Source organism: Alnus glutinosa, chromosome 12, assembly GCF_958979055.1.
Source record: "Alnus glutinosa chromosome 12, dhAlnGlut1.1, whole genome shotgun sequence".
In the NCBI taxonomy this organism is placed as follows: domain Eukaryota; kingdom Viridiplantae; phylum Streptophyta; class Magnoliopsida; order Fagales; family Betulaceae; genus Alnus; species Alnus glutinosa.
This window is the reverse complement of record NC_084897.1, coordinates 4994772-5138950: the sequence shown is the minus strand read 5'-3', so window position 1 is coordinate 5138950 and position 144179 is coordinate 4994772. Positions and strand designations below refer to the sequence as shown.

Below are 144179 nucleotides of genomic sequence, written 5' to 3'. Positions count from 1 at the left end.
TGCTAGCTCGTTTCGATCAATTGAACACATTTTAAAACGCGTAAACACAAGTTTTAAAAAGAATATGTGGGTTTTCCCCTCACCCACTCGAAAACCAAAGATCCCTCCCCTCAACTTGTCAAAGAACTCAGGAGAGAGAAAGATAGAAGAATAAGAAGAAGTGGGCCTAGATGAAGGAGGAGAGAAACTTCAAGGGTGAATTCTCTTGAAGTTTGTTTTGATACTGGGGTTTTATATTAGTTTATTTGGATTTTTAAAATGGGATATTTGAGTATGTTAATGGTTTTGTTCAAGTGTGTTTCATGGTTGTGGATATATTTGTATTGTTGTTGATGACATGATGATAGTGGTAGTGTTGTTATAGTTGTGGTTGTTGTTTGGTGGTGCGGTTAATGATATTGTGGTGGTTCTAGTGATTGTGGTTATGGTTAAGATAAATTAGGGATTTTGGTGATATAAAGGATGTTTTTATGTTTTTATGTTGGTAGGGTATGGTGAAGTATGGAAGAGGAGAATGCTAGAGAAAGATTAGGGTCTTTGTGTGTTTTTAGATGTGAAAAATTGTAATACCCCGAACATTAATTAGGGTTAAGTACACTTTAATTATAACTTAAGGATGCTAGGGTTGGTTCTCAGTTGATAAAGTGTGATATCTTGGACTTTTTAAGAATTTATTTTGGCAAAACATTCAAAATTGGATTTGAACGCTCTACATCAATCATTCGAATTCAACTTCGAACGATCGATGTAAAACGTTCGAAGTTTCCATTGAACGTTCGATGTCTGTCTAAAAAGTTTTTTTAAAAAGTTGGATACATCAGCCTTTGTATGCGATCTTGAACGTCCTTAAATAGAACCCTACGCCCCATAGCCTACATTTTTCGCTCCCTTCAATTTAGAGAACCCTATAAAGAGAGAGAGAGAGAGAGAGAGAGAGAGAGAGCGGATTTGGAGATATAAGATGCTTTCTTGTTGCTTATTCTTCAAAAGATGTAACTTCCTTAGCTTAATCTTGTGTTTGGTAGAGTTATTAGGCTATTATCTTATTGTTTATCTACTGTTTTGTTTCATTTTCGTAACTTAACCTCTTAGCTTGTGGATTTTAGCCTATAAGTTGACAATGCCATTATGGATGTTGGATATTGCATGGGTAGTTTGTTTATAGTTAAAGCCTTGTTATCTTATTAGTTTGGCATGAATAACTGTCTATTCAAGAGCTTTAATGAAGATTTGTGGGCTGCGTTAAGGTTTTAAGACAAGATTAATGATGGGTTAGTCACTGAATGATAATGGGCATACTTTTGTGGTGCATGAAGTTATTATTGTGGTTAGGATAGTGTTAAGTCTAATATAAGAGACTTAGATCGTGTTAGTTAGGTAAATCTAGGACATTTATTAAAAATGAAGGTTCCGCCAGACTATCGAACGTTTGGTAGGGTTGTTGAACAATCGAAGTTGAATGAACAACATGATAATCGAACGTTCGGTGGTTAGACATAATGGCCATTTTGCCTCTAGTATAGATTTAATGATGTTTTTGTTTAGATTGATGACTGATATTAGACACTTTCACAATTTAGATGTTGGAGAATCTGGAGACGGTAGGGGTGAGTATCGGGTAAGTTAGTGTCGGAAATAGCATTTTCAATTATCAACCCGCCCTTGTCAGTAAAGTCAGATAATCACCCAACATCTTTCCACTAAGCTTTATTTTTGAAATTGTTGGATAAATCGAGAAAGTCGGTAAAAGTCGGTTGGGTAAATTGGTATAGATGGGCTTTTCAAAATTGGGCTTTTTACAATTGGTTTTTTTTAAAAAAAAAAATTAGGCTTTTAATTTGAAATTTCAGTTTTAAAACTGGGCTTTTTAAATTGCCAAATTGGCCCACAATTCTACGTGTCTAATTTTCAAATTGGATGTTAGATCCAACTTAACAACTTTCTAACTTCAAATATTTGATCAGTTTGTTGATTTTTTTTTCTTTTTTTAATAAAAATGTTTGATGGGTTCTTAATGGATGTAAATCATTTATAGTAAATGTAACCAAATTACCACATTCCAATAAACCTAAACAACATACCAACATTCAAGAGTTCCAACAACCAAACTACCACATGGTCCATATTCCAAATTTCCAATAAACTGAATAAAGTAAATGGAGTTACATACCAACATAACTTACACAAGTACATAACCATATTCCAAACAACTTTCTAATACTCATAATAAACCCAACATACTGGTAGCGTTCCAACCGATGATTAAAAATAAAGAATTTTGGTTTTGAAATTTTATCGGTTTTCACAACTACGTGGATTTTAATATTTGTAACCACTCACAATAGTACAAGATTTTGCAGAATAGGACTAAGGAGGGTATCGAACCACAAGGATTGGAGATTGTTTGGTTATGAAATGTCTAAGACGTTATCCAATTTAATTGAAAAATATATTTTGTTTCAACTTTTATCACTAAACTAACATGAACTAAAAACAATCAAAAATGGAGAGATTTAAGAGAATGAGAAGTATAGGGAATTGATTTTACTCAATCCTCATACACATGGCATGTTATGCCTATCTCGGATTTCCTTCACATGCATAATACTAGCGCGTAATGATTGTCAATCACACGAGACCTCAACATAAAACTATTTTAGTTAAAAGGGAATAATAACCCATCTAGTTACATAATACTTATCCAACTAAAATCTACGCATGAATGATTATTGCTCCCTAGTATGGGCTATAAGACCTCTCAATAAGCATACATATTTATGGAAAAAGCATAAACCATCTTAGTTTCACACATAACCTGCACATAAAATTGCATTATAATTGAAAAGCATCTAAATAACAATTAAACTAAAAGGATGTGGAGTGATATATGTTCCCTAGCATGATTCATCAAGTTCACATAAATTATGTCACAAAGCACCATTACATAACCATCATTCCCTTAATCAAAGAAAAAAGAAATGTTGAGTTCAATCAAGAATCAAAGGATTCTCATAGACAAGAGATCCTTCTTTTCAAGATTGAATTTGTTTGAAGAACATTCACAAGACTTTTGCAAACCTCTAGGTTATGTAATCATCACACATGTATAGAAATCTAAGAATAGTACAATTAAGCCATGGCAATTGGAAGGAGCTCCATCAACACCCTATAATAAATTTAGCTACTCATAAAGAAATGAGGTTCTCTTATAGAAGAAGAAGATCTCATTTTTCTAAGAGGATTTAGAAACTACAAATCAAACTAACAATATATAAAACAGCTTATTTTAATAAAAGAACTAATCTAAGAACTAAGAACAATGAAAAACAAGAATTAAAGAAAGGAAAATTTAAAGAAAAACATTAAAGGAACTAGCTAAACTCTCTAGAATTTTCAGATTCTAGGGTTGTATCAAATATAAAATGAAACAAACAAGAAAGGAAGAAGAAAGAAGTTGCTGGAAAGTATAAAGAATAATTGCATCAAACTAAATTTAGACTTTACTTGAATAAAAACAGAATTTAAAGTGAGTTACAGAACTAAATTACACTAAATCTAAGTTCTCTGGAAAACATAAAGGAAAGGGTGCATCAAAGGAATGCACAAAAAAAACTAAAACATAAAAAATCTCTCTCTTTAACTCTCACGTTCATTCTCTATTTATAGAGAATTTTGATACAATAAATACAACCCATTCAATCACTTTCGGTTGCACAAATGAAGAGTGTTGACATCCCATTACAACCGCACAACTTGAGGATGATTTTGGTTCGCACAAAATAGTGTCGACATCTGCAGATCTTTTCTGGAATATCCGAAGTCGATCGTTCGCATCTTTAAGCCATGGAATTTTCGATCGATCGAATTTATTTCGACTGATGAATCGATCGATCGGATCCTTTAGTCATAGGATTTTCAATCGATCAATTATACTTAACCGATTTTCTCTTCTTGGCAGGAGCACTTGAACCTCAAATGATCTTCAATTTGCTCTTGATGTATCTTAGGCCTAATTTTGATGATTTTGCTCTTGTTTCCAATTATGACCTAAAAAAGAGTTAAAACACTAGAACACAACAAAACGTTATATATACAACACAAACTAAGGATAACAAATGTACATTAAAGGGTCTTGAATCGAATAATTCAAGACTTATCACATACCAACATAAGTTACATAACCACATTCCAAACAACTTTTTAATACTCACAATAAACCCAACATACCAACATAACCACATTCCAAACTACTTTCCAATATCCAAATTCAAAAAAGAAAAAAGCAAAATACATATATTAAACAACCCAGCAATAAACCTTAGAAGTTCAACCGTTAAAGTGTTCAACACACAAAGTTAATACAAATTTAAAGTTCTAGCAAGCATAAACTTAAAAGCAAGCAAACAAAATCATAATTCAAAAGGAAAGGAAAGCAAAACAATTCAACCCATTCTCAAACAAAATCAAAAGCAAACCAAAGCGATTACAATCATTTCAAATCTCAAAATCAAGTATCATTGTATCAACCATTCCAAACCATGAGCCACATCGAACAAAAATTCATAAACCTTCAATTCGCATCCTTCAATAATAATAATAATAAACCAACACATAAACATAGTTAGATGTTAGTGATCAAATAAAAATAATAAAAGACCATATAAAGAAGTAAATATCAAGTAAGATAATAATAGGATGCAAAAAACTTACCAAATACTTTCAACAAACATTCTTGACAAAGTACATCCCTCGAGCCTTACTTGTTGTCAAGTGTGATGGAATTAGACAAAATTTCTACCACAATGCAATTTTTAAAGTATTAGTAAAAATCAATTCAATCAATTGAAACAAGTAACAAATATTAAATTAACAAATATTAGTATATTACCTAAGTCAAGCTTGTAGCTCTCTTCATCTTCAACATTAGACAAAAGCAAGTCCCTACTTGGCTCATCATGCTCACTCCAAGTAGATCTCAACCAATTCTGAGTACATATAAGAGCCTCCATTTTTTTTGGAGCTCAATAACCCCAAAAACAATCTATGACATGACCTTCAGTGCTAAATGCAGACTCAGAAGCAACGGTGGTAAGTGGAATAGCCAAGACATCTTGCGCCATCGAGGAAAGAACTGGATACTTTGCTGAATTTACATTCCACCACATTAAGATATCAAAGCTTTTACTTGGTGTCTCAACACCCTCCACATAATATTTTTCTATCTCTGTCCGAGCTAGCATCAAATTTCTCCTTTCTCGAAATGTATGGAAGTCCGTCAAAGCATCTTTATTCAAGTCAAGATCATCAGAAGTACCACTACCCAGTCTCACACCCAATGAGGTTGAAGTTGATGAACTCCGACCTTCATTTGACATTCTTGCCCCACTAGGCACACTTTCTCCATCATTCATAGTATAGTGACTATATAACTGTTCCAAAATAGTCTTCAACTTGGAGACAATTCGATCTGTCTTCGCTTCACCTATATTACTGAAGAACTAAAACTCCAATACTTCCATCTTGTAACGGGTATCAAGCACAGCAGCAATGAACAACAATGGATTAATTTTCTCAAAGTCTCCCCAATACTTATCAAATTTCAATCATTTTGAAAGCCATGGCACTCAACATATCATCATCACTCCCACAATACGCCATCAAACAATTATAAACTTTTTGCAGTACAGGGAAATACTTGTTGGTAGTTAAGTACAAGGAACCCGATATCTGCACAGTCACATCATAAAACACTTTCAAAAAAATTTATAAAGTGTCGAACATTAGCCCAATCATCATCATTTGGAAGCCCCAACCACTTTTTTTCTGGCCCATCATCACACAAATACGTTACGAAATTTGAATCTTCGTCTATCATTAGATCAAATGCCCTTTCATATTTCACCGCCACCTCTAACATGGTATAAGTGGAATTCCATCTGGTGGGAACATCAAGGGTCAAGGAAGCATTACACTCAATTGTTTTTCTTTCCGCACAAGACTTGAATTGGGCCAATCTATAAGAGGATCCCTTCACATACTTCACCATATTTCGGACTTTTACTATTGAATCATCTATATCCTTCAAACCCTCATGCACAATAAGATTGAGAATATGGGCACAACACCTTACATGAATAAACCCGTGGTGACAAAGAACATTATTATTACCTAAATTTCTTTTTTTGAAAAAATCAATTGCGCTATCATTAACGCTTGCATTGTCAACAGATATTGTCTACAACCTTCTAATTCTCCAATCTACCAATCATTGCTCTACTTCCCTTGCAATTGTTTGCCCATTGTAATCCGACACTTTTCGAAATGACAATATCATTTTGTGATATTTCCAAAATTGGTCAATGAAATGGTCAGTAATGCACATATAATTCATATTCTGAATTGAAGTCCATGGGTCAGTGGTCAAACAAACCATTTGGCCAGTCATCAAAAACTCAGTCTTCATTGTATTCTTAAGATCCATAAACATCTTGACACAATCTTTCATCACTGTATACCGGGAAAGAAGCTTAAATCTAGGCTCAATAACATTAAACAATTTCCTAAACCCCATCATCTCTATAGTTGAAAAAGGCATCTCATCAACAATGATCATCTCACAGAGTGTATCCCTAATGAGTTTTTCATAATACTTGGCAATCATTAGGTTCTTACTATACTGAGTCTGCCCAGACGCAAAAGTAAACTTAGTTTGAGAGGTATCTTGGTTAGCTTTTAAACTCCTGTACTTTTGGCAAGTCTTGACATGATACAACATGTTAAAGGTCTCATAATTTTTTGCATGACACATATACGGAGCCTCACAATAGTTACAATGTGCCATAGGATTTTCTTCGAGATTATTTAAATCTTTAGTGAAATGCTCCCAAACTATAGATGGCTTCGCCACTTTTCTAGTTTTTTTCTTCTTAAGGAGTGGTGGTCGTCCACCACGACCACCACGAACTTTCATAGAACCAATAGATCTATCAGTTTCCATCTCATCAGAATCATCATCATCATCCTCATCCATATCTGCCCCACCCATTAAATTATCAATAGAAGATGGTGGATACTGATAACAAGAAGCAGTGGTTGATGCAGAAGATATATGTGTACCTACTGGTGGTGGTGGTGTAGGTGTGCCTACTGGACCAAGAGTAGGTGTACCTACTTGTGGTGGTGGTGGTGGTGGTGGTGGTTGTGGTGGTGTAGGTGTAGGACTAGTAGGTGTAGGACTTTTAGGTGTACCTATACTACTACCACCTTTAGTTTCAGGTGTACCACTACTACCTTTAGCTTTAGGTATACCACTAGTACTACCACCTTTAGAACCACTAGTAGGTTTAGGTCGATCCATTTGAAAAAATGACAACAAAATGCAACACTTGACATCAACAAAATGACAAAATATTAAACTGGTTTGGGATTTTAAGAATCAAAGTAGAAAAAAAAAAAAATAAGCATGATCAATAAGCATCATGAACTAGTATAAATGTATAGTTCTCGTAGTGAATTCATGTTAAATAAAATCTGCAACAAGAATCAAGATTATTTCTTCATTATTTTTTTGTTTTATTTTTATTCACTGCAATAAGATGCAGCACATGTTACACGTAGTGAAAAACACTAAAAAGACCCAAAAAAGAAAAACTTGGACCAGTAACATCATTAACATAATTAACATGAAAATATCATACCAGTTCTTTTTTTTTTTTTGTATGAATCAAAACTTTTATAACCTTCTCAACCAAAACATCACTCTAGTAAAAATTGGAACACATCCAAACTAATTACAACAAATAGTTTAACCAGCATTGCAGCAAGTAGAACAACAATGAAAGCTGTAAAACAAGCATACAACACTATCTAAACACCAGTACAACAAATGCAACAACATAAGCTGTAATACCCCAGATATTTTTTTTTAAAACTTATTAATTGGCCTAATATCTATATATATTTTTTTTAATAAAGTAAAACTTTTTTAGTAAGTAACTTAATCGATAAGTTGAAAAAAAAAAAAAAGAAAAAAAAAAAGAAGCAACAACTTGCCGTGCAAGTTGTTCCTTTTTCTTCTCTTCTTTCTTTCTTCTCTGTTCTTCGTTCCTTCTCTTTTTTCTTTCTACCCGAGAACAGAGAGGGAGCGCGAGAGGAGAGAAACAGAGACGAGAGAGTGAGACTGAGAGATTAGAGAGAGAGAGATCGAGAGTGAGAGTCGGGAGAAGCACCGACCGGTGACCCAAGCCGTGGGTCTCGATCCGTCGACGGACAACGCAGGCAGAACGGATGACGCCGGTGGGTGCTCTGGAGCGCGATTTTCGACGGACCCAGACCCGATTTCCGGCGAGTAGTGGCGCGATTTCCGGTGGATCGTTGGCCGGTTGAGCTGGGAGTGAATTCCGGCGGTTCTGGCCGGGAATCCGGCGGACCCAGTGCCAGTTTCCGACGAACCCGTAACCCCGAACCCATCAAGGTCGTGACCCGTAACCCAGAACTCGTGACCCGTTAGTGCAAAACCCGACCGACCCAGCAAAACCGAAGAAGACATGATCCTTCGGTGGTGGAGTCCGGTGTGATTTCCGGCGGTACTGGTGGACTTCCGGCGAACCAGAAGCCGATTTCCGGTGGGCTTAGGTGTTTTTCCGGCCGATCCACGAAGACTCGAAGCCATGTGACCCAGAACCCGACCTTAACCCGCCAGACCCGGGAGTGCAACCGCAACCCGATTCTTCGATGGTGGACTTCCGGCGATCCTTTCCGTTGCCGATTTCACTGTTTTGTCGGTGGATTTTCTGTGAAAATTCTTAATGTGAGTTATTCTTTAAATAGAGTAATTTCTTGTAAATTATGTGGTGATTGAATATTGGTGGGAGATATCATTGTTTGGTATTTTCTGTTTTGTGGTTTTCCATGGGTGCTGGCCGATTGAATAGGTATATATGGGTTCTGTGATGTTGGTCATGCATGAGTGGTTTTGGTTGAGTTGGATTTTATGGATTTTAGAGATGGGTATTGTGGAGATTTTCTGTGGAAATAGATTGAAAAGGGGAATAGAAGATTTTGATATAGATTTCTGTTTGGATGATAGTCCTGGAAATTATTTATTTTCTTTGATTAATTTAAGAGTAAATTTTGATATTTAGATTTGTAGTCTTCGTCAAATTGGTACCGGATTTGGGAGATAACCAGTTTCAGTTAACATGAGTTGTTTTATGTTGATAATTTCAATGATTAGGAATTTGGAATCATGTAGAATATCGTTCGGTTTAATCTGGTTGTTGGATGAATTTTCTCGGATATTAAAGATTTTGGACATTAACTTCTGTCATGATTTCTTTCAAATTATTGATCTCTTTTGGTTAATTCAAAGTTTGACTTCCGAGTATTGATGAGTTAGTGATGGATATTATTGTTGAATTAAGATCTTGATGGCAGTAATATTATTATGAAAAATCGACTGGTAAATTGAGTTGGTTTAATATCAGAATGTTAGGGTCGTGAACGTTTAGGACTAAGGATTGGGTAAATCATGGGGTTGCTATTATTCTTGGAAAATTTTCTGTGATTGGGCTGAGTGAGTCACACTTGTTGGTGGTTTAGTCATTAAGTAATTATGTAAATTTATGGATGTTGTCAGGGTATAATTTGGAGTCTGTAGTTATGTATTTTGTAGTATATATTTATAAAGTATACTTTAATTAAGTTTTAGGCTACAAATTCTAGAATATTCTTCTAAGCTTCTTCTTTCAATTTATTAGGGTAAAAGGTCGATCCTGACGCTAATGGAAAGTTCAGGTAAGGGGATACAACACCGAAAAAAAACCCCAACAAGATTTTATTTACAAATCTTGAGAGAAGTGTTGGGGAATTTTATAAAGCATTTATTGATGTGATTTTTAATGCCAAGCTTTTATTGCTCATATGTTATTATTTAAGAATTTTGTGCATAAATTACAGTTATAAGTAAAAGAGATTCTTTAAAAGATATGATTTATGCATAATTATAGATATGACTAAAAGCATTTTGATTTATGCATAATTAAAGTTATGATTAAAAGAACTCCAAAGTATGGATTAAGCATGTTTACAGTCTTGAATATGAGCATTTCAAAAATTATGAATTATGCATACTCAGAGAAATGATAAAGAGCATTTCAAGATATGATTACAGAGAATTCCAAAGTATATGACTCTATTTAAGAATACAGTTTTGAAGGAAAAGAGAATATAAAGTTAAATTCTGCACATGACTACAGTTATAAAAGCGGCTCTTACAGTTTTGAAATAAAGTTTACAGATAAGCAGAGCCTACAGTATTACAGAAAACGTTCATGTGCAGTAATTGTTTAACCTTGAGGCACTACTACAGTTAGAATTGGTACCCATAGGGTAGCATGGCAAGCATACCGTAAGTCGGTGTGTGCTACCATCCGAGGTTGGCCTTCACCTAGGGAAGATCCCCAACCCGGCGACTCTTCTCTGTGACGACAGGCTGAGTCTATAGGTCCTTTGGACAAAGCCAACGTGCACCGCTCACAGGAATTGGCGGTGTAGAGTCTATAAGAGGTTAAACCACAGAGAAAGGATTAAAGAGAAAACTGATAAAAAGAATATACTGGATCATAATAAATTGTCATTCTCATTTATAAACTGTCATTCTTATATCATTATTCATATTCTACAAATTCTATTTAATTGTTCATATGCTATGCCACCTGTCCTAAAACAATACATTTCATTTTATGAATCATGCTTTAATATGTGTTTTCTTATAAAACATAAACAGTCTAGCATGTCACTTGTCAGATAATTTTTCATAACTTGAATCTCCAACTTATACTCGGTCGAAAATCACATATCATATTCATATTTCTAAACATCATCATAAATCTTAATATATTTTAAAAACACTTAAATCATCTAAAATAAATTAAAATCAACATACAATTGGTTTAGGTTATAAATCAATTTACATTATGCAATTCATCATATGTGAAATTAATTCTTAACAATGAGTAGAATAAATCTGTCATTATGAAAATGACTAAAGATTATGGCATAAAGGTTTATAGCATGTTTTATTTCCCCTGGTGTTGTATTTTCCTTACTGAGTTGTCGAACTCACCCATTCTTCCTCCACCCCTTCTTCCTCCACCCCTCTCCAGATGACAACCGTAAGACGAAGTCTTTTTCTTGTAAGGGCGTAGACCTTGCTGAGAGCGATAGTTCGTGATGAACCAGCCAAACCCTAATATTGTATAGTATGATTTGTTCCTTTTGGAGTTCATGATTTTGTATAGATTTATAAATAGAAAGTTTTAAGAGAGTAGAAATTTTAAATTTTTAGTTGTAAATGCACGCTTTCATTTATAATGTTTGTTTTTAGCACTTAAACTCACGTTTTCCCTTATATCTCAAAACGGGGGCGTGACATAAGCATTGCTACATTCTAGCAGAACAAGCAATACCTACAGATTACAATAATACAATCAAGACACATCATTACAGCAAAAAATACAGCAAATGATGTATCAACACAATAGAATCCCCGTAAATATCATATCAGTTCAACAATCAAGAACTAGTATAAATGTATAATAGTAAATTATCACTTAGTAGCAGAGTCGAGCAGTGCACCACCAGATCCGAACAACTACCAAAAAAAGCACTTTGACTGTGAAAAACAAAACGTATTTGTTAAACCAAACATTAACAAATCACAAATGCAACCAAACATTAACAACTACTGAAAAAAACTAACAAATAAAACAAACTAACCTCGGGGCCTTGAGAAATTGGACGAGTTGAGCACAGGGGGGTTACACCATGAGTCAGTGACAAGTGACAACGAGACTTCGGAACACCGAACATGAGAGTGGGACTGTGAGAGAGAGGACGACGAACGGCCAAACGACCGGAGGGGAGGACGGCCGAACGGGCGATTGGCGAACGGGCTAGGGTTTCTAGGTTTGGGGAGACGGCGCCGTGGGTTTGAGGGTCAAGTGGAGTGGAGTGATACTGTGATTCGAGGGTTTCCTGTTTCCACAAAATTAGATTATATAGGTTCTTCAAAACGGCGTCGTTTTGGATCCTAATCGAAATGACACAGTTTTAATTTATACACAAAATGACGTCATATAGACAAGGGCAAAACAACATCGTTTAAATAAAGCGTTGGACAACGTTGTTTCGCTTAGTTGGGTCGGGTTGGGTCGGCTACCAACGAAAAGTTGGTTATTTCAATTACCGACTGACAATTTTTTTATTTTTTTTTATTATGAATTTCGATTAAATATTTAAGCGGTAGGCGGTCGAAGTCGATTCTGTGACGATCGACGAATAATCGGTAGTCAGTAATCAAATAATTTGCCCACCCCTATGAGACAGTTTCCAAAGGGAATTAAGCATGGTGCTTACATAAGATATTCTATCAACATTAATTACAACCAGATCATCTACTAAGAGTCATTACATTAACTGGAATCACACTATCCAAATCATCGATATAAAATATCAATACTAAACCTTGATACACAATCAAGCCTTAAATGTTAAGCCTATAACATCACTCAAAAGTACTAATTACTATGAGTGATCTTTAGAATCCTGCAATCAGTCTTCAAGCATAATCGGATCAATAACACTATGTCTGACTGCCGCATCAGCCTTAAGGTCCATCCCAAATCCAACACCTAAAGGTAGTTCAACTATAAAACAACGCATGTTTAATAGGTGGAAAATATACAAGCATAAATCCACGACTTAGTATGTAATAATGCACATGGTGATAAGTTATCATGTACTAACTCAGTTTTTAATAAATCACATGTAGTAATGCAATATTACAGTTCATTATTTGGCAATGTTATCATGGATGTAGTATAGATATAATCTATGTTGTAATAAAGGAATTATGTCATAGTTCAACTCTATATGGTTTACCTTGGATATTAACCCATTCTCGACAGGGTTAGCGTTGTCCTGAGGGACCTATAATACAACATCAGTGCTCTGGATATGTACGCTACCGTCTATCATTAACAGCCTGACTGAGTTTGACCTCAGGTGGCCCACGCTGTTAATAATGTCGTAATCGTGACCCCCATTTAAACATGGTGCTTGGTCAAAAAATAACCATTGGATCCAAAGCCAAACATAAAAATAAATAAACATTTGACCATAAGGTTAACCTGTATAGTAAGCCTATGACCGTTATCCTGTACGTACCAGTGTATCATGTCATACGATGTAATTTAATATTCACTGTATTTTACATGCATGCTTTTATAAACTCATTATTTTCATTAATCACAAAATAAGAGTTCACACTAATAAAATGTATATTTCATGTGAGTTACACATGCATATTTGATACAAAAAATAACCATACTATGCGGGAAAAATAATAACAAGTATCCATGTAAGTTTTTACTCACTTACATTGCAAGGCTCCTCCAAAAAGTTCTCTTGAGGCTCCACACCTCGAAATCTGAGAAAAACCTATTGTTAGACCTAATCCTAATTTAAAAGCTAAGCTTATGCCATAACAAGTGTAAAACAGGTATTTTGCCTACTCTGAGAACATTCGTGCTCAAGGTCGAACATTTGTGATACGCTGGTGAACATTCGTACTACGAAGAACGATAGTTCGAAGTACGGAATGCCAAATGTTCAGCCAAGGGGATTGAACGTTCATCCCTGGAAGAAATTACTCTAAAACTAATCCTATTAGGGGTGAAAATTCGGATGCGGATACAATTATTAGCAATATCTGCATCCGCAAAATACGGTAATCACTTTTAGGTATCCACATCCACATCATACGATTACTATCCACATCTGCGTGGTTATTGCCTTTATTAAATGATGTTATTATCCGCTATCCGCCTATGAGGTAATGAGCGTTTTGAATTACTTTCTAAATCTATATGCAAGATTAAATAATACGGTCATTAAATTCCATAAATCATTTTCCGAGTTTGAGTTCTGCTTCTGAAACCATTGGACCAAAATTGGACCACTGCCAAGACAGGCCTGGGCCACCACTGACTCACCACCAAACCACTCCGGACCATTATTGAGCCACCCTCGGGCTACCGTTGGACCATCACCGAGCCACCTCCGGAGCACCACCAAGCCACCCTAGACCACCATCGGACCACCGCCAAGCATCACTGAGCAACCTCTGACCATTGTTGAGCCACCATGTACCATCATCGAGCCATTCTCGGACAATCACCGAGCCACCTAGGACCACCGCTGAGACACCCTTGACCATCACCGAGCCACCCCTAAACCTTCACCAAGTCACCTCGGACCACTACCGAGCCATCCCCGGACCACAACCTAGCTATCTTGGACCACCCCCGATCTACCATGGTCCATCACTGAGCTACCCCGAATCACTATTGAGCTACCCTGAACCATCACCGAGCCACTCCCAGACTACCACCGAGTCACCCTCAAACAACCACCAAGACAACCCTTGACCACCCTCGGACAACCACCAAAGCAATTATTTTATATTAATATTTTTTTATGTTGTGAATAAAAAATTATTTTTATAAGTTAGTATAATTGAGTGAAAATATAAAAAATGTATGTGATTTTTCATACGCACCAAACGCCGAAAAATGTTTTATGCGAAAAACATTTTTCTGAAAATATTTTACAACGGAAAATATTTTACACCGAAACAAACGGAGCATAAGAATGCAAATCATTTTTCGAAACTAAAGAATCATTTTTGGTCAAACTGAAAATATTTTCAGGATTGCTATTTTCAGTTACACCAAATACTAAAAAATACGAAAAATATTTTTCAAAAACTATTTTACGTCGAAACAAACGGAGCATTAATGTGGTTGGGGCTTAGGAAGAAGTAGTAGGAGGAAGAGAACTTATTGTGTTGGGATACGAAGGGACACTGGATTTTTTCAAGGGAAAATCCTTCTCTCTCCAACTCTTTTGAGCAGTTTGTCTCACCCTCAAAAGAAAAATCGAGCAGGTAAGATTATTCTCTCTCCCTTGTACTCTTATCTCGTGCTATCTAGCTCTCTTTGTAAGACGATTGCATAAGGGAGGGAGAGGAAATGACGAAAAATCATCTTGCAAATCGATCATATTAGTAATTATTAAGGGTAAAATAGTTTTAGAGCACAAAAAAAACAAAAAAAAAAATCTGGAATGGCGTAGGAGAGGACGAAGAAATGCTCACGTTTACCATGCGTAATGACTATTTTATTAGAAAAATAAATAGGTATTACTGAGAATGGAAGAAAGTGGAATGCAATATATATTCATATTCATCAATTTGATGACAACACGTGCTTTTACCGGAATTGAACCAAAACTATTAAAATACCCACATTTTTTTAATAAAAAAAACTCACACTATTTTTTTTAACCATCCAAAAAAACAAAATAAAAAAAAAAAAAATCTAAAACTTGATATATTATATGGGTGGATGAACCTTCGAGGTGCTCTAAGGTGGTGCGATTACCTCCGACACCGTCGAGGGTGGCCGTGAACAACCACCCCTAAGGGGCTTTGGGGTGGTTGCGACTACTCTCAAATCCAATCGAGGGCATCCAAGTCACCCTCGGGGTAATGTCATGGGTGGTTAGCCACCCATAGAATGCAACCAGTTTTTGTTTTTTTTATTTATATTATTATTTTTTTGTAAGTTTTGGGTTTGAAAAAAAATTGTTGTTTTTTCTGAATAGTTATTTTTCTATTTTTTTTTTTTTTTAAGAAGGGCTATTTATTCCTTGAAAAATGGCTATTACAAAGCAAAAACTAAAACAAATTGGCTATTACAAATTTATTACAAGGTTGTGTGCAATCAAACAAACCATTCCACGTGATATACCGTCTACCAAACGTGCCTTAAAAAAAAAACACAAGACCAATTGATTTGGGTCAGTAGTCCAATCAAGGTCAAAATGGTCATTTTCGACTGCAAACGCAACACTGTGTGAAATGGCTTAGGAAAAGAGTCAAAAGACGAAAACGCACGAGAGAAAATCTTTTATTCCTTGTCAGACCACCGTGTCAGTTAATTAATGAGGGGCAAAAGGATCATTCACAATCAAACGGAAAAACACCGGAGACTCGGAGAGGATCCTGGTCCCTCTCTCTCTCTCTCTCTCTGTGTGGTAGGGTTTCTGGTCTCACTCTCTCTGCACCAGGGGTCTCTCTGCTCTGTAATCAGATACAATTCGAGCTACACACAGCCATGCCACGGTGCGTTCTTATTCGTTGTTCTATTTGCTATGCGATCTTTCATACTGATATATATCTATGCGTGTGTGTGTGTGTATATATATTAACGGATACGATTTTGCAGGTACTACTGTGATTATTGTGACACCTACTTGACACACGATTCCGTAAGCTCCTTTGTTACACTTGATGCTTTTTTTTCAAAATTGTTTGATGCATTTGATTTTATTTGTACATGTCCTAAGAGCTTCTGATTATGTCTTTTTTTTTTTTTTTTTGTTCATTTGTTGCGAAAGTTTTGAGGATTAGTGCTAAGATTGAACCAAATCACGCGAATGCTGTTAATTTCTTTCACTGAAGTTGACTGCAAAATAGTGCAGGGGGCTAGTTAATTTAAGTGGGGAACTATGCAAGTTAACTTTTTTTTTTTTTTTTTTTTTTTTTTTTTTTTTTCTCGTTTTGATATTTGCAATTTTTTTTGGTACTTTTGATTTTCTTTCCTTGTGGTAGTTTAATTTTGAAACAAAGAACTGAAGAATTATTCATATTATTTTTTAATTTTTTAATTTTTTTATCGTCTAGAGAAAACAATATGGTTGACGTTGAGGTTAGTTGTCTTTAAGGTTTTTGTTATTTTGAGTCGCAGATTCTCTTTATAAGTTGGCTCCTAAGAAAGTCTCATTATTTTCTGGGTGCAATTGGTATTCTTTGTCAATGGACGTTTTATAGCATGTAAGAATCAGAATAGTTTTTCTCAAACTTCTCGCTGTACCAGATTTGCTTAGCTTAATGGTTTAGCCTTTTCAACTTGATTGTGGTCTTAGGTTGCACTATCAATATCACTTATCAAAATAAAAATTAAATGAAGCTTGCTTATTAAGTGCAAGCTCTATGTATGGTTAATTGTTTATTGTCTGTGCCTTTTGAAGTCTGAAATATTTTACGTGCAGTCTCATGTTTTTCATACTTGCAGCTCCTAGAAAGTGAGATAATGAACATTCTATATTGCTGACAATCTCGTTTTTATATTTCAGCCATCTGTAAGAAAGCAGCACAATGCAGGTTACAAGCACAAGCACAATGTTCGGACATACTATCAACAATTTGAGGAGCAACAAACCCAAAGCTTGATCGACCAAAGGATTAAGGAACATCTTGGGCAAGCTGCAGCATTCCAGCAGGTTGGTGCTGCTTACAATCAACATCTACTGGGTCAGAGGCCCCGCCTTCCGGTTCTACCTACACCCGTAATGTCACATATACCTGGAAGTTCACCATTACTCCCAGGGATGAGACCTCCTGTTTTACCAAGACCAATTTCTGGACCTCCAGGTAAATTGGATAGTAAATATATCTATTATTGGTATCTCATTTGTGGTCCATGCATTGATTCATGTTTTTGCTCATTTTGCATGTACTCTCATTTTTTGTGTTTTGACCTCATATGTGCCTGCTATTGTTTCTTCTAGTTCAAACGGTTGTCATAGATCTGACTAGATGTATTGCTGTTGCCACTGCTGGTTGATATTATTGTGCACATCTCTGTTCTTCCTTCTAGTGACTTTCTACTGCTGTAGGTCATCCAACTTTCATTGAGTTCCCCACGTCATAGCAATCAAACAGTAGATAGACAAGAACATTGGTGGATTACCTCGTTATGTGCCTGGTTTGTTTTCTAAAAAACTACCAGTATGTTCTCAATCAATCAAATGGCGTACTTTTCTACCCTTGTCTTCCCTATCATACACATGCGATTGATTTTTTATGCTAGTCCTCTTTCAGATTTATGTTTTCTGCTTGGATCTTCATGCGATCATGTTTGATCCATATGCAAGACATGCATCTTTCCTTTGTCCTTAGGGATGTGCTATATTCAATATTTCTGTTGGGGTTGGCAGGGTATCTGTCTTCTCCGACAATGCCACCTATGATGGTTCCACCTGGTGCTCCTTCCTTTCCTGGTCAATTGAATGCTATTCCAAGGCCTCCTGTGAGTGCAGCCACAACAGTTCCTGGAAGCACAGCAGGACCAACTTCCAATGGTGCCCCACCTATGGTCGCACCGCCATTGTATCAAGCCAGTCCAGCGCCATCAACAAGTGGGGGCTATGATAATCTCAATGCCAATGCCCAAGCTACTGAGGCTAATCATTAGTTTTGAGAAACTGGTTGGTTTTACTTCTGTCTAATAGCTAAAGGAACTGAAATATTTAGTGTGTTACAAATTTATAGTGGTGTCGATGGGACATTAAGCATTATGAGAATTCATTTGATACAAAGAAATCATCAAATTATGTTTCTATTAGATATAATGGGACTCAAAATTTTTATTTTTCTGATCCATCTTTGTCATTATACTTGTCAAAAAAAAAAGGACTCAAATTTATCTTGTTGAGTTATTACATGAAAGAAAAATTTGTAGAAGCTGACTGCCACACATGTAATGGCCTCACCTAAAATTTGAATCTATTAGAGAAAATTAACAAAATTGTGTCAACTTGGAAATTGAGAAATATGTATGTTACTAAATTTATGAATGAATCATTTCAAGAGTTATGCATAAATGCTATTCTATGTTTTGCTTTTGTCTCTATGCTCTGGTGGGCGTATAACTAGCATGACCATACATACAGGATACTTATTGCGGAAGTTATTTGACATATTAATTCTGGAGTACAGGAGGAAGAGGGAGAGGAGTGGGGAGGTGGTGAATATTTTCATTAATGCCCGAGAATAAATTGTAGAAACATATTTGTACATTACTTTGTTAGGCATTATTCTGGTGTCCTGAGCCATGACCAGGATGGCAGGATGCTAAGAATGAAATATTTCATGTAGCAGAAGTGAGGATGGGAATTTCACATAAAAAAACTGAAATTTTAGTAAAAGGGGTAGGATGAAGAAGAGAAAGAAGAAGACAGTAGGACTCTTAAGGCAGTGTCAAATGAAATTCCCCACATTATTATTTTTGTTTAGTGACTTTTCAAACTTCTTGCATCTGGTGACTTGTATATTAGTAATAGAACTAGAGAAAATTACAGAAGTCCTGCATGTATTTTACGTTTTTTTTTTTTTTTTTTTTTTTTTTTTTTTTTTTTTTTTCCTTTTTTGATAAAGAAATATGTTTAATGCCCTGAGTACCATAACCGTATGATTGTGACATAAGTGATAATGCTTGTTACAGGCAAACAAAGCAAGCAAGAAATTCTTGTGGTACAACAATTCAACAAACACCCTCAGTTGGGATTTCCATCTCATGGTCTTGTAATCCTCACTATGTAATGTTCTTTAAGAACTCGTCACCGGGTGCTAAATGTAGAGAATAGTTGTGAAATTTCATTTTTGTAAACATTATGTATTTCTAGTTGTGGCTATTGGAAAAGTTTCGCATGTCCAGAATTATTTACTAATTTGACTTGCTTTTATTCTGTAGCGGAGATTTTTGCTTGAAATATGTATTTGGTAAACCACTTACAAGTGCTGGTTGAAGGATGGGACTAATATTTTGGCAAATCCTGATGTAGTTTTCTATGGCCCTGCCTTGTGCAAACCTTCACTATCTTCAAGGATCATTTAACTGATTACACATTGAATGGCACTAGGGCTTGAAGATAAATGCCAGTAAGATTCTTGGCATGTTTTTCAAGGATCAAGAACAGATTGAAAGAACAGATGTTCTGCATGAGATAGAAGCAACGATGTCGTTTAATGGGGCCGACTGTGCTGATCAATAGTGCTTTGTCACGCGGAGAACAAACCTTTTGATCTGATCTTAATGATTCTCGGAGCAAAAAGGATCATTTGACTGATTACAAGATGCCTTTAAAGTTTCAGAAGTTGCCGCTTCTCCAGTGTGTTTGATAATCTCGACTACAGTAAACAACATAACATTGTTTTTGCGGTGGGATTTACAGCATTTGTTACGTTAAACAAATTAACTAAGGCCAAGGAGGTATTTACCTGTTACAATAATCAATTTTATTTTATTTTTTTGTTGAAGTAATTGATATTCTCCTATATTGAAGGTTCTTGTAAATTCCTCCTTCAAAGAAATTAAACATGCATAGAGAAAGCGAGACGGTGTGGGAGGAGGGCTTGGTGCCTTTATGTTTTTGTAGAGTTAGTCTTCGTTCACACTCAATACACAAGAATACACAATAATAGGATCCTCTCCAGTTCTGAGTGTGAAATGAAGAGGTTTATTTCATGATCAAAATTTTGTTTTGTTGTATCTAATGATGTATATGGTGCTACATCGTATAAAAATTTAAATGACGTTGGAACATATTTACTATGGGGCAACATATATACCATTGGATCTATGGAATTTTTGGAGCATAAAAATGGATCCTAAGCGAAAATAGAAAGAATCATCACCCCTTTGGATATCATGATACTCCTATACTATTATATAATTTTGAGGGGCTAAGTTGTGGAGGATATCAATGCATCTTTATATGTTACGTTTGAATATGTTTTTCTTGCTTTGATGTCTACTTGCCTCTATAACCCGTACTATGTGCGGGATTTTTCATTATAATTTAATTTTAAAACTTACACGCATCTCAATCGTATTTTTTATTATAGGATAAAAAGGTGCGTAAAAAATCTGTTACGCCTCTTTTAATAGGACGTACTAAAGGTTATACATTAGTACATTACTAAACATAGTGACACAATCACACACAAAACATTGCATGAATGTATAAATTACACCAAAAAAATAAAAAATAAAAATAAAAATACTATCATAAGATCCTTAATTTTATTTTAATCTACATAAATTAAAACATGTTAAAAATCTTTGTTCCCAAAACTGTAGTTTAAAATGAAAATAAGTATAAAGAAAAAAAAAATTAGGAAGAAGAAAACCTGGATTTTAATTATCAAAGTATCAATCAAGCAAAAATATTTAATATTGTTGATGTGATACCTATTTTACATTTTAAACAAAAAAATCCATATAAATATGAACATTGGGGGAAAACAAAAATACAAAGCAAAATAAATAAAAAAAATCATTTTTATTTTTTATGAACACAAAATAAAATAAAATCTTTCGGTCAACATTTAATGCAATAAAATAAATATCTCTTTGGTATTTTGAAGTGTTTCTGATCCTTTTCTGCACAACAATCAAATAAAGTTTTTCCTCATTTTATTTGTAAAAGAAGAAAAAAAAAAAACTTTCAAAAAATGCCTGAAAATTTGAGTAAATTACACAAATGAAAATAAAAATCTCATAAAATATTTAAATGAATTAAAAAGTAAGACCATTAATTTCAGTTTAATTCATATAAATTAAAACATGTTAAAATCTTGTTCCCATAAGAGTAGTTTAAACTTAAAAGAAGTATAAAGAAAAAAAAAAAAAACTTGGAAGAAAACCAAGATTATGATAATCAAAGCAATAATAGAAAATTAGTAGGAGTCTCTTATATTATTAGTGTGATACCTATTATATTTCAAGACAAATAAAACCCATATAATTATGAACATTTGAAAAAAAAAAAATACAGAGAAAAATAAACAAAATATATTTTTTTGAATACAAAATAAAATAAAAATTTTCACTCAACATATAACGGTATTAAATAAATCCTCTTCTATCATGTTCAATACTTAATCATCTCTTTGGTATTTCGAAAGCGTATTTATTCATTTCCTACACAACAATCAGATAATTTTTTTTCTTCCTTATTTTGCTTTTAAAAGCAGAAAAACACTTCCAAAAAATGCCTGAAAGTTAAAATAAATCACAAAAAAAAAAAATCCTATAAAAGATTCAAATGAATTTAAACTCAAGAAACTTAATTTTATTTTAATCCATATAAATTAAAACATGTTAAAATCATTGTTCGAGTAGTTTAAAATGAAAAGAAGTATAAATAATAATAATAATAAAAATAGCAAGAAGAAAACCTGGATTTTGATTTTTAAAGTATTAATAGAAAATTAGCAGAAGTCTCTGATATTATTGGTGTGATACTTATTATATTTCAATACAAATAAAACCCATATAATCCTGAACATTCGAAAAAAATAATATAGAGCAAAATTTTCGAAAATAATATAGAGCAAAATATATATATATATATGCTTTTATGAATATAAAATAAAACAAAATTTTTCGCTCAATATTTAATGCAATCAATAAATCCTCTTACATCATGTTTAAAGCTTAATTATGTCTTCGTTGTTTCGAAAGCGCTTATGTTCCCATAAACATTCAAATGCAAAACAACATAACTAAAAATTTCACAAACAAAACAGAAACACATTTAGATCCCAACCCAAAACCAGTTTCAAATCAATGTCTGGTGCAAATAAACTTTCTTGAGAACCAAATATAAAGATTATCAATTCATGGTCGCGAAAAATTTATACATAAAATAGAAAGATACATCAAAGCAATGGCATTTTTGATTAAATAGAAGCCATAGACTTAATCAACATCAATACAACCTCCCCAACCACAAAAAAATAAAAAATAAAATAAAAGCAATGTGCTTTACAAAAACAAAACAAAACAAAACTCTTTAATTACTTTAACACTTTGTTATTCTCTTGAATGTCGCTGTTGGATGCTCTTGATTTCACAGTTAGTGTTAAATTGGCTGCTTGAGAAGATCTTTCAAACCCTAAGAACACTCCCAATGAACTCTACATATTTGGATTTTCTCTAAATTTTTAACAAAATCCATAAAAATGCTCATTTAACAAACTCTTTATCAAATGTTAAACTTAACATTTGACAGAACTTTTCTTTATATTTAAAGAGCCAAAAAGTGAAATGTTATAATTTTTTTAATACTAATTGTTGCAAACTGTGCAGACGCTCTCCCTCTTTGTGCCACAAATTATTTCACCTCATGTCTCCTAAAATCTCTCCCTCTACAACATACCATGTAGAGAAATGAAAGAGGGTGTTACATGAATACGTAACGGATCTTGTAACGCGTATTTCAACTGGAAAAGAAGTAGGATTCTGCTTCTTATTCTGGCCTATGATGCTAATTGCAATAATTAGAGGTAGGAAATTAGAGATTCCTAGGTCTCCTATCAAACACAAAGTTTGAGGATTAAATTTGCATGCCTTTTATTATCAAGTTTAACTCTTTAAATAAAGAGAACTACATGACTTGGAGAATATTACTTACAGACTCAGTGATAACCTCTTCTACGAGAATTACAATGCTTTGGAAATAGGTCCTATAGATACTTGGCTAGATATTGATCCACAGAACCCTTCTCTTACTCAATTTAAATGACAACATCAATTGAAAGACTACTACTATGCACGTTAGTTCCCTACTCAAACGAAATGACAAACATTAAATGAAAGACTACAACTAGACATCGTAGTGCTTCATCTAACTAATTGACCAACAACAATTGAAATACTATTACAACTCTGCATGCCATGCCCTTCCATGTAACTTCAAATCATTCCACCCCTCCTTTAAAAAACGTCATTGTCCTCAAGGTCGAATTTAGGAAATTGTTGTTGCATAGTGAGAACGCCTTCCCATGTTGCATTTGCGGGGATATGACCACACCAATGGATTAACACCTCCTTCTTGTGGTCTTGTCCCTTAAAGTCCAAAATAGCTTGAGGTATCAACTCTTGGTTATCTTGAGGGATTTCGGGTAAACTAGTATTGATTGTTGAATTGGGACCCAATTGTTTCTTAAGTAATAAAATGTGAAATACCGAGTGTACTTTAGATCCCTGTGGTAACTCCAGCTTGTACGCCACCTCGCCTAGTCTTTCCACCACTTTGTATGGTCCATAATACTTAGCAGCTAGCTTCATGTTCGAACGTCTTGCTACCGTATGCTGCCTATATAGATGTAAGCGGACGTAAACCAAATCTCCCAGTTGAAATTCTTTTTCCCTATGGCCTTTGTCGTAGACTTGCTTCATTCTATTTTGGGCTTGAGACAATTTGAGGCGAACTTGCTTTAGCAATATATCACGCTCTCCAAGCTTTTGACCCACTGATTCCACCCTGGCTGTTCCTAGAATGTAAGCGTATTTGGATAACCTGTCTACCACAACATAAATAATAGATTTACCTTGAGAGTTAGGCAATCCGTCTACGAAATCCATGGATATGTCACTCCATATGGACGTTGGTATTGGCAGGGGTTGCAATAACCTAGCAGGTAATGCCAGCTCACTTTTGTTCAATTGACAAATGTCGCACCCCTGTAAGTATTCTTTTATTTGTGCACATGCTCCTTGCCAATAAAACACTGAAGTCAAACGATGCCACATCTTATGAAACCCTTCATGAGATCCACTGTGAAATTCATGGATTATAGCCTTTGTTAGGGGAGATTGTGCACGCAAGTAGATTCGATCTTTATAAAAAATTAACCCAGACTTATAACTCCAAGGTCCTACTCCTTCTCCCTATGTATCACTCTAACCATAGCTTGTAATTCCTTTTCTTGCAGAACCTCTTCCTTAATCGGCTCTACCCAATTCAGAATTGGATTGGAGATTGTGGTCTGCTGGCTGTGATCCTCTCTCCTTGAGAGACTGTCTGCAGTTGAATTCTCACGCCCCCTTTTTGTATTCAATGGTAAAGTCATAGCCCATCAATTTTACAAGCCACTTTTGTTGCGCCTCCGTAGGTTTGCTCAAGCAAATACCGCAGCCTCCTCTAATCTGTACGAATAACAAATTTCTAGCCCAATAAATACATACGCCATTTTTGTACAGTTGTAATGAGCGCCATCATTTCTTTTTTATATGTAGATCGTGATAAATTTTTACCTTTGATCGCCTGGCTAAAATATGCTTTGGATTTTGAGTCTTGCATGAGAATTGCTCCAATTCCTATGCATGAAGCATCACACTCCACCACAAATAGTTTATTGAAGTCCGGTAATGATAGGATGGGTCTTGTAGTTATCGCTTGCTTTAGATTGCTGAAAGCCATGTCTGCTGGTTCTGACCATTTGAAGGAGTCCTTCTTGAGTAGCTTTGTTAGGGGTCCAGCAATTGCACCATATCATTGAATAAATTTCCTGTAATACCTAGTTAGACTCAAGAATCCCCTTAAGGCCTTGACTATGGTTGGCTTGGGTCACTGTACCATAGTAGTGATTTTTTTTTAGGCCCATAGCGACTCCTTGGTTAGAAATTATGTGGCCCAAGTGGCTTATAGAATCTTGGCCAAATTCACATTTGTCATGCCACACAAGCAGTTGCATGATGAGCACGTAAGATTGACAAAACTTCCCTTAGATGCATTACATGTTCAGGCCATGTCTTGCTATATATTAAAATGTCATCAAAGAAAACCAAGACATACCTCCGCAGCAGATTCGAAAAAAAATTTGTTCATGAGAGCTTGAAAGGTAAATGGTGCGTTTGTTAATTCGAATGACATCACTAGAAATTCATAGTGCCCGTGATGGGTTCAGAATGCTGTTTTCCCCACGTCTGGTTCCCCCATTCTAATTTGATGATATCTTGACCTGAGATCAAGTTTGGAAAAAACTTGAGCCCCATGTAGCACGTCAAGCAGCTCATCAACGACCATAATAAGGAATTTGTCTTTGATAGTGACCTGATTGAGTGCCCAATAATCTACACATAGCCTCCATGAGCTATCGTGTTTTTTTACTAACAATACTAGGGATGAATATGGGCTTGTACTTGGTTTAACTACCCTAGACTTTAACAATTCATATACAATTTTCTCAATCTCATTTTTCTGATAATGGGGGTACCTGTAAGGTCTTATGTTGACTGGCCCAGCTTCAAATTTCAACAGGATTTGGTGATTGTAGCTTTTATATGGTGGAAGACCTTGTGGCTCATTGAAAAGATCTGAAAAAGAGCTTAAGAAGAGCAATATTTGCTGGTGGATGTGACCCAATCCACTTGACTTGACACCTAGCTCAATAAAATTTAAATTACCTTTCTCAATGTTCCCACCATCCAGTAGTTGTATGTGGCAAACCCATCCATACCTTATTCTTTTAACTTCCCTTTCCATCTCCTTATTTTCAACCATGCGGTGTATTGGGGGTTTGATGCCTCGTAGTTCCACGTCTCTGCTCTTCCACCAGAATCGCATTAACAATCTTGCAAAATCCCACCATATTGGTCCCAACATACGTAACCATTGGGTACCTATTACTACTTCACATACATCCATGGGTAATATAAAGAAATCCACCAAGAAATGGCTCACCTTGAAGCCACAATAGTAAGCCCGCACACAAGCCCTTACAATTGATTTTCTCCCCATTTGCCACTCTGACCTGCATCATTCCAGCATGTGTGGGTTTCAGACCCAACTGATAAGCAATTTGCAGATTGAGAAAATTATGGGTACTTCTCGAGTCCATCAATCCGATCACTCCCAGTTTTCCTAAAGCACCTCACACACGCATTGTTTGGGGGTTTCGCGTTCCCGTGAGTGCATGTAATGAGATTATTGATTCCTCACCACATAGTCCTTAGGCATCAAATGGGTCTTCTTCGTCTCTCTCATCTTCGGTTGTATACACACCATCAATGACGAACAATTTTTTGCACCGATGTCTTGGAAATTTTTTTTCGTCGCAGTTGAAACATAGCCCACGAGCTCGGCGTTCTTGCATCTCTGTTCTTGATAATCGTTGAATGGGTGTTCTTGTGTGCATTAGATTGGGTAAGGGAAGGGGAGGTCCGAGATCTTTTGAACCGGAACATCGTTCATCAGGTATTGGAGGTTTCTTTAAGCTCCAATTTCTTGTTTCATACAACCGAACCAATCAGATTGCCTCCATCACTGATTTTGGCCTTCCTGCCCTTACTTCAGTTCTGAGAGTTCCTTTGAGTCCACTAACAAAACAGCCCAATTGATGTAGGGAAAGAGCTGTCCCACTCTGTTGAGTAACTGTTCGAATTGAAGCTTAAAATCTCTCACCGACCTAGTTTGCTGTAGTTTCATGAGATCACCGAAGTGGTCATTGAAAGTTGTTGGTCCGTAGCGGATGTGGAGTGCCATCTTCACAGATTCACAGGTTAGGACTTCCTCACTATCTTTGAATAGCTGGTACCACATTTGGGATTCACCATTTAGGTGATAAGTTGCCAACAATAATTTTTCCCTTTCCTCGATTTGTTTAAAATTAAAGTATTGCTCAATTCTACATATCCAACTCGTGGGATCATCCATTCTGTTGTACTTTGGGAAGTCTAATTTAGCCACCTTTGAACCCATATTATTGTAGGAACCAAATGCATTTTTTTTTTCACGATTTTTGATTGTGGAATTATCCCCTAATCCACTAGGCCCTTGGTTGCTTAATTTGTTCTCAATTCTTTGTTGCCGTTCCTCTACCTTGCTTAACTTATCTGTCGAAAGCTTGATGAAGTCTTCAAGTATTTTTTGGATACTCGTATTCTGCTGCTCCAACCGATCGAACTTTGGGTTAGCCATTGAGCAAGTAGGCTCTGATATAAAATTGGTACGTGAATACGTAACAAATCTTGTAACACGCCTTTCTACAGGAAAAAAAGTAGGATTCTACTTCTTATTCTTGCCTATGGTTGCTAATTGCAATAATCAGTGGTAGGAAATTAGAGATTTCTGGATCTCGTATCAAACACAAGGTTTGAGGATTCAATTTGCATGCTGTTTATTATCTCGTTCAACTATTTAAATAAAGAGAACTACACGACTTGGAGAAGATCACTTATAGACTCGGTGATAAACTCTCCTACGAGAACTATAATGCTTTGGAGATAAGTCCTATAGATATTTGGATGGATATTGATCCACATAACCCTTCTCCTACTCAATTTAAATGTCAACATCAATTGAAAGATTACTACTATGCACCTTAGTGCCCTACTCAAATGAAATGACAAACATTAAATGAAAGACTACAACTAGACATCGTACTACTTCATCTAACTAACTGACCAACAATAATTGAAATGCTATTACTACTCTACATGCCATGCCCTTCCATGTGACTTCATATTAGAGGGCTACAAACTTGACAGACAATGAGAGAAAGAGAGATTGGATCAAACCAAGAGAACGAGAGAGAGAGAGAGAGAGAGAGAGAGAGAGAGAGAGAGAAAGAAAGAGATCACCGAGAGAGAGAAAACGAGAACTCGTGGTTTTCTCCCCATAGCTTTTCAGTGCCCAACGATTGTCTGCAAATAAGGTAATTCTCTAGTAATCTCATTAGCTAATATTGTTAGAGATGGATGTGTTTTCTCTTTAGATGAGTTTTGATATGATTTTGTGATAATTGAGATTGAAAGTGTTGGGTGTGTGATTTCAATAGTTGAAGGCCGATTGGGTCTTTTGGTGAAATGTTATTCGGTTGTTTTGGGTATTCCTTGTGTATGTATTGACCGAAATTTGAGGGTTTTGCTGTTGGGATTAAATTCTAGTGGTAGAAAGCTATAACTGAATGGGTTCTTCATTTTGGTTGTTTGGCAATCGATTGGGGAGTTGTGATTTAGAGGGTATTTTGATGGAGTAAAATTTAGAGGTGTTGATTTTGGGTGTTGTTTGTTAGTTGATTTGAGAAGTGGTTTTGATGTTATCGGTTGTAGCTTGAGTTGTTGAGAAGAATTTCTGGATGTGTTGTGGCTTTGGTGTAGGATATCCTTTTTATTGTGTAGTTGTGATTTCTTAGTATTGATTTTTTTTTGAAATTGGTGACTTGTTGCAGGATTGTACGTTGCTTTTTTGATACATTGATTGTTCTTTGTTAAACAGTTCTATATTTTTATGGTTCTGCAATTGGATTTTAAATAGTAAATCTGAGTGTGTTCCATTGGACATTATTTTGTGTTGGTACAGTTTCCGGTATGGTGTGAATCTGCATGTTCTTCACTCTTCTTAATAATTCTACAAAACAACAAAAACTAAGGGACCCTTCCGGGGGTCCTCTCCGATGCCTAAATTAGCTTTTGTAAGAAAATAATACTCTGTGCATAAAAATTGAGTCCTAGTTTATACCTAGGGTATGGGCTTATTTTGTAGGCATAGAGGTAGAGTCAAACCTGAATTATGATTCCTGCTCATTGTTGATCTAGAACTGTTGTCAGAGTTCTAATTGGACTGTGATCCTTTATTAGACTTTTGATCAGATCATTCTTCTTATTTGATTGGACCAAGAGTCCTACCCCAATTCTCTGATTTATCTGAAGTAGTTGCTAAATGTTTATCTCCTCCTTGGATCGGGTTGAGTGGAATTTATCCCCAATAGTTACCCCCCAATTCCCTTATCTGAAGCTTGCTTGAATAACGAGAATTTTATGTCTAAGGAAATCCGAGCTTTGTCTCTTTCTGAAAACCTGCTAACCTGCAAAACCTAAGGGTTAAATCTTACCCCCCATTACCTTCTTGTTTTTCCTTAGGATTTTCTCCCTGTCTCTTGGAATGGCTAACTCTTGAAAAACCTGCAAAAACCGAGGGTTAAATCCGACCCCCCTTTCTTCTTGCTCTCGGCTAGGACTGATCCGAGACTCTCGTCTAGGACTGATCCGAGACTCTCGTCTAGGACTGATCCGAGAGCTTTATTCTTTCTCTCGGCTAGGACTGATCCGAGAGCTTTCTTCTTTCTCTCGGCTAGGACTGATTCGAGAGCTTTCTTTTTTCTCTCGGCTAGGACTGATCCAAGACTCTCAGCTAGGACTGATCTGAGAGCTTTTCTTCTTTCTCTCGGCTAGGACTGATCCGAGAGCTTTCTTCTTTCTCTCGGCTAGGACTGATCCGAGAGGTTTTGCCTTACTCTCGGCTAGGACTGATCCGAGAGGCTTTCTTCTTGCTCCCGGCTAGGACTGATCCGAAAGGCTTTTGCCTGCAAAAGAAGCGACATCAACGGGTTCCCGGTCCCTAGACCGGGAACACTCCGATGCTTAAGTCAGCTCTATTCTTTTATTCTGAAAATACTTATTCCCAAAATCTGGGGAATTTTTTTGTCTTTTATTATAACATGTATGAGTTAAAAATAAAAGTCTAGTTCTATGCAAACATAAATGCTAAAAATAAAAGTCTAGCCTGAAATTTCTGAGAGTCCTTTCTACCTGATCACAGGCAAATTTTGTTGTTGCCTCGGCTCTTTATGCCGTGGGCTTCTACTTCTTCGGTCCTCTCTTCTTTCTATGTCATCTCGGGGATCATTCTCCTGATCCCTTTCGTTTGGCTGATGACGGTCTCAAGGATAGTAATCCCGTGGCTGCTGATCTCGGGGCTGATAGTCCTGATGATTCCGAGGCCTGTTATTTCCTGGCTGGTTCTGTTGCTCTCCCAAGAACCGAACTAGCTTGCCATTCTTTATAAATTCTTCTATTAACAACCTTAGGGTTACGCACCCCTCGGTGTAATGCCCTACTTGTTTATGAAAATCACAATACTTGCCTGCATTCCTGTAAGGAGGATTACCTGGTATTTTTTGTGGTTCCCGAAACGCCGGATCTCTTTTGATCTCCATAAGGACTTCTGATATCTCGGCATTGAGAGGTGTAAAATTGTAATTTTTGAACTTCTTTACCTGCCTCTGCTCTTCCCCATCAGCTTTCCTGAATTCTTTCCTTTTCTTTTCTGGGGCTGTCTCTCGGGGTAGCCTAAAACTGGCCATAGACTTCAGCGTCTCTTCCTGATTGATGAATTCTTTTACCTTATCCATGAGGCCCTGCAAGGTACCCGGTTTCTTCCGGACCAACTTCTTCATCAAAGGCTCCTCGGTTGGTCTGGCTTCCGGAACGTGTGTTCATCACCATGCTGGATCTTCTTTTTCTTTTATGAGGAACGAATAATCGTTTCCCACAGACGGCGCCAAACTGTTGGTACAGTTTCCGATATGGTGTGAATCTGCACGTTCTTTTGATGTTCTTCACGCTTCTTAATAATTCTGCAAAACGACAAAAACTAAGGGACCCTTCCAGGGGTCCTCTCCGATGCCTATATTAGCTTCTGTAAGAAAATAATACTCTGTGCATAAAAACTGAGTCATAATTTATACCTGGGGTATGGGCCTATTTATAGGCATAGAGGTAGAGTCAAACTTGAATTAGGATTCCTGCTCATTGTTGATCTAGAACTGGTGTCAGAGTTCTAATTGGACTATGATCTTTTATTAGACTTCTAATATGATATCTTATTAGACTTCTGATCAGATCATTCTTCTTATTTGATTGGACCAAGAGTCCTACCCCAATTCTCTGATTTATCTGAAGTAGTTGCTAAATGTTTATCTCCTCCTTGGATCGGGTTGAGTGGAATTTATCCCCAACATTTTGGATACTGTTTTAGGATACCACCTTTATTTTGTAGGCTTTTTACATGATTTTTTGTTTTTACTAACACTCTGACACTACGACTCAGAATTAAAACATACCTCTCATATGTTGTTGTAAACAACTTCTACCCAAATATAAATACTAAACACCCAGTTATAACTAAAGCAACAAAGGGGATAACAACTACTAAAAAAAAAAAAAAAAACTACAAATAGACCCAATAAACTAAGGGTGCGTTTGGGATTGCGATTTCGTAGAGAATAAGAGCGATTTTAAACCAAATCGCAGAAAATGAACCGTTTGAAAACTGCGTTTTTAAAAAATTGTGATTTGAAAACGCAGAAAAGTGCTTATTCAAATCGCAGACAATGTGGTGCTTTTTTGAAAACGCAGTACTTTAAAAGGCTAACCTGTGATTTTAAAAGTTAAACTGCGATTTTGCCAAATGCTTAATTACGTTTTTAAAAATCATTTTTTCAAATCGCACATTTTAAAATCGCTATTTTTAAATCGCACTTTTTGAAATCGCAAACCCAAACAGACCCTAACACTACATTTTCGGCGGGTGAGTTATAGAGTAATTAGGATTCCTTTTGTGTTGGCTATTTCGGACCATGAAACATTGAAATGCATTGAATGAGATATTTAGTTGGGTATTGAATGGTTGAAATTTATTTCGTACTATGAAATTAGTTGTATAATTGAATGCATTAAATGCATTGAATTCAAAATGTTTGCTGTTGTGTTGGGTACTATTTTGGGAGTAGGATCCTCTCTAGTTCATTAGAGTATCCAATTCCTTATAGTGTAAGGGTATTTTAGTCCAAAGAATATGAAAGGACAAAAATACCCTTAAATTATAAGGAACTGGAGAGGACCCGTTTCCACTATTCGAACAATGACATGTGAGTTTGGCATTACATTTGGCTTGGCAGTTGGTTGTTTATTTAGGTATTCATAGTAGTTAATTTTATGATTAAGAAATGAGAAAAATACAATTAAGCCCTTCAAATTACCACAATTTCTCCGGATGGCCCTCCAAATTACCAAGGCTTGCACTTTGGCCCCCCAAACTATTAAAACCTTTGAAAAAGACTCATTTTGGTGAAATATCCCCATAAAACCCCTGCCACGTGTCATTTTTCAATTAAAAAATTAAAAATTAAAAAATCTAAAATTTTATTTCTTTTTCTTTAAAAATAGACCGGTGTCTGGGGTTGCGTTATTTCCCAACCGCGATCCGATTTTCTCAACACCCCTCCAGTCACCGTCCGTTTGCAACGCCGTGATAACCGATTTTATATCCCGACTTGGCGAGTTCCGATTCGCAATCATCAGCTTGTTGATCTTGGCCGAGCTCAAGCTCGCCTCCTCTGGAAAATATCCTTCACTTGAGAGAAAAGCTTGTGATCCTTGAGTTCCAGGTAGCTATTGGCCAACGTTTTGAATGTAAAAAAATCACAAAGAGGAAAATGGATATGAACATCAACGAACAAGCTCACAGACGTTGATTTCTCCGTCAGTAACCGATCGAGGTCTTCCACAACGATGATAGACTTGCTCTTCGTTTGTAACAAAACAAAATTCAGATTGGAATCATTTATAACCTTCCAAAGATCAATATCATAGACATCGAAGGATATGAAATTAGCTATGTTCGCATTTGGAGAGGTAGGGGCGAGTTCGCCGAGCTACAGGCGTGCATCGTGCCCAACAACGATGCTGGAAAGAAGCAGTACATCATCTGGTCGATCGCAACATTTTGTTAAAAATAAAAAATAAAATTTTAGTTTTTTTTAGATTTTTTTTAAAGTTTTTTTTGAATTTTTTGAATTGAAAAATGACACATGCCAGGGGTATTATGGGGATATTTCGTCAAAAGTTTCATTTTTCAAAGGTTTTGGTAGTTTAGGAGGGTCAGAGTGCAAGCCTTTGTAGTTTGATGGGTCATCCGAAGAAAGGGTGGTAGTTTGGGAGGCTAAATTATATTTTTTCCTTAAGAAATAATATTTATTTAAAGGATATACACATTTATAGAGTTTGTAAATTAATAAAAATATATTTTTAGAGTTAAATTTAGAAAAAAAAAAAAAAAAAAAAAAAAAATTAAATGGTTTTGATGACTTTTTGTTCAAGTCTTCCAGTTTGTCGTCGGGTTTTATAACAAGATTTTTTTTTTGTAAGTTTATAACAAGATTCCAAGTCGTCCAGTTTGTCGGGTTTTTTACGTTCGACGTGGGCGCTGCCGAAAAGCGTTTTCCTTTTGACCCAAAACGCCCTTCGTTGATTGGTCGGTAATTTTAATAATTGAATGACCACTGCAAAAAGCTTCTTAGAAGTCAGAGAAGTCACAAAGATAGGCATAGGAAACACGTAGAACATGGCAACACTTTCCTTCCACCCGCTTTTTTATTTTATTTTATTTTATTTTTATTTTCAAGTTTAGAATTTTAAAATAAGTAATGATTTGGTCCGTTTGAGCGTTGAATCCGAATATTATTTTAATTCACTTTGTAAATTGCGAAGTTTGATTTTGTGAGATAAAATTTAAAAAAATTTAAAAAAGTTAAATAAAATATGATTTATTTTTGAAAAAAAAATAGAATATTATTCGAACCAAACACACCACACTTATTACAGTAAATATTTTGAATTCGAAATTGAGTATGTTTGGAAAAGGTTTTTTAGGTGAGATTTGATTTTGAATAATAATAAAAAGTGATTAATGTGATTAAACTTAATTTTATAAAATGATATGAACAAATTAATATGGCTTTTATATAGTTTTTTCCACGTCAACAACTTAATAACTAAAATTTTTAATTTTTAAATTTTAAGTTATTAATATAATAGTTGCCATGTAAGATGCCACCTCTAAGAATTATAGTAAATTTGGTAGTGTCTCTAAAATTTTTCATACCTTACTGTCTTGCAAAATTGGCCTTTTGGTATACGTTAATGAATTGAATGAGTGGTGATATGCGTCAATAGGGTAAATCACCAAATGAAAAATACTAGACCTTGCAGTACAATTCTCTTATAAATTCTCGTGATAATATTTTAATTGTGAAAAAAAAGTAAGCAATAATGTCGGGTAAATTTAAATTTTTAGCAGTCGGCCGGCGTGATAAATGCCATATAGACTGTTATGTCAAAACTTATAGCAAATAAATTGTTTGGTGGATTTGTCAATCTCTTGTACGGAGATGGACTAAAAATGAGTAAAACATGAAAACTACACATTTCCCTAGGTAGAACACTCGTAGCAGCTTTTTTTAGTTTTACCTTAAATTTAGGGAACTAAAAGAGCGTGCACTAGCAACATACTAAAAAAAAAAAACTCATGCAACAGACTCCCTTGATCTTTAAAATAAGGAAAACCCAAGGAAACCAATATAGGACATCACTTTTGCTTTCCTATCCATTATTTTATCAAAGAAAAAAGCTTTCCCTTCCCTCTTTATTTTTTTTAACATTTATTTGAAAGAATAATTAAATGGTCTTCTCTTTCCTCTCTCTTTTCACAAGCATTTATTTGAAATAATATTTAAATAATATTGGAAAATGGTAATGGAAGTGATTGTGTAGTATATTTGAACATGGAAGCAAAAAGTAGCTTGATTCCTTAAATTTAAGGAAAATATAAGAGAAGCTGCTGATAGTATTCTAAATTACGTAGTTTTTGCATGCTTCCCAATTTAAATACACTCCATAATATATTTCTTTATATTATTTAAATATTGAGAAAAATCCACATTCTCTCATCAAACTACTACCTAATTGACAATGTCCCAAAAAATTACCAACAAATTGTTAATGTCTCCAATTACGAAAATACCCTTAATAAAAAAAATAACAATATGAAATCTGTTTGGCTGCCGAGAAAGCATACTAAATAATTTGAAATTTCTTTCGGTTATCTGTTTGCTTTCCTTCGCCTTTTTTTCAGCAACCAATCTGAAAAAAAAATAGAAAAAAATAGAAAAAAGAAAATGCAGAGTGAAAAATATAGAGAAAGGAGTTTGTGAGAGTTACCAGATTAACGTTGCCAGACTCCATTGCTTTGCGTTTTGTCTCAAAAAATGGTTGGTGGGATGTGCAAATGGATGGAGTGGCTTGCTTTTTGCTTTTTCTTTTTTTTTTTTTTTTGGTAATTATAAGTATATTTTTGTCTTATTGAAAAAATTTTAGAGTTATTTTTGTCTTTTTGCTCACCTTGGGGTCTATTAGCATTTATTATTATTATTATTATATATTATTATTATTATTATTTATTTTTTTGTAGTTTGAAGAAACATTATATTGTCCCAATTAAAAATTTGGAAGGACATTGTCAATTGTGTGGTAGTTTGATAGAGTACATGGACTTTTCCCTCAAAAATTCTTTCTTTACTTTTTTTTTTTTATTTTTTTATTTTCCTCGGATTAGGATCCCTAAAATATTTTTTAATTACGGATTTTAAGCCCTTCTTAGGCATCGAAACACTTGAAAAATGCTACCTAAAAAGGTGGCATGTTATCGAGGGAGTCATACATAATTTTGCTCCCAAAAAACTTCTTCACTTTTGCATAAACACATCTTAAAAAAAATCAAAAGATAGTTTTTGGCTAACAATCTTTTTACAATATTGAGAGTAAGAAACTATACTCAATTCTCAACTATATATAATATGACATCTTTGTAATAGGTGTCATTTTTAAACTGTTTCATGTTTGGCTTAAAAGCTATAATTTAAGAATCTACAATTTTTATTTTTATTTTTGTAATTCTCACGTGCGGAAAAAAACACGTATCATTTTTGAAAGGTTGAGTGTTAAGAACTCATGCAACCCAATTTGTATGAAGTACCTAACAACTAAAACCTTTCTTCAAACCCAACTTGTAAATAACATTTCATGAATCTGAAAATCTTATAAACCAAAGATCTGATTGAGTGGGGCAGAGACAATATCGTAGATGATGGGGGCAGTAGTCCCTCCAAAAATAATATGATTGTATAAAATAGTCCCTCTAAAATTAATTTTTTACCCCTTACAAAGTTTATTTTTTGGTCCACCCCTTACCTAAGAGTCTAGTTCGATCTACCCCTTATATATATATATGGCTCCGCAAACTCAACAATTTTAGAGCAAGAGATTTCCATTACTTCAAAGCCAAAGATTTATGTTGCAAGCACGTATTTTTTCAATTTTAGAGCAAGAGATTTCCATTACTTCAAGGCCAAAGATTTATGTTGCAAGCACGTATTTTTTCACTGGAGAGATCTATGTCGAATTTAAGAATTTTATCCACACTAATGACATCGGTTAATCAAGTCAATGGACGAAATTTAATTGTAGAGAGTAACTTTTTTTTTTTTTTTGGCATACTTCAAGGATTTTTGAGTTCATTTTGATACTACATAGAGCTAAATATAAATCAAGTAAACCACATATACTGATTTTATATTTTTTTCTATAAAAAATAAAATAAAAAAATTACTCAAGTAATTACCGATCTAAAGAGTGTTGATAGGGGCAGTATATAGATTCTTTTCACAATCAATCTAGGTTATAAAGTTAGCGGGAAGAAGGGGGCATGCATGACTGCTTTTGAGATAAATGTTGATTTAATTAAGATTCTAAACATGAACTTTGACTTGTTGGCCATCATTCCCACGCGACTAGTTCTTCGTTTTTGTATCTTTTGAATATGAATTTTGTTTTTTACTTTGAAAATTTCCAACTGATCGAACAACCTTTTATTAGATTAATATATATTGGTCTTGTTTCCCGTACGTGTTTCATGTCATGGTGACTTTTGTCTTTGGCCAAAAAGGGAGTAGAGGAAACAACGCCATATATATATACATCTAATTAAGCACACAACATTCAACAATTCACAGCTTCTTGTCAGTTGTAAAGGACAGAGTTTTCAGAGGTACTTTTTGTTTCTTCTTGTGTGCTTGAAAAAACAACTAATTATGTTTGTATATCTGTGCATATATGCATGTCTCTGTGTTGTGTTTCATCGTTTATGACTAGGTTGTTTGGTGTCTTGGAAGTGCAAACGGCCACCCGGCCACCATGAATATGTCTTGGCTTCTGGTAGTGATTTTCTGGCATGGGCTTTTCATTGGCACTGGCGCCAAGGGTGTTCGTGTCTCTACAAGACCGAATGTTATTAATATTGGCGCTATTCTCTCTTTCAATTCTTCCATTGGGAAAGTGGCAAAAGTTGCCATAGAAGCTGCAGTCGAAGATGTGAATTCAAATCCAACGGTTCTAAATGGAACTAAACTGAAACTTGCCATGCAAGATACAAAAGAATCTAGCGGATTTCTGGGACTCGTTGAAGGTACGTACAATATTGTTCATCCACAATTTTCTCATTCCTTCCTTTAGACAAGTAATAGAAATATCCTACAGATTATACTTTTCCTTGTTCTTTCGCAGCTTTGCGGTTTATGGAGAATGATACAGTGGCCATAGTTGGTCCCCAACAGTCAGTTTTGGCGCATGTAGTTTCTCATATTGCGAATGAGCTTCACGTCCCCCTATTATCTTTTGCAGCAACAGATCCCGCCCTGAGTTCACTCCAGTTCCCTTACTTTGTTAGGACAACGCAGAGCGACCTCTTTCAGATGTCTGCTGTAGCAGAGATCGTAGGCTACTACGAATGGAGAGATGTAATAGTAATCTATATTGATGATGAGCATGGCAGAAATGGGTTTGCTGCATTAAGTGACAAGCTCGCTGATAAACGTTGTAAAATCTCGTACAAAGCACCTATGAGCCCTAAAGTAGGCCCGAATGAAATCTCCGAGACACTGCTTAAGGTTGGGCTCATGGAGTCTCGGGTAATTATCCTCCACATATATGCTTCATGGGGTCTAGAGGTAGTTGATTTGGCATGGAACATGGGGATGATGGAAAGTGGATATGTGTGGATAGCTATTGATTGGCTCTCGACTTTACTTGACACAGAATCTAATTCCCTCCCTCCAGCGGCAAGGGATAGTATTCAAGGGGTTCTTACCTTGCGCATGCACACTTCGGATTCAGAACTCAAAAGGAAATTTGTTTCGAGATGGAACAACTTGACAGACGGGCATTTCGGACTAAATGCTTATGGTCTGTATGCCTACGACACTGTTTGGCTTCTTGCTCATGCACTTGAAGCATTTCTAAATCAGGGGGGACATATTTCATTTTCAAATGATCCGAGATTAGCCCAGTTCCATGGAGGTAACTTGCAGTTTGATAGGATGAGCATCTTTGATGGAGGGCAGACGTTGCTTTCTAGCATTTTAGAGGTGAATATAAGCGGTGTAACAGGCCCGATCAAGTTCACTTCAGATGGGAACCTCATTGGTACTGCATATGAAGTCATCAATGTGATTGGCACAGGGATCAGCAGAATTGGTTATTGGTCCAATTCTTCCGGCTTGTCGCAAAAGCTCAACGCACAAACAAATCGTTCCCGTTCAAATAATCTATATGGTGTCATCTGGCCGGGACAAACAACTCAAAAGCCGCGTGGGTGGGTATTCTTAAACAACGGAAGGCAATTGCGGGTTGGAGTCCCAGTCCGAATTAATTTTCGTGAATTTGTTTCACGAGTAGATGGCTCTGATACCTTTCGTGGTTACTGCATTGATGTATTTAATGCTGCACTGACAATATTACCATATGCAGTCCCGTATAAGTTCATTCCATTTGGAGATGGACATATCAATCCCGTATTCACAGATCTTCTGCACAAGATCACAACGGGTGTAAGTATGAATTTCAAAAATAGTTTTTGTGCTGTGTTTTGCATTTTTAGTTGTTTGATAATGTATTTCTACCAACCTCTTTTTTTTTTAATGACCGGAAACTCGAGTAATGCTATACATTACTCCATCCCCCATCCTCCAAAGTGTATGTGACATGATCATCCCAATCAAAAAACCAATCTTAATGTACCAAATGTTATGGGGGAGCACGCCATATAGACTTTGGGGTGATGGGAAGGGGATGCCTCTAAGGCAATACCGGCCACCCTTGAAGGTTAAACCTCGGATCCGTGCAAGGTAGCCTCCACACTGAACTATGTAATATGCTTTATATTCCTAATTCGTTGGATTATTTTCCACTTCCATACGGCATACAGGACTTCGATGCTGCGGTTGGCGACATTGCAATTGCCACTGATCGGACAAAGATGGTGGATTTTACGCAGCCATATATTGAGACAGGGCTCGTTGTAGTGGCCCCCGTTCGAAAACTCAACTCTAGTGCTTGGGCGTTTCTGAGACCATTTACTCCAATGATGTGGGGTGTCACAGGTATATTTTTTCTTGCTGTCGGAGTAGTTGTTTGGATTTTGGAGCGTAGGACAAACGATGATTTCCAGGGCCCTCCTAGAAAACAGATTGCCACGATCATTTGGTGAGTCCCTAACAAATATTACTCTTTCTTATAATATTTTAACTTAAAATCTTAATTATTAAATTTATTGTTTCGTGTCGGTTTAAATTTTTGAAATAAGTGATGATTTAACATCTTAACGACCTCTTTTTTATGGAGTCCTAAAAATGTTAATTGATAGATTTGCTAACTATTGCGCCCACTATGTGGCAAAATTGGCCATTTCCATCTCCCCATAGCACTATCAGTAAACTCTCTAAACCTCATTCTCTTCCCCAAATGTAAGAATTCCCAAAAACCTACCTACAACAGATTTTCTTCCCTTCCCTAAACCAAGGGAAAGCTACAGTGATACCCAAAATTCAGTAAAGCGCTCTTTAAGTTCCCTTATCCTAATTTTATTAAAAAAAAAAATGTTATTTCCTCTCTCTTTTCCATAACATATTTAAAAAATATTTAAATGGTATAAAAAAATAATAAGAGAAGTTATTGTTAAATGTATTTAAATATGAAAGCAAAAAAGAGTAGCTCGATTCTATAAATTTAAAGTCCTTTTTCTGCTATTTCTCTCTTACTTTATTATTATTATTATTAATTTTTTTAAAAAAATAATAATAATCTTAACAACCTTTTTGGCTATTTGAGTAGTTTATACACGACTATTACAAAGAATGAAGATAGATTCTTTAGTTTAAACTTTGGCTTCCTTTATGCTTTGTAGATTCTTAAATCTTGATCCAAGTCCCCTAATTGCTAATTTCGTGCTTTACTTGGCAGGTTTAGCTTTGCAACTTTGTTTACTGCTCATAGTAAGTAAATTAAATGCAGTGACTTATTTAGTCTTCATTAGCTATTTTCCCCACAGACACAAAAAGTCTTATATATATGCTGCTGCTCCTTTGCTCTTTTATGTAGGAGAAAAGACTGAGAGTGGCCTTGGTCGCATGGTGCTTCTAATATGGCTTTTTGTAGTTCTAATACTCAATTCCAATTACATTGCAAGTTTGACCTCAATCCTCACAGTCCAACAGCTTTCTTACTCTGTCAAAGGGATTGAAAGTTTGACAAGCAGCAATGATCCCATTGGTTACCAGCGCGGTTCATCAGCTGAAAATTATTTAATCGACGAGCTCAACATACATAAGTCCAGACTTGTTCCTCTTGACTCGGAAGAAGAATTTGAGACAGCCTTGAACAATGGCCCCAAGAAGGGTGGTGTTGCTGCTGTGGTTGAAAAGCGAGCACATATGGAGCTCTTCCTCGCTACCAGATGTGAATTTGGTATAGTAGGTCAAGAGTTCACCAAAATGGGATGGGGTTTTGTAAGTGTCCTACCAAACTCGTCATCAAATCAATTCTCAATTTTTACTTCTTTTTCAAAAACTCTTTTCAACGCCCATGCATGCAACTGCTCAAAACTTGAACATGGGTATATTTAATAGTACGTTATGAGCTTAATTATGATAATAAACTCTAGTCCTACATATTTCTGATTGATTAGGCTTTTCAACGGGAGTCACCCCTAGCAGTTGACATGTCACCCCTAGCAGTTGACATGTCAACCGCCATCTTAAAGTTGTCAGAGAGTGGGGAATTACAAAAGATTCATGACAAGTGGCTTTCAAGAAAAGCTTGCAGCTCAGAAGGCACAAAGCAAAACATAGATCGCCTCCCGCTTAAAAGTTTCTGGGGGCTCTTTTTACTGTGTGGCTCAGCTTGCTTTGCTGCTCTCTTTTTGTATGTTATTAAGATGGTTCATCTGTACATGAGGCATTCTGGCCGGAGCTCGCAATCATTTCTCTCATTTGTTAAAGAAAAGGAAAAGGATGTTCATAAAATCCAAGACCCAGAAAAAATGAGAAAGCGAAGGAAGAGGCCAGGGTATCAAATGGAAGAGTCCATGAAGATGAATTTGTAAACGTTTCTAATGTTGGTGTTTATATTGGCTATGAAGCATAGTTAATTAGCAGCTTAAGCATAGTTAATCTACAAGGATATGAAAATGTATAATGGCCGTTATCTTCTGTGTTCAAACTCCTATTTTATGACATTCTTGCGAAACTCTTCATTATAATTTAATTTCAAAACTTAAACGCATCCCTATTGTACTTTTCTATCACACTTCTTTCAATAAATAAAAAAGTACATACTAAAGCTTATATACAAGTACATTATCGAACATAGTAACTCAATCGCATATAGAAAATTGCATGAATGTATAAATCGTAGAAAATTTTACTATCATAAGACTTTTAATTTTAGTTTGATCCATATAAATAAAAACGTTAAAACCTTTGTTCCCAAAAGTGTAGTTTAAAATGAAAAGTATAAAAAAAAAAAATAAATAACAAGAAGAAATTTTGAATTCTGATTATCATAGCATTAATAGAAAATTAACAGGAATCTCATAGAACAGGAATTTGATGAGCTTTGACACAAACCAATATGCAAAGATTCTATGAACATAATGAACACCCTAACACTCTTGCACTGATGTAAGATTTACAACAAAAATGAACACTCCATCCCATTCTGATTTTGTTGCAAGGAATGCTATGATGATGAACAAAAGAACATAAAAAAAGGAAAAAAAAATAGTTACACCTGTTTACATAAACTGAAAAGTTTCGTAGTTCATGTGCTAGGTGTTCTCTTGACTATGTATGCAGAGCTTACCGATGTGACTTGCAAAAATGAAAAAGCAAGTGGCTTTACGCCATGTGCTAAAGAAGCACATGACGATTTCTCTTGACTTGATCTTTGAAGAGCTTATGTCTGTTATTGAGAAAATGAAAAGGAGTGTTAAAAAAGTAAGTAGCTGAAAACACAAGGTTCGAGGATTAAATTTGCATGCCTTTTATTATCACGTTCAACTCTTTAAATAAAGAGAACTATATGACTTGGAGAAGATCACTCACAGGCTCGGTGATAACCTCTTCTACGAGAACTACAATGCTTTGGAGATAAGTCCTATAGATACTTGGCTGGATATTGATCCACAGAACCCTTCTCCTACTCAATTTAAATGACAACATCAATTGAAAAACTACTACTATGCGCTTAGTTCCCTACTCAAATGAAATGACAAACATTAAATGAAAGACTACAACTAGACATCGTAGTGCTTCATCTAACTAACTGACCAACGACAGTTGAAATACTATTACTACTCTGCATGCCATGCCCTTCCACGTAACTTCAAATCATTCCACCCACCCTTAAAAACGTCCTTGTCCTCAAGGTTGAATTCAAGAAATTGTTGTTGCATAGTGAGAACGCCTTCCCATGTTGCATCTGCGGGGCTATGACCACGCCAATGGATTAACACCTCCTTCTTGTGGTCTTGCCCCTTAAAGTCCTAAATAGCTTGAGGTGTCAGCTCTTGGTTATCTTGAGGGATTTAGGGTAAACTAGTATTGATTATTGAATTGGGACCCAAAAGTTTCTTAAATAGTGAAACGTGAAATACCGAGTGTACTTTAGATCCTTGTGGTAACTCCAGCTTGTATGCCACCTCTCCTAGTCTTTCCACCACTTTTTATGGTCCATAATACTTAGCAACCAACTTCACGTTCGAACGTCTTGCTAACGTATGTTGCCTATATGGATGTAAGTGGACGTAAACCAAATCTCCCAACTGAAATTTTTTTTTCCCTATGGTTTTTGTCGTAGACTTGCTTCATTATATTTTGGGCTAGAGACAATTTGAGGCGAGCTTGCCTTAGCAATACATCACGCTCTCCAAGCTCTTGACCCACTGATTCCACCCTGGCTGTTCCTGGAATGTAAGACAACAATGTTGGGACTGGACATCCTTACACCAACTCGAATGGAGGTTTACCTGTACTCAAATGCCAGCTTTTATTATACGTATATTCAACCCATGGTAGCCACTTAACCCAATCTTTGGGTTTATCACCCGTGAAGCATCTCAAATACATCTCCATCATTTTGTTGACCACTTCTGTTTGTCCATCCATTTGTCGATGATAGGCTAAGCTGAAATTAAATCTAGTTCCTTGTATGCAAAAAAGCTCCCGCTAGAAATTGCTTGTAAATGTTGGGTTTTTGTCACAAACAATTGAGGTGGGCACACCATGAAACTTAAAAATATGTTCAAAGAATTCTTGAGCCACTGTGATTGCGGAATACAGGTGCTTGAGTGCCAAGAAATGTATGTATTTGGATAACCTATCTACCACAACATAAATAAAGATTTACCTTGAGAGTTAGGCAAGCCGTCTACGAAATCCATGGATATGTCACTCCATATAGACGTTGGTATTGGCAGGGGTTGCAATAACCCAGCAGGTAATGTCAGCTCACTTTTGTTCAGTTGACAAATGTTGCACCCTTGTAAGTATTCTTTTATTTGTGCACATGCTACTTGCCAGTAAAACACCGACGTCAAACGATGCCACATCTTATGAAACCCTTAATGAGATCCATTGTGAAATTCATGGATTATACCCTTTGTTAGGGGAGATTGTGCACGCAAGTAGATTCGACCTTTATAAAAAATTAACCTAGACTTATAACTCCAAGGTCCTACTCCTTCTCCCTATGTATCACTCTAACCATATCTTGTAATTCCTTTTCTTGCAGAACCTCTTCCTTAATCGACTCTACCTAATTCGGAATTGGATTGGAGATTGTGGTCAGTTGGCCGTGATCCTCTCTCTTTGAGAGACTGTTTGCAGCTGAATTCTCATGCCCTTTTTTGTATTCAATGGTAAAGTCATAGCCCATCAATTTTACAAACCACTTTTGTTGCGCCTCCGTAGTAATGGTTTACTCAAGCAAATTCTGTAGACTCCTCTAATCCGTATGAATAACAAATTTCTGGCCCAATAAATACGGACGCGATTTTTGTACAGCTGAAATGAGTGCCATCATTTCTTTTTCATACGTAGATCGCGATAAATTTTTACCTTTGATCGCCTGGCTAAAATATGCTATGGATTTTAAGTCTTGCATGAGAACTACTCCAATTCCTATGCCTGAACTATCACACTCCACCACAAATAGTTTATTGAAGTCTGGTAATGATAGGATAGGTCCTGTAGTCATTATCCGCTTTAGATCGCTGAAAGTCATGTCTACTGGTTCTGACCATTTGAAAGAGTCCTTATTAAGTAGCTTTGTTAGGGGTCCAACAGTTGCACCATATCACTGAATAAATTTCCTGTAATACCTAGTTAGACCGAAAAATCCCCTTAAGGCCTTGACTGTGGTTGGCTTGGGTCATTGTACCATAGCAATGATTTTTTTTGGGTCCATAGCCACTCCTTGGTTAGAAATTATGTGGCCCTAGTAGCTTATAGAATCTAGGCCAAATTCACATTTGTCACGCTGCACAAGCAGTTGATGAGCACGTAAGATTGACAAAACTTCCCTTAGATGCATTACATGTTCAGTCCATGTTTTGCTATATATTAAAATGTCATCAAAGAAAACCAAGACATACCTCCGCAGCAAATTCGAAAAAATTTCATTTATGAGAGCTTGAAAGGTAGATGGTGCGTTTGTTAATTTGAATGGCATCACTAGAAATTCTTGGTGCCCGTGATGGGTTTGGAATACTATTTTCCCCACGTTTGCTTCCGCCATTTTAATCCAATGATATCCTGACCTGAGATCGAGTTTGGAAAAAACATGAGCCCCATGTAGCTCGTTAAGCAGCTCATCAATGATTGGAATAAGGAATTTGTCTTTAACAGTGAATTGATTTAGTGCCCAATAATCTACACATAGCTTCCATGAGCTATCATGTTTTTTTACTAACAATACTAGGGATGAATAGGGGCTTGTACTTGGTTTAACTACCACAGACTTTAACAATTCATATTCAATTTTCTCAATCTCTTGTTTTATTTTATTTTATTTTTATGTTGACTGGCCCAACTTCAGATTTCAACAGGATTTGGTTATTGCGGCTTCTATACGGGGGAAGACCTTGCGGCTCATTGAAAAGATCTGGAAAAGAGTTTAAGAAGAGCAATATTTGCTGGTGCATGTGACCCGATCCACTTGACTTGGCACCTAGCTCAATAGAATTTAAATTACCTTTCTCCCTGTTCCCACCATCCAGTAGTTGTATGTGGCAAACCCATCAACACCTTCTTCTTTTAACTTCCCTTTCCATCTCCTTATTTTCAACCATGAGGTGTATTGGGGGTTTGATGCCTCGTAGTTCCACGTCTCTGCGCTTCCACCAGAATCGCATTAACAATCTTGCAAAATCCCACCATATCGGCCCCAACATACGTAACCATTGGGTACCTATTACTACTTTGCATACATCCATGGGTAATATAATGAAATCCACCAAGAATGGCTCACCTTGAAGCCACAATAGTAAGCCGGCACACAAGCCCTTACAAATTGATTTTCTCCCCATTAGCCACTCTGACCTGCATCATTCCATCATGTGTGGGTTTCAAAGCCAACTGATAAGCTATTTGCGGATTGTGAAAATTATGGGGACTTCCCGAGTCCATCAGTCTGATCACTTCCAATTTTCCTAAAGCACCTCTTACACGTATTGTTTGGGGGTTTGGCGTTCCTGTGAGTGCATGTAATGAGATTATTGATTCCTCACCACATAGTCCTTCGGTATCAAATGGGTCTTCTCCTCCTCCTTCATCTTCGGCTATATACACACCATCAATGACAAACAATTTTTTGCATCGATGGCTTAGAACAAATTTTTTGTCGCAGTTGAAACATAGCCCACAGGCTCGGCGTTCTTGCATCTTCGTTGTTGATAATCGTCGAGTGGGTGTTCTTGTGTGCGTTAGATTGGGCGAGGGAAGGGGAGGTTCAAGATCTTTCAAAGCAGAATGTTGTTCATCAGGTATTGGAGGTTTCTTTAAGCTCCAATTTCTTGTTTCATACAATTGAACCAACCAGATTGCCTTTGTCACTGATTTTGGCCTTCCTGCCTTTACTTCAGTTCTGAGAGTTCCTTTGAGTCCACTAACAAAACAACCCAATTGATGTAGGGCAGAGAGCCGTCCCACTGTTCTGAGTAACTATTTGAATTGAAGCTTATAATCTCTCATCGACCCAGGTTGTTGTAGTTTCATAGATCACTGAAGTGGTCATCGAAAGTTGTTGGTCCATAGCGGATGTAAAGTGCCATCTTCACGAATTCACAGGTTAGAACTTCTTCACTATCTTTGAACAGCTGGTACCTCATTTGGGATTCACCATCTAGGTGATAAGTTGCCAACGGTAATTTTTCCCTTTATCGATTTGTTTAAAATCGAAGTTTTGCTCAATTCTACATATCCAACTCGTGGGATCATCCATTCTGTTGTACTTTAGGAAGTCTAATTTAGCCACCTTCGAACCCATATTATTGTAGGAACCAGATGCATTTTTTTTTCATGATTTTTTCGTGGAATTATCCCTTGATCCACTAGGCCCTTGGTTGCTTAGTTTGCCCTCAATTCTATATTGCCGCTCCTCTACCTAGCTTAACTTATCTGTCGAAGGCTTGATGAAGTCTTCAAGTATTTTTTGGATACTCGTATTCTGCTGTTCCAGCCAATCGAACTTTGGGTTAGCCACTGAGCAAGTAGGCTCTGATACTAAATTGTTATGTGAATACATAGTAAATCTTGTAACATGCCTTTCAACAGGAAAAGAAGTTGGATTCTACTTCTTATTCTTGCCTATGGTTGCTAATTGCAATAATCAGTGGTAGGAAATTAGAGATTCCTGGATCTCGTATCAAACACAAGGTTTGAGGATTAAATTTGCATGCTTTTTATTATCACATTCAACTCTTTAAATAAAGAGAACTACACGACTTGGAGAAGATCACCCACATGCTCGGTGATAACCTCTCCTACGAGAACTACAATGCTTTGGAGATAACTCCTATAGATACTTAAGATGGATATTGATCCACAGAACCCTTCTTCTACTCAATTTAAATGACAACATCAATTGAAAGACTACTACTATGCACCTTAGTGCCCTACTCTAATGAAATGACAAACATTAAATGGAAGGCTACAACTAGATATTGTACTACTTCATCTAATTAACTGACCAACAACAATTGAAATGCCATTAATACTCTACATGCCATGCCCTTGCTCGTGACTTCATATCAGAGGGCTACGAACTTGACAGATAATGAGAGAAAGAGAGATTTGACCAAACCAAGAGAACTATGGAGAGAGAGAGAGAGAGAGATCATCAAGAGAGAGAAAACGAGAACTTGTGGTTTGCTCCTCATAGCTTCTCAGTGCCCAATGATTGGCTGCAAAGAAGGTAATTCTCTAGTTATCTCATTAGCTAATATTGTTAGAGATGGATGTGTTTTCTCTTTAGATGAGTTTTGATATGATTTTGTGATAATTGAGATTGAAAGTGTTGGGTGTGTGATTTCGGTAGTTGAAGGCTGATCAGGTCTTTTGGTGAAATGTTATTTGGTTGTTTTGGGTATTCCTTGTGTATGTAGTGACTAAAATTTTGGGGTTTTGCTAATGGGATTAAATTCTAGTGGTAGAAGGCTATAAACTGAATGGGTTCTTCATTTTGGTTGTTTGGCAATCGATTGGGGAGTTGTGAGTTAGAGGGTATTTTGATGGAGTAAGATTTTGGAGGTGTAGGTTTTGGGTGTTGTCTGTTAGTTGATTTGAGAAGTGGTTTTGATGTTATCGGTTGTAGCTTGAGTTGTTGAGATGAATTTTTGGAAGTGTTGTGGCTTGGGTGTAACATATCCTTTTGATTGTGTAGTTGTGATTTCTTAGTCTTGATTTTTCTGAAATTGGTGACTTGTTGCGGGATTGTACGTTGCTTTCTTGATACATTGATTATTCTTTGTTAAGTAGTTCTATATATGTATGGTTTTGTAATTGGATTTTAAATAGTAAATCTAAGTGTGTTCCATTGGGCATTATTTTGGATACTGTTTTAGGATACCACCTTTAGTTTGTAGGCTTTGAAAAATGAAATTGACTTCTAAAATAAAACAAGTGTGTACTTATTGTGTTAACGAAATTTAACAATGCGGAAAATAAATAACACAAGAATTTTTGTTAACGAAGTGGAAACTCATGATGAGAAAAACCACTCCGGGACAGCCAAACCCAGGATATCTACTATTCAGAAGACAAAACTAGATACAAGATAGCAACACTCACATACCCTTGATACAGTGGTCGTACCTTGCTCCCTAACGTGTAACCCAACACGAACGCCTCCCAACCAGGTCTCCTACCTGAAAGGGTCTTCAATGGAATCCTTTATCTTAGGGCCAACCCCTAAGATAGACTTCAGTTATAGTGCAGCAACATCACACTTGCAATGGCTTGAGAAGGAACAAATCAGCTCTAATAACCTCACAAAATAACTCTCTAAGCTTTGATGGAATTCAATACCGAATTCTTGTAGTTCTCAATGCCCAGGGGCCTCTATTTATAGGCGGAGGGTTCAAATGGGCGACTGCTTTGATAAATATGGGTGCTGTCCGGACAGATAACTGTACGACCAAAGATTTAGAGATTTTTGTTGAAAATCTTTCTTGTTTGAGAGCCACGTCCGGACGGTGAGTCACTGTCGTCCGGACGGTCCTACGTTCGCTGCAAGTAATTTCTATATAAGGCTTCGCGCGTCCGGACCAAGGGGGATGGCAGTCCGAATGGTTGATCTTCAACACGCAATTTCCATACCTGTTTAGCGCTTGTCCAAACCATGATAGGCAAGCGTCCGGACGGTTGAAGTTGAATATGCAATTTCCATATTTGTTGAACGCGCGTCCGGACGATGGCAGATTGGTGTCCGGACGGTTGAGTTTGAATTGCGATTCTTGCCTTATGAGTGAGCGCGTCCGAACGGGAATCCATGTCGTCCAGACAGTTGCAGCAGTCTTCCCTAATTTGAACTTGGATAGAAAATCTGAAGCTGATCGATCACTGGAAGTCGTCCGGACGGGTTGCTGAGACATCCGGACGGATGCAACCTGGAACTGAAGCTTCACGATACAGTGGAGGGTCCAGACGGAAATTCATGTCGTCCGGACGAATGATGCTTGGTTTGTTTGGCGTCCGGACGGTATGGCACATTGCCTGGACGGTCTGGGAACTATGGACAGATGAGCATCCGGACAGGATGGCACGTCGTCCGGACGGCTGACAGGGAACCGAAATATCTGACTTGCAAACAGTGCAGAATCTTCTGAAGCACTTCTGAAAAGCGAAATCCTTGTCGAAAAGCATATTGACATACAAGTGATTTTGTCCAATCAGAATGAGGCCAATTACAAACTAACAAACTCCCCCTTTGACCATTCTGGGACAAAAATTACTTGATCGGTTTGGAAATACAGTCCCGGTCCAAAGATAAAAATTACTTCCCCTTTTTGTCACAAAGGGACAAAGGGTAAAATAGAGTAATGAAAAACCAACCAAGACACAAAATTACTCCCCCTAACGGTCTCAGAAGGACCAAGGTAAACAAAATAATATAATCCATGAGTTTAACATAGTAGCAAAATAAAATATAAATGTCTCAAAAGAAACTGAAAAAATAGCTACAAAACACAAAAGAAAAACTCAAGCATCCTTTGCCATTGGTGCAGTCCTAAGCGCATCATCATCATCGTCACTGCTGGCAGGGTGGTGGAACTTGAGGCACTCCTGGAGATCCAGCTGGTTCTACTCTACCCGGAGGTTGATGGAGTGAACCTCCTGCTGCATGGTGGAGAGAGATTGCTGCATGGAGGACATAGAAAGCTGCATAGTACTCATGCCTCCCTGAATGGTAGCCAGGGCCTCCATGATCTGAGAATAACTGACTTCTGGCTCAGAGGGCGGAACAATTTGTGAGGAAGAGGCTATGTCTGGAAAGTTGACCGGCATGGCAACAGGTATGGGAACCTCATCGTCATACGGATCATCTCTCCGCAGATGGGCATTTGACTTCATTAGCGTCTGCTTGCTCAGAGGATCCTGGATCTTCATCTTTGGCTCCCCAGCAATACTGATACCAGACTGAAGAAAAATCTACGTGAGCATGCAGCCAAATGGAAGACCAGCATTACCCTAATCACGAGCCTCCAGAATAATACCCAAAATGTGCTTGCATAGGCAGAATGACAAGCGAAGGCTGATGGCATAGACAAATTGAGCCCTCTTCAGAATTAGGTTACGGCGTTGATCCTGATGGTGGTGGCGCGCTCCTCTCCCTGGGGAATAGCATTAAAGAACTCTCTGAGATCATCCAGAGAGGGAGGAATGACCACCTCATTTTAAGGGCGTCCAGATAGCTGGCGAACAGGAACTCCAATGACTTGACTGATGATCTGAGGATCAACAGTGATGATATGTCCAGCAACTGTGGACTGAAGCACCAGTCCGTGATCATCATCCTGCACCACCTCAAGGTTGGCGTAGAAAAGACGAACCAGTCAAGTGTAAACAACACAGGCGCAGCTGTGAAGATATCCCCAATGATATGTCTGGATAATATCGTGGATACTATCCAGAGGTGCCACCATAATGTCAGAGTGGACCACATTCCTCTCGGCAATGACTGAGTGATCTATGATCTTGGTTCTGAGCGCTGCCCTATCTCCCTCTGTCCTTTGGCGGACCCGGCGCTGTGGACTGCTTGCAGACATGATTCTGCAAAAAGAGACCTACAAGATTTGACAAAAATAATCCAAAAATATTCTTGTTAGGTCAAAAAGAAATTGGGCATTATAGCGGCAGTAAAATGGACTGTTTCAAAAATATAGACAGAAATTATCACATTGTAGTCCCTAAAAATATCACCATAGCAGATATATGTATCTCATAATCTCAAAAACATTCTTAAAAGACATTGATATTCTAACAGTTTTTAAAAAAAACTGAAGAGAAAAAGACAAGAAAAATACCTAGAATGTGAGATTAATGCACAAAAAGACAAAAGGGAGCAAGATGAATCCAAAAGCTCACAAGTAATAACTCACTAGATGCCGAAAGGAGATTTTTTGGTGAGGTAAGGAGGAAATGCGGCAACCAGCTATATATAGGGCCTGTGGGGTCCCCGTCCGGACAGTGCATTAATGCCGTCCGGACACGCGCTGCCTCGAAAACATGCGGACAGGTCACGCGCGTTTGGACAATTAACCGTACCGTCCGTGTGACGACCTTTTTTTTTTTGTATAAAATATTTATAAAACATAAAAGGGTCATCACAGTGGCACGACTACGTGTCGCTCAGCCAACATACATACATGCTCCATATCATGTACCTGATATTCAGAGTAATATCTAACAGCGGAATAATCATAACGTTACAACTCCTAACGGAAAGCACATCTAAATATACATGTGGTCCATACAAAAGAGCCATATATCTGTTTAACTGTTTAAGGCTTACAATTCCACTAATACAAAAGAATAGCTACACAAAAGAATATGTGACACCTACGTCACTAGCCATATACAAAATACCCCAAAAGAGTGAACTCCATAGTCCAAGTCAATACGACTGTCGCGGTGTGCTTCAATCGTAATATCCCAAATACGCAGCTACGGGGTCCTCCTCTAAGTCAGGTGTACCTGCAGTCAAATGGACATCATCTATACGGTTATGGGGGTTTGCCACATCCGTATAGGTGAAATGATGAGTTCACCACCTCAGTGATATTAAACTAACTGAGTTTTCGCAAAGAACCAACTTTTCTTTTAGTCTCGCGTACACTATAACAGCTACCACTTTATAACATTTTGTTTGAAAAGCCCCATAGCTAATATAGCAAACACCGACTATCAGAAAACATTTAAAACATACTATGTAGTTGGACCCATACGTAGAAGTTCCATTGGCATGGAAGCAACCACGTATAAACCCACCTACAATAATACTTTTATGTTGGTAGCTCAAATGCACATAGGTCTAACGTTATTAACGTGATAACACTGTGCCTCAGGGCATTACAACTTCATGTCAAAGCACATAGTTGTCCATGCGGTTACTAGAGTAAGACTCTGATATCCAAGCACTTCTTACTGATGTGCAACGACAATCCATCTACCTACTCCCAAGTCACATTGATATTGCAACCAATAGCATCAAAACCAAGCACACTAAGCTTAAAACATGCCATCTCGCTCTTTAGTACAAGCTTACTATCATTTTCCGAACATGGTTAACACAGAATCCTAGGGCATTACAACTTCATGTCAAGCACGTAGTTGTCCATGCGGTTACTAGAGTAAAACTCGGGTATCCAAGCACTTCCTACTGACGTGCTACGACAATTTATTACTTACTCCTAGGACACTGTATTACTCATACCGAACCATGACAATATTCTTGTTCATCCAAGCTCAATGTTATAAAATTATGTAACTAGACGATAGCAGTATACATAAGCTCTTTTGCCATTAAAACTCTTAGGCATACTAATACGTCTAGCATAAAAATACAATATTTTATATCATGAAAACATAACACAATTTAAACGATGATATGCATGCTTATGATGGTCCTTTCATTCCTTGTGAGACTTCCCTTCCTTTCCATTCTTTGAGGTTTACTCTTCCTTTGATTCCTATGCTCATGCTTTATGCTTTACAATTCAAACTCTATACTCCTATTATTTACAATTCATGCTTTATTCAAATACGATAAACCAATCAACATGTAATTTTATCATTCTACTTTGCATAATTTAAATATTTCATTCATACATCATTTCATAACATCATTGATATATTTGAACATACTCTAAAGTACTCAAATCAAGCAAAGCAGATATATTCAACATACAGTTGGTTCGGATTTATAGAACAACATATATATTTGTGATTCTATAATATATAAAAATAACAGTTTCTCAGTGAGTAAAATATCACCTGACTGCTTGCACACTAACACTAATCAGTCCTAGGCTCAATCTACAAAGTGCTGATGTACATAACATATTGCATCTATTTAGTTTCCATCCAATAATTACACTAATTTTCACTTTGAATCGCTCAATGACTATTTTACCCATCAATTGCCTAAGCTCATACCTAATAATAGTTCTAGGCTTATAAATCCTCAATTTATACAAATTACTAACATTAAAACCTAACCCCACAAATATTTATTTATTTATTTATTTTATAATACTCATGGTTAATTTAGGGTTAATCATCACTATCACCACAATTAGCCCATAAATTAACAATCTAATTTTAAATAATTAAAAACCTCAAATTAATTTCATCGATTAAATTAGGGTTTTCCCAAACTTAACCCCAATAACAATATTTATTAACACAATGACATTTGCTAAATGTTAATCTCCTAAAATCCTACAAATATCAAATACCCAAAAATTAAGGCTTGAGGAAAACTTACCCAAATTTACCAAACTTCAACGCAAAGTTTGGGTAGCCTCAAGTAAGCTCCAATAAGCTCAAATACCTAAAGAATATAGAGGATTAAACTCATATTTAGGATTTTACCCAAAAATTACGAAATCATGAGTTTAGTGTTTTACCTTAAAATAATCTGTAAGAACGTAAATCCGAGTGCAAGGATCACGTTTCCGAAAACGGATTGAAGATCCGACCATTGGATCTTCGTAGATCTAGACTTTTGTATGAGAATCCTTAAGAAAGCTCCCCCCTATTTTTCCTTTTCTTCTCTCTGAACTGAAGGAACGAGGCACTGCCTCATTCCTAGCTGTTTTCATTTAAGTGAGGTGCATGTGCGCTTCACGTTGCTTCTTGTCATTTTTTTTTTTTTTTTTTTTTAAACTGAAGGGCCGAATTCCCTTCAGTCATGAAATGGCCATGCAATTGGCCATACGGCCTTTCAAATGAAAGGCTGTGCGGCCCCACTACATACACACATACATACACACATACATACATACATACATACATACATACATACATACATACATACACATACATACACACATACATACATACATACATACATACATACATACATACATACATACATACATACATATATATATATTTTTTTTTAATTACTATTATTATTATTATTATTTAACTTTCTTTTATTTTTCTTTTTATATTTCTTATTTCTTTTGTAATTTCATTGAAATTCCTAATTCTTCTTAAACTTGAAAATATTCTCTTACATTTTTATTTTCTTAACTACAATTTACAAGTCTATAGGATCAAACTAAACACACCAAATAGACTTATTTTATTTTTATCCTAATAAACCCATTAAATATTTTCTAGGACATTATAGTCTGGCCGTTTGGTGCCGCGCGCGTTCGGACGATATCAGAACTGTCCGGCCGACTGAGCTACTCCTGTCCGGACGCTTCACACTGTAAAACAGAAAACTGAAGAAAAATTTGCAGAATTTAATTTTTCTCAAGTCAGTTTCAGAACACGCATGTATAATCCACTAATAACACAATCAGAGAGCATCTCAAAACTAAGCAGAGATATAAAAGAAAGTTGAGATTTTAATTAGCACAAATATTTTCCTGAACATAGAAAATTCAAATAGACAACTCATGCAATGCACGTGTGTGTGAAGACTTAACCCACAAGGTATGACTATCACAAATATGACAAAGAGCAACCAGATTTTCTAGACAAGAGAGAAAATCAGTTACAGATAAGTCAAAAGTCAAACCTTATAACTTACTAGGGCTTAGTCACCCTTATCTGATACACTCCCCCTGAGATGCAGCACCTAATTGTTTTACTTGTACCATGAAAGATAAAGTAAAATTTTTAGTTTAGAAGACAAGGCATATTGCAAATTCAGCACATAAGCAGTGAGTATAAGCATATAACACAGAAAACTGAAGAGTTACTGCTTGATTCTAGTGGTGCTGCAATCTAGAGAGAATGCCAGAATTTTTAGGTTCTAGGTTAAACTAGCATGTGGTCAATTTGGCCATCTTATAAAAAACTTATTCTCTTATCCAGAATCTCTAGAAACAAAAAGTTAGAGAAGGAAAGATGGACCTTTAGGAAAGTCTTGGATAATGTACATTTTCATCACATGAGAAAAGAAGCTATCATACTTTTGCACATACAGGAAAACACTTGGCAAAGTATAGTCATAAACTCTAAATTATATCTAAGCACAGTAAATTAATACACAAAGAATTGAGAAATCAGGTGAAAACACATGCAATATCTGATATGCCAAGAGAAAAAATATCCTGCAAATTCTTCCCAATTTTTTTTTTTTTTTTTTAAAAAATAATGCAATATGGAAATTACATCATATACAAGGCAAGATCAAATTTGGTGATGCCAATACAGAAAAACAGTCGTTCGACTTGCTAGCTCTTTCTGTCTTTCCTAAAAAGTACCTGCAAAATTCTCTCAAGAGAAATAGGGGGCAAAAGCACAACTGGTTCCTAGATTGCATACAAAATATAGCAAGTGAAATGAGCAATCAAACCTGATGTCGTAGGATTAGGAACCAAATCCTAGGAATGAACACCTGATCCTGCTAGGTGCGTCTGTTCCCCTTCATGGGGTGACTTTCCTTCTTGACCCAAGCCTACCTTCCTGAGGGTGGTTGCTGGTAGGACTTCATCATGCACTCCATCATGCTCTGCATCCAGATAGGTGGCTCACTATGACACTGATCTTCTTCCACCTTTCGAGGCCTTATAAACTGCTTGGATTTGTTCTTGGAGTTGCCATTGTGATTGGCTAGTACAAATTGCTGTTGAGGTCGCTAATGCTGAGATGCCTGGTATCGCGGTGCTTGAGACCAAGGAACTTGATATCTTGGTGCTTGATGATAAGGAGCTTGATACCATAGAGTCTGAAGCTAGGACATAGGTCTAGTGCCATGATTAGCCTGTCTGGGCACTTCTTTCTTGGCCTTGGCTTTCTGTGCTTTCAAGAGGGAGCACTGAGGACGAACATGCCCACTTAGGCCGCAGTGATGGCATATGAGAGATCTTTTAATGGAATGAGACTTCTGAATGCTTGGAACATCATCATTGATCTTGTCCTTCCCTTTATTTTTAGTAGTGGGAGGAGGCTCTGTGAGTCTGTGACTGTAGGTTTCACAAATACAATCTTTAAAGTAGAGGGAGCATCAGTAGAGGGTGCATCAGAAGAGGGAGCTACATACCTGAGACCGGTTTTGTCAGTTGGGCTCTTCTGGATAGATAACATACGAGTCAGCTTCTCATCAATGACTCTTTCTAACTGGAGCTGCGTCTCTAGTAGCTTTTCCTCGAGCTCTTGAATTCTATGCAGCAATGTACTATTTTCAGTTTGCAAGCTGCTCAGATCATGAGGGTGCTGCTTACGACCTTCCCTCAGCTTCTCGTACTCTATGTAGAGTGTCTTGTAAGCCTCCTTAAGCTCTTCCCCATTATCACTATACTCCGAGTAATAAGAGTCTTTTTCTTCGACATGTGGTGCTACGAAGGCAAGAAAATTTTCAAACTCAGGAGCTTCTTCTTCTTCTGACTCATCACTAAGAATCACATTGTAAGCCTTTCCCTTGCCCTTCTTGAGGTTCCCACAATCAACTCGAATATGCCCAAAGCCTGAGCATTCAAAACATCTTGGACCCGTGGGATCCTTCTTTTCTTCATCCTCGGGTTCAGCTTCTTTAGGAGCTTTCTTCATCTTTTCAGAAAACTTCTTTTTGAATTGGTCATCTCTCATTAGTCTTCTGAAATTTTTGGCTAGCATAGCCACAGCTTTTTCTTCCTCCTCAGAGTCATCTCCAGATGATGCTTCTACCCTTTTTCTTGGAAGCCTTCAAAGCAATGGTCTTCAACTTCTTAACCGGGGGCAATGACAGCTCATACGTTTGAAGAGATCCCACTAACTTTTCAATCTTCATTTCTTCAGGATCTTTGCTTTCTTCAATTGTTGTCACCTTGATCCTGAAACGCTCAGGCAAAGATCTGAGAATCTTTCGAATGAGTTTTACATTCGAGATAGGCTTCCCAAGACTCACCATGGAGTTTCTCAGGTCACTCATCTTGGAGTAAAACTCTCCAAATGTCTCATCTTCCAACATCTTAATCTCTTCAAATTTTGAAATCAACATTTGAAGTTTGGTAGATTTTACAAGTTTGGTGCCTTCATATGTTGTTTCCAAAATTTGCCATGCTTCTTTGGCTGATTCGCAATTTGAAATTTTTGCGAATTCAGATGGTGACAGTGCTTGGCACAGAGCATAGAGGGTTTTATCATTTGAAAGACATGCGTTTTTTTTGAAGGACTAGTTCGAGTGTTGCATCATCTGATTTAGTCCAACCAGTTTCAACAATACTCCAACAATCAATAGATTTTAGAAAGAAATGCATACGTGCCTTCCAATAGCCATAGTCCGTACCATCAAAGACAAGAATAGAATTAAGAGTTTGAGACATTATAATAAATAGAAGTAAAAAATAAATAACACTCAAGAAATTAATCTTCTCAGATTCTAGCTCTGATACCAATTGAAAAATGAAATTGACTTCTAAAATAAAATAAGTGTGTGCTTATTGTGTTAACGAAATTTAACAATGCGGAAAATAAATAACACAAGAATTTTTGTTAACGAAGTGGAAACTCAAGATGAGAAAAACCATTCCGGGGCAGCCAAACCCAGGATATCCACTATTCAAAAGACAAGACTAGATACAAGATAGTAACACTCACGTACCCCTAATGCAGTGGTCGTACCTTACTCTCTAACGTGTAACCCAACACGAACGCCTCCCAACCAGGCCTCCTACCTGAAAGGGTCTTTAATGGAATCCTTTATTTTAGGGTAAACTCCTAAAATAGACTTCAGTTATAGCGTAGCAACAGCACACTTGCAATGACTTGAGAGAGAACATATCAGCTCCAATAACCTTACAAAATAACTCTCTAAGCTTTGATAGAATTCAATACCGAATTCTTGCAGTTCTCAATGCCTAGGGGCCTCTATTTATAGGCTGAGGGTTCAAATAGGTGACTGCTTTGATAAATACGGGTGCCGTCCGGACGGTGGACATGGGCCGTCCGGACGAACAACTGTGCGACTAAAGATTCTGAGATTTTCCCTAAAAATCTTTCCTGTTTGAAAGCCGCGTCCGGACGGTGAGGCATTATCGTCCGAACGGTTGCACGTCCGCTGCAAGTAATTTTCATATAAGGCTTCGTGCATACGGACCAAGTGGGATGGCCGTCTGGACGGTTGATCTTCAACATGCAATTTCCATATTTGTTTAGCTCGCGTCCGGACCATGATAGGCCGGCGTCCAGACGATTGAAGTTGAATACTCAATTTCCATATCTGTTGAACGTGCGTGTGGACGATGGCAGACTGGTGTCCGGACGATTGAGCTTGAATTGCGATTCTTGCCTTATGAGTGAGCGCGTCCAGACGGGAATCCACGTTGTCCGGACTGTTGCAGCAATCTTCCCTAATTTGAACTTGGAAAGAAAATCTGAAGCTGATCGATCACTGAAAGTTGTCCAGACGGGCTGCTGAGACGTCCGGACGGATGCAAGTTGGAACCGAAGCTTCACGATACAGTGGAGGGTTCGGACGGAAATCCACGTCGTCCGGACGAATGATGCTTAGTCTGTCAGACCGAAATCTCTGACTTGCAAACAGTGCAGAATCTTCTGAAGCACTTCTGAATAACGGAATTCCTGTTGAAAAGCATATTTACAGTCAAATGATATTATCTAATCAGAATGAGGCTAATTACAAACTAATAGGCTTCTTACAAACTGACACTCTGACATTAAGACTTAGAATTAAAACATACCTCTCATATGTTGCTGTAGACAACTTCTACTCAAATATAAATACTAAACACACAGCCATAACTAAAGCAACAAAGGGGATAACAACTACTGGAAAATAAAAAAAAAAATTTAAAAAAAAAAACTAACTCTACATCTTCGGCTAGTGAGTTATGGAGTAATTAGGATTCCTTTTGTGTTGGGAATTTCAGACCATGAAACATTGAAATGCTTGGATATTTAGTTGGGTATTGAATGGTTGAAATGCATTGAATGAAATGGTTGAAATTTATTTCGTACCATGAAATTAGTTGTATAATTTAGTTGGGTATAATTGAATGCATTAAATGCATTGAATTCAAAATGTTTGCTTTTGTTTTGGGTATTATTCCGGGAGTAGGATCCTCTCCAGTTCATTAGGGTATCCAATTCCTTATGGTGTAGAGGTATTTTAGTCCAAAGAATATGAAAGAACAATAATACTCTTAAATTATAAGGAATTGAAGAGGATCTGTTTCCACTATTTGGACAATGACACGTGAGTTTGGCATTACGTTTGGCTTGGCAGTTGGTTGTTATTTAGGTATTCATGGCAGTTAATTAACTTAATTTTATGATTAAGAAATGGAAAAAATACAATTAAGCCCTCCAAATTATCACCCTTTCTCCGGATTGCTCATTAAATTACCAAGGCTTGCACTTTTCCCCCTCCAAACTACCAAAACCTTTGAAAAATGCCAATTTTAGCGAAATATCTCCATAATACCCCTGTGGCGTGTCATTTTTCAATTAAAAAATAATAAAAAATTAAAAAACCTAAAATTTTATTTCTTATTATTATTATTATTATTATTATTATTATTATTATTATTATTTATTTTTTAAAAAAATATGGGTGTTTGGGGTGGCGTTATTTCCCAACCGCGACCCAATCTTCCTGACACCCCTCCAGTCACTGTCATTTCGCAACGCCGTGATGATCGATTTTATAGCCTGACTCGGCAAGTTTCGATTTGCAATCATCAGCTCGCTGATCTCGGCCTAGCTCAAGCTCGCCCCCTCTAGAAAGTATCCTCCACCTAAAAAAAAGCTTGTGATCCTTGAGCCTCAGGTAGCTATTGGCTAATGTTTTGAATACCAAAAAATCATAAAGAGGAAAATGGATATGAACATCAACGAACAAGCTCACGACCATTGATTTCTCCGTCAGAAACTGATCGAGGTCTTATACAACAATAATAGACTTGCTCATCGTTTGTAACAAAACAAAATTCAGATTGGAATCATTCATAACCTTTGAAAGATCAATATCATAAATATCAAAGGATATGAAATTAGCCATGTTCGCGTTCGGAGAAGCGGGGACGAGTTCGCCGAGCTACAGGCGTCCATCGTGCCCAACGACGATGCTGGAAAGAAGCAATACGTCCTTCGATCGATCGCAATATTTTTTTTAAAATAAAAAGTAAAAAATAAATACATTGTTTTTAAAAAAAAATTTGAATTTTTTAATTGAAAAATGACATGTGGCAGGGGTATTATGGGAATATTTTATCAAAAGTGGCATTTTTCAAAGGTTTTAATAGTTTGGAGGTTAGAGTGCAAGCCTTAGTAGTTTGGAAGGCTATCCGGAGAAAGTGTGGTAGTTTGTATGGCTAAATTGTATTTTTCCTTTAAGAAATAATATTTATTTAAAGTAGATACACATTTATAGAGTTTGTAAATTAATAAAAATATATTTTTAGAGTTAAATTTAGAAAAGTAAAAATAAATAAATCTTAAATGGTTTTGAAGACTTTATTTTTCCAAGTCGTCCCCTTTGTCGTCGAGTTTTATAAGTTATTACAAGAGATATAACAAACAACAACAACAAGATTTCAAGTCGTCCAGTTTGTCGAGTTTTTACGTTCGACGTGGCCCTGCCGAAAAGCGTTCTCCTTTTGACCCAAAACGCCCTTCGATGATTGGCCAGTAATTTTAATAATTGATTGGTCGAAATCAAGTGTGTTTGTAAAAGTTGTTTATGTGAGATTTTGATTTTGAATAATAATAAAAAAAATATTAATATGATATAAAGTAGAGATAATTTATATGACAAAGTGAAAATAAAAAAATAAAAAAAAATTGTTTGCGGTAAGTTTTTTTTTTTTTTTTTTTGAATAGTAATAAAAATTAATTGATATGATCTAAAAAAATAAAAAATAAAAAAATTTTGAAGTCGACTTTATTTTAGAGAGTGAAAAATAAGGAGGGGAGGGTGAGAATTGTTACCAAACAGAGCACTTCATTTCGAGCATTTACATTTCATTTCGTTTCAGCCCGCACGTTAGAACATAAGAGGAAATATTAAAATACAAATTAAATGATTAATTTCATATATTTTTAAAAACTTAATTTTCTTTAGATAAATAATAATTTAACAGACATACTTCGACATTCGAACATCAAATCCCTAAAGACGTGTGCTTGTTGATGATTAAGTTACAGAAATAACGATGAAGTGCAATGTTCAACGTTTACCGTTAGAGCATTGCTACATTACATACACTATAAATTTTATAAAATTTTTCATACCTTAATGTCTTGCAAAACTGGCCTTTTGGGATACGTTAATGAATTGAATATAGGGTAAATCACCAAATGAAAAGTACTACTACACCTTGTAGTACAATCTCTTATAAATTCTTGTGATAATATTTTAATTGTGAAAAATAAAAGTAAGCAATAATGACGGGTAAATTTAAATTTTTAGCAGTTAGTGTGATAAATGCTACATAAACTATTATGCTAAAACTTTTAGTAAAGAGATTGTTTGGTGGATTTGTCAATCTCTTGTATGGAGATGGACAAAAAATAAGTAAACCATGAAAATTACACATTTCTCTAGGTAGAATATTCGTAGCAGCTTCCTTTAGTTTTATCTTAAATTTAGGGAACTAAAAGAGCACTAGCAACTTACTTTCTAAATTTCATTCCATTCCTTAAATATAAGAAAAACTCAAAAAAAAAAAAAAAAAAAAAAAAAAAACTATTGTATCAGGCTCCCTTGATGATCTTTAAAATAAGAAAAACCCAAGGAAACCAATATAGGACCACTTTTGCTTTCCTATTCATTATTTTATCAAAGAAAAAAGCTTTCTCTTTCCTCTCTTTTTCTTTCTTTCTTTTTTTTTTTTTTTCTTTTTTTTTTTTACATGTCCACATAAGAGGGGGGAATGAGAAATTCGAACTAGTGACATCCGCTTCATGAGACATGATTCTCAGCCGATTGAACTACCTCTTAGGGACCCCTTTCTTTCCTAGCCTCTTTATTTTCTTTAACATTTATTTAAAAGAATAATTAAATGGTCTTCTCTTTCGTCTCTCTTTTCACAAGCATTTATTTGAAATAATATTTAAATGATATTGGGAAATGATCACATGAAGTTCACACTCCACTCCATTCAAATATACTACACAATTGCTGGCCGGCACCCCTATGGTGGCCATTGTGTTTTTATTTTTTCAATTTTGTTTTTAATTTTATTATATATATTTTTTTTTAATTTTATTATATTTTTAATTAATTTTTAAAGATTTTTAATTTTTAATTTTTTTTATATAGTGCCACGTGTTAACCTAGCTCTGAGGTTGACGCGTAGGGGACCGTTAGTTTTTAGACGGAAAACTTAACCGAGGTACTAATTTGGTCTTTTTCTAAAATTGAAGTACCATCTATAATGCAATTTGAAACTTACGGACTAAAAACTAAAGTTGTGAAAACTCAAGGACTAAAAATGTGTTTAACTCTCTTTTTTTTTGGTAATTATAAGTGTATTTTTGTCTTATTAAAAAAAAATCAGAATTATTTTTGTCTTTTTGCTGACTTTGGGGTCCACTAGCATTTATTATTATTATTATTATTTTGTAGTTTGAAGGAACATTATATTGTCACAATTGAAAATTTGGAGGAATATTGTCAATTGTGTGTAGTTTGAAAGAGTAATTGAACTTTTCCCTCAAACATTCTTTCTTTACTTTTTTATTTTCCTCAGATTAAGATCCCTAAAATATTTTTAAATTACGGATTTTAAACTGTTTTTAAGCATCGAAACACTTGAAAAATGCCGCCACCTAAAAAGGTGGCATGTTATCGAGGGAGTCATACATAATTTTTCTCCCAAAAAACTTCTTTCACTTTTGCATAAACACATCTTAAAAAATTCAAAAGGTCGTACGTTTTTTGCTAACCTTTTTACAATATTGAGAGTAAGAAACTATACTCAATTTTCAACTATAATATGACATCTTTTTAATAGGTGGCATTTTTAAACCGTTTCATGTTTGGCCTAAAAGCTATAATTTAAGAATTTACAATTTTTATTTTTTTGTAATTCTCACATGAAAAAAACACGTATCATTAATTTTTGAGAGGATGAGTGTTAAGAACTCATGCAACCCAATTTGTATGAAGTACCTAACAACTAAAATTAACCCTTCTTCAAACCCAACTTGTAAATAACATTTCATGAATCTGGAAATCTTATAAACCAAAGATCTGATTGAGTGGGGCAGAGACAATATCGTAGATGATGGGGCAGAATCAAAGCATACGTTGGGTCGGGGCAGCAGTCCCTCCAAAATTATATGATTTTATCAAATAGTCCCTCTAGAATTAATTTTTTACCCCTTACAAAGTTTCTTTTTTGGCCCACCCCTTACCTAAGAGTCTAGTTCGATCTACCCCTTATATCTATGGCTCCGCAACTCAACAATTTTGGAGCAAGAGATTTCCATTACTTCAAGGCCAGAGATTTATGTTGCAAGCACGTATTTTTTCACTCGAGAGATCTCTGTCGGTTTTTGGAGTTTTATCCACACTAATGGCAACTGTTAAGTCAATGGACGAAATTTAACGGTAGGTTAGAGAGTAACTTCTTTTTTTTTTTGGCATACTTTAAGGATCTTTGAGTTCATTTTGATACTAAGTAGAGCTAATTATAAATTAGGTAAACCACGTACGCTGATTTTATATTTTTTCCTATAAAAAATAAAATAAAATAATTACTCAAGTAATTATCTAAAGAGTGTTGATAGGGGCAGTATATAGATTCTTTTCACAATCAATCTAGGTTATGAAGTTAGGAAGAAGGGGGCATGCATGACTGCTTTTGACATAAATATTGATTTAATTAAGATTCTAAACATGAAGTTTGACTTGTTGGCCATCATTCCCACGCGAATAGTTCTTCGTTTGTATCTTTTGAGTATGAACTCTGTTTTTTTACTTAGAAAATTTCCTACTGATCGAACAACCTTTTATTAGATTAATTGGTCTTGTTTCCCGTACGCGTTTCATGTCATGGTGACTTTGTCTTTGGCCAAAAAGGGGGTAGAGGAAACAACGCCATATATATATATATATACACACATCTAAGTACACAACATTCAACAATTCAGAGCTTCTTGTAAGTTGTAAAGGACACAGTTTTCAGAGGTACTTTTTGTTTCTTCTTGCGTGCTTGAAAAACAACTAATTATGTTTGCATGTGCATATATGCATGTCTGTGTGTTGTGTTTCATCGTTTATGACTAGGATGTTTGGTGTCTTGGAAGTGTATCAAAAACGGCCACCCACCATGAATACGTCTTGGCTTCTGGTAGTGATTTTCTGGCATGGGCTTTTCATTGGCACTAGTGCCACGGGTGTTCGTGTCTCTACAAGACCGAATGTTGTTAACATTGGCGCTATTCTCTCTTTCCATTCTTCCATTGGGAAAGTGGCAAAAGTTGCCATAGAAGCTGCAATCGAAGATGTGAATTCAAATCCAACGGTTCTAAATGGAACTAAACTAAAACTTGCCATGCAAGATACAAAAGAATCTAGCGGGTTTCTGGGAATCGTTGAAGGTACGTACAATATTGTTCATCCACAATTTTCTTATTGCTTCCTTTAGACAAGTAATAGAAATATCCTACAGATTATACATTTATACTTTTCCTTCTTCTTTCGCAGCTTTGCGGTTTATGGAGAATGATACAGTGGCCATAGTTGGTCCCCAACAGTCAGTTTTGGCCCATGTAGTTTCTCATATTGCGAATGAGCTCCACGTCCCCCTATTATCTTTTGCAGCAACAGATCCCGCCCTGAGTTCACTCCAGTTCCCTTACTTTGTTAGGACAACGCAGAGCGACCTCTTTCAGATGTCTGCTGTAGCAGAGATCGTAGGCTACTACGAATGGCGAGATGTAATAGTAATCTATATTGATGATGAGCATGGCAGAAATGGGGTTGCTGCATTAGGTGACAAGCTCGCTGATAAACGTTGTAAAATCTCGTACAAAGCTCCTATGAGCCCCAAAGTAGGCCCGAATGAAATCTCCGAGACACTGCTTAAGGTTGGGCTCATGGAGTCTCGGGTAATTATCCTCCACATATATGCTTCATGGGGTCTAGAGGTAGTTGATTTGGCATGGAAAATGGGGATGATGGAAAGTGGATATGTGTGGATAGCTACTGATTGGCTCTCGACTTTACTTGACACAGAATCTAATTCCCTCCCTCCAGCGGCAAGGGATAGTATTCAAGGGGTTCTTACCTTGCGCATGCACACTTCGGATTCAGAACTCAAAAGTAAATTTGTTTCGAGATGGAGCAACTTGACAGACGGGCATTTCGGACTAAATAGTTATGGTCTGTATGCCTACGACACAGTTTGGCTTCTTGCTCATGCACTTGAAGCATTTCTAAATCAGGGGGGACATATTTCATTTTCAAATGATCCGAGATTAGCCGAGTTCCATGGAGGTAACTTGCAGTTTGATCGCATGAGCATCTTTGATGGAGGGAAGATGTTGCTTTCTAGCATTTTAGAGGTGAATATAAGCGGTGTAACAGGCCCGATCAAGTTCACTTCAGATGGGAACCTCATTGGTACTGCATATGAAGTCATCAACGTGATTGGCACAGGGATTAGGAGAATTGGTTATTGGTCCAATTCTTCCGGCTTGACAGAAAAGCTCAACGCACAAACAAATCGTTCCCGTTCAAATAATCTATATGGTGTCATCTGGCCGGGACAAACAACTCAAAAGCCGCGTGGGTGGGTATTCTCAAACAACGGAAGGCAATTGCGGGTTGGAGTCCCAGTCCGAATTAATTTTCGTGAATTTGTTTCACGAGTAGATGGCTCTGATACCTTTCGTGGTTACTGCATTGATGTATTTACTGCTGCACTGGCAATATTACCATATGCAGTCCCGTATAAGTTCATTCCATTTGGAGATGGACATATCAATCCCGTATTCACAGATCTTCTGCACATGATCACAACGGGTGTAAGTATGAATTTCAAAAATAGTTTTTGTTATGTGTTTTGCGTTTTTAGTTGTTTGATAATGTAGTGCTACCAACTTTTTATTTTTTTAATGACCGAGAACTCGAGTAATGCTATATATTATTCCATCCGCCATCGATCCCCCAAAGTGTATGTGGCGTGATCATCCCAACCAAAAAACTAATCTTAATGTACCAAATGTTATGGGAGAGCACGCCATATAGACTTTGGGGTGATGGGAAGGGGATGCCTCTAAGGTAGTATTGGCCACCCTTGAAGGTTAAACCTCATACCCATGAACGGCAGCCTCCACACTTAACTATATAATATGCTTTATATTTCTAATTCATTGGATTATTTTCCACTTCCATGCGACATACAGGACTTTGATGCTGCGGTTGGCGACATTGCAATTACCACCAATCGGACAAAGATGGTCGATTTTACGCAGCCATATATCGAGACAGGGCTTGTTGTAGTGGCCCCAGTTCGAAAACTCAACTCTAGTGCTTGGGCATTTCTGAGACCATTTACTCCAATGATGTGGGGTGTCACAGGTATATTTTTTCTTGCTGTTGGAGTAGTTGTTTGGATTTTGGAGCGTAGGACAAATGATGATTTTCAGGGCCCTCCTAGAAAACAGATTGCCACGATCATTTGGTGAGTCCCTAACAAATATTACTCTTTCTTAAAATATTTTAACTTAAAATATATGTTAATTATTAAATTTATTGTTTTGTGTAGGTTTAAATTTTTGAAATAAGTGGGATTTAACATCTTAACGACCTCTTTTTTATGGAGACCTAAAAAGGTTAATTGAAAGATTTGCTAACTATTACGCCCATTATGCGACAAAATTGGCCATTTCCATCTCCCTAGAGTACTATCAGCAGACTCTCTAAACGTTATTCTCTTCCCTAAATGTAAGAATTCCCAAAAACTCACCTACAACAAATTTTCTTCCCTTCCCTAATCCAAGGGAAAGCTATAGTGATACCCAAAATTTAGTAAAGTGCTCTTTAACTTCCCTTAACCTCATTTTATTCAAAAAAATGTTATTTCCTCTCTCTTTTCCATAACATATTTAAAGAATATTTAAATGGTATAAACAAATAATAAGAGAAGTTATTGTTGAATGTATTTAAATATGAAAGCAAAAAAGAGTAGCTTGATTCTTTAAATTTTTTTTAAAAAATCTAGTGGAAGCTGTTGAGAGTGCAACATCTCTATCATGATTAATAATGAAAATGATCCCCCCAATTAGTTTTATGTTTTATTTTTTTTTCTCTCCTTTATCTGCTATTTCAATTCTCTCTTACTTTATTATTAATTTTTTTAAAAAAAAAAAAATAATAATAATCTTAACTACCTTTTTGGCTATTTGAGTAGTTTATACACGACTATTACAAAGAATGAAGATAAATTCTTTACTTAAAACTTTGGCTTCCTTTATGCTCTGTACGTAGATTCTTAAATCTTGATCTAAGTCCCCTAATTTGCTATTTCGTACTTTACTTGGCAGGTTTACCTTTGCAACTTTGTTTACTGCTCATAGTAAGTAAAATGCAGTGACTTTTCATTAGCTATTTTTCCCAGACACAAGAAGTCTTATATATATATATATATATATATATATATATGCTGCTGCTCCTTTCCTCTTTTACGTAGGAGAAAAGACAGAGAGTGGCCTTGGTCGCATGGTGCTTCTAATATGGCTTTTTGTAGTTCTAATACTCAATTCCAGTTACATTGCAAGTCTGACCTCAATCCTCACAGTCCAACAGCTTTCTTACTCTGTCAAAGGGATTGAAAGTTTGACAAGCGGCAATGATCCCATTGGTTACCAGCGCGGTTCATATACTGAAAATTATTTAATCGACGTGCTCAACATACATAAGTCCAGACTTTTTCCTCTTGACTCGGAAGAAGAACTTGAGACAGCCTTGAACAATGGCCCCGAGAAGGGTGGTATTGCTGCTGTGGTTCAAAATCGAGCACATATGGAGCTCTTCCTCGCTACCAGATGTGAATTTGGTATAGTAGGTCAAGAGTTCACCAAAATGGGATGGGGTTTTGTAAGTATCCTACCAAACTCGTCCTCAAATCAATTCTCAATTTTTAGTTCTTTTTCAAAACTCTTTTCAACGCCCATGCATGCAACTTCTCAAAACTTGAACATGGGTATATTTAACAGTACGTTATGAGCTTAATTATGATAATAAACTCTAGTCCTACATATTTCTGATTGATTAGGCTTTTCAACGGGAGTCACCCCTAGCAATTGACATGTCAACCGCCATCTTAAAGCTGTCAGAGAGTGGGGAATTACAAAAGATTCATGACAAGTGGCTTTCAAGAAAAGCTTGCAGCTCAGAAGACACAAAGCAAGACGTAGATCGCCTTCCGCTTAAAAGTTTCTGGGGGCTCTTTTTACTGTGTGGCTTAGCTTGCTTTGCTGCTATCCTTTTGTATGTTATTAAGATGGTTCATCTTTACATGAGGCATTCTGGCCGGAGCTCGCAATCATTTATCTCATTTGTTAAAGAAAAGGAAAAGGATGTTCATAAAATGCAAGACCCAGAAAAAATGAGAAAGCGAAGGAAGAGGCCAGGGTATCAAATGGAAGAGTCCAGGGTATCAAATGGAAGAGTCCATGAAGATGAATCTGTAAACGTTTCGAATGTTGGTGTTTATATTGGCTATGAAGCATAGTTAATTAGCAGCTTAAGCATAGTTGGATCCGGCTTAGGTGCTACCGTGCTGTAAAAAATAAATGGCCTAGTTTAATCTAGGCTTTAAAGCAAACGTTTGCTTAACGTTTCTTCCATCTATCTATGCTTTGGGTTAATATTCCTTCTGCTATTTGTCTTTTCTTTTTATTAACCAGAGATCGACCTTAAACTTACTTGCGAGCAATTCAAGTAAACAAACAGAATTTAAGTGCATTGCAGTTTTGCTTATAAGCCACGCTCAAGGTTTGGATAAACAAACAGAATTTAAATTATGTGCTACTCTGTTTGCCCCTGTTTTGGTGTTTAGTTGATTCAGTGTCCCCCATACCGTATGGATCAAGACTTGGCCAAGAAACATGGACCTCGGATGCCATTTTACTTCTCTCTCTCTCTCTCTCTCTCTCTCTCTCTCTCTCTCTCTCTCTCTCTCTCTCTCTCTCTCTCTCTCTCTTAAACACAAAGCTACCGCAAAGATGGAAAAACAATAACATGAGTAACCAACTAACTCCTTACAAATTTCTGACTTGCAAGGCTTCGCAAGCTTGTGCATCTGACACAGGCAGCCGCATAGTTCTGGTAAAAAAACCACCAGAAACTTTCAAGAATGCAAAAAGACAAGATGGTCTTGCTATCATCGGCCGAGCCTTCACCACTTTGGGAACAATGTCCAGCTCTTTACCAGTATCACCCATCATAATTGCCCATGATATCCTTCAAGATCTGCTTTCGTTAGAAGATATTCAGAACTACATCCCCTCAAGGAGATCACATACACTATATATGGTTGGCGCTTGCTCACAATGACAAATCCCTCTCGGGCTTTATTCCCAACCTTCTCTCTCTCTGTGCTCTGTCCACAAATTTCCCCAGAAGAATTCCAAAACCCCCCTAGTTTCACATTCTCTATAAATTGAGCAAGACCCATCTCTCTCAATACCAAAAGAAACAGAGAAGCAAGAAAATGAAGGAGTATTGGACCTCTTTGGCCTCCCTTCTGGGAGTTTTGGCCTTCTACCAAACTCTCCTGCAAATAGTCTTCCCACCGGAGCTCCAGTTCGCAACTTTCAAGCTTCCAGATAATTCTATGTGGCATGTTCTGCAACATTCGGGAATGGGGCCTGAGGGTGAATGCTTTTTCCAACAAACTTGTTTTTCTTGCCCAGACAGCTTCAACGACTTAAAAAAAATACGTTAAGCAAACGTTTGCTTTAAAGCCTAGATTAAATCTAGGCCATTCATTTTTTTACAGCACGGTGCTGCAGTTTTAAGCTACAGCACCTAAGACGGACCTATCTTCTATATGTTCAAACTCCTATTTTATGACATTCTTGCTAAACACTTCATTATAATTTAATTTCAAAACTTAAACGCATCCCTATTGTACTTTTCTATCATACTTCTTTCAATAAAAAAAAAAAAGTACATACTAAATACAAGTATATTATTGAACATAATAACACAATTGCATATAGAAAATTGCATGAATGTATAGATCGCAGAAAATTTTACTATCATAAGACTCTTACTTTTAGTTTGATCCATATAAATAAAAACGTTAAAACCTTTGTTCCCAAAAGTGTAGTTTAAAATGAAAAGTACAAAGAAAAAAAAAAAAAAGCAAGAAGAAATCTTGAATTCTAATTATCATAACATTAATAGAAAATTAACAGGAATCTCATAGAACATGAATTTGATGAGCTTTGACCCAAACCAATATGCAAAGATTCTATGAACATAATGAACACCCTGGCAATCTTGCACTGATGTAAGATTTACAACAAAAATGAACACTCTATCCCTTTCTGATTTCGTTGCAAGGAATGCTATGATGATGAACAAAAGAACATTAAAAAAAAAAAAAAAAAAAAAAAAAAAAAAAAAAAAAAATAGTTACACCTGTTTACATAAACAGAAAAGTTTCGTTGATCATGTGCTAGAGTATTCCTCTTCACTATGTATGGAGAGCTTACCAATGTGACTTGCAAAAATGAAAAGCAGGCTTCACGTCATGTGCTAAGGCGATTTCTCTTGACTTGATCTATGAAGAGCTTATGTCTGTTATTGAGAAAATGAAAAGGAGTGTTAAAGAAGCAAGTAGCTGAAAAGATGCACTACATTTTCCAGATGAGACTAGCATACACTCACCAAAAAGAAAAACAAAAAGAAGAAAAGAGTAGCATACACTTACTGTACATGCAATATGTATTGAGTAATACTAGAAACTAGATTTTTATCCTACAATTATCCACAATGCTAACATGGTAGTCTCAACCAACCTTTGAATTAATCATTTTTTTTTAAAAAAAAAAATTAAGGTTGGTAGAGACTGCCACGTGAACATTGTGAAATAATTGTAGAATAAAAATGCGGTATATAGCATTACTCATATGTATTTCATCCAATGCATGTCACATATTATGCCCTTGCAAGTAATGGCCTAGCTAATAATACAATCAATCGTATCAGGGTCTCAGAAGCTATCCATTGTTCACTGGCATTTTATTTTTATACAAGGTTGATGATTCAATCTGTAGCACTCATGTACAGCCGCGAAACAGAAGCCTAAGTTGATAGTTATACTCATCTTCACCACATCAAATTCTCAAGTAATTTGGTGAGATCTTTAGCACTTTATACAACTCCAAACTGAGTGTGAAATGAGTTGCTGCAACTCCATACTCCTGGCTAGGAATCAGTTGCACTTTAAATGTGACTGGTTATTCATGTACTTAGTTAAACCATTCATAACTAGGCTCACCTTATTAGTAATATGAAACGTTATCTACATTTTTCTTAGAATTTTTCTTATATGTCCTCTGAAAAGCATGAAAAACTTCCAAGTGGATACTAGTTAATTAGAGTTAGTATTAAACCAGATTTCTAGAACCTGTTGAATATTGGATCCAAACTTAGCCCAGATTGCATAAGCAAATTACAATTTAGTTGTCATACCAATACTGACCTTTTGTATTCCAGCTTCTGCATAACTATCCCGTTCAGTAGAAGCTCTGAACTGTAAACTGCTGCTCCTGCAAGTACAGATGGTTCAATAGATTTTTTCTCTGAAGTGTTTGTTTTACAGTAAAGAAGATGGGATGGTAGATGTATACCTCTCTCAAGGAAAGGCCTACAGATTGCATGATCTTCTTCACAAGAAAGAATCAAAAGATCATCTAATATCTTTTCATCCTTTGCTGCAGATATCTGACTTCTCTCCACCGGCTGAGGAGCATTTTATCAGAAAATCAGTAATTAATTAAGGAGGTGCATGGTACATAGAAAATCATTGCATATGCAAGACGCAGAGAAAAAGCACAAAAACAGATCCTTCATACAGTAAATTCAACCACATCAGGAGAGGCGCTATGCTGCTACCAACAATAAACTAGTAGCTGCTAGATTTGGATGTACAAATATTGACAGACACGCACCTGGCCATGAACTGCCTTGACCAAGCTAGTAATCATTTCTTTATCAGGTTTAATACTAGGGGTAATGAAGACTCTTTGGCCCTGCTGGCGAGAAGCAAATAGAGTATATGGTACCAGACATCAGCATGCAGGAACACCTCAATTGACAAGACAAAAGTCAAATCCAATTTACAGGCAAGCCAAAGCTCTATCTTGTTAGAGCCAAATTAAGATATACCTACCTTTAGAAGTGGATGTTGGCTTGCACGAGCCAATGAAACAGGCATGCTAAAGCCGATTTCCTTTTCCTTTTTGGTATCTCTCAGAATGTAATTTTTCTCGTCAATGAGACAGCTTGCTTGTCCACAGCTCTCTAGCCATAAATGTGTCACCACTGGTTTACCAAGAGCAATGGCTTCCAACATATTTCTTGTACGTGCAAATTTGTCTGCTATAAAATGTGTGGCATCCCTGCAACATGACGCGAGGGATATGCCCAGTCGTGATAGAATCTGCCAGCAGAAAATAAAAAGCAGTTAAGATGGAGCTTATATGACTGTTTCGCATGCGGTGTACTAGCGAATAGGAAAATCTCGCTAATTAAAAAGCTTCCAAGATCTACCTTTTTCTGCTGCTTGATGATATTGTTATCCAAATGCTGGCTAAACAAGACTCGAACATATGCCATATCTCTTCGTTTTCTCAAGTCTTTCCATGTTAGATCAGGAATTGACTCAGGGGCACCTAGTCTTATAAGCTCTTTCAAAAGGAATGATTTTGGTAGATTTTTGTAGCATGGTTTTTTGTGATAATCATAATACAAACAATCGGATGATGCTGCATTTCTGCCCTTTGTGGAGCTAAATGTAATAGTACTTTCTGAACGAGATGACTCGATAGTCTTTTTTGATGAAACTTCCATCTTATGGTTCTTTTCTGCACCATCAGCAAAAGATGTATAATCTTTCCCATCTAGATTTCCAGATTGCATCAAGGCGGGAAACAATCTTGTATTGGTGACAGCTGATTCACGGTTAGAAATGGCACCTGCTGAGCCTCGTCCATCAAAGTTCTTCACTAACAAGCTTCTGTCAGAATCATTTTCTGAAGAATGCCAATGTGGGCAAATATATACTGATGACCCTGCTTCCCCCTTTACTTTGCCAGTGTCTACTGACCTTTTCTGACTTTTAGTCGAAGGAAAATTGCTGCCTTTTGCATATACAGTTGTGAATGGGGCATAGAGGTTTCTAGGTCCATTGGAATGGCTTTGCACATTATGACGTGTTCTTTTCCGCCTAGGATATCTCCATGGATTTGATCTTAAGTAACTGTTAATGGCAGTAACCTCTTGAGTGGACTGATCATGTTGATTCAATTTGCCGTCTCCAACTTCCCAAAATGAATTAAAATCCAATTTTGAACATTTTTCTCTAGCACTCAAAACGTCAACTGTATCAGCAGCTATACGGCTCCTCTTTCTTCTGTATTGAATTATACCACCATCATTTATCCTTTCTCCTGGATTATCCAATTGATTCTTACTACTTCTTAGCTTAACCTCTGACATCCATGGCCTGGTTCTGCCTGAAACAGGAGATAAATTCATACACTTCCCTTGGGAATGTCCTTTGCCAAGTGAGGTATGTTCAACTGATATAGATGAACACATATCAATCTCAAACTCTCTAAGTTTGGCCCTTCCTGAAGATTCCTCTGCATTTCTTTGCATGGTAGGCTTATTAGATCTTCTGCCTGAACTTCCATTTGCACCAGAAGAATTTCCACAATGCAGCTGTCTCTCAGCAGATGACTTCCCTCTTTTCACTTTTGTTGTTATTGCCAACTCAAGATCAAGCTCCTTAGTTTCAGACTGCTTCTGAAATAAACCAGAACCTCCTCTATTAAATCTTCTAACAGAACGCTTTCTTCGTGTTGACTTTGTTGGTATGTCTCCTACATCAGAACAAGCATTCTCTTGAAAGGAAGAATGTCCTAAATGAGCTTTATTCTCAGTTACACCCCTTAGAGATTGATCAAGGGTACTTTCTGGACCTCCATAAGCATCACTGTTACTGCAGCCGGCTGGAGGCCCACATGCTAGAGCTTCCATTGCTTCAGCAGCCACTTGAGTGCTAAAACCAATATCAAATATGTTGGATGTATCTCTTCCTATATCACCATCTTCCAACTGATCATCCAATTCCTTGACAGGGTTATTTTCACTCACTTGTGCCATCCTCCTGACCTCTTTTGAGCTATGCAATACAGATCTTGAGTCTCTACAAGTTGAAACCATCATCTCCTGATATCTAGTCACTGATTTCTGCCTGCAGCCTCCAAAATCGACAGATGCCTCCACCCTCTTGCTAAAAAAATCACCCCCTCCTCCTCCATGCTGATCACTGTTAGTCCATTCAAAGGTTCCTGTTTTTCCAATTGGGGTTCCACGTGTAATTCTCTTCACCAAACTTTGAGGTCCCTTTGCACTTGGGACAGGAGGCGATTTGTCCCTCACAGTGTTTCGGTTGTCAACTCCCGGAGACAAGTCCACATTGTTAAATGACAAGAAGCGGTCCACAAAGTTGAGTGCATTGTCTTGAGATGACTCTTCAGGTTCCTGAGACCTGATGTAATTCAACCTTGGAAAGTTGTAATCACTCAATCTCGTCGGTGGATGAGATTGATTTAAATTGATAGAAGACACTTCGTTCCCTTCAAGGGCATCCACAGAATAGTACAAAAAGAAAATTACAAGTTTTCCCCAGAAAGATTCAACAACTACATATTCCACTTAACAGTAACTCAGAGAGAGAACAAGACTGAAAACTGACAATGAAAATCATATTCAATACATTGACTAAACACTAACCTGCATTGCTTTTTTCATGGTTAGAGTAATCAGAATCTACCACCACATCCTCCGCTCGCTTACAAAGAGAACTTCCACTCGCTTTGAATCTTCCACCCGCTTTACCATCCAAAAGACCATTAACAACACTTCCTTGCAGTACTCCTTCATCCTCACTGTCAGGCACCACTTCTTCCCCATAATCATCATCTACTAGCTCACTGTCAAAACCAAGATTCTCCAACTGGGTTTCGGCCAAGGGACTATCAACCACAACAATGTCTTCAAAATAACCCAATGTATTTTCTAATTCTTGGTACCCAAGCAATTTTTCCACACCGTTATCTGCTTCTTTTCCTACTTTTGTACCCAGAATAAAAATTCTCATTATAAACCAATTCCACTGCATCTGAATATCGAAAAGCATGTATTTTTGTCTACTTTCCATATATTTGAAAAAAAAATATTTCCACCATCATTATACAAATCCATATATATATATATAAAAGCATCGAGTTATTGTTTAAGACAAAGGCATTTTACAATTTGTCAGAAAAAAGATGATCCCATTTAGCATTTCAATTTCGAATGCCTTAAGTTATGCATTTTCTTTCGATACATAGTTTGATCACAGAAAACAAGGGCAGAGAACAACGAAGAGAGAGAAAGGATTTACCAGGTGGTGGTGGTGATGATGGGGGCTCAGACGGAGAGCCGAGAATCTGAGTGTCCGTGTGGATATGATCAGCCATTGGGGATTTGTGAACTTTGTTGTGAGGTTTTGCTGTCACCTTTTCTTCTTAAGCCATCACAGAAAGCACGATGACTTTTGGAATACCCCAAAATCGAAATAAACATGAATGAATATAGAGAGTTATATATACAGGGTTTGGAGGGGAAAAATACTTCAGTTGAATCGTTTGGAGGGAAATAAATATTTATAAATAAATCTCTGTCTGCTTGTATTGAATCTACATTTACTAAAAATAATAAATTAAATCATAGATGGGCATTTGGTCTAGTGGTATGATTCTCGCTTAGGGTGCGAGAGGTCCCGAGTTCAATTCTCGGAATGCCCCCTTTGATCTATATTTTTCTGGTTTTTAAGTGTAATGGGATGGGCATGGGCATCTCTTAAAAACGACGTCATAGTGGGCCAAAAGACGGAGAAGCCCCTGGAATGGAGAGGCGTTGTTCCCAGTTTGGTAATAAAAAAATTAAAAAAAAAAAAGGAAAATGAGAAATTTCAGGGGCATTCCGAGAATCGAACTCGGGACCTCTCGCACCCAAAGCGAGAATCATACCACTAGACCAAATGCCCTGAACTGGCAAAGGTATATAAAATAAGTATCTGTTCATTCACAAATTGGGTGTTGCATCGAATTATTAGATTGGAAAATGATGAAGAGGTGTTAGAACTAAAACTCTCCTACGTAATGGCTGATTCCCAATTAAAAAACAATTAATTCCAGTGGTTGAGTCTCACTTTATATCCTCATCACAATGATATATATATATATATATACTCAACTCCTCTTCCTCCATCCATATTGCTTTTCTCGGAGAGGATTTCTCAATTTACCAGAATCTGGTGAAAGGTAATAGCATAATTCATTTGTTTGTGTCGTTTTATGTTTGTTTGAAGCTCGAGAAGAGTTGTTGTTGTTGGTTCTTGTCATCTTCTCCCTTGTTTTAATTAACATAACATGTCATGCATCTCAGTGTCTCATCATGATTGGGATCACAATTCACAATCATAGATATATATATCCTTAGTGAACATATATAGATGAGAATTTTTTATTATTAGACTGTCCGAATTTCAAAACGATTTTGATTAGCTTATTGTAGTGACAAACAACAATGGTGATTGATATAAATAACAATACATTAGGTGAAGGATAGGACCAGATCTTATTAAGAATTAATTTGATTGCACCCAAAAAAAAAAAAAAAAAAAAGGAAGCTTTTTAGGCTTTTAACTTCTCTAAATACTTGAATTAGAGGCAAATTAACTCTAATACGGGTTACTAATTAAGAGTACAATTTGAAGAATACATTTTCACGGTTCAATTTAATAGAAATTCCAAATGCATGAAAGTACAAACTAGAAGTCTCTATTTTTTTTTATATATATATAATAAATATTCCTTAAGTCTTTTATTATTATTATTACATTTCATTCAAATATATCAAGTTTAAAATTGACTTTTTAAGCATAGTGAATCCTTGTTAAATTTTTATTGCCAACTATTAAAAAAGATTTGACTGATGTTGGTGTGTAAATAACCTTTTTAGACTGTTTTTTTTAAATATGCTATTTAGTATATTTTGGTCCTACAGATTTAATGGTTAATTTTCAAAATAGGACAACAGAAAAATACAAGAAATAAATTCTCTCTTTCTTTTTTCTTTCTTTTTTTCTTTTTTTTTTTTTTAATTAAAAGGATGAAAAAATTGTTAGAATATATGGTATGATTCCAAATTAGGTATATAGCCTTTATAGGATAGTCACTTTCTAGGATTGATAGCAAGTTTGATGTTAATCAAATCATTAATTACCATACTTATCTTTATTTTCACATATTCAAATTCGCCTATAAATTGGAGTCATTTGTAATGTAAACATTATCAAAGAATAATAGCAAGATGCATGTGGTTCTTTTGGGCTATTTCTTAGAGGTAATTAGGCTTGGCAATTTTGACACGACTCGCAAATCCAACACGAACACAACACGAATATAGAGGGTTTGAGTTTAGGCTATAACTCGTTTATGACCCGTCAACCCGTTTATGACACATTTATGACCCATCAACCCGTTTATAACATATTTATGACACAATAATTACACATTTTTTACCAAATTAGTTAAATGGTTTAATACGTTAACCCGATGGGTTGACACGACAACCCGAATTGCCAAGCCTAGAGGTAATAGACGTATATGTTTAACACCAAATCACTCGTAAATCATTTATCTCTATTTTCTTTATTTATTCCTCTTTCATTTTCCATTTAATTACAAACTTCATCGATCTCGTTAAATCACCACCTATTTTAAAAGTTTAATTAATAAAAAATAAAAAATTTAACCATTTAAAAATTATATTCTAACAAAAATGTTTTCCCTTCTAAGAGCTTGAGAAGGATGCTCTTAAGTGAATTGTATATAACAAGAATGCTGAAAAAGAAAAAGGGTGAATTGGTATAACCTACGTAACCCGATTTCTTTGGGTGGGCTTGTCAGAGTTCCTGCACCGCCCTAGCCTGCTTTCATGGAAGAGAAGGGACTCTCCTTCGCAAAATCTCAAAGGTAAGAGATCTTGCTTGATAAAAAGTCATTTTCTTTGTTTTTCTCATACTATTCCATTGTTAAAGTTCATGTAATATATGTCTTTTTTACGTAACTTGCGCTTTAAGAATCTAAAAAGAAACAGAGGACGGTTTCATCAGAAAAATAGGTGTTTTCTGAAAAAGGATGGGCCTTTCTTGTGTAAAACCTCAAAGGTAATTTAGATAAGATCAACAATTTTTTGCTTGTCAATGAAAGGTTCTTGATTGTTTTTTTTTTTTTTTTGGTTCCTTGAGCAACGTTCGCTTGAAAAATTAGAGAAGAAACAGAGGGCTTTTTCATTGGAAAAGGAAAAAGATATCTTGATTACGAAGTTTTCGTTGAGTTACAATAACATAGAATCTTTATCATCTTCGATTACATTACTGTATACTCAAATTGATTGCTAATGGATATGACTGTAGCTAGTGCTGTCTCGATCATGTAGTTTTAGTTCAAAAATCACACAGGATTTTCATTCATACATTTCCACAAACACCATTTACCATCAAATTACATTCTAACAAAAAAATCTCTGAAGTGAAAAAATACGTGCTTGCAACGGAAATCTATGGCCTTGAAGTAACCATTAAAAAAAAAAAATGTAAGTGCAAAGAAGGAATATTTAAATGGCATAGGAAAATATAAAAAATTCATTGTAGAGTGTTTTCGAATAGTAAAGTAAAAGGTAGTTTGGTTTCCTATATTTAAAGTAAAACTAAGGGAAGTTGCAACATATTCTCTAAATTTTATTCTCTACCCTAAATGTAGAGAAAACTCGTAAAAACCCGCATGTAGTAGATTGCCTTGGTGTTCCCTAAATCAAGGGAAGCACTTTAGCTTCCCTTATCCTTATTTTATTAAAAATAATTAAAAATTCTTTCCTCTCTCCTTTCCCTAGCATTAATTTGAAAGAATATTTAAATGGTATAGACAAATAATAAGAGAAGCTATTGTAAAGTTTATTTGAATAGAGAAGAAAAAGTAGCTTGGTTTTCTAAATTTAAGGAAAATTTAAAGGAAGCCGCTGCTAGTGCTCTTACGTGTAGGCGGACCACCCCAGCCACTCTCGTGGGGATCAGGGTCGACGTGCCGAAGGGGGAGAGGTGGCCAACCACCCCCTCACCCCCAAGGGGCGATCGACCACTTCCATGGGGTGGCTGACTAACTTCTCAAAGGGTAAACTGGTGGTTGACTACTCCCTCAAGGAGTGGCCGACCACCTTAAAGGGTGGTTTGGCTACTCCTTTAGTTATTTTGCATTTTTATTATTATTTTATTATTCTTTAAGGCTTACATGTCTCTCGTTCATTTTGAATGAACAACCTGAATCTTAGAAATTCAGGCCCATGCTTCCAAAAAATTGCGGGGGACCTCAATCCAAACCCCTAAACTAGTCATAAATTTTTTAAGCATTATGTTAAAGTTCACATTATTGTAAGTGATTTCTATTTTATTTTATTTTTTTATTTTGAACTTTTCTAAGTCACTAGACTCACTACTCATCTATATAAAAATTATATTGAGCAAGATAATGTTTGCTTTCTCCTAACAAATTTTGATTGTTTACCTCCAACTATTACTTTGTCACGTACACATCTCTCTCTCTTTGCGTTTAGTACCATTATACAGAATGGTTTAGGGTTTGGGGTAATCGTGGTTGATGAAAATTTTGCAAATCTGTGTATGAACTTGAGGTTTCTACAAGAGTCCGTTCCCTATAACTAGAAATATCAGGACAAAGACACTTAATTCCATTCATAATTATTCAGGATTTGTGCAAACATGTTTATTTATATCTCACTTTTCATTATGTCGGGAATTCAAGAATCCATAGAGACTAACCTCAGTTTAATATAGCTATACTTACATGTTTGTTTTTCATTTACCTTTTTCCTCTGCAATGCCTATATATTTATGTATTTTTCTTTACTGTTAATGTTTCTACAACTGTTGATATGCGCAGAGAACCTTCTGGCATCAACTATGGTGAAATTGAAATCAACACCAACAATGTAGAAGTTGTAACAAGACCCTGGTCTGATCTGCCTGCAGACCTTCTATCACTAATTGCTGATCGATTAGGCATAATCGAGCTTCTGAGTTTCCATGGCGTCTGTAAGGCTTGGCAAGCTGCTTCTTCTACGGCTTCAGCGAAGATCGAAACCGCATCCAATCCTGAACCTTGGTTTCTATTCTATGGAGAAGATTCACAATGCCATTTGTACAACACATCCCAAAGAAGGTACACGATGAGCATCCCTGAATTGGATGGAGCAACTTGCATTGCATCAAACCAAGGATGGCTACTTATATTTAAAGAAGGCTCAATGTTCTTTTATTGCCCCTTCTCTCATGCAAAAATAGATCTTCCCAAGTTCCCCCATTCGGTACTTTCTGAACATGCTTCAGCTTTTTCATCTCCTCCCACTAGTTCTGAATGCATTGTTGCTGTCATGCATCGTGATCATGAATCTGGATTGGAGCTATATGTGCTTTACCGTGGGGCTGATACATGGACTAGGATAAAACTTGACAACATCCAATATAAGTTGAGTGCATTTGGATTGGCCACTTACAAAGATGAAGTTTTCCACTTCTTTGACAAAAAAAATGGTGTAGTTACCTTCTCTATTAAAGACAAAAGCTGTTTAATGTACAATATCGTCAAGAAAGATGATTCTACCACCAGGAAACTTAATTCTACCGCCAGGAAACGTTTACCAACATTTGTTCGCATAAATAGTCTTTTTGTGAAAAGTGACATGAAGAAAAAATTGGGATTGGGGGAAGATGTTTCAGTTTCTATTTGCGGAACAATACTAGAGTATGGTGGCATTGACAATATTATTTTTAGTGAGGACCTTGAGGCTGCTGAAGAATCCGAAAACCATCACCTCAGAGGGGTATGGATCCAGCCAAGATTCTTTCAAGTGTCTTCAAATCAGAACTGGTCACTTTGAGGGCTTCATTTCTTCTTGCTCCTTGCTATTATGTTCCTTGGTTCACTGATAAGATGACTTCGTAGTTACATAATCGGTTGACCTTCAATTGGTTCTTATGTTGGTAACTCTGGTAAAAAATTTATTTTCATTGCCAACAAGTAGTCCATATGTCTTGTTCTTTCTTGATATGCGATTGTGTTAGCATTTCTTCTTTTCTAATTTGGAGACTTAATAGTTGAAAAGGGAAATTGTATCTATCAAAAGCTATTCAAGGGACATACAGGATTAAGCAGGAGAAAGCACAATGTTCTTGTACCTCTGTTTCCGTTCAATCTTCATATTGAATTCATAAAATTCAAGTATTCAACTCAAAACCTTCTATGCACAAATGTTGACAATCATATAATGGACTATATGCTATTCCACTCCAATCTTCATTGAACAGAAGTCATAAGAACATGAGCTCATTGAGTATCCACCAAAAGCTATCTAACTTACAAAAAACATCCAAGGTTAGTAAATTTGAGACTCGCTTGTAAGAAATCATAGTTCAACAAATCAGATTCCTTGTTCATCATACTTTTGAACAAGGTTGTTTTGAACTTTTTGCATTAGATAACCTTCTGTAACTTGCAGATATGAGTATAAATGTATCAACCATTTTAAGAATGCTACCATTATACAGAATTTTGTAATTTGCCAAGTATCCCAGATTCCAAGTATATTAGTTGGTGATAATAATGTAATTTGGAAATACATTAGGTAGAACAATTCCAAGGGACAAAAGATTATACTCTTAAAGCAGTTACTTGGCAGAACATCTTTGTTAATATTAACCTTTACAATATTTGGAACGACCACATTTTGGTCGTCACTATATCTCATAGCAGAATAATCTCCATACAACTAAAGGAGGTCTCTAAACAAATTCTTTTTGTTGCATCTCATTCAGGTATTCCTTTGGTTCATGATTCTGGGGTTTAAATATTCCCCAGTTAACCTTAATGCTATTGGATCTGCTGCTTTGGTCAACAGTCATTAGTGCGTTCGTATTTGAGCCTTTGATACTATAGTTGTATACACAAGACATTGTCTTCGTGTATCAATATACTTATAAATATAATCAAGATAAGGTTTAGGGCATGCGTCCACAGTACCCCAATTGCTCTTGATTTGGCTGGGGAGGCAAGTTTTGTCACGGTCACGCCCCCTCTGATGCCATGATCACCATTAGTTAGGTGTGTCAAGGTAGTAGGGTTGGCAAATCAAGTTTAGAGATTGGGTTCGTGTCGTGTCGAGTTATGAGTATACGATTATATGGGTCGATACGAACATAACTTATTTAGTTAATCGCGTCAAACCTTTCAACCTTGAAACAACGTGTTTAACTAAACGGGTGACACGACACAAGTCGCATAACTCGTTTAATAAACAGATCGTGTTGGGTTGGCACAAAGACAACCCGTTTAATCTAAATGGGTTGAGTGTCACAAATACTTGATTTGGTCTTATTAACACAATTGCATACGTTATAAGCATAAATTATATTAATTATATACACACAACTAGATTCACGAAAAAAAAAAAATCAATTTGATTATATGGGTTAGAGGGTTTAGAGAGAGAGAACTAAAAGTGGCAAGAAAACTACAGGGTTTAAAAAAATGTAGTTATATACTTTAGTTTTTATAAGGGTAAAAATATAATTTAATTGTACGGATTATGCGAGTTGACACCATTTTGCCCGTTTATTCATGGTATCTAATTGGGTCAAACCGTTTTGACCTAAACCCTATTATACTAAACCTTAACCCTCTAATATTGTATTGCGTTTGTATCGAGTTTGCAGTCGACATGTCAAGCATAGTAAAACCTACAAAGTAATGCTCGAGCCTTACATTCACCCCCAAGGGCTTGTAATTTATGTTTTCCTTTTTCTCTTTTTCTTCTATCTCCTTGTAATTTATGTCTCCAGTGGCTCTTTGCCTCTTTCTACCCATGTCCCCCCATCATGCATTTCGTTCGGGCACCTTCTTTTCAGAACATCGTTTTGGCTTGTGGGGGTCCCTGTTTTGTGACCCAACTCCAGCTTGTTTCAGTGCAACTAGTTTCACTGCGAAGCATAGGCTTTCCTTGTTCGCTTCCACGTTGATCCCTTCCTCCTCAAGCATTCCAGTCGAGTTGTTTGGTTCTAGCTATTTTATTTTCTAAACATTTGGATCAAGAATTTGATGTAATCCTCTGGATAATGGATCCAAGAGTCGGTAGTGTTAAGAGTCCAATAAAAAGTATATCTCCTAGTCAATAAGAAGTTAGATCTCGAAGTCTAAGGTTGAGTCGGTGGCTTTGATCCCACCTCCATCAGTACTCTTCTTGCTGTTGTGGGGGTTCGGAAATGGTTGATGTATCTTTCATGGTTCGTACCCTCTTTTAGAGCGCTAGCAGCAGACTCCTAACCATTTTCCCTAATTTAGGAAAAATTTAGGGAATCAAACCACTATTTTTTTTCTCAATACAAAAACACCCCACAATAGCTTCCTTTTATTTTTCCCTATATATTAAAATAACATTTTTTTTTTTATCTTTTACTTTTTTTTTTTTTTTTTAAACTTTCCAAAAGCATCGGCTCATCATTATTTATCCTCCTCCTTTTTCCTTTTTCTCCTTCTCCATTCCCTACCGACGCCGCCCTCTACCTCTCCATGATCTTCGTTGAACGGTTGAAGCATCTTCTGCCAAATCAGGGGTTTCGTCGTCGTCGAGGAACTGGGCGTTGAAGTTGATGGAGATGCCATCAGTGAGAAATGAACACGACCACCATCCTCTTCACCACGCTCTGCCACCGCTAGTCTTTCTCTGCCCGTAGCGAAACCGCGGCGAGGACGAAGGCGACGACGTGACATTGCACAACACTTGCTTTTCCACTTCCCCAATCTCACCCACGTCGATTTGGTTTCTAAGCATTTCTTTTCTGGTTGTTGATAGAGGGCTAGGGCTATTGATGGAGGGATGGGGCTGTTGAGTGCTTGATGCTAGTGAGTTGGGGCTGTTGAGTGCTGTTGAGTGCAGAATTGGGGTTGGTTCTGGTTGGGAAAGGAAGGAGAATGAAAAGAAAGGAGGAGGGTGAAAACTGAAAAGGACGCGTGAAGGAGAGAGGAGAGAGAGAGAGAGAGAGATTTTTTTTTTATTAAAATAACATGTTGGGAAGCTACAATGCTTCCCAAGGATGACCCTCTAGAATAGGGTATCTGTTGTGGAATGACTTTTAGTAACTTTTTTCAAATTATTTCTATTTTAAGGAATAGAACTATTTATAGGGCATCTGCTACTAGTACTCTTATACCTTTTAGTTGTGCCGTTTTTTATATTTATCTCATACCAGCCTAATTGGTGGCTTTTTTTCTTGGGGCATGTGCTAAGAATATATAGGATTGTGTCATTCATTTGATACATTCCCCGAAAACAACCTCTGCCAGGAAAGTATGTTCAGGATTGGACAAAGGATAGTTTCTCACTAGAAAGAAGTTGAAGGTTAAGCTTTTGTTTCTTCCTTTTTATTTTTTGCTGTTATTTAATGATTTTACTTTGGGTTGTTCTATTGCTTGGTTATATATGCTGAACTGAATCATTCGTTATATGTTCCTATTGTTAAACAGCTAAAATGTCTCCATGTCAACAACTTTAATTTGCTCGCTCAGAGCTTCTGCAGGTTATTGTCAAGCCAGACTGGCTGGAAGGTTTGTCATGCTTACTTTTCCTTTAAACTAATATGTCAGAAATTTGCATGGATGGTGGTAAAACTATATAAATAAATGATACCCTACTTCCTTTCTATATTGCGTAAATTGTACTTTTCCCCTCCCAAATATGATCCCAATTGCACTTATGTCTCATATTAAAACGTTTATGCCTAAAAACCTTCTCTTAGCATAATAAAATTCTACTCAATAATTCTTACAAAAATACTGCCTAGAAGCCCCTTTAAATAGGATCTGGCTTTTGTGTTGTCCTTTAAAAGTACAGCACATGTGCTGTACTTTAAAACGGTAAACGTTTTTACTTCAAAAAAACAAAACGGTGACGTTTTAAGCCATGAAGAAAATTAAACCAAACTTGCTATTTGACGCCGTTTAAGAAAATTAACTCTTCCCTCTCATGTTTCTCTCCCTTTCGTCTCTCTCTCTCTCTCTCTCTCTCTCTCTCAAATCTGCATCAGTGCTACAATCAAGGTACTGGGGACGTGCTGCCATGGACCCAGAGCCCGAGCTTTGCTGGAGGACCGAGGGCTAGAAATGGTGGTGCTTGAGGGACGTAGTGGCTGGCCAGAAGTACTACGAGCGGTGGAAATCCCCACACCCATCACCACCTCCACTACTCCAACCGGTGGTGGTGGGGCTCTCAAAGCCGCCAATCCCATTGCTGCTCCGTCCTTGGCAACCATGGTAGGTGGGACCCATTTCACTCTTTCAGGACCATCCCCTTCCGTTGATTTCCTTCACCTCAGCAAAGGCAAGAACTTTCTGGTTTTCTTTTGGGTTTGATTACTGTAAACCATGGCAGGTGGGACCCATTTCGCTGTTTTAGGATCATCCCCTTCCGTTGATCTTCTTCACCTCAGTCAAAGGCAAGAACTTTCTGGTTTTCTTCTGGGTTTGATTACTGTAATAACCGTTCCACCAAATTTATTCGGAGTTTACTGTAAATCAATATTTATCAACAATCATCTCCGCAAGAATAGCATTCCCAATCAGCCAAACCAAAAAATTAAACAAAACCAAAACTCTCAAATCCCCTCTTCTTCCATTCGGCCATGGCAGACCAATTGGCCATTTGGCATCCTCAGCCGAACCAACAAAGAACCATACCAACAAAATCAACCATAAAATTTACCACTACCGGCTACTTCAATAACCCAATCAGAAATTACAATCAAGCTTCCTTCAAACCAGAATTTCAGCAAACTTCAACCAATCAATTTCAATTTCTAGGATTTACCAAATTTCTGTTAAACCACCTAATGGGTATAACAAAAACAACAAATAATCAATTTAATCTCAATCCATGTCAGAACCCAGAATCTCATAGGAAGAAAATTTGAGAGAGAGAAAAAGTGACGAGAAAGGGAGAGGCAGATTTGAGAGAGAGAGACGTGAGAGAGCATAAGATTTTTCTTAGACGGCGTCAAACAGCAAGTTTGGTTTAATTTTCTTTTGGCTTAAAACGTCACAGTTTTATTTTTTTTGAAAACGTCACCGTTTGAAAGTATAGCACGTGTGTTGTACTTTTCAAGTACAGCACCGAAGCCAGATCCCTTTAAATAAGCTTTGAAAACCGTAAAACAAGTCAAGAATAGATTTTTAAGCGGCGATGTCTGGACAGGACATTGAGCATCCAGACGGTTGCAAGAAAAAGTTTCTCCGTTCGCAATCTTCACTTTTGCGTCTGGATGTAATGCCTTGTCTTTTACAAAAAGGCATAAGTGGTTATTTCTAATAAGCTACATGACATTACTACATCAAAAACGATAAATCTCACAGCGAAAAATATGTATATCTTTTTTTCTTTTTTCTTTTTTCTTTTTTTGAACAAGAAGAGCAATTCCCTAATAACACATCAAAGCTTTTTTAAATACTTCAATATACATTAAAGTGTTTTAACATAATAAATATATACTAAAGCGGTAACCTATGTGTCACATGCAACACTAATACTATGTAAGCATTGTTCTGACCTAATACAAACCAAAATGTAAAATATCACATAATAAAATAAATATGTAAATGATAAGTCTGACATATATACAAAAGATAGACTAAGCGAGATAGTCTATCGCACAAAAAAGGTAGTAGATGGCCTTATCCATAAATATCAAGATCGGCATAATGATCCTGACAGTCCTGACCTTCCTTCTGTCCTACATAATCATTTATGTGATTGTGGTTATCACCATAATCCCATACTGCAATTAAGTGAGTTAACTGTTTCGATAATATAACAATTATTGATTTATTTAGAAACACATAATCCAATGACATGATGGCAGTTTTATATGCAAGTTTTATTTATTTTCTTGGGAAAAATATAATTTAACCCCCCAAACTACCACTATTTATCCGGATGACCCATCAAATTACTAACGCTTACACTCTGGCCCCCCAAACTATCACAACCCTTGAAAAATGCCAATTTTGATGAAATATCCCCATAATACTCCTGCCACGTGTCATTTTTAAATTAAAAAAATAAATAAAATTCAAAAAAAATTATAAATTTTTTTTAAAAAAAAATGAAAAATAAATAAATTGAAAAAAATAAATAAATAAATTAAAATTTTATTTCTTATTTTTATTTTTATTTTTAAAAAAAGATGAGTGTTTAGGGTGGCATTATTTCCCACCGCGAACCGATCTTCCCGACAACCCTCCGGTCACTGTCTGTTTGCAACGCCATGATGACCGATTTTATAACCCGGCTTGGCAAGTTCCGATTCGTAATCATCAGCTCGCTGATCTCGACCGAGCTCAAGCTCGCCCTACTCTAGAAAATATCCTCCACCTAAGAGAAAATCTTGTAATCCTTGAATCTCAGGTAGCTATTGGCCAACGTTTTGAATGCCAAAAAATCACTGAGAGGAAAATGGATATGAACATCAACGAACAAGTTCACAGTCGTTGATTTCTCCATCAGAAACAGATCGAAGTCTTTCACAACGATGATAGACTTGCCCACAGTTTGCAACAAAACAAAATTCAGATTAGAATCATTCATAACCTTCGAAAGATCAATATCATAGACATAGAATGATAGGAAACTAGCCATGTCCGCGTTTGGAGAGGTAGGGACGAGTTTGTCAAGCTGCAGGCGTGCATTGTGCCCAACAAAGATGCTGGAAAGAAGCAGTACGTCCTCCAGTTGATCTCTATATTTTTTTTATTTTTTATTTTTAAAAAAATAATTAAATTTTAGTTTCTTTTAGTTTTAAATTTTTTTAAAAAAAAATTTAAAAATTTTTCTATTTTTTTTTTCTATTTTTTGAATTTTTGTTAATTTTATTATTTTATTATTTTTAATTGAAAAATGACATATGGCAGGGGTATTATGTGGATATTTTGTCAAAATAGACATTTTTCAAAGGTTTTGTAGTTTGGGGGGCCAGAGTGCAAGCATTGATAATTTGGGGGGCCATCCGGAGAAAGAGTGGTGTTTGAAAGGCTAAATTGTATTTTCCATATTTTTCTCTTACACTCCTCTCGTTAGAGCCTTAGCTCGATTAACGTATTACCTTGGAACCTATAATCCTTCAACTGTAAAGCCCCTGGAATGGAGAGGCGTTGTTCCCGATAAGAAAGAAAGGCACCACATTTGGTAAAAAAGAAGAAGCAATCGAACCTGAGTCATTTTGGGGGGCATTCCGAGAATCGAATTGGGGACCTCTCGCACCCAATGCGAAAATCATATCACTAGACCAAATGACCTACTACCTCTAAAAGATAGAAAATAAGAATGTGTTCGTTTATTGAAGTCCCAATTGGGTGTTCCATTGAATTCTTAGATTGGAAAATGATGAAAAGGTGTCAATGGAGGAGTAGTGAAACTAACACTCTCCTACGTAGTGGCTGATTCCCAATTAAAAAAAAAATATTAATTCCAGTGGTTGAGTTTCACTTTATATATATATATATATATATTGCTCATCTCTTCATGAGAGGGTTTCTCAATTTAGCAGAAACTGGTGAAAGGTAGTAGCAGAATTCATTTGTTTGTGTTGTTTTAGGTTTGTTTGAAGCTTATAGTTGTTGTTGTTGTTGACTTCTTGTGGTTTTTGTTATCTTCTCCCTTCATGCATCTCACTGGCTCATCATGATTAGGATCACAATCATAGAAATCCTTAGTGAGCATGGATAAGAATTCTTTATTATTAGGCTGTTTGAATTTCAAAACGATTTTGAATAGTCTTTGATTAGCTTATTGTAGTGCCAAACAACAATGGTGATCGTTATAAACAACAATACATAAGGTGAAGGATAGGATCGGATCTAACGAAGAATTAATTTGATTGTACAAAAGTATATACAACATCTTTCTATACAACCAAAAAAAAAAAAAACTTCTTAGGATTTTAACTTCTCTAACTACTTGAATTAGAGGCAAATTAACTCCGATATGGGTTACTAATTAAGAGTACAATTTGAAGAATACATTTTCACGATTCAATTTAATATAGGTTTCGAAATCCATAAATCGTTTTTTTGAATTTAAATTCTTCAGTTTTGCATGTACATTTATGAGAATCTGCCACAGCCGAGCATTGAAGTTTATTGTTAACCCGACTCTACAGTAAAAAATCCTTGAATTTTTGTATCCAATTGTTGAAATTCGGCAACTGCCGTCGAAAACCGGCTGGTGCCGAAATCTGGTTGGTTAGAATCCGACAGCGTTCCCAGATTCTAGCCAATTTGGTCGAAATTTGGAAATTTCTGCCGGAATAGGACCAGATTCAGGCAAAACTAGCCAGATTCTGACCAATTTGACCGGATATGGTTCGTCAGAATCCGGCGATTGCAGCTGGACATTGCCGGATTCTAGCGGCGGTTACTTGATTCTGTTTTACGCCACTGAAGATTTTTTCGTACGAGCCAAACGCTCGAAATATTTTCAAGAAAATTATTTTTTTAAAAAATGATTTCATCAAAAATATTTTACGTAGAAACAAACGGAATTCATCAACCGAGTTAAATAACCACTCAACTTAAAAGCTTAATTAATAAAAAAACAATCAATCATTTAAATTATATTATAACAAAAATATTTTCCGTTCTACGCAGTGGATTGTATATAACAAGAATGCTGGAGGCAAAAAGAGCAAAAAAGCATCAAAAAACCTCTCAGAGTTCCTGCACCGCCCTAGCCTGCTTTCATGGAAGAGAAGGGACTCTCCTTCGCAAAATCTCAAAGGTAAGAGATCTTGCTTGATAAAAAGTCATTTTCTTTGTTTTTCTCATAGTATTCCATTGTTAAAGTTCATGTAATATGTGTCTCTTTTACGTAACTTGCGCTTTAAGAATCTAAAAAGAAAAAGAGGACGGTTTCATCAGAAAAAAAGGTGTTTTCTGAAAAGGGATGGGCCTTTCTTGTGTAAAACCTCAAAGGTAATTTAGATAAGATCAACAATTTTTTGCTTGTCAATGAAAGGTTCTTGATTGTTTTTTTTTTTTTTTTTTTTGGTTCCTTGAGCAACGTTCGCTTGAAAAATTAGAGAAGAAACAGAGGGCTTTTTCATTAGAAAAGGAAAAAGATATATTGATTACGAAGTTTTCGTTGAGTAGCTAGTGCTTACATAGAATCTTTGTCGTCTTCGATTACATCACTGTATACTCAAATTGATTGCTGATGGATATGACTGTAGCTAGTGCTGTCTCGATCATGTAATTTTAGCTCAAAAATCACACAGGATTATTATGTTTTTATAGATTTTCATTCATACATTTCCACAAACACCATTTACCATAAAATTACATTCCAAAAATTATACAAAAAAAAAAAAATCAGATTATAAAAAGGATCAACCAAAATTCTTCACAAGAATGAACTCGGATTGAGATTCCCTGAATCGAATTGCAGGGCAGTAATTCCTACACCTTCCCTAAAGATAAACACTGTACATACCCCATCCTTTCTTTATTGACAAAATCTCTTTTCTCTCTCTCCCTTATCTTAATATTTTTTATTTAGCATTTTCTCTCGCCCTCTTTCTTTCTCTTCCGCTCCAAAGTCTTCAACGGAAAAAGTACGAGCTTCAAGTGAAACACTGTAGCTTCCAACGGAAATCTATGGCCTTGAGGCTTGAAGTAACAGAAATCTCTTGCCTTGCAATGAAACCAAGCTGCTTTGGTGGGCATAATGTTGTAAGAGACACAGGCCGTGTGGTGGGCATAAAAAAGAAAAGAGAAAAAAAAAAGAAAAAAAGTAATCATTAAAAATAAATAAAAGAAAGAGTAAAGAAAGAATATTTAAATGGTATATGGAAATATAAAAGAAGTCATTGTAGAGTGTTTTTGAATAGTGAAGTAAAAAGTAGTTTGGTTTCCTAAATTTAATATAAAACTAAAGGAAGATGCAACTTATTCTCTCTTCCCTAAATGTAGAGAAAACTCGTAAAAACCCACATGTAGCAAACTGCCTTGGTGTTCCCTAAACCAAGGGAAGCACTTTAGCTTCCCTTATCCTTATTTTATTAAAAAAAAAAAAAAAGATTTTTGTTTCCTCTCTCTTTCCCCTAGCATTGATTTGAAAGAATATTTAAATAGTATAGAGAAATAATAAGAGAAGCTATTGTAGAGTTTATTTGAATAGAGAAGAAAAAGTAGTTTGGTTCCCTAAATTTAAAGAAAATTTAAGAAAAGCCGCTGCTAGTGCTCTTACGGGTACGCGGACCACCCCAGCCACTCTCATGGGGATGAGGGTTGACCTGCCAAAGGGGGAGAAGTGGCCAACCACCCCCTCACCCCCAAGGGGTGGGGTTGACCACTTCCATCGGGAGGGGGGGGGGGGGGGGGGGGGGGGGGGGAGAGGAGGGATTTGACCACTTCCATCGGGGTGGCTGACCAACTTCTCAAAGTGTAGACTGGTGGTTGACTACTCTCTCATGGAGTAGCTGACCAACTTAAAGGGTGTTTCGGCTACACCTTTAGTTATTTTGCATTTTTATTATTTTTTAAGGCTCACATGTCTCTACTTCATTTTGAATGAACAACCTGAATCTTAGAAATTCAGTCCCATACTTCCAAAAAATTGCGGGTGACCTCAATCCTAACCCCTAATCTAGTCATAAATTTTTTTTAAGCATTATGTTAAAGTTCACATTATTGTAAGTGATTTCTATTTTTTTTTTTTTATTTTAAACTTTTCTAAGTCACTACTCATCTATATAATTACATTGAGCAAGATAATGTTTGCTTTCTCCTGATAAATTTTCATAGTACCATTATATAGAATGGTTTAGGGTTTGAGGTAATCGTGGTTGATGAAAATTATGCAAATCTGTGTATGAACTTGAGGTTTCTACAAGAGTCCGTTGCCTATAACTAGAAATATCAGGACAAAGACACTTAATTCTGTTAGAGAATAAGATCAGCACAGATCTCTGCACCACTGCACCATGCCAGATCAGCAGCACCACTTCAAGAAGATCTCTCTGCAACAAGCCATCCTCTCTGTAACAAGTCATCAGCCATTCCCACGCCAGTCTGCACAGCAAGCCATTCTCCTCTGATTTCTTACCATACCTTCAACCCATATCTCCATGTAATCAGCCTTAGTTTCTCCCTTTGTACTCTGGTCTTTACCCTTTCTTAAGTCTATATGTTAGTGTATTTGTAGCCAAACAATGTAATCAAAATCAGCAAGATGTAGTCTTTAGTTTTACCTTGTGTTCTTCTCTTCTTCTTCTTCCCTTCTCTGTTTCTCCTTCCCTTTATTTTCTATCAAATTCCATTCATAATTATTCAGGATTTGTGCAAACATGTTTATTTATATCTCACTTTTCATTATGTCAGGGGAATTCAAGAATCCATAGAGACTAATCTCAGTTTAATATAGCTATACTTACATGTTTGTTTTTTCATTTACCTTTTTCCTCTGCAATGCTTATATGTTTCTGTATTTTTCTTTCTTACTGTTAATGTTTCTACAACTTTTGATATGCGCAGAGAACCTTCTTGCATCAACTATGGTGAAATTGAAATAAACACCAACAATGTAGAAGTTGTAACAAGACCCTGGTCTAATCTGCCACCACACCTTCTATCACTAATTGCTGATCGATTAGGCATAATCGAGCTTCTGAGTTTCCGTGGTGTCTGTAAGGCTTGGCAAGCTGCTTCTTCTGCGGCTTCAGCGAAGATCGAAACCACATCCAATCCTGAACCTTGGCTTCTATTCTATGGGGAAGAAGGTTCAGAATGCCATTTGTACAACACATCCCAAAGAAGGTACACGATGAGCATCCCAGAATTGGAAGAAGCAACTTGCCTTGCATCAAACCAAGGATGGCTACTTATATTTAAAGAAGGCACGATGTTCTTTTGTTGCCCCTTCTCTCATGCAAAAATAGATCTTCCCAAGTTCCCCCTTACGTATCTTTCTGGACATGTTTCAGCCTTTTCATCTCCTCCCACTAGTTCTGAATGCACTGTTGCTGCCATGCATCGTGATCATAAATCTGGATTGGAGCTATATGTGCTTTACCGTGGGGCTGATACATGGACTAGGATAAAACTTGACAGCATCCAATATAAGTTGAGTGCACTTCGAATGGCCACTTACAAAGATGAAGAATTCCACTTCTTCGACAAAAAAAAAGGTGTAGTTACCTTCTCTGTCAAAGACAAAAGCTGTGAAAGGTACACTATCGTCCCGGAAGATAATTCTACTACCGGGAAACGCTTACCAACAGTTGTTTGTAAGTATAATCATTTTGAGAGAAGTGACATGAAGAAAAAATTGGGACTGGGGGAAGATGTTTCCATTTCTATTTGTGGAACATTAGTACGGAATGATGGCATTGACATTATTGTTTTTAGTGAGGACATTGAGGCTGATGAAGAACCCGACTATCACCTCACAGGGGTATGGATCCAACCAAGATTCTTTCAAGTGTCTTCAAATCAGAGCTGGTCACTTTGAGGGCTTCATTTCTTCTTGCTCATTGCTACTATGTTCCTTAGTTCACTGATAAGATGACTTTGTAGTTACATAATCTGTTAACATTCAATTGGTTCTTACGTTGGTAAACTCAGTAGAAATTTTGTTTTCATTGCCAACAAGTAGTCCATATGTCTTGTTCTTTCCTGATATGCGATTGTGTTAGCATTTCTTCTTTTCTAATTTAGAGACTCAATAGTTTTTCTGAACAGGAAAATTGTATCTATCAAAAGCTATTCAAGGGACATACAGGATTAAGCAGGAGAGTGCACAATGTTCTTGTACCTCTGTTTCCATTCAATCTTCATATTGAATTCATAAGGATTCAACTCAAAACCTTCTATGCACAAATGTTGACAATCATATAATGGACTATATGCTATTCCAACCAAATCTTCATTGAACAGAAGTCATAAGAACATGAGCTCATTGAGTATCCACCAGAAGCTAGCTAACTTACAAAAAACATCTAAGGTTAGTAAATTTGAGACTGACTTGTAAGAAATCACAGTTCAACAAATCAGATTCCTTGTTCATCATACTTTTGAACAAAGTTGTTTTGAACTTTTTGCATGAGATAAACTTTTTGCAGATATGAGTATAAATGTATCAACCTTTTTAAAAATGCTACCATGATACTGAATTTTGTAATTTGCCAGGTATCCAAGATTCCAAGTAAATTAGCTGGTGATAATGTAATTTGGAAACCTATTAGGCAGAACAATTCCAAGAACAATTCCAAGGGACAAAAGATTATACTCTTAAAGCAGTTACTTGGCAGAATATCTTTGTTAATATTAACCTTTACAATATTTGGAACGACCACTATACCTCATAGCAGAATAATCTCCATACAACTGAAGGAGGTCTCTAAACAAATTCTATTTGTTGCATCTCATTCAGGTATTCCTTTGGTTGATGATTCTGGGGTTTAAGTATTCCCAAGCTAACCTTAATGCTGTTAGATCTGCCGCTTTGGTCAAAGGTCATTAGTGCGCTTGGATTTGAGCCTTAGATACTCTAGTTGTATACACGACATTGTCTTCATGTGTCCATATACTAACAAATATAATCAAGACATGGTTTAGGGTATGAGTCCCCGGTACCCCAATTGCTCTTGTTTTGGCCGAGGAGGCAAGTCTCATCACGGTCACGCCCCCTCCGATGCCATGATAACCATTAGTTAGGCGTGTCAAGGTAGTAGGGTTGACAAATCGAGTTTATAGATTGGGTTCGTGTCATGTCGAGTTATGGGTATACAATTTTATGGGTCAATATAAAAATGACTCATTTAATTAATCGTGCCAAACCTCTCAACATGGACACAACGTGTTTAACTAAACGGGTGATACGACACAAGTCGCATAACTCGTTTAATAAACAGATCGTATTGGGTTGAGTGTCACAAATACTTGATTTGGTCTTATTAACATAATTTCATATCTTATAAGCATAAATTATATCAATTATATACACTCAACTAGATTCATGGAAAAAAAAATCAATTTGATTATATGGGTTAGAGGGTTTAGATAAAGAGAACTAAAAGCGGCAAGAAAACTTGAGGGTTTAAGAAAATGTAGTTATATACTCTAGTTTTTATAAGGGTAACAATATAATTTAATTGTACGGATTATTCAGGTCGACACCAATTTGACCTGTTTATTAATCTTATCTAATTGGGTCAAATCGTTTTAACCTTAACCCTCTAATATTGTATTGTGTTTGTGTCGAGTTTGCAGTCGACATATCAAGCATCGTAAGGCCTACAAAGTAATACCCGAGCCTTACATAATTACATTCACCCCCAAGGGCTTGTAATTTATATTTTCCTTTTTCTCTTTTTTCTACTATCTCCTTGTAATTTATGTCTCTAAAGGCTCTTTCTACCAATGTCCCAATCATGCATTTCGTCCGGGCACCTTATTTCAGAACATCGTTGTGGGGGTCCCTTTGTTGTGACTCAAGCCCAGCTTGTTTCAGTGCAACCAGTTTCACTGTGAAGCATAGGCTTTCCTTGTTCGCTTCCACGTTGATCCCTTCCTCCAAAAGCAATCCGATCCAGTCGAGTTGTTTGGCTAGCTATTTTATTTTCTAAACATATGGGTCAAGAATTCGATGTAATCCTGGATAATGATCCAAGAGTTGGGTAGTTTTTAGAGTCCAATAAAGAGTATATCTCCTAGTCAATTAAGGAGTTAGATTTCAAAGTCCAAGGTTGAGTCAGTGACTTTGATCCCATCTCCATCGGTACCCTCCTTGCAGTTGTGGGGGTTCGGAAATGGTTGATGAACTTTTTGACGTTCGTGCCCTCTCTTGTATGTACTTTCTAGTTGTGCCATTTCTGGTATTTTATCTCAAGAAAATAACTCTTCCACAACAGTTATGCAATGTCTTAGAAACACGAGTTGAGTTTCACTACATGAGTCTCACGTAAGACTCATCTCATGTCTTTAGAATGGTGCAACTATTGTGCACCAATCACTCATCTTTATCTCATACCGTTCTAACTGGTGGCAATTTTCTTGGCGCCTATGCTACAAATATATAGGAGTGTCATTGATTTGATCCATTTCTTTTTAATTTAAGTTTACTCGCATTGATCTGGTTGTATCGAGATTTATAGTTGGATTGCTCAACCCTTTTTCTGTGTTTTGCTATTGGTGTCAGGGACGGAGGGAGGGGGGGGGCTGGCAGGGGCCATGCCCCCCCCCAAATTTCCAAAAAAAAAAAAATTTAAAAGGTGGGAAAAATAAAAATCTAAAAAATTAAAAAATATAAGGTAAAAATAAAAATTTAGTTTACTTGGTCCCTACCAAAAAAAAATTTCGGCCATTAGCTCCTGCCTATAAGAACTTTTGGCTCCGTCCCTGGTCCGTGTAATCACTCTCTTTTTACCTTTGTAGGGGGCTAGCTAGGCGGTCCTTCCAAAAAAAATTATTGCACATCTGGTCCAATTCAAGAAGTTGCAACTTGCAAGGGAATAATTCTGTCCAGGTATTGGTGGGTATAGGGCACGTTGCTGTCCATTTTTAAGGCTCTCTCCCACGTTGTGCTTGTTGGGGGAACTCAGCTAAAAGCTCAAACACAAATACACAATCCTCTCTCTCTCTCTCTCTCTCTCTCTCTCCCCGAAAATAACCTTCTGCCAGGAAAGTATGTTCAGGATTGGACAAAGGTTAGTTTCTCACTACAAACTAGTACTTGAAGGTTCTGCTTTTGTTTCTTCCTCCTTCAAGTTCAATCAAATCCTTTTTATTTTTTGCTGTTTGGGCGTGGGGGGGCATAAAAAAAAAGTCTGATTTGATTTCAGATTCCCATTTTGATGTATTTCTTCTTCTTTTTTCTTTTTTTGTCTATGTGGGTAGAGGGTTCATTTCTCAATTATGGGCTATTGAAATGGAAAAATTGCTGGTAATTTGCACATTGATCAAGATGAGGGAACCCCATTTATGTAGCCGTTATTTAATGATTTTACTTTGGGTTGTTCTATTGCTTAGTTATATATGCTGAACTGAATCTTTCGTTATATATATGTTCCTATTGTTAAACAGCAAAAATGTCTCCATGTCAAGAACTTTGCTCGCTCAGAGCTTCTACAGGTTATTGTCAAGCCAGACTGGAAGGTTTGTCAAGCTTACTTTTCCTTTTACTAACTTCATTTTAAATTTATATATATTAGCTGGTTTTTTTTTTCTTTCAATTGGGTTTATATCATCCCAATTGCACTTACATCTCAGATTAACATTTGTTTAATTTGTCATTTGGCACTTCTCCACTTTTTCCTCACATTGTTAGATTGTTTAATTGTGTAGGATAGAGAATGCCTATTTTGATCAGAAATTTGTATCTATGGCTATGAGTTGTTATAGGCAGCAGCCTTCATTCATTTAATTAATCATGCAGTTTTGCATCCACCCACCCCTATAGGTAAAGATAGAGGTGCGTTAGGAATAAACAATGGCTAGTCTAAAAAAACAGAGTTCGTGACATTTTAATCTGTCTTCCAGAGTTATGCTAACCAAACATTCTTACCAAAAAACAAAATTTGTTAATGCGATAAAATGTTATACATTGCACCATTAAATATTCCAAAATTCTCTGGTTTATGAATTCACCTGAGTTGAGATAGGTTTCGATGGTTAAAATTATTTCTAATGTTGTAAATACAGCAAGTTAGAAGGAAAGGTAGCATTAATAACTGGAGCAGCGAGTGGCATAGGGAAGGCAACTGCAACAAAATTTATCAACAATGGTGCCAAAGTTGTTATTGCTGATATCCAACACCAACTTGGCCAAGAAACTGTGGAAGAGCTTGGACCTAATGCTACTTTTGTCGCCTGTGATGTCACTAAAGAGTCTGACATATCCAATGCAGTTAATTTTACCATCTCTAAGCACAACCAACTTGATATCATGTACAACAATGCTGGGGTGCCTTGCAAAACTCCCCCAAGCATCGTGGACCTTGACCTGGCAGTGTTCGATAAAGTCATGGACATCAACGTCCGGGGAGTCATGGCTGGGATCAAACATGCATCACGTGTGATGATCCCACGTCGAACAGGCTCAATTCTCTGTACAGCTAGTGTCACTGGACTGATAGGGGGACTATCACAGCACACATATTCTGTGTCCAAGTCTGCTGTTATAGGCATTGTTAAGTCTCTGTCTGCAGAGTTATGCAAGTATGGAATCCGGGTGAATTGCATATCACCATTTGCCATTCCAACTCCATTTGTAATGGACGAAATGAGTCAGATTTTCCCTGGTGTTGATGATCAACGGATTATGGAAATGGTTAATAATGCTGGTGTCCTGCATGGAGCTAAGTGTGAACCCAACGATGTAGCTAATGCTGCACTCTACCTTGTGTCTGATGATGCCAAGTATGTTAGCGGGCATAATTTGGTGGTAGATGGAGGCTTTTCATCTTTTAAGAGTTTGGGGTTCCCTGCACTGGATGAAGAACACTAAAAGTTTTAGTCTTCAAATATTCTTTGGTACCAAAAAAAAAGAACTACATAAACAAGTTTTGCCAGCATGAAGCAGGAAAGGATATGAATGTATCGACATCCACTTTCTTCATTCTTGAGTGAGTCTGTTTTACAAGTCCAAGCATTCTTATAGTATATTTATTCTTGTATGGCCTTTGAGATCATTTTGAAGAGATGATTGAAATGACCCTCAAAATTTAAAAGGTGAAATTTTGCAGCTATGGAAGTAGCATATACTCGGCTTACCCGACCAAGCTCATCTCCTTAAGCAAGATTTTTTGGTCGGGACCTATCTATAACCTTACCAGCCTCAAACTTGCGTACTTTTTCATGGGGTATGGGGAGGAGGGTCTCTAAATAGACAAGCTGGTGAAGATGATTTTGTAGAGAATGTTAGTTGGAAAACTTATGCTAATATTAACGTGTTGGCATCTGCATTCCTCAAAGTCTTACATCTTTAATTCGACAGTCGTTGAAGCTTTTGTAGCTCGGGAGGTCGTGGAATTTAGCAGAGACTTGGAGCTTCAACATGTTATAGTGGAAGGGGATGCTTTGGAAATAGTGCAGAATTTACTAAAGGAATGACGTTGTTGGAGTCGATATGGATAACTTATTGATGATGCAAAGATTGCTGTAAAAAGTGCAAGGACGATTCTATGATTAGCTATGATTAGCAAATTCACATTTCAGCCTGACACTTTCCTTTTAAAAAGTTCTTTATTTTTAAAAGAGAAATGCTACACGTACTCTCAAGTGCTTTATTTCTTTTTTCTTTTTTGATGTGACAGTAAAAATCATCATAAATTTACATGGGTTTATATGCATATGATATATCAATGGTGATTTTTGTTGTGCACTTAAAAAAATCATGCAGTAGATCTCATCATAATAAAAGGGTCATAAAAAGGGTGCATTAAGCAGCACTACAAGTAGCTCAGTAAAAGAATGTATATATACAACTTTCATATGTTTATTCAACAATGAAAGTACTAGACATGAAACCGGCTGATCTTATCTTTCACAATCATGAAACTGAACTCCTTTCAAAACAATCATTACTCAAGAGATACAATAATCTTGGATCACCTCGCTAAGTCCAAAATATTGATTATATATTTGGTCGGAACCTAAGCCTCGTACTTTCTATTTTATCCGTTATAAATAAATACATAACGGAAACATAGATTCACTACCTCTTTTACACTGATATAGAATCTGGCTGAAGTTGCTCCACATGTCTTAGCTTTTGAGTTTCCAGCATTTTCTTCCCCGGCGGTGGAGCACACTATTAGAACGATACCCACAATATCCAGAGTCTAAATACCTCGTCATACTCAAAAAACCAGAGGGGAGAGAGAAAGAACTATTTTTTCATATAGCATTTTTTTACACGTTGCAACACTCTAATGCTACACACTGCCAAAAACAGTTTTCACAAAAGCTTTCTCAAGCTTCTATTTATACAGTGAAAAACCCTTCTTTTTTTTCTTTTTATTTGCAATACTTAATTAGTGCATAATTATGCACTTATTGATCCAGTGGAGTAACGTTCAAACTTCAAAGAGAGGGGGAATGGAAGGTCTCTGGATTGACAAGCCGGTGAAGTTGTTCAAGCTGAAGTAGTACAACCTCAAACATACCATATAAGCTGAGCCAAGCATCTTCACAGATTTATTTCTTTAATACAGCAGATGAAATGAAGGAATTGATACCACACACATTTGTTCTCGACATGGTTGGGTATAAGAATCAGAATTGCTCTAGGACAAGCTTGCGCATGAAATCTTCTGGAGCTGCAAATTAAGCAGTACAAGCAAAATTTAGGTTCAATATGGGCTCTTGTTACAGTTAAAATAACAAAAAAGACAAATGAGAGTGATGGTTTGTCTCAAGAGGAAGATTGGTACCTAAGCCACCAGTGAACAATCTAAATTGCCCAAGGGCCTGCCTGATGAACATCTCAACTCCACTCACCACAGTGGCCCCAACCTCTGTAGCCTCTTGCAAGAGCCTCGTATTTCTAGGAGTATAAACCGCATCAAAAACTAGCTCATATGCTCTCAAGGCCTCCTAAACAAGCAGACATGAGATCAATATTGTAGAAATATATGATGGGAAATATAATATAAAAGAGAGAAGAGAGCGGAAGCAGAAAAAGAGAGACTGATGAAGCGTTAGGGCTACATCTTGTATTAAAGTATGCAATAAACAGATTACAATGGTCTCTATTTATATAGAGGCTATGAGTTGTGGACAAGTAAACTTAGACTAAATAAGGAAGAGATCGAATAAATCCCTTCTCTGGTCATTATGTGTTCTACACTATATAATGAGGGAGATAGAACCTTTGAAACAGGAGTTTGATCTGAATTTGGTTCCATTCCTACAGCAGAGGCATTGGCAAGTATCATTCCCTTCTCTGGGCAGAATCTATCCAAACATTCATATGGCAGAGCTTCCCCTGAAACTGCATTTGCAAGAGCCTTTGCTCTCTCTTTTAGAAAAAGATAAGTCTGTGGTTAGAGAGAACAAATCCGTTTTTAATGTTATGCTAAAGAGAAGACTATAAGAGTTCTATTACCATAATTCCTGTTGAATATGACAACACGAGCACCTCTACTTTTAGCACCAAAAGCAAGTGCTCTTCCTGCACCTCCTGCTCCCAACAGCACAAAAATTTTCCCAGCTATAGGAGAAGCATGTGATGCATCCCCATTCTCAACCCGTTTATCTGCTCATATAAATGATATGTTAATGATGTTATCTACACTTTCACCTGATACAACAATCTATCATGTTACCTAGACTATCATTATACATTGTCTTCCCTCAAAGAAATCATCCTTTTCAGGTTGCCTGTAATTCTGTTTAAGAAATCTTCATATTAATAACTGTATTGGAAAGAAAATAAGTATAGGTAATGAACCATGTCATAAACTAAATAAAGACAAAATATCTGTCTCAACACCTCCAGGAAGATAGAAAAACAAGCCATATTATATTCTTGGCTATAGTTACTATCTAACATTTAGAATATGATGTGTTAGAAATATGCATACAGCCAACTATCAAAATAATCAAGAAAATGAGACTTTTGTTATTATAGTACCTTTTAGTGCATCCTCAATTGCAGTGATACAAGCCTCACAATCTGTGTTATAACCAATCAGCTTCCCATCAATGGGCCGTCTTATTATAGTATTTACAGCTCCTATGGACTGATTCAGAAAGAACAACAACTTAGAGGCTTATATAGACATTATTCTACAATTGACACAGCAAATTCAAACATATATGGTGTGCCTTACAGCTGAAATTCTGAATTATCACTGTATGTCTGATATCTAAGTCTGCACGATGGTTGTTAATGTCAAGCTATTGGATTTTAGTAATCCCATTTACTTAGCCGAGTTGTATATATCTACTAAAACTTCATGCAAGGACTTGTAACATATTCTCCCGCTTAGGATGGAACTTAGCTTACTGAGATTAAAGAACAGCTAACGCAACACAGTAACATAATTAGTTTCTTAATTCAACATGAACCTCATTTCGTTCTGGTTGGGGATTGAGACCAAAAGCAAACGGATCCAACGGAAGAACCAAGCAGAAATACATATATAGTTCGGCCCCTGATATATCATCCAACATGACTTTTCAGTATATATGGGCCATATGGCACTACTAAAGCAAACAACGAAGGAAATCTTGTTTAACTGACTAACCTCTAGCAGTTTTATTTTTCCTGTTCAGGCAGTAGATCTTATACCAAAAAGACAAACAAAAACAATTTACAATAAAGTTTATTAACAAGAAGAAGAAGAAAAAAAGTAATGTACATCACCAAGTTTACAGACCTTAGCCAGTGGATGCACTTCATCACAGCATCCAACTGCTGCTTCCTTGTGTGGGATTCCAACACTACAAGTTTCAACAAATAGAGAGGAAAAAACCAGATGTTAGAGAACAAAGTACTGGGATCCTGCTAAATAAGCACAATTGATATATTTGTTCTGTGCAAAAATGTGCAAAAACGGGACTATTAGAATATTAATTAAATGATTAAATTCACTCATTCTTCTCCGCTTAAGCTTGCTTTTGGGATACAGGAACATTGAAAATGCAGATTCCTTGTTTTTTTTTTTTTTTGATGAATGAGTAAATTCTATCATATATCAGCTAAGTATTACAATGCAATTTGGTTATACACCCAAAACTCCAGGAAAACAGCTATTTCCTGAACACTAAAATGAATACAGCATAGTATCCAATCTGTACATACTCTAATAAGCAACATTTGATACTTGATACCAACTTACTAGAGAGTGAATATCAAGCCCAGTTATGAATGGTGAACAGAAAGTATAGGTAAATATTGAAATAGCTAACAACCTAGGTGGTAAAATTAGTTAGAAGAAGTTTGATATAGAAGCCAAGTTGCAAAAGAAATAAACCTAAAAAGACAAGCAAGGGAATGCTCCTCTTCTATTTCTTTTATGAAAGAATGTGTGCATACCTGAAACCTGCGAAGTCAGTCCCTGTATAGGTTTCAAAGAATTCCTTGATATCATCGACCAGCATGGGAACGTAAATTCCATTATATCCTGTGTGCCTGAAGGCAGGGTTGTGCAGAATAGGGCCTTTGCTATGGCCTACCGGGTTCGAAATGAGACCAAAAACTTTTGTATCTGCATTCATGTATTCAAGTCTGTAAACATGTTTAAGGCTGACTAAAGTTGGCAAGCCAGGCACTGATTTGCCTTCCAGAGATCCATAGACTAAAAAACCACCAAATTTAGGACCCAACAGTTGGCTTATTAGACCTCTACTGCCCACTGCAACAGCAATTAAAGGCACCTGGAGATGGACATAACAGCAGCAGATGCCTTATGTTGGTTGAAGTACAGGAAGAAAATAGAAGTAATCAACTCAATAAAGGCAAGGAGAAACTCTAATATCTGATTTTGTGTACACCTGAAAACATTTTTAAAACAAAGGAAGCACTAGAGGTTCAGGGTCGATTCCAGTTCTGCTTTTTTTAGTTTGTGTGTAAGGTGAACTGGAAATGCTGCATTATATTCTTCTAAAGAAAATATTTTTTTTCTCAAGGCATGAATCTTAGAACTGCCATTGCTGTTAGAATATTAATCAAATGATTAGATTCATCATTTTCTATCACCTTAAGCTTATACGCTCTCTGAAGAATGTTACTAGGAAAGCAATACATAGCATCATATGATTGACATCAATTGTATAAACGAATACCTGGCAATAAGTAAGCATCTGGAAAACTGGTGCTAGATCTGTGATATAATCCACGTTAATCTCAAGCTTGATAACATCTGCTCCAGTAGATTGCATAGATGCAATCAGATGACCAAGCCTCTCAGTGGAAGGTTTCCCACCATTCACATAACTTGATACTATTAGTTTGCTATCGGCACGCTTGTACACGTGCTCAGCCATGCCAACATCTGATGCCACCTGAAAAAGTTTCATTTCGGTTGGAGAAAACAACAGGGTCAAAAGCAGAATATATATATATATATATATCACAAGTTCTATGAACAAATGACTTCATTTTCAGCTTTGCTTTGTACCAAAAAATCTTCAAAATCCGTCATTAAAGAAAATGAGACCCCAAATCTTAAAAGAGAATGGAAAGTGGAGTATACTCATAGTGGTAGTTATGACAGTTACATGAGGACAAGTGGATAATATATCCTTAAGGATGTACCTCATAGTCCATCTCAACGAATTCGACATCTAGTTCAAGAGCCAGCCTCAGAACTTGCAAGCAGGTAAACTTGCAGTCACCTTTGCCTGAGCTCCCTGATGATTTGAGCCTGAGAAATGGCAATTTTATTTTTATTTCTTAAATGCCTGGCTTGAATTTTTTCTATTTAAAAAAATTATCTAATGTGAACAACTAGGCGAGGACACATATATGAGTTTTTAAACAAACTGAAGTCAATGTGCTATTTGCTCTTTGGATTTCCATAGATTTTTCTCAAACAGTTCCAGTTTAAAGAAGCTGACTATTATCAAATGAGTAAATTGACATATATATTTTGATATTATTAATATAAGAAATAACCTTATGGCCAAAGAAAAACATATGAATTAAATAACCCATCAAATTATTATTGTGTACCGATCATTGTTTTGATATAGCTAATGCATGGCCTATATATGCATGGTTGATTGTCATCTCCTTTTCTTCTCCATAGAAGAGGTGACCAGGATCGATTTGAGTCGCAAGAGGGGCATGAAGGGACTAGCTAGATATAGGATGCCCAGCCCATATGGCCTTGGGTTCAATAACAAAAAATAAATAAAACATTGCTATGATAGTAGAAATTCAAATTTTTATCAATGAGTTCATTTCCTTTGAAAAAAAAAAAAAAAAGCTCCTGACATGCTAAGGGACAAGTCATTTTTAGAGGCCAGTCTTACAAATCAATTTCTAGGAAATTTATGTCCTTAAAATAACTACGTTATGAATAGAAATTTTCTACAAATTGGGTTATAGAAAAATTCCTTCAACTCAATCTCTAAAAGTGTTAGGTATCCCTTAGCATGTAAAAAATCACATGTTTTTCTAATAGAAATTGCTTCTCACGTGCTTTTTTAATAGAATTAATAAATAAATAAATAAAATGTGATTCTCACATGCTCAAGAAACACATAACACTTTTAAAGACTGGGTTGAAGGAATTCTTCCAACCCGGCCAGTTTGTGAAAAATTTATATCACTAGCTTATAGCGCGGGTTTTTCATTATAATTTGATTACTTTTTTGTTTTCTTTTTTTCTTTTTTCTTTTTGTGATTACGGCTTAGAAAAGAATAGCAAAAATATATAAATAATAGTAATGAAAAAGTTTAAAAAAAAAAGAAAAGAAAGGTTATAGAGGATTTCATTAAATTCAAACAATCATAAAATGCCACTTAGAACGGGTTCAGCCACCCTAAAACCATTTAATTTATTAAATTTTGGTTATTTTTCAACCTGCCTTTTATTAACAATTGTTAGTGAAAGTTTTGCACAACTATTAAACGTATATGCACCAAAGTATGAAACTGCTAACAAGTTTTGGCTTATTTAAAAATTTTAGCCACCATAAAATCATTTAAAATGTTAAATTTTGGTTATCCATATATGCTTAAGGTAATATTATTATTTTTAGTGCATTATTTAACAATTATTTCTTTGGTGCTCATACTTATTGTTGTCATTGGAATATTTGGGCTTAAGAAAGTCTCTTTAGTTTTCAACTTAACTATTTCTTTTCCAATTCTCATGCTTATTTTCAATGATTAAATTATAATTTAATTTCAATAATTTTTTTTGCGAAAAAATTGTAGAAAGGAATTGCTAAAAAAACGTAAGTGATAATAATGAAAAATAAAAAGGAAAAGAAACATTATAGAAGAATTCATTAAATTCAATTCACCCTACTGTCACCATATCTGCCCTATGGTGATGGTAGGGTGAATCAAATTAAACAAACAATAAACAACAAAAATACAGTCATAAAATGCTACTTGTCATAGATTTAGACGCCCTAAAACCATTTTCTATATTAAATTTTGGTTCTTTTTCAATCTACTTTTTATTAAACATTGTTAGTGAAATTTTTGCATAGCTACTAAACATATATTAATCCAAGTATGAAATTGCTGGAAAGTTTTGGCTTATTTAACAATTTTAGCCACCCAAACCTATTAACAATGTTGAATTTTGACTATTGGTGAGGTAATATTATTATTTTTAATGCACAATTTAACTATTTTTTTCTTTAGTGTTGATTCTTATTATTGTCATTAGAATATTTTGGCTTAAGAAGGTTCCTTTAGCTTCCAACTTAAATATCACCTTCCAATTCTCATTTTTCTTTTCATTGACTACAAACGGAAATAATTTTTACCCATATTCAAAGCTTATTCTACATATTTACTAGCAAACAATTTATTTTAATTTATCTATTTGTTTTCTTGATTCTCTAGTTTTAATGTTCAATATGTGATATATAAATTTTTTTTTTTATCATTGGTGGATTGAATTAAATTGACACTAAATCACAAAATAACAGTTTCACTTGTCAAAATTTACCATGCCAATTATCACAATTTTAACACTCCTAAAATGTCACTTGTCAAGATTTTAAGCACCCTAGATTTCATTTCTCAAGGTTTCTGCTATTATATATTTTATATATATACAAAGGCCCAATTCATTTTTAATATATGTGACCTAAGTTAAAGGCTCAATTCGATTTTAGATATGTAACTTGTTACAATTCTAAGCTATACTCTTGAAGGCTTCTGATATTATATATAGAGATAGAATAGGTTTATAACTTCTATACAACTTTTGTACAACTCCAACAACTTTTTTTAAAATCAACCATTGAATATGTTGGACCCACATATAGGAAAATAGATCAAATGGTTAGTTTGAAAAAAAAAAATTTGTTGGAGTTGTACAAGAGTTGTACAACAATCATTTCTCTTATATATAATAATAAATATATGATTCCTCAATGTAATTTGATTTGTATTTATTTGTTTCCTTATTTGATTTGGACAATAATAACACTTTACCCTATTTCTCATATTGAGAAATGATACACATACATCTTTTACGCATCTCTTATACATCTCCATACAACCAAGTTTTAAATCCATCATTGAATTTGTGGGATCCAATGTGGGTCCCATAAATCCAATGGTAGATTTGAAAATGAGATGTATAAAAAATGTATTTATATCAAATAAATCCAATTTGATTTATATTTCTAATATATTTGTTTCCTTATTTTATTTGGACACTAACAACACTTTACCTATTAATATTAGAATACCAAAGAAATCCTATTTTATTTATATTTTTAATATATTATGATTTATGCTAATATATTATATACGAATTCTTGGTGCTAGAATATATGAAAAATATAATATATTTTTCTTATATTCCATATTTGGTTGATATTGAAATATTCTCTATTTACGGGTTAACTGTAATCAAATATAGGGTGTAATTAAATCATGGGGATTTTATTATCATATCCATATTTACTCTATACCCTATAACTATGGACATTTGTATTGTAGACAAATAATAGAGAATATTTCATTATCAACCAAATATGGAATATACAAAAAAATATAATATATTTTTCATATATTCTAATACGTGGGATATATTAAAGGGCTCACTTGTGAGTATTTTAGATTACCACTTGTTGCGATTTTAAGCTATTTTCTTGAGGCTTTTGCTTTTATATACATGATTAGTGTAGCACAACCATTACAAAATAACAATTACATTTACCATACTACTTGGGATTATGTGATGGGGAGAACTTGCTAATTTCACATGCCTCAATCATTAAATGATTGAAACTCATGGACCTAGGATCCAGCTTCCCTGCAATCCCTTGCCCAAATTGCAAGGGATTTTGGTGGATGGACCCAACCTTGATTGTCAAAAGTGCATTGATTCACAAAGAGTTTGTTTGCAAATCAAGTAAATTCAAGTGTGGCATTCCAACCTTTAGAGAGAGCGGCTTTCTCCTCTTCCCCATGTGTGTGGACTTTCTCGTTCTTAGTTAGGAACCTTCCCAGTTCCTCCCCCAAGTGAGTGTTGCCTAAGGAGGAGGGAAGAGTACTGACGCCTTCTCCCTCCTCCTCCTCTTCCCCTTCTCATTCTCTCTCTTCTTCTTATTTTTTCTTTCATTTTGTTAATGTTTTGGAAGTTTGATCTCATCCTCTCATTCCTATGCCAATCCATGGTTGGTGGCCTCCTTTTTTCGCCTACAGAGAATGCCAGATTCAAATTTGATGTCTCTTAAAGCACCTCTCTCGTCAAACATCATAGTAGAGCTCATCTTTTGCAACTTAGGTCTAGTCATTATTGGTTCTATCTTTTTGCGATTGCCACTAGGTTCTTTTGCTGTTGCATGACCATTTATTTGGTCCATTCCTTTTTTTTTATTGCGCTATAATGTCTTTTTTAGGTCTTTGTTGAAGTGCTCCACCCTTTTGTATTTCTTGGTTTACTAATGTAATCTTGCTTAGACAAAAAAATGAAAATTCATGTGGCATTATGTTTGTGGGTTTGTCGTTTTTATTTTTTCTTTTTTCTTTTTGGGCAAGTCAAATTTTATTAATAAAAGAAAGAACAATACAAAAGAACGACAGTCGGGCATACCGACAGAGACTATTGTACGAACAGTATAATCCAAATTAAAATCCAAAATTTAAGAATGGGCCAAATAAATGGTCCAACTCAATAATTTCTTAGCACACAGTGTGAGAAAGAATTCGCTAAAAATGATAGTTTTTTAGGCAGTCTAATGTGTGGGCTGGCTGGAGATACGCCTATTACGACCGCAAGAGAGCTTAAAAGTCATATCAAAGAGGATAACACTAATAATAACTGGACTAGAGCTGCCGTAGAAGAGCAACACTGCAATGTCTAGCAAGGAACGTGCCCGGCAAATGATGCTCAATGGACATTGCAATTGATTTTGTGTTTGAATTTGGAATTATCCCTAGGTTAAAGGAGTATCTCGATTAATTAAGGAGATGTAGATGAGAATGAGAATGTGAGAGAGAGAGAGAGAGAGAGAGAGAGAGAGAGAGAGAGAGAGAGAGAGAGAGAGAGAGAGAGAGAGAGAGAGAGAGAGAGAGAGAGAGAGAGAGAGAGAGGAAGGAGAATAAAAAAAGATTTTTTCTTTTTTGTTTTTTGTTTTTTTCTTAACAAAGCTATTTATTGGAGCATTCACATCGATCGAGAAATGCTAAGTGAACTTAAATTTTGGGATAATTGTACCGTTGGTCCATGTGGTACGCCATAATTATTTTTCACTCCCTATGGTTTAAAAAGTTTATGGGAGGTTCCTGTGGTATGCAATAATTACGTTTTACTCCCTGGTTCGATTTTCCGTCCACCATTTTGACGGAATCTGTTAACTTTACACGTCAGCGCTACGTGTCGCCAATAAGATGGCGACACGTGTCCATCTGAATAAAAAAAATATAAATTTATTAAAAAATAAATAAATAAACTTATTTTTTTAAAAAACAAAAAGAAGAAGAAAAAATGACAGGCTTGGGGTGGCTGGGCCACCCCCAGCCAATGGGGGTGGCCACCGGGGGTGGCGCACAGCCACCACCAGTGGTCGGGGGTGACGTGCGGCCACCCCCCGGCCACCTCTGAGGGTGGCCGCAGCCTCCCCAGTGGTCGGGGGTGGCCCAGCCACCCCAAGCCTGCCCTTCTTTCTTCTTCTTTTTTTTTTTTTTTTTTTAAAAAAATAAGTTTATTTATTTTTTAATAAGTTTATTTATTTTTATTAAGATGGACACGTGTCGTCAATTGTCGCTGATGTGTAGGGCTAACAGATTCCGTCAAAATTGTGGACCGAAAATCGACCCAGGAAGTAAAACGTAATTATTGCATACCACAAAACCTCTCATGAACTTTTTAAACCATAGGGAGTGAAAAATAATTATGGCATACCACAAGGACCAACGGTGCAATTATCCCTTAAATTTTTACCAAAAGAGTTTTACTAACTAATGTGGAACTTCATAAGTGGCTCCACATCAATTTAATAGTAAAATGAATTAAAAAATATTTCAGTACATAAAGACCAAAATGCCCATTCCATCTATCGGTGAATATACCACGCCGGAAACACAGCATACCACCGAAAATTTCCGACCACTCACCTCGACGACCTAATCCCCGGCCAGTTTGGTCGGGAAAGGGCCAAATCCCGGCCATCCCTGCTAGCCGGCCGGGATCCAGAAGTTCTAGCCGGGAACGGCCAGATTCCGTCCAGTCGGGCGGGATCCGGCCGTTCTGTTCGGGAAACGGCCGGATCTTGTCTAGCCTGCCAAGATCCGACCGTTCTGTCCGAGAACAATAGGATCCAGCCAGTCTGGTCGGGAAAGGGCCAAATCCCGACCATCCCTGCTAGCCGGCCGGGATTCGACTGTTTTGGCCGGAGAACGGGGTCGCCGGCAAGAACTAGATCCGGCGATGGGAAGAGGATCTGGCCCATTTTTCTCAGAACTGATAAAGGGTATTTTTGTATTTGTATAAGATGTCACGTCAATTAGTAAAACTCTCTTTGTAAAAGTTTAAGTACTTCTAACATTTCTCACATCAATCTCCCTATAAATTTTATTTCCTAAATTTAAGAAAAATACCAAAAAGTTACAACAAGTAACCTACAATAGACATCCTAATTTTATCGTTTCTTATGAATGCCGTAGCATTATTAATGCATTATTATAATCATAAAAAAATAAAAAATAAAAACGTAATCTCTCTCCTCTTCACAGTGCGCGCAGTAGATGGAGTGGCAGGAGTTCTTCATGAGGACGATGGAGTCAGCGGAGTCGATGAGGTCGCGGTATTGGGCGCCAACGAGCTGCCGGAGCTCCTCCTGCTTGAACTGGATTTGGGACCGGGTCAAGGCCTCTCCACATTTCGGATCTCGGAAATACTTTTGGCGCAGAAGAGCGCCTCGGCCTCGGCTTCGGCTGACGACATGGTACCGGAATTGGAGAGAGAGGTTCAAATCCAGCAATACATTCAAACGGATTCACGCTCTCTGAGTCTCTCGGTTCAGATCTGGAGGGATCGAATAGAGATTTTCGGCATTCGAGTTGGGTTAATTGATGGAAGTGGGATTGTGGGAATGACTGAAGGTTGGTGGTGTGACTTGTGAGATCGGAGTCGGAGGGATGGGATTGGAATTTTGAAAGAAGAAGGGGGAAGCAACAGACTTGTGAGATCGGGGAGGTCGAGAGTGACGGGCGAGCGAGAGAGGAAGAAGAAGAAGACGGTAAAAAATAAATTGGTTTATGGAATACAGTATATATATATATATATTAATGATATGGGAAAATTAACCGCTAATCGTCTAGGCGGTTATTGTAATTTACCAACCGCAACCGCTAACCGTCTAGGCGGAGGCGGTTATTTTTATAATCATTGGTTAGCGGTTATTGACTAGATAACAGGCGGTTGTATAACCGTTTTTCAATTTAGGTTTTGGGCCAATTTCAAACCGATTTTGGCAACTTTTAGTCCAGTTTTAAATCTAAAATCCAAAATAGTAACAAATTCAAATCTAAATACAAATACAAATCTAAAACATAACAAATCCAAATAACCAAATACAAACAAATCCAAAACCTAAACATTACAAATTGCAAATTATATATATATATATATATAAGCGGTTATTAACCGTTTTTTTCAAACCCTATAACCACTAACAGCTTCCGCCAAGGCGATTAGTGGTTATTTATAATTCTTTTTTAAAGCAGTTAAGTAGTTATATGCGGTTAGTGATTTTAAAACGGTTATAATCGCTCTATTTGTACATTCTTATTTCAAATTATTTGTTCAAATTTAAAAAATAATTATGAGAAATTATTTTTAAAATCTATTGAACCGAATAAATGATTAGAAAATTTAATTTAATTTTTTTTTTTTTTTGTGTAAATACCACTTTCATTCATCAAGAGCAAGTTACAAGAAATGAAAACAGAGGGGTTGGAAACCCCAACAATAACCCAAATATAAAGCAGTCATGCCTATCACAAGAAGGAGGGAATGGGTGTTTTCTCAATTCCTGAAGAACTAAAAATGTCCCGGCCCTATCAACCTTGAAAAAATCCAAGGAATTGTCCAAACAAGTTGGACTAAAGACCAAACCAGTGAAGAACTGAGGCATGACCCACACAGAGGCCTTCCACCCAGTCCAAAACAATCCTAAAAAAATGATTGGGTGGGCACTGGTTCAGTAAAGGGAGTAACAGAGAACAGCAGACACAACTAAATACATATCAAAATCTCTAGAGAAAGGGTCTGCAAGAGAGACCAAAATCCAACCACAGAAAATATAAAGACAGAAAGCAGTTAAAAAACATGCTGAAACAACACAAAAACAAGGAAAAAGCCAACAACAGAGGCCCGAAGGGAAGAGGAGTGGGAGCCACCTCTGGTGGCGCGTGAGAGCCACACGCGGCCAGAGGAAGGCCCCTCGACAGTGAGAGACGCTGGAGCCACCGAAGAACGCCACAAGCCGCCGCGGGGAGAGGTAGTCCACACGCGCCAGAAAGATCCCTGGCGCGTGCAGGAGACGCTCCGGCGAATGGGCAGCGGAAGAGAGCACGGCGACCATCGAAGGACTCGGAGGACACCGGCGAACCCACTGGTGAGGCGCGTGAAGAGTGAAAATAGGCTAGAAATAGTAGATCTAAATCCTAAGATTTCGATCCAAAAAACTAACCAAAAAACGCACAAAACACGGTGAAAGGAGACGGGATAAACCGGTGAGCTCTGTGTTGAGAGCAGAGCTAGAAGAAAAAGAGCCAGAAGAAATTCCGTCAAGATAGAAACCTCAAAAAAGGCGGAAACAGTAGTTGGGTGATTGGCACGAGAGAAAACTCTCATAGAATTTAGGTGGCTAGTTTGATAGGCGAATAGAGGAGAAGGAGAGAAAGAAGGGGTTGCGAGGAAGGTGAAGGTAACAACAGGTAAGGGGGGGGGGGGGGGGGGACCTCCCCCAAATCGGTTTGCACAGGAAAGAAGACAGAAAGAGGAGAGAGAACGGAGCAAATTAACTTTGAGTTTGTAGAAAATTTAATTTTTATTTATTCATATCAATGTCATAGTTGATTTCCCCGTCCAGGCCGTCCTAAATTTTCTCAAAACAATTCAAAGGATCTTCCTACACTTTCCTCTCACCTCGGACTACTCGACATGCTTTTCGTAAGTAACTGACACACATAATATCGTAATTATGATCCCTCTGTTAAGGGTAGGTAGATTCACATCAATGCTTCAAAGGGTAGGGTGGATTCACATCAATGCAACTGTAAAGGGAAGGACCTCTGAGTCTCTGACCCATACAGACGTCGTTGCCAAAAGAGGAAAAAACATTATTTATATATTTCACCTTTTCCTATTATCATTACTCCATAACTTCAATATTCCCATTTTTTTTAGCTGCCAAAATATCGATATCTCCATTATTAGATACCGTTCAAATATATATATATATATATATATATATATATATATATACACTTTTTTTTTTTTAGACGAAATATATATATATATACACGAAAAAAAAAAGAGTACGTAACACGCACGTGCATAGCCATCCTTCCTTTTTTTTTTTTTCTTTTTTTTAATGGGAGTGTATTTTAATCAATTAATGTCTAAAATTAAGGCATTTTGAACATTTCAAGTGACAATTTGGCCCAAAAAAATGTGGCCTCCAAATATAAGGAAATTTAGCCTTATAAAAAAAAAAAAAAAAAAGCTTCATATGCATAATTAAAAACTTTTTTTCTTTTTTCTTTTCTTTTTTTTTTTTTTAACAAAAATACACAGTTCAAAAACAAGATGAACAAAAAAATGGATAGCTTACAACTTATTCAGTGGTAAGGCTTAATTACACTTTACTTTTAACTTTTGTATTTAAAAAGTTTAACCAAATCTCCTATAGTTTAGATTAAATTAATAAACCTTGATAATTAAAATAATTAAAATGCACGTAAAAATCACGTAAAATTTTAAAAATAAATCACATGTAATATTTTAAACATATGTCAATTTAATAAGCCTTCATAAAATAGGAAAAAGGTAAAAAAGAGTTGGCTTTTATTGTTCAATTAATTAACACAGTTTACTGGGCTTTTTCCTCTCCCTTTGTTTGTTTTCTTCTTCTTCTTTTCTCCCTGCGTGAGGGTTTAGATTGAACTTGAAAAAAAGTGGGATAATGGGGTGCCGAAAAAGAAGTGATCAGGAATTAATATATGGAGCTCGACATCACACTTTTGCGTTTCCTTTATTAATTGCATGGTAATTAATCAAAATATACATGCAGAAGCTTGGGAGAGGAGTGAAAACAGAAACAAAACAAAAAACAGAGGATGAGGAGGTACGTACCTGAAAGAGACAATAGAAGGCAGAGTTCTTTGTTTAATGAGCTTCTGAACCTCAGAAACGTGGGAGAATGACATGGAATCGAGACAAAGCTCGACAAGGTCGGCACCTTCTGCCTTGGCTTTCTCCATGGAAGCCTGCATTTCTTCCATGGTTTCGCATTCCAGTGGAGTGCAGAGTAGAAGGTTGTTCTTGAATGCCATGTGAGAGAAGATCGACAGACAGAGACGCAGATCGAAAGAGGATGTTACAGTTTCAGTAGCTAGCTAGCCACCATGTAATGTGCACATGCCTCTTGATTTATTGCAACGGCCCAACCATAGGAGAGAACAGTTAATGCATAATGATAGAATACTACTTGAACCAATTACAAGATGCCACGTGCATGGTCGCCACATGGTCAAAGAATGTATTTCCACATCAGTTTTGGACTCTTGCTTTGTGCACCTATTAGGGAGGGAAAATGTTAGATTCACAACACCAATACAACAACTGCACAATAACCCCTCACATGAGGATGGACTTCACATACTAGGGTCCACCCTCATAGCCCATCCTCATGTGAGGGGTTGTTGTACAGTTGTTGTGATGGTATAGTGTAAGAATCAAATCTCATTAAAGAGGGGGAGATGATTGGGGTACAACCCCTTTGTACAATTTTAGCACAACCCACTCACAATGAGGTGGGGCCCATACACGTGGGTCCCACCTCATTGTGAGTGGGGATTGTGCCAAAGTTGTGATGGGGTTGTATATTTATCATTTCCCATTAGGGAGGAGTGATATCTATCCACCACATCACTTTTATTTCACTTCATTTATCAATGAGTAGCTTGTATTTGAAAAAATTTAAACACGTGATTGTAAGATGTAATTTATGAGACTCATCTGATCAAATAAAAATTAAACTAACTAATCACTTATCCGGTCAGGTGAGTCCTATGAGTAGTCTCTCACAATTACTTGTTCAAATTCCCTCAAACTCGGACAAATAATTTGAGAGAATGTTGATCCACTGTCAATTAATTCTTATAATTTTATTTTTTTTAATAAAGACTTATTTACAGTGCCACATCAACAAAGCAAAATAAAAATGTAATTTTCTAATTTCTTTTTTATTAGAAAATAACAAGCATGCACAACAAATATAAAATTTGGGGATATCTCGCGGTAGGTACCAAAGATTCATAATTTGTCTTGACTAAGAAGAAAGAAATGCACTGGAGTACCTATGCAAGTATACCATGCAGTGGTATTTACATACAGTAAATTTGGTATTTGTGGCTTACAATCGAGTTTTTTTTTTTTTTTTTTTTTAGGATAAAAAAAAAAACCTATGCGAGGGTGGGAGTCATTAGAGAACTACAACATCATTGGCACCGGAGACATTTTCCATTGTCATTAAGGACAAAGGGCAGAAGCTCTTATGGACAGGAGTCAGGAGTAAAAAAAATTGTTAATAAAGGCTATTAAGCTAAATTTTTATTTTTTACCTTATAATTTTTTTTTTCTTTTATATAATTAGGGAGAGTTCATAACCTGTACGGTCCCCTTAAATTCGTTCCTAATTGTCTGTGTTTCCACCCCCATCCTTTTTGTTTTCTTTTTGGTTTTTTTTTTTTTGTTTTAAAGAATATGTTGATGTTGTAAGAATTGTACACGCGGCAATGTTTTGCATTGTCTATTTTTACAGGGGCCAAATGGACTGAAGGACCACACTTGATAAAGGTAGATTAAATTTGACTGAAAAATCAATAAACTTTTTAGTAAAATTGTAACCACATGGGTTAAATTTGTATTTAATCCTAAAATTTAAATCCAATTGTAGATAATGAAAAAAATTTGATAAAGATAGTTTTTTTTTTTTTTTTTTTTACAATTGTAGATAATTTAAATCCAATTAAGTTAAGGATTTGTTTGGCAAAGAGTTGAAAGAAGAGAAATGAGAAATAAATTAATTGATATGATATAAGATATAAGGTGGAAATGGGTTTTGAATTATTGGCTCTGTTTAGTAAATTCCTTCCCCCTCATTTTCCTTTATTTTTTTTCCTATTTGTGTCGGTACGAAAAAGTAGTAAAATCTGAAAAAGAATTCAACATTTATTTTTATTCCCATTTTACCCCGATCTTTCAATATGAAAAACGAAAAAAAAAAAAAAAAAAGTAGGAATAAGAAGCCAACATTTCATTCTATTCCCATTTTACCCTCAACTTTTTAATATGAAGAACAAAAAAAAAAAAGGGAATAGAATGAAATGTTGGTTTCTAGAAGAAGCCAACCATTTCAATCGTCTGATCATCCGTATTGACAATGAGGAAAAGAGGGGGGAGGAGAGAGGAATTTACCAAACAGGACTATTATTTTTTTAAAAAAAAAAAAAAATGCCAAACATATCCACCCTTCTTGCAGCTTGGAGGACTTGACAAGTTGCGGTTGACTGGCAGTTAGGTAGCATATTCTTGCTTGGCTTTTACCAAGTAATGAAAGAAAACAGAACACACGTGTCCCCTCCACGTGCTTTACCTGAGGGAGACATCAAGTAGTAATAAAACACACATGTTTATCGTCCCCCACCTCTCTTATTCCACTGGGCCCCAATCATTTCGGTTTCGAAGACCCCTGTAATTGGTAGGACCCCATAGATTTATGACTCGGCCTTTCAAGCTTCAATCATGATTTACAATTTAGTGCTTTTCTGGCCCCAATTGGAGCTAAACACAATAGAGCCCAATTATTTGTTCGGTGATGAAAGGATATGGGACCTGCCAACCAGCTCAGGCTTCAGATAAAGTTGATCAACTTTAATCATAATTAATGGCTGATTATGACTTTCAAGTCAGCATCGTGGGACAATTTTTTTTATTATTATTTTTATGTAATGCTGTATCACATGTTTTATCTCATAAATATGTTGCCAAATTATCATGACAGACTAGACCAGTACTTTTTTTTTTTTTTTTTTGACCGATCTAAATGATATAAAAAAAAAAAAAATGTAATTTTTTACTTTACTTTACATTAATAAATCTGTAAAATTTAATCTGAATCACGAAATGATTATTTTTCATTTTATTATAGTTTTTATTTTTTTTTTCTTAATAAAATAAGGAAAGAAGGTTATAGAGAAGGATTCTTATCATTTTGAATCTGAATGAAAGAGAGAACGTAGAATCCTGTGGGGATGCTACAAAAAAATTATTAATAATAGCTTATTTAGTTAAAGCATGAGCCCGAAAATTAGGACTACGAAACAATTTCAAAGCACTTTATTTCTTCAAACATAAAATAAATAAAAATAACATAATCTCTGGATTTCTACAAATTAAAATACTTACAAGAATATATGTGATGAATGTGAGTTTAAAAGAGTATTTATTCTATATTTCAACAATTAGTTAAAGAAGCACATTTTCGAATATTTGATTGTTGAAATATCAATCAATCTTAGGTCTTCCAATTTGGGCATGTGGCTGGAGGGTATGGAGGGGGACCTAAAGAACAAGTCCCATGCAATGATAGTAGTAGATCGTTTGGTATGACCACGATAGAATATTAATTAAATTATTAAATTTATTAATTTAAGTTTTTGAAACAAATGATAATTTAACATAATAATAAAACAAAAGTCTTGAATTCGAATTATGTATCCATAATCTACCTTTCATTTTAATTAAAAATTTCAATTATTGGACCTACACGTAAGGAATATTATTATTATATTAATCAAATGATTAATTCATGCCTAGTGTCCCAAAACATAAATGAAATCTCCACAAAGATACGTAGGAAACTCATAATTTCCTGGTATGATACTTAAATTATTTGGTGGGATTTGTTTTCTCTAGTTTGTACCTTTTATTTATTTATTTATTCAGGATAAAACAAACAGCTTCGGTTAGGCTTTATACCCTTCGTTTGGGGGGTTAAAAAACGGATAAAGGTTTCTTTTAAAATTTAACATTGTATATAAGGATTACATATTTTATTAAAAAATACATATCAGAATCACATGCTCTAAAGACATACGACAGTTTAATTAATTAGATTAGAATAATTTCTTCCGACTAAAGACGGAACCAAAGGGCCTCTCAAAGCCATGACCTCCAAAAGCTCCATAATCTCATCTCGGTCTCGATCGATATAATCAATTTGAAAGAAAATTTTGTGCTAAAAACGTTAAAAAACATTCTAGTAAAAACTTATCAGGTGAACACTAGATAAAAACCTTTAATAATAATAATAATAATAAAAAAAATAAATAAATAAATAATTGACGCCCTTTCCTTTTGGTGCTTCTTGTGATATGATAGAGCGTGTGGGGTGACCTTAATTATGTGACACAAAGTGCGCACTTTTGGGAAGTCACATGAGGTGGGGGACAATGGAAGTGGCTAGTTGTCTCACTTGTCTGGCATTGTGTACGTTTCTTCTTCTTTTTTTCTTTTTCTTTTTTCAAAAAAAAAAAAAAACAAAAAACAAAAGTTATTATGTAAATATAAAATTTTATTAACATATATGGTAGGTGAAAAAAAAACCCTTATATATATATATATGCTAAGATGGTGCACTCCTCTCATTAAGGCTGACAATTGTTTATACAATTTGTAAACACAACACCAAATTATCGAGGGATTTAACTAGTTTAATTAAATATGCTAAGTTAGGATTCATAACTTATATAATCTTATACTCATGTCTCAATATCAACCGAACACGAATTATCACTCTTACCTCTCATTCACTATTATAGGATATATTTTTTATTTAAAAAAATGTTTTGATTTGACATAAATATAATATTAATGGGGACGACCACAGTGGTCATCCCCTCAGAAATGCCCGGCTTACTTCAATGGCCAGGCATAACGCCTGGTCATTAGTTGACTAGTAATGACCAAGTGAGTAATACAAATGCACGTGGCATTACTTTAGACTATGCGTATCACGAGTATTGTTTTAGTAGCGTGCTCTACCGCTAGGAGAAGAAAATGTTGTAGCTCAAGAGTTAAGGCACGTGAAACAACTTCTTCAAATCTTTTTTTTTTTTTGGGTACATGAGAAGTACTAAATTTATTTTTTATTTTTTTATTTCACTATGCATTATATTTCTAACAAGTGAAAATTGTTTTTATGTTTTAACGAAAAGTGTTTTATATTTTGAGTTGTTTATTAATATATTTGTTTAAATTAAAAAAAGAAAAAAAGAAAAAGAAAAAGGAAGTCAAAATGTAAAATATAAAGAGGTCAACAATCATAAAAGATATATAATAATTGCCTAACCATCATCCTTATGTTAGAAGCTTTTTGTGCATGCCACATGCAGTTATCCCTAATCAATCATTTCTAATACAGTATCAAAACCATAAATTCCACCAAACAATTATTAACTTCACGTGTAAATTAATAGTAATTACTGACTTAATTAATCTGATTGGGTAAATTATCAGGAGCATTTGACTGTCGGTATCCATTCCAATAATATTTTCAAATTATAATTTGAGCTTAATTGTATGAATCGATCAGTTGATTGATAATGACTGGCTTGTCTACTTTGGGTTAAGGTCTTCAAAAGTTGTCCCAAATCTCTATCTTACTTATGACTTTGCTTGCCACTTTCATTAATCCCATCATCTCATCTTAACTATGATTACCTAAACATACATCGGATATTGATTATTGTGTGTCCTTAAGATCCGTGATGCATGCAAAATGTCCAAACACATGGACTGAAATGCCTTGTCATTGAATGCTCCGATTGCACAACAACCAAAGCAACAATTGAGTGAGATTTTTAATGGGGTTCACGTGCCCAAACATTTATTTGGACAAGCGGGCCGGCTCGAGTGATCTATTTAGAGTTACGCATATTACAATTCGAATAGGAAATTGTAACTAATCTTAATCTCAAGAACGCCTATTCTAGCAAAATGTAAATGAAAAAAATTGCTCAAGTGATCCTTGAGATATAGAATTTTATCAAATCACTCCTTAAAGTTCAAAAGTTATCACTTTACTCCCCAATATTAGAATAGCTATCAAATAGATCTCTCCATCCGGATTTCGATAAACTTTTAATGGCGTTTCCGCTGCACACCCAATTAGAAGGCGACATGTGTCTCGTTTAATAAAAAAAATAAAAGAAAAAAAAATACAAATACAAATACAAATACAAATACAAATACAAATATAAATATACAATTTTTTTTAAAATATATATATATATATATATATATATATATATATATATATATATATATATATATATATATATATATATATATATTAAGTTTTTGGACAAATTGGCTAGACTGGGTGGCCAAACCACCCCTAGGCTGAATTTGGAGTGTGGTGGATGTTGTTGTACTTGGGTGTAACACTAGGGAAAAATAAAATTTTAAGAAAATTAGAAGCTTAGAAATTATGAAATAAGATACTAAAATAAAGGTACATCTGGGAGTTATTAGATCAATCACAGTAAGGCTCGTATGCATTAAGACTAAGGAGACCGAAAATCCGAGTCGAAACCCTAAAGTTTAAAGTTTGTGTACAAGTCTCGATCAGATTGTGTTTTGAGCGGGAAAAAAGAATGGCTAAGATTAGATTTAGATGATCTCGATTGATTGAGTGATGCACTCAATCGACCAAGAGAGCATCTCCACGTATCAGCCAACATGTGGGGGTTAGGTGGGACATGATGCGGCCTTTAATGCTGAAAGAGAAACGTGGGTAACAAGTTTAATTGTTGACCAAGCAATTCTTGATCGATCAAGTGACTAGTTCAATTTACCAAACTTAGTTTGTACTGTGTGCATGAGCCTTTTTAAAGCCCAAAAGTTGATGGAAAACTTGTTTTTTATGTGTTCATCTGAGAAGGCTGGAATCTGAGTGAGAGAGGTGGAAAATAGGGAAAAGAGAAGAGAGTGAGAGGTTTTAATTTGGTGCAAAGCTAAGAGAAGGCTAATCCAAGATATTAGGCTTGGCAATTCGGGTTTACGGGTCGGGTTCGTGTCAACCCGGCCAACCAGAATACACAATCGGGTTCAACACAAACCCGACCCGATTAATAATCGGGTTGAAACTTCAAACCCGAACACGACCCGGGTAACCCGTTGTGACTTCGTCTTCGTCTTCATCTCAGGCTTCTCAGCGCTACTCCTCGCCTCCTCTTCCTTTCAATTTATGTCCTGTACACGCACCTCTCTCCCGCCCCATCTCAACCTCACCGGCCACCACCACAGCACCACTACTTCACCAACTCACAAAACAACATGGACTCCAACGGTCCAACCCCCTCCTCTCCGATGCCCAAGACGACGACGTTTCCACTTCCGAAGACAAAATCGACGAGCTCGACATTGTCGAAGAAGATCCACAGCAACAAGACGAATCAGAGGAAGAAGATGCAGAAGGCGACTGATCAGATGATTCAGATTGGACTCGGGTTTCGGGCTACTTCTTCGACAAAGGCCATTAGGAGGGCGTTCAACCAACGCTTGATCGACGAGTGGGACGACAATCACTCAGGGTCTGAGGATCGAAGGAGGCATGAAAGTTTTGAAACCTCAAACCATTGAAAGTATGAAATGGCTGAAGGAGAGGCGTGAAAGAAACTAAGAAAGTAAACTGAAAAGAAAAGATGCGGCCGTAGGGTTTCTTTTGGATTTTTTTTTGGATTTTTAAAAACAAACAGGTTATAATCGAGTCGACTCGATTATGACCCAAACCCGATTACCCCAAACCTAAACCCTGTATTTTCGTGTCGTGTTTGTGCCGGATTCACGGGTTGTGTCAAAAATTGCCAACCCTACAAGAGATAAAGCCTTGATTTTTCCATTGTACTAATTGGAGTTTTGAAGTTGTATTTGGCTTTTGTTGTGTATTGATGTTTTGGTTGAGTTGAGTCGTGTGATGGTGATTGGAGAAGAAAAATGATAGTGAAAGAGGAGTTCTTTTGAGAGTGGAATGATGGAAGTTTTAGATAAAATACATGCATGGTTTTACAATGACATGAGCCCTAGCTACGCTTTCATACCTTATGTATTGCAATTTATGTTTTAGATGTGATTTACAAGTTGTTGTACAAAATAATTTAAAGAAAAAGAAGTTTCAAATAGGGTTTTAGAGAAAAGAAAGTAAAACCAGTTTTAAGATAAAAAGCTGTTGGGAATATAACTCAAAGTTATAGAGGAATAATCTCAATGCAAGCATCATGAAAGCATAGCATTAGATTATGTAAAAGAAAAAATTTCAAGGGTAGAATCATACTACCTCAAAGTCAGCTACCAAGAGATGTGGGCTGATTTGAATCACCTTGATCCAAACTTCAAAACACACGTGTAGGCTAGGGTTTCGAGACATCTAAACATTTTTCTCAATTCTGATTAATGATTAAAGAGACCAAGAGTATAGGTTCTAATGCCTACATAAACTTCATTTAAATAGGCTTGTGTCTCATAGTAGAAGTAATATCAGGTTTCCCTATCAAAGCAAGACTTAGAAAACCTAGCCACCACTCTCTACATACATGGCCATAAGGAGGGTTGTCTTGTGTAATTAGGTCACGCCCAATAAGGGTGATAATGGACTCAAAGAGAAAATAAAATTAGATTCAATAGGCTTAGGGCACTTGTCATCTCATCACTTGTTCTAAACTATTATTGATTATAATTTATTCCATTAAATAATTGTAATTTCATTCCAGTATTTATTTTGATTGTTGAAATCTCTCAATGACTCTTATAATTGCATTTGACCCTTCTATGAAATAATTCATAGTCGAATTAAAGTCATAAATAAACTATCTCTTTAATTCACTATCTCCTAATCCTTGAGTATCCAAATTAATCTCTTGAGTATTATTGAACTCTTGAAATCACATTTCATTAAGTACATTTAATTTTAGTAACCCCTTGCTAAAATAATTTGGCCAAAGATTTAAATTAATCAATTCTCATTAAATTTATCTCAAGTGGATATTTCATGTCGCTTTGATTAAATCAAAGGACTATGGATTTCATCTAGAGTAGTGTTCCTAAATATATCAAAGTGAAATCTACTTCACATTTCTCTTAGGATTGAGAGTCAATATTACAAGCAATCTTGAGTTGAAGTTCTTCATATTGACATTAGTTATAATAGAATAAAATTCACATAGTTCGTTCAGTGCATTGTTACACACCAACTTATCAATCAAAAGTTTTCACTTCACATGATCAAAATAGATCATCATGACTAATATGTTATAGTCTTATCAAATGGAATTGGGCATTCCATAACTGATAACGAACTATAATTTATAAGTTATAAGATTTATAACATAAGTCTCATTAACACACCTAAGTCACATTCAATATAACATAAGGACTACATGCATATAATATATAATATGCACATTTATATAATAATATGCCCAATGTTCTCATATAATTTAAAAAATAAAGAAATTTATTTAATAAAACAAAATGTCATACAAAATGAATTGGATTTTAGGCCACAAACCCTAACAAAAGCTTGAAGCAAATTAAAGGTAAAAGATTCTAGGTTCAGAGTCGGTGAGATCACATATGGCGTTAATCTGGTGCTTGGTCATGTAGTCAATTTTCCTATGCCGTTAGTCTGGTGCTCGGTCACAATTTTGTAGTTTTAGGGGATCACATCTAGCATCAGTCATGTTGTGTTCGATTTGCCCATGTTGTCGGTGTAGTAATCGGTCACAGTTTTGTGGACTCACTCGTGGTGTCGATCTGGTACTCAATCCTGAGAAAAATCAAGTTAATTTAAGAATAAAATGTGTAAAAAGATTATAAGAGAAAGGTTAAGCAAGTTAGAGGAACTCTGTTCTTAATAAATGAATATTTATATGTATATGTGCTTGAATTTTCACAACATGTTTAGATTTTAACATTGCCTTATATTATCGGTTAACAAATGCATTTAATGATATTAGTACGTATACAAATGTGATTTCGTATCTTGAGAAAAGGATAGAAAAGTCTCTCTTGTTTTAAATTTATATTGATATTTATCTCAAAATCACTCATTTACAATTAAGTTATCAAGAAAAAACTTTACCCTATGTTTGAAGAAAAATATGGTTACATTTAGTATTTTGAATAAACAAAGAGAAACGAGTTTTTATCAAACAAAATGGACCTAAGTCACACACACAGAGATCGTTAGAGGCTGTTACTTGCTGAGCAGTGAACTTATAAGTTTCACCTTTAAAATTGTTACTTTTAAAACAATTACTGCACCAAATACCGCAAAACTTAATAATAAAAAATTTATTAAAACTTCAAAATTATAAAAATAATAATAATTAAAAACCTAAAATATAAAAACCTAAAAAAAAAAAAAAAAAGAGGTTAGGGTTTTGGGGGGTGGCCGAACCACCCCTAAAGGCCTTAGCCAACCCCAGATCGGCCGTATGGGGTAGTCGAAACCACCCCCAGGCCTTTAAGGTGGTTCAACCACCCCCAAAACCCAAACATTTTTTTGTTTTTTTTTGTGTTTTAGCCTTTTAGGGGTGGTTTCGACCATCCCATACGACTGATCTGGGGGTGGCTCAAGGCCTTTGGGGGTGGTCCGGCCACCCCCCAAACCCCTAACTTTTTTTTTTTTGGCCTTTTGTGGGTGGCCGAACCACCCCCAAAGCCACTTGGGGTGGTTCGTCCACCCCAGATCGGCCAAGGGGGTGGCTCCAACCACCCCCTTGGCCAAAAATGGGCTTGGGCAACGCCGGCCACCCCTCTTTTTTTTAGGTTTTTATATTTTTTGTTTTTAATTATTATTATTTTTATAATTTTTAAGTTTTAATAAATTTTTTATTATTAAGTTTAAGTTTTGCAAATCTTTTTAAGTGGAAAACTACAGTACCCATGCAGTAATTTAAACTACCGCATGGAAGCCGGATCCGTAGAGCTGTGGGGTCATAACTTTTGAAAAGCTCAAGATAAGGGCTTAACTTTTGAAGACTTAAGGTTAAGCCTAGTTAGCCTAAGTGCCATTTTGTTGATGTATAGTTGCGAAACTCACGCGCATTAATGAGTTGTATATAATGAACCCACGTTGAACTAAAGGCATGTATGAATGAAAGTTACACTTATATTAGTGCTATGGTATTTAAGAAGGTGAGTTTATATATATATTAGAAGCATATAGTTTCGATTGTGCTGATTGTCGGGAATAGTAATAGCGACATGTGAATATTGCAATAATTAATGTGATTATTGAAGTGGGGTATTATAACGGGGTGTGATCGATGCCCAGCGACAGACCCACCCTACAGGTTAAAGGGTTCTTCACAACCCCAAAAAAATTTAAAGTCATTTTAAAAATATATTTTTTATAGTATGACCCCACCAAATGGCAATGATGAATCACAATTATATTTCATGACTCTTCTTTTCTAAGTCTGATAGCTAATGCGGCCTAAAAAATTCTTGTTTTTTTTTTCTTCGAACATGTAGAATTTGCTACCATATATAACTGAAAGCCCAAAGGCCAGTACAGAGAAAGGGAAGTCAACAAGATCCCTAAACTCAAAGTCAGAAGGATTTGACTTAAAACAGCTGCCGGAGCAGAAACATCAAATTTACCAGAATTACATTTGAGCCTCTCTTACATTAACGCTCACTCTCAAATAAAAGAGGGCCGATCTAGCAACTAGCCAACAGAAATTCCGATAAAATTTGAGTAATACACAGACAGACTGTACCAAAGGAAACAAGAAGAATACATAACACAAAACAGGAAAAAAAACCCAAAAAAAGAGGCTACCAACAGTAGAGGAAGAAGCGGAATCCACCGGAGGCGGCGGCGCGTGTCATCCACGCGCCGTCACCTGTCCCACCCAGCAGTAGATCAACCGCCGTAGACCTCAACCAGCATCGTGCACGGCCAAAAGAAGAGGGCAGTGGCCGTCACGCGCGCCAAAGAGCAATAATCTCTCTGGCGTGTGCAGGCCACGCGCCGGACACCGACGACCACCGTGGCCCGAGCTTCTGGCGACTAAAGCGGACGATGACGGGGAGCACGGTTGAGGGGCGCGTGTCTTGGAAAAAACAACGGAGTTGTGTAGATCTGGCTCCAAAAGTGAAGAGGAAATCTGGAAAAAAACCGGCTGACAACCACCGTTAAAGACACGATCACCACCACACCTCCAAGCTGGAAACACCTAGATTTGAGTTTTCCTGCCATAAACAAAAGAAAGAAAAAGAAAACACAAATGTAAACCACCATAGCCTATCAAGGCTAGGGGAACAAAAACTCCACAGCCCTAAACAAGCTGGGAGAAAATCTAGCCTCCACTGAGAGAGGCTCAGGGAGGAAGCAAAACACCTTAGTCCTAGAGGACTAAGGGCAAGACAAGAGCCGGGAGGAGGAAGGCTGACCTCCCTCCCCCGACAAAACCACGAGCACTCCTTTTTTCTTACTTCTTTTCTCTCTCGCTCTCCGAGACCACGGAGAGAGTAAATTTAGGTGGCCTTGAGAGTTGAGAGTCTAAAAAATCCTTGTTGAGCTACTAACTAATTCTGGTGCTTTGTACCCCTTGATTCTTGACATTTTATTTTGTTACTCCTCAATAGTTGGACTTTTTACCGTTAAAAAGCAATAGCTATGGTCAATGGCTAAACCACGACCAAAAAGTATTAAACTCAAAAAAAAAAAAAAAAACAAGGGTTCTTGCTTAAATTAAAATACAACACATTGATTTTATATGAATAAAATTCTTTCAAATTAGATTGGTTTTTTTTAAAATATATATATATATATATATATATATATATATATTCTATTAAATTGATTTTTTTTCCTCTAAAATAAGTGATTTTTATGGGTATTTTTTAAACTGTATATGAGAATCTCATACTTTATATAAAAGTACGCGCACACAGAGGAACTAAATATATTTATATATTTATTTATTTACGTAAGTTCAGATCCCTCGTGCAATAAATCTTGGTTCCGCCCCTCTCAATATGAACTATTGTTGTCCAGTTGGGGTTACACTGTTCAACCATTCCGACGTTGATTTCAAGGTGAAAGCAGGAGATAGGATCGCGCAGTTAATTATTGATTGTTGGACTTCACCGCGAGAGGTGAGGGTGGGTTCAAATCTACTAGTGTATGAGCGGTTTTCCTGTTAGTTATTCTTTGTTTCTTGGTGACAAGGATCAAAGATTTTGTTTAGTTATACAATCAGTGCAACAACTCTCCTCAAAAGTTATAGATTTTTTAAGATAATTGTATAATAAACAAAATCAAATCAGATATTCCTGGCAATGTCATCATAATGTCCTTTTAACAATTCGTACATATTTTAATGAAACAGCCATTATCAATGATTTTTTTTCTTCTTGTTTCCAGTGACTCAATTGGAATAGAAGATGGAGCAATCAACACACAAATCTCCTATAAGATTTCACACACGAGCAATTCACATGAACAAAAAATGGAGCAACAGAAAGGAGAGCAGATTAACCTAAAAGAAAATGGGCGAACCTGCTCTTTTTGACCTTTCTAAAAGATGCACAAGTAAAGATCCTGTCTTCAGATTTCACAAAGGAAAATGCAACTTGTGAATTCTGAAGAATATTCAACTGTAGAGAATCAACCACCACACAAGTGAAGGTAGAATTATATTTGCACAAAAGCACGGTTAGTTAATTATATTTGCACCCGCGGGAGTCTTATCCGATCTGTGTGGGGGGTGCTTTGCATGAGTTCAACGTTTGTCTTTTAAGGGTGGGTACACAAAGTGGCACTGCCTTAAAGTTTTCTGTCATTTAAGAAACAAAAAAAATTGTTGAACAACTAGACCTGCTCTATACGTTGGACAATTAAGCTCACCGCTGCATTTGCGGAGGAGAATGCCCCATGAAAGCTTTCTTGATAGGAAATAGATTCCAATTCTTTGGCCATCTTCAACAATATTTCGCCCAGGTCGGTTTGTTTCTGTAGCAGAGACTCGTAGTATGACTTGGCAGCAACCTTGCTGATTTCCACATTGGTTTCCTCTGGACAATACTCATCATCCAACCATTTATGCAGGGTAACCCTGAGCCACTCGGATTCCTGAAAAACAGGCTGCAAGTGTAAATCATTATATCTAGACCCTTAGAGAGCCTATTTGAGATTTCGTTAAGGATCTTAAAAAGTGTTTTTAATACATAAAAAGTTGTGCCAAGAAAAAGAGTAATGTTAAATACTATAATTCTATTAACACTATTTAACATTCATCCAACAATGCTGACGAGGTACTCCCAATTAACCATTAATTCTTGTTAAATAAAATAATAATAAAAAATTAAATGGTTGGTTGGGAGTTCTACGTCAGCATTGTTAAATGAATGTTGAATAGAATTATAATATCTAACATTTCTCCAAAAAAAAAAAAGGGGGGTCTGTTTAGTAAAAAACTTCAAAAAAAAAAAACATTTTTTTTGCACTAAAGCAGCCCACAAGGGCCACAACTGTGTTTTGAAGTTGAAAATGAGGGTTTTTTTTTTTCTTTCTAAAAAGTTCTTTCAAGCTTTTCTTTATAGACAAAAGCTCTATTTCCTAAGCAAATCCCAAGCAGGCTCTAACTGTACAAAACCTCAAAGAAATCACTATAAAAAATCATAACTAATTACATGTTTTTGTCTCCTTTTATTCAAGATACCTAGGAATGAACTCTAAAAAACTGAGGTAAAGAAGGGCAATGACATGGTGAGAGATTCTGCCTGTGAACAGGTGGTCTAGTACTTTTTAGCCATGAGACTATTCAGGAGTCCAAAGTGAGTGCATAAGATGTGTTTGTTATACCAAGTCATTAGGATCTATTCATAAATCCAAAGTGAGAACATGGAGTCTTCGATACTTACGTTTTTAAAAATCGTGTTTCCAAATCGCACGTTTTGAAATTGCTATATTTTAAATCACACATTTTGAAACCGCAAATAAAAAACGGACCCTTAAAATCCAAAATTCTCATTTTAAGTCCAGGTCACAAATAGACGACCTGGCACACATAGCCAACAAACCAAGCATGAGTACCATGTTAGAAATTTCAACCTAAAAGCTTAAGCTATTAGGTGGAGAGGCCAAACTAATAGCAAAATCCACACCTAATAAATGTATACTTTCTAACATTAACCAGAGTCCAGAAGAATCATATTAAACCTCGTGTCCCTATTGCCACATGTGAATTTTAACAAACAGCTGGGTGGTCTTGCTAGAATAGCAATAAAATCAGCTGACCAAGGCAATACAAACAGCAACATAAAAACGATCCATGCTTCAAAAGTCCAAGAGCTGATTTGCTTAAAAAGTCTGATTTCTAATTTGGTATTTCACTCTCTCTTTTTTTAGATGAATTAATTGGTATTTCACTCTTAAAGGGGAGGTAACTCTCATATGATTAATTCAATTATCCAGAACAATTAACGGGCTAAAACAATCATTAATGTTAAAAAACGAAAAAGAAGCCACTCCCAAGATTCAGTATCAGCTAATCTTGGTTTAACCATAATTTTTTTTAGAGATGTTTCTCGTGTCATTTTCTTGTACATCTCTTATCCGGAGGCGGACAAGAGACATAAGAGAATAAAACCAAACACTTTTCAATTTTTTAAGGTACCCAGTATAGCAACACTTATTGTAATGCTCATGACAGAATAACAAAGCCCAAAAGTTTGTTTATTTAATTAAGATTATTAAGTCAGCCAATCGAATAAGCTCATTGAGAATAAATTATGCAAGTTAAAATGGAAAATGGGCTATGAAGAAATTGGAAAAGTCATACCTCCAAGGCCTTGGATGGGACCGACCAATGCTCTGGGACCCTCAGGTCTTGAACTTGAGCATCTTGGGCATCTGGGTCTTCTTCTCCTCCTCCTCCTCCATGTGCGTTGCTCTGTGGGTTTGGATGAGACTGAGATTTTAGAACAGTGAATGAATGTTTAAGAGGCTGAATTGGCTGAAATGAAACCGGGAAACACAGCTCAGGAGCGCCATTTGTGAGTGATATACGAGGATTACGGATTGGAATGGGTGTAGCTGGTGGAGTGAAATACAATGACCTCATGATTTTGGAGTTTTGGGTTTCTTGATTTTCCTTTTGCCTTCCAATTTTCTCTCTCTCTCTCTCTCTCTCTCTCAATTTGGAAGTGGATAACGGAAAGGCAAGTTAACAGGTGAGATTATGGGCCGGACCTGCTCGTATTCCCTTATTTGAAGATTTTTGATAGTTTAATACCGTAGTTATCTTGTTTAACTACAGTATTAAACTTAGAGGAATGATAAGTCGACACCCTTCTTTCAAAACGTGGATGGTTTGGTATACTTCTATGAAGTTAACCTTATAAAAAATTATCAATATCCTTCTTAAACCAAAAATACCATTAATAAAAATGTAAAAGTTTTAAAAAATAAAAAAAAAGAAAAGCAATCAACATAAAAATAAAAAACAAAAAAAACTTGAAAGGACTGAACAATCCCCTGACACCTAGGGGCGGTCTAGCGACCATTCCTAGGAAGTTCGGGGTGGCCAGACCATTCCTTAGGTGGTTGATAGACCACCCCCTATGAATTTCGGGGGTGGTCAAGCCACGCCCAAATATTTTTAGAGATGACTTGACCACTCTTGTTTAATTCGAGTGTGACCAAGTCATCTCATTACCCCTGAGTTTCAAGGGTGGTAGATCTACCCCGTTAGAGGTGTGGTTGATCACCTCTTAAGAGGTGGCCGATCTACTCCCAAATAACTTGGGGATGGTTTGACAATCATCCTTCTTCTTTTCTTTTTTATATTATTTTATGTTAATTTAATTTTTTTTAATATTTACTTTTTTTTCTAATTTATAGTGATATTTTTGTCTTACTGAAAAAAAATATTAAAGTCATTGTCTTTTTTATGACCATGGAAAACATTAATAATTTTTTGTAGTTTGAAAAAACATTGTCGCAATCTAAAGTTTGAGTAAGATATTAAATGAATGGCAGTTTAAGGATAATATAATTTTTTTAATAGCGGTTCTTGTGATCAATGTAGTTATAGCATCACAAAGGTCAAGAGCCATATCGTTAAGGCAAAAGAAGTTTAAAAGAGAATTAATGTGTTAGGATTTGAATAGTGCCTTTGAGTTTGAGACATGTCAAAGACACTTTCTTTGAGGTGATATGTCTCTACCAGGAAAGTTTGTATGGGATTCTTAGCAAATCGCTTATAAGATATAATAAAGTCTTTGTTGTCTTAATATGATTTTAAGATTGACAACAATGACAAGCGTTTCAAAACAAAATTGCAAAAAATATCTTATTTGAAAGTACGTTTAAAAAACATGGCGGCTTGAAAACGTGGACTTTTCACGGTTTCAAATTGTAGGTAAATGATTGCATTTTAAAAATCGCACAATTTTAAAGATCGAGCTACGATTTTAATTGCAAAACCGCAATTTTACTAAAGACTTAACTACATTTTCAAAAATTGTGTTTTTATTAACTGTGTTTTGTAATTGATATTTTTCAAACCGCACATTTTGAAATCACTCTGAACCGTTCTAACCTGCCTGTCTTCAAGATAAAATCATTATTCATGGACAAATTCAGTCTGCCCTACCTACACCAAAAGCAGTACATGTTTTTAACACCATCCACAAATGAACCCAGATTAGCAAGAACAATGCTACTCAGGCAATTCAACATAACTATTCCTTTGCACATACTAATGCATTTGCCAAATAGAACTTGCTCATAACTAGAAAGATTAAGAAATCAAGTCAGCATCACTATGTAGTACTCCATACTACATAAGATCCCCTCAGCATGCCAAAAGAGATTGCTACTGCACACAAGCTACTTTGTATCTGTTAAAGCTCGTTTCCACCTGAATTCGTTCTTTAATCAATCCTTATTTTCATTATATATATATATATATATATATATATATATATATATATATATATATATATATACTCATTAACTTGAAATTTTATATGATACTATAAAATTCATCACAAAACTGACTGCAAGTTTTGGTTTTTTCAAGTTATGGCAACTCATGAAATCCACAATTTGACTCCCTATTAGATTCCAATTTCTTGTATTGACTTGTCAATTTCTTCCTTTGGACAGATGAACATCCTCCGCACCATGAGGCAAAATTCCCTGCATAAATAAAACAAATTAGCCCAGTCATACCAATATCAGATCTAACTCAAAGTATCACCACCTAAGGCATATTATATTAGGACTGATATAGGTTTTGGTTCTTAACAGCCATGGATTATCTCTGATCAGCATCATGTATCCTTCACCATCCGTAAAGGTTACATGCCATCCACTGCTTCCATCAATCAAGCTTCCTTGGAAATCAAACATCTGGTCAAGCTCAGAAATGAGTTCATCATACCCATCGAAACTCATGAGGTCAACTGATCTTCCAAGAGCAGTTTCATACTTGAGAACCTGGAAAAGTACATTTCACAGATCCTCAAGATTAATTTCCTCACAATTAGCTGGACCATAACAAGGGTGTGTAAGGAAGCAACTTTAGATTCCATGCCTGCACTGCTATCCTTCTAAGGCAACTTCAAAGAAGAATGGCCTTAAAAGCCTAATTCATTGCCAATAAAAGAATCAAATCTAAATGATATGTATGTACGTATATGTATTCGTAACTTCAACTAAGCACTATCATTCTAAAACTTCTACACGAGTCCCCATTTAACGAATCTAGAAATGAAGTTATTACTTGCCTATACTAGAAATGCAGGCACTTCAATTTGTTTGGTGTTGCTTAACCACAATCTGATAACTTACCATGAAAGTTCAATACATGTAACTCAATTAGTATTATTTGCACTTGAAGTTGTTCCAAACATTATATAAAAGCAATTAAAAAAAAAAAAGTACCTTTGTGCAACTCCTGCTAGTGACAAAGCAATTCTCACATTGTTTCTCCAGAAGGACGCCAGAGATATCCTTAGAGGGCTCTGAAACCTGGATAGTTTCAGAAACACTTGAGTGAGATGTTGGAGATAAAGAACAAGGACTACAAAGTCCACAATAATTGGCAACTTGTGGTGAAGGGAGCTCCGGGTGACTATTAACTAAATTGACTCCAAATAGCATGTATCTCGCACAGCCGGTTGGTTGGGAAAGAGGAGCTTCATTCTCATCCCTTGATTCAGAAGCCCTGCATTCCTGAGATCCAGTATTGCTAGTGGTGACATTTGAAACTGAAATGTTTCGGCTAACTGCAACATTGTCACAGACTGCATAAGTAGTAAATATTGGGGGCCATTGGCAAGTGGGGCAAGGAGCAGCCATATTTCCACCAGGAGATGGTATTGTGTTGCCGCTAAGTCGATAAAGCTGGTCATGCATTGGATGGCATAGCTGATTCTCCAATCCCAAATGTCTGTATATCAAATGTGGTAATATGCCTGAGGTTTCTGCACCCAGTTCTTGAGCACCTGTTTTCCTGTTTTCTTGGCCTTGCAAGACCTTTTTGTGTCTCCGAGTTGTATACTCAACCGGACTCTGAAATAAGACTAACAGACAAAGAAATATGATTAATAAGATAATAGACTCCAGTTGAGGATATAGACATAGAATAGTAAAAAAATATCTTCCAGCTTTTCCGAAATCTAGAGAAACCTTCCAAGTTTAAAACTCAAAACAGAAGATAAATGAGGGCCACGGACCATCTCTGGTCAAGCTAGAAAACCCAGGCAATGGTGGATCAAGTGGTCGCGTCCTCTTGATAGAAGTGAGCTTCTTGTTGGTTGATTCTATCATCTCAATGTTCCAAGGAGAAACCCTTTCAGGATGCAAAAATGTGTCTGACTTGGAATCCCACTGCACCTGAAAGGAGAGATATCTTGATATAAAATCTAATCTAATTGAGCAGAAGAATTACAAAAACTACAAAATTTCAGTTTTAAGGGCCAAGAGGCATCTTGAAAGTCATGAAAAGGGCTGGTTACCTTGAGGCATCTCCATTCTGAACCAGGCCACCTAATACAATCAATATCTTCAATACCAACTACAGTACCTGTAGGTCTGGATGACACAGCAACAACATTCAGTCAAAAGAATATAGAGGGCAAATATATGCTTCAAAGTGGGAAGATTATCAGCAATAACTATTTAATCTAACCATTCTTGCTATTATAAGTCATTGCACGTCACACCCTGCAATTAAAGCATCTTCACTCATTCTTCTAAACTGCATGGGCTTGAGCACAAGTAATGCTGTATGTCTATTTTCTTTTTCTTTGGAGGGGTGGTAGGTTTGAAGTGATATTCCTTCATTGGATGGGATGTCTCAGGTCCCTCCCCCCCTTCCTTCGAAGGCGGGTTCTACTTCCAAGCTGAAAGGCCAAAGGGAACTGAATAACTTAAAATTGTTCAGTTAATTATGAGGGTTCCAGCCGTGCCAAAGGCACAAGGAAGTAGTGTCGTGGGATTTTGTTTCCTTGGGTTGTTGGGTTCTTTGTTTGTTTGCTTGGGCTGTTTTGCGGGTCTTGGTTTTTTTTTAGTTCTTGCTTCTTTGTTCTTTTTTCTTTCTTCTGTTTGGTGACATTGTGTATACTTCTAGTGTACTTTAGGGACGCCTTACGCTTTTTTTAAAATACGCTTGCTTATATATCAAAAAAAAAAAAAAAGAATTTGAAATAAGCAAGAATCCCAAAAGGACTAATTGTGAAAGATAGAGCCAAGTGGTCCAGAAAGGCTTGGCTTAATTACCTCTTTTCTGAGCATTCTTCACCACCAGACTGCATTCTATATCTCGTTCCAACTGAATAGACACTTTTATTTAACTTCATGTTTTGATAAAAAGGTACAATAAATTCAGAAGGACTTGTCCTGCAGAAGATGAATTAAATGGTTCCTTAATTACTACCAAAAAGAATCTGTGTGCTCAACAATACTTTCAGAGATACAGAGTAAACCCCTACTGGATGTCTAACTACAGCTTACCAAGGGTGGTAGTACACAGTAAACATGGTTCCAGAAGTAACAGCATGGAAAGCGCTAGCAAGTATGCCATGTTGCATGCCGTGGCGAGATATGACAGGTGTTGGTACATTATTTAGTTGTTTAATTGCACGGCGGACCCCAACACGAAGTTGTCCATTTTCTCCTCTGTTAACCAAGAATAAAAATAATTTATATTAGTAATAGTGAAACTAATAATAGTTATTCATGTAACAGACTCAGAGATAATTGAACAACTGAAGACAGCAAAGTACTAGAAATTCCCTCCACAAATTAAATATTTTGAATGCTGCATGATATAATGCCTACTTAGATTCAAGAAATGCTAAGAAATACACCCCCCAAAAAAAGCCTAGAACATTTGCCTAATTGCGCACGGACGTGAGAGAGAGAGAGAGAGAGAGAGAGAACCTAAGGAAGATACATGCATCCCCAGCAACAAGCTTCTTTGCAGTCACAAAGGTACTCCAACCACTAGTGAGCAAGTGCCGCTTTGGCTGACCTACATTTAATGTAGTGAAGAAATGCAGCTTAAAACTAAAGGTGTTATAAGTATGAAAAATGCATGGGAAATATGTTAAATCACTACTTATCTCCAAAGCTTAAACTGATAGGAAGAGGTAAATTTAATCATTTAATCAATACTTTAACAAAATATTCTCCAAACCCTAGACAACTTATGCGAGATATCAATTGTAAATGTACAATCAACCACATTGTGGTTTTAAGACATTGGTCCATTTTGTATCATATAGGACTCAAACTTAGTCCATGACAATTTTTCACCACATAAATGAGTTTGTTTTTATTTTCGAGTCGGTTGGTTGCTTAAAATAAGAGTATTTCAAATTTTCAAGAAACAACCCCTTTTTTATGTCAACTTGGTAATCATGGCAATGCCTCTAACTTGTATGTTTAAATGACATGCAAATCACAGTGAAGTGCTCCAATTTCCATGGAACACCCAAACATCCATGTTTTGTTTGTGATTCATCAAAGCACAGAAATTATCGCAAAGATTATTACAGGCACAGATGCTTCCTGATGAAATGAGCTTAGTAAGCATACCGCGATAAATATGGCGAAAGTGCCATTTAAACCCTTGCAAGTCTTTGGCGACCAGTCCCTGTACCGGTGGTTGTTGAGACATGTTCTACAACAACACCAAGAAAATATGAAAGAGCCGGATTCTTATCCAATATTTGAAACAAGCTTGTCAAAGTACAATTGATTCCATAAGGAAGAGAATGTGATAAAAGATTCTGTAAGTCCAAATATTGGCAAAATGCAAAAAAGGACTAACATAACATACTTAATTTTTTTTATTTCTTGCAAATAATTGGAATAGGAAGAAGAGAAAATGGGTTTGGACACATTCTAGTATTTCATACTGTTACAAGTTAATTATGCCAGAAGCCAAAATCAACTATTCTAAGGTGTCTTTCAGAAAATATCTCATGTAAGCCTAATTAAACTCTAACCCAAACAACAAATGTCAGTCAATTTTTTTTTTTTCCACACATGCTGTCTGCCATAAGATTATTAAATGAGATATTTAGATAAAAGTCCTGACATGGATACTAACAAGAGGTGGGAAGCACTCCTCAGCGTGTCGCTTGGGAACAGAGAATCCACCATGCGTGCTTGTATCAGAAGGAGTGAGCCTTTTGACAAAGGAGCACACACTAGCTCTCTGAGGCAAAGACATAGCATTTTCATCCTCCGAACTTAGCTCATCTTGCTGCAGGAAGTCAAAGCAATACAATATTTTTCAACCGACAGTAGTAGTAGGAGAAGATGGAAATTACTTGAAGATGAAACAATTCAAGATCAAACTCACAAATGCCCGTCAACACCAGTAGTTTTAAAATGCTATAAAATGACTAGAATTGAGGTTAATTCTCAGAACTTTTTTACAACCTCGATCTAAAAAGTGAAAATCAGCTAGAATCCTAATTTCATAAGTTAAAATACAAAGATCCTGTGGTAGGAATGTAGAGGACAAAAAATTGGTCTGTTCCAGTTTCCAAACACCCGATGAAAGACAAAGTATCTTCTTGCATGCACAGGCGCACATTGGAATTATTACAAATCCAGTAAAGAGAACAGAACTCTCAAGCTCACAATTTGAATGGCTTCAAGAATCTATTAATCTCAGGTTCCTGTGACTTCAAAATGTGCCTCAAGTAAAATAAGATAAGAGACCATTCAGCTATGCACAAATATATGTCAGACCCTTTGAACATCTCAGCACTCATTAGCTTACCTCTGCCATTGGAAGCAAAGTAACTTGAGCAAACACCTCATCTGTTTGAGCTTCAGCCTGCAAAACCAAATGGATTATAAAGAGGTCCACTTAAAGTATTCCCAAATCCCAATTCAAAGACATGGTTGAAAGCAAATAAAAGAATGGATTATAAAGAAAAAGATGGAGATGATGTACCTTTAGCTGAACATAAACAACCTTGCAAAGGATCTTAGAAGATAAATTGTAAATTGGCATTTCCATCATACTGTCTAGGTCGGTATAAGCCTCAACCTACACCAGATTTCATATAACCAATTATGAGCCCAGATAAGCAAGCAGAACAATAATGTTGCTACAAGATAATATGTCAAAGCAAAGATGTCACTTATTTAAAACATACATGGAATATTGGCTGCTACGTGGAATATAAATGTGTATCCATGGGGATATACATGGGATTTAAAGGTGTAAACATATCATCTTGATCAGAACCAATGCGTAAATCCCCCAGCATTAATAACATTGGACAATTTTAAAGATTTTGTTTATTGCCACCTGTTCATGTTTCTACTGCCTGGGATCAGTGGCTACCATTTGAAAGACAGCACCTTAAAAGATGATAGTTTCACATATAATTGAGTGGATGGGGCACTTTGCTGGGTCGTGGTCCTGTTAACCGTATATGGAAGCAGGTTCCTTTATGTGTTTTGTGAGGCTTGTGGTGTGAGAGAAATTCTAGGCTTTTTGAGGATGTGGAGGTTCCGGTTAGGGGCTCTTTGTAGAAATATGCTTAATACGTTATATTTGTGGGTGTTAGCGAATAGACTTGGTAGTATGTCATTTGCAGATTTTTTTACTTTCCTGTTCGTTTATTTCCTTTGATTAGGGCCCTTTTGTACTAAGGTGTTGCGTGTCTGGGTTTGGGATCGGGTTATTGGTCTGTGGATGGGCAAACCAGCAGGATAGAACCTCCTGGATTTACCTATGGTGTAGGGCAAAGAATTGATACGAGGTATTCAAGGTACCTCTGCCTCCTAATTCAACCACGAGAGTTGAGAATTCTTAGGGTAAATTGATCATGCTTTATTATGAATCAGGATCTCTATAAATAGAGATTACAAGCATAATATAATTATGGAATTACATCAAATCCCTTATTTCTAGGAATTCTGTCTATAAAGGAATTCCCTTATTATAGCAATATCCTATTCTAGTGGAAATCATGTTCCTTATTCCTAGGAGATACTTTCCTTGTAAGATGGCTACCGAAAACCTTGCTGGAAGAGCACCGACTTTCCATTCTCATCCTTCCCTACTACAGCCGCCACTTACCTCCTCTCCTTGAACCCTAATGAGGTCTTTGGCTATGTGTTCGTTTGCTTCCTGCCCACGCTTCCTACGTCGCACATAGGTCCGCAACATAAGGTTGCGCCCCTCTGCGCTTTTTATTGAATTATTACTTATCAAAAAAAATTAAAATCCCAAAAGCAGTGGCAAAGAATGGTGAGCCACTCCTAAAAAAGAAAAAGAAAACTTGAAACAAAATACCATTTTTGTCCGCCAAAAAAAAATCACCTCTAGAATTCTAAATGGACACTCTAATCTTTCAAGAAATCTTAAAAAACCCTTAAACCTCCCAAAATCTGAGAAAATATATATTAAGATATTTTTTAAAATCCAAAAATGTTCTCAAAAAAAAAAAAAAGAGTATTTGATTTTTTTATTTTTTGAAACTAAAAAGTTTGGCCTCTAAAAAGTTATATGCAAAAGATCTTATTTTGTTAAAACATTTTGAATCAAATACTTATTCCAGAAACTTAAACTTCTAAGAAATTATGAATTTAATTATTGATTAGTATTCAAACATTCTTCACTTATTGACTCAGTTACCTTCGATAAGTGAGACTCAATATGTGTAATATTTAACTAAAATAGGAAATAATTTATGATGTTAAGAATTGATGAGGATCACCACTTTGAAAGTTTAAAGTGCTGGAAACAAAGTTCGAACTCATGACCTTTGCTCTAATACCATGTTAAATCCTCATTTATCCCAAAAGTTTAAGCTGATAAAAAATAGTGAATTTAATCATTTAATAAATATTCTGACACTTACATCCCCCCCTCAACTTCTCTCTCTTTCTCACGCTTTTTCTCTTTTCCACAACCTCCAAGTTGCCTCCTAAATCTCTCTTCCTCTGCCTCTCAAAGATATCTACCCCAGCCCAAGCAAACATTCCTGCCTACTGCCTATAATGAATGAAATAGGGCAATGCAACTACCATAAAAAACCAAACGCGCCCAAAATTTTCATGTCTTCAGTTCATACCATCTATATAATCAAATCACACATTCGTAAATGTGTCACCATCTTTTTTATAATATATGTGTGTGTGTGCGCGCGCGAGCGTGCTTGCGTGCGCACGCGTTCATAAATGTGTCACCGTCATTTTTATAATATATATACACACACACACAAGTGCGAGTGTGCGTGTGATTTGGTGTTCCATCAAATCATGCGTGCCCAAGTCTTTTTCTAATTTACTTTAAGAGAAGAAAGATCAGCCGACTTTTTTCCGTCTTTTCTCCCAAAACCTTGCAATCACTTTTCTTAAATATATTAGCTTCTTTTTTATTCTTTCTTTTTTTTGGTTTTTTTTTCCTATTCAATAAGGGGAAAATGCGAAATGGAAATTACACAAGTGGGTCTTTCCCACAATTAATTCTTACAGAAGAAAGAAATGGACAAGTGACGGGAATGTTTCCAAAAATGCTATTGAAAGCGGCACATTTAGCAAGCTGGTGTGCTCTAAAGTTAGCACTATCTGCAGTTGAATATCTCTAATGATTGGAGCAAAGTTCCAATCAATAAAAGTATTTTTGCTTTCTTTTTTTGGTTAGAGTGCACAGTGAAGAGAGTGAGCTGAAAAAAAACAAGATGCAAAGCCACGCAAGAGGAAAAGAAAGTAGAAAGAGAAAGTTTTGAGCTGCCTCACATGAAGAGTTTATTGGCATGAGCTGCAATCTCTTTCTTTTCTCATGCTTTCTTTTATGTGTTATGAATGGAGCATTGTGTAACAAAATCTCTTTGCCTTATGAGCGGGAGATTAGGTGTATTGAGTGTTAGCAAGGCTGTAAATGAACAGAACCGCTCGCAAACAGGCTCAGGCTCGGTTCATTATTAAATTAATAGACCTTGAACAAAAAATTCAAGCTCGTATAAATTTAGGCTCGTATAGATTACAGCCCTTAAGAGCATTTCTAATAGCCTCACCAAATTTTACTCACCAAAATAACTAAAAATCACTTTTTTCTATTCTAATGAGCCACTTTATTAAAATTCCCCCAGCAGCCTCACCATTTTAACTAGTCAATATTCACTATTCCATTTAAATAATAATTTTTTCATATTTATTTATTTTTTCTCTATAAAATCTTTTTACAAAAAATCATTCATATCCATGAAATAAGGGCATTATCGTGTGAGAGATGGGAGATGGGAGAAGAAAATGAGAGAAAAAAGGAAAAAAGTGTACTAATCATGTGAGAGAGAAAGATGAAACAAAATTTGATGAGTGGGTTGTTGAGTGAAAATACCTCATCTAATTTGATTAGTAATTTCAGTCATCAAATTTTTTTGGTTAAAATTGTGAGGCTGCTTTGAGTGGTTTTTCAGGATTTTCATCAAATTGACTCACCAAAATAGCTAAAAAACTATTTTGATGAGGCTACTAAGAATGCTCTAAGTGTTAGGTTTGAGTGTTTTCTCTTCCACGCTATTGTTTATTCCATCTTTTGTAAATTTTTTCATGGTCCTCTTCGTCCTTTAAAATATCTCATATCAAGGAAGAATGTGATTGTTTTGTATTATTGAGTATGATTATGGGCCTTGTTTGGCAAGTGTTTGAAGAGTGCAGAGTAGTGTGTGCATCAGGATAAACATTTTTAAGAAAAAATTTCATATTTTTCTAAAACAATCAACATCAAAACATTCTAACTTTTTTCACTTTTTATATCACATCAATAGTTTTTTATTACTATTCAAATAAAATTAAAAGAAAATCCACTACAATACAAAATTTTTTATTTTTTTATATAAATTCTTTATATTACACCTATCACATTTTACTAACTCAAAAATTCTTTTTCCACTACTCTATTATGTTCCGTTCCTCACTTGCCATCAAACAGTAATAAGAGACACTAGAGCTGTCAAAATTGATTACCCAAAAAAAAATACTAGAGAAAAGAAAAAGGGGGACAGGAGATCGAGAATGGAACCTGTTCCAGGTGACCTTGAGGGAAGTAGAAAACCTTCTCCCCGACGCGCGGAACGTAAACATGAGAGCCGGCACAAGCCAGCCACAGTTCAGTATACAAATCATCATTCTCTCCTAAGATCATAGCAGAGTAAAATTAGCATCAGAACCAGAAATAGTAACAGAAAACCAAAAGTAACCGTAGAAAGGAGAGAGGAAGAGAAGCAAATCCGAGAACCCATTGTTTGGATAATTAAGTATAAACAAACAAGATGTCAATATATGGATGATTTAAGCAAAATGACTTAACATAATAGAAACCTATTCCAGTGATGACTGACCTGAAGAGATTTGGGACAAAATTAAGGGATTAAATTACTGGTTCAATAGGAGATAGATCTCACAGTCATTTGCATGAGTCTGAAATACAGAACTAAAAACCAATGACAGGAGTTTGTATGAATTCTTATGAGAATTTTTTTTTTTTTTTGGTTGAAGACTTTAAGTATTCTAATGTGGAGCAAATAAACCACCACTCACAGCGCTTAAATCCACGCCAAGTTTTTTTAAAAATAAATAAATATATATATATCTGAAGTCAAAAAAGGCCTCGTCAATTCATCAAACACAGTGATATTTTGAAAATTTTGATAAGATTTAACAGAAAATTCTAACGGATAATTGAAATTGAAAAGATTGAAAAATTGATACCGTAAATTAACATTTTTTAAAGTTTTAATAATTTTCTGCAAAAGTGATAAAAAAATTAGGAGTTATTAGTGGAGTTTTTTCAAATATTAATTAATTA

The 144179-nt window shown here is 36.1% G+C and overlaps 10 protein-coding genes and 2 non-coding genes across 17 annotated transcripts; 7 read left to right on the top strand and 5 right to left on the bottom strand.

The window, feature by feature from the left end:
* Window positions 1-16084: 16084 nt before the first annotated feature.
* LOC133883046 (U1 small nuclear ribonucleoprotein C) lies at window positions 16085-20228 on the top strand. 3 transcript variants are annotated; one of them, XR_009902808.1, is made up of 6 exons: window positions 16085-16246; window positions 16350-16392; window positions 17260-17557; window positions 18124-18393; window positions 19410-19503; window positions 19659-20228. XR_009902808.1 is itself a non-coding variant. In XM_062322229.1 (5 exons), the coding sequence occupies exons 1-4, from the start codon at window positions 16239-16241 to the stop codon at window positions 18378-18380; spliced, it is 606 nt and encodes a 201-aa protein (XP_062178213.1). In that variant the 5' UTR covers window positions 16085-16238; the 3' UTR covers window positions 18381-18393; window positions 19659-20228. The 3 variants fall into 3 exon arrangements, 2 of the variants coding, with proteins under 2 accessions (XP_062178213.1, XP_062178212.1); XM_062322229.1 differs by lacking the exon at window positions 19410-19503; XM_062322228.1 differs by lacking the exon at window positions 19659-20228 and having other exon boundaries at window positions 19410-19615.
* Window positions 20229-37568: 17340 nt separating this feature from the next.
* LOC133852248 (glutamate receptor 3.6-like) lies at window positions 37569-41811 on the top strand. Its single transcript, XM_062288963.1, has 6 exons — window positions 37569-37839; window positions 37938-39259; window positions 39637-39914; window positions 40671-40702; window positions 40809-41215; window positions 41395-41811. Exons 1-6 carry the CDS (start codon window positions 37569-37571, stop codon window positions 41809-41811), a joined length of 2727 nt encoding a protein of 908 aa, XP_062144947.1.
* Window positions 41812-65611: 23800 nt separating this feature from the next.
* Window positions 65612-69769, top strand: LOC133852076 (glutamate receptor 3.6-like). The gene is made up of 5 exons (XM_062288750.1): window positions 65612-66922; window positions 67304-67581; window positions 68444-68475; window positions 68590-68996; window positions 69175-69769. The coding sequence occupies exons 1-5, from the start codon at window positions 65612-65614 to the stop codon at window positions 69631-69633; spliced, it is 2487 nt and encodes an 828-aa protein (XP_062144734.1). The 3' UTR covers window positions 69634-69769.
* Window positions 69770-71559: 1790 nt separating this feature from the next.
* LOC133852417 (uncharacterized) lies at window positions 71560-76763 on the bottom strand. Its single transcript, XM_062289175.1, has 8 exons — window positions 76591-76763; window positions 75936-76271; window positions 73686-75778; window positions 73306-73575; window positions 73085-73165; window positions 72764-72875; window positions 72616-72682; window positions 71560-71708 (listed from the first exon to the last, which is right to left on the bottom strand). The coding sequence occupies exons 1-8, from the start codon at window positions 76664-76666 to the stop codon at window positions 71660-71662; spliced, it is 3084 nt and encodes a 1027-aa protein (XP_062145159.1). The 5' UTR covers window positions 76667-76763; the 3' UTR covers window positions 71560-71659.
* A 158-nt stretch (window positions 76764-76921) lies between these two features.
* On the top strand, window positions 76922-76993 carry TRNAP-AGG (transfer RNA proline (anticodon AGG)). Its single transcript has one exon. It is a non-coding gene; the product is annotated as a tRNA-Pro (tRNA).
* A 170-nt stretch (window positions 76994-77163) lies between these two features.
* Window positions 77164-77235, bottom strand: TRNAP-UGG (transfer RNA proline (anticodon UGG)). Its single transcript has one exon. It is a non-coding gene; the product is annotated as a tRNA-Pro (tRNA).
* A 1832-nt stretch (window positions 77236-79067) lies between these two features.
* LOC133852787 (F-box/kelch-repeat protein At1g57790-like) lies at window positions 79068-82410 on the top strand. Its single transcript, XM_062289546.1, has 2 exons — window positions 79068-79228; window positions 81212-82410. The coding sequence occupies exons 1-2, from the start codon at window positions 79191-79193 to the stop codon at window positions 82206-82208; spliced, it is 1035 nt and encodes a 344-aa protein (XP_062145530.1). The 5' UTR covers window positions 79068-79190; the 3' UTR covers window positions 82209-82410.
* A 3275-nt stretch (window positions 82411-85685) lies between these two features.
* LOC133852286 (F-box/kelch-repeat protein At1g57790-like) lies at window positions 85686-95096 on the top strand. 2 transcript variants are annotated; one of them, XM_062289015.1, is made up of 3 exons: window positions 85686-85721; window positions 91016-91145; window positions 93899-95096. In XM_062289015.1, the coding sequence occupies exons 2-3, from the start codon at window positions 91108-91110 to the stop codon at window positions 94872-94874; spliced, it is 1014 nt and encodes a 337-aa protein (XP_062144999.1). In that variant the 5' UTR covers window positions 85686-85721; window positions 91016-91107; the 3' UTR covers window positions 94875-95096. The 2 variants fall into 2 exon arrangements, with proteins under 2 accessions (XP_062144999.1, XP_062145000.1); XM_062289016.1 differs by lacking the exons at window positions 85686-85721; window positions 91016-91145 and adding an exon at window positions 92971-93057.
* A 2815-nt stretch (window positions 95097-97911) lies between these two features.
* LOC133851045 (secoisolariciresinol dehydrogenase) lies at window positions 97912-100586 on the top strand. Of its 2 annotated transcripts, XR_009895728.1 has the most exons (4): window positions 97912-98070; window positions 98447-98518; window positions 99065-99987; window positions 100108-100586. XR_009895728.1 is itself a non-coding variant. In XM_062287342.1 (3 exons), exons 1-3 carry the CDS (start codon window positions 98051-98053, stop codon window positions 99867-99869), a joined length of 897 nt encoding a protein of 298 aa, XP_062143326.1. In that variant the 5' UTR covers window positions 97912-98050; the 3' UTR covers window positions 99870-100586. The 2 variants fall into 2 exon arrangements, 1 of the variants encoding a protein (XP_062143326.1); XM_062287342.1 differs by having other exon boundaries at window positions 99065-100586.
* Window positions 100587-100841: 255 nt separating this feature from the next.
* On the bottom strand, window positions 100842-116124 carry LOC133851023 (bifunctional 3-dehydroquinate dehydratase/shikimate dehydrogenase, chloroplastic-like). The gene is made up of 10 exons (XM_062287312.1): window positions 115876-116124; window positions 105627-105735; window positions 105155-105373; window positions 104406-104746; window positions 103747-103810; window positions 102999-103107; window positions 102471-102620; window positions 102235-102383; window positions 101797-101959; window positions 100842-101682 (listed from the first exon to the last, which is right to left on the bottom strand). The coding sequence occupies exons 1-10, from the start codon at window positions 116073-116075 to the stop codon at window positions 101639-101641; spliced, it is 1548 nt and encodes a 515-aa protein (XP_062143296.1). The 5' UTR covers window positions 116076-116124; the 3' UTR covers window positions 100842-101638.
* A 13141-nt stretch (window positions 116125-129265) lies between these two features.
* LOC133851755 (uncharacterized) lies at window positions 129266-132088 on the bottom strand. Of its 2 annotated transcripts, none has more exons than XM_062288322.1 (2): window positions 131664-132088; window positions 129266-129964 (listed from the first exon to the last, which is right to left on the bottom strand). In XM_062288322.1, the coding sequence occupies exons 1-2, from the start codon at window positions 131943-131945 to the stop codon at window positions 129692-129694; spliced, it is 555 nt and encodes a 184-aa protein (XP_062144306.1). In that variant the 5' UTR covers window positions 131946-132088; the 3' UTR covers window positions 129266-129691. The 2 variants fall into 2 exon arrangements, with proteins under 2 accessions (XP_062144306.1, XP_062144307.1); XM_062288323.1 differs by having other exon boundaries at window positions 129266-129952; window positions 131664-132084.
* Window positions 132089-133817: 1729 nt separating this feature from the next.
* LOC133852514 (auxin response factor 23-like) lies at window positions 133818-143743 on the bottom strand (the record flags this gene model as incomplete). The annotated part of the gene is made up of 14 exons (XM_062289283.1): window positions 133818-134026; window positions 134136-134326; window positions 134774-135414; window positions 135568-135727; window positions 135850-135925; window positions 136613-136732; window positions 136847-137011; window positions 137276-137366; window positions 137933-138017; window positions 138450-138605; window positions 139131-139187; window positions 139308-139403; window positions 143394-143506; window positions 143713-143743. Coding segments are annotated over 14 exons (2064 nt in total), but the record flags the coding sequence as incomplete, so codon positions are not given.
* Between the last annotated feature and the right edge of the window lie 436 nt (window positions 143744-144179).

Bases quoted from the DNA above. Each gene is read 5' to 3' on its own strand.
- LOC133883046 (XM_062322229.1), top strand. The intron at 16,393-17,259 runs GTAAGCTCCTTT...TTTATATTTCAG, and splicing joins CCTACTTGACACACGATTCC to CCATCTGTAAGAAAGCAGCA. The intron at 17,558-18,123 runs GTAAATTGGATA...TGGGGTTGGCAG, and splicing joins ACCAATTTCTGGACCTCCAG to GGTATCTGTCTTCTCCGACA.
- LOC133852248 (XM_062288963.1), top strand. From the start codon at position 37,569: ATGAATATGTCTTGGCTTCTGGTAGTGATTTTCTGGCATGGGCTTTTC. The intron at 39,260-39,636 runs GTAAGTATGAAT...TACGGCATACAG, and splicing joins TGCACAAGATCACAACGGGT to GACTTCGATGCTGCGGTTGG. The intron at 41,216-41,394 runs GTAAGTGTCCTA...CTGATTGATTAG, and splicing joins CCAAAATGGGATGGGGTTTT to GCTTTTCAACGGGAGTCACC.
- LOC133852076 (XM_062288750.1), top strand. From the start codon at position 65,612: ATGGAGAATGATACAGTGGCCATAGTTGGTCCCCAACAGTCAGTTTTG. The intron at 68,476-68,589 runs GTAAGTAAAATG...TCTTTTACGTAG, and splicing joins AACTTTGTTTACTGCTCATA to GAGAAAAGACAGAGAGTGGC. The intron at 68,997-69,174 runs GTAAGTATCCTA...CTGATTGATTAG, and splicing joins CCAAAATGGGATGGGGTTTT to GCTTTTCAACGGGAGTCACC.
- LOC133852417 (XM_062289175.1), bottom strand. From the start codon at position 76,666: ATGGCTGATCATATCCACACGGACACTCAGATTCTCGGCTCTCCGTCT. The intron at 75,779-75,935 runs GTTAGTGTTTAG...ATGCCCTTGAAG, and splicing joins CCATGAAAAAAGCAATGCAG to GGAACGAAGTGTCTTCTATC. The intron at 71,709-72,615 runs GTCAGTATTGGT...TCTCAATAACAG, and splicing joins CAGAAGCTGGAATACAAAAG to ACATAAGCTCTTCATAGATC.
- LOC133852787 (XM_062289546.1), top strand. From the start codon at position 79,191: ATGGAAGAGAAGGGACTCTCCTTCGCAAAATCTCAAAG. The intron at 79,229-81,211 runs GTAAGAGATCTT...TGATATGCGCAG, and splicing joins TCCTTCGCAAAATCTCAAAG to AGAACCTTCTGGCATCAACT.
- LOC133852286 (XM_062289015.1), top strand. From the start codon at position 91,108: ATGGAAGAGAAGGGACTCTCCTTCGCAAAATCTCAAAG. The intron at 91,146-93,898 runs GTAAGAGATCTT...TGATATGCGCAG, and splicing joins TCCTTCGCAAAATCTCAAAG to AGAACCTTCTTGCATCAACT.
- LOC133851045 (XM_062287342.1), top strand. From the start codon at position 98,051: ATGTTCAGGATTGGACAAAG. The intron at 98,071-98,446 runs GTTAGTTTCTCA...ATTGTTAAACAG, and splicing joins ATGTTCAGGATTGGACAAAG to CAAAAATGTCTCCATGTCAA. The intron at 98,519-99,064 runs GTTTGTCAAGCT...TTGTAAATACAG, and splicing joins TTGTCAAGCCAGACTGGAAG to CAAGTTAGAAGGAAAGGTAG.
- LOC133851023 (XM_062287312.1), bottom strand. From the start codon at position 116,075: ATGGCATTCAAGAACAACCTTCTACTCTGCACTCCACTGGAATGCGAA. The intron at 104,747-105,154 runs GTATTCGTTTAT...GTCCATCTCCAG, and splicing joins AGATGCTTACTTATTGCCAG to GTGCCTTTAATTGCTGTTGC. The intron at 103,811-104,405 runs GTATGCACACAT...TGAAACTTGTAG, and splicing joins ACTGACTTCGCAGGTTTCAG to TGTTGGAATCCCACACAAGG.
- LOC133851755 (XM_062288322.1), bottom strand. From the start codon at position 131,945: ATGAGGTCATTGTATTTCACTCCACCAGCTACACCCATTCCAATCCGT. The intron at 129,965-131,663 runs GTATGACTTTTC...TTACACTTGCAG, and splicing joins TCCCATCCAAGGCCTTGGAG to CCTGTTTTTCAGGAATCCGA.